The sequence below is a fragment of the Neolamprologus multifasciatus genome, chromosome 12 (assembly GCF_963576455.1).
Source record: "Neolamprologus multifasciatus chromosome 12, fNeoMul1.2, whole genome shotgun sequence".
Classification (NCBI taxonomy): Eukaryota; Metazoa; Chordata; class Actinopteri; order Cichliformes; family Cichlidae; genus Neolamprologus; species Neolamprologus multifasciatus.
In genome coordinates, this window is record NC_140450.1 from 34,832,099 (window position 1) to 34,968,269 (window position 136,171).

The window sequence follows — 136,171 nt, forward strand, 5'->3', positions numbered from 1 at the left end:
GCACCCTTTGAATAAGACCACTTGGCCATCAGCGAGTGAGATCCAGCTTCTGATTGCAGTAATGCCACTCAGTTAGGGCTTAATGGAGACAATTAATAGCTGATATGGGAGGTTAACACTCACAATTGCAGCCACACTGATAGATCCTGTAGGGACTTGCTTAGGGCTTGATCCAGGAGAAGAAAAAGAGACACACTTGTGTGGTTTTTTTTGAAGTGTTTAAGTGCTGTTCTCTTAGAGAGATCCCTCCAAGACCACCTGACCTTATCCCCTCCTGCATAATGACATACTTATTGATACTCACTGGTGTTACTAAGCTAGTTTGCTGAGCATTTTAGACATTTCACTGAGCATAGTTTAGATGGGTTTACCCTGACGTTAAATATTATGATCTCTCTCCTTTTTAATTCTGTCAGACCTGCAGGTTCTTCTGCAAAAGCAGAAAAAGATATAAAAAATAACTTAAGACTTTCTCACTTTCTTCAGCGTAAATATGTCTTAATGTACAAGCTATAAACAAATGCGTCAATAATGTGTTGTACAGTTTAATTCTCTACGCCACACTAAATTTGAAATCAAACAATAAATATATGATTGGAGTGCAGACTTTCAGCTTTAACTCAAGGGGCTTATTAAACTTTTGCATTAACAGCTGTTTTTTAGTGCCTTAGAGGTACAAAATTAACTGGAGAAATTAACATAATTTTAATGATAACGATGATATTTAATACTTGGATGAAAATCCTTTGCAGTCAATGACTACTTGAAGTCTAGAACCTATGGACGCCATCATATGTTCCCTTGAGATACTCTACCAGATACTAAACTCTATTTAGTTTTGCATTCATTAGCTGACGAGCGTGCTTTTGAGTTGACAGGTGACTGAATTGACCTTGGAAAAATAATCCATCTCTTTGCAGTAAGAAACAAACTCTTTTATTAACTTTTTTTGTTTTGCACTCATTTGGTCATTTGCACTGTGAAGCATTGCTCGATCAGTGTCAGAGAGTATAAGCCTTTATTCTTTAGTGTTAACTCTGCTACCTCAGTCGGCAATTACATCATCAATAAACACCAGTGTTGCTGTTATGGTACGTTACCTAACCTAACCTAGCTTGGTAAAACAGTTTCATCGTCATTCACACATGTTGTTCAGCTATGACATGAAACTGTTTGCCAGTTAATTGATTAACTTCTTGAAATTGGGCGACCATGTATAAAAGCTGCTGCAATTCCTAAACAGTTATTGTAAAACTAAAAAAAATGTATAATAATAACTATTTTATAATAAATGTGGCACAATTAATTGCAGTTTAAATCAGTATTAATTACTCATTAATACTGATTCTTAACAGGAGAGAAGGCTGATAGCTGTAGCCTCTGGTCCTCGGACTGTGGCCCAGCATGCTAGTTACTTCCTGTTTTATTTTGAAAGCCCCTTGTGTTGTGTGTGTTATGTTTAGTTTTGCTTCCTCTGTTTTTAGTCTGACCTAGTTCACCTGTGCCTTGTTTTCCCCAGCTATGTACCATCTCCCTAATTACCTCATGTCTGTTAAGTCCTCAGTTTCCTTTGTTTTTGTTACGTCTCCCTGTCTTTTCCTTCACGCTGTGTGCTCTTTTTTCCCTTATCGCTCATTCCTAGTTCATGTCAGTGTCCTGCATTTGGCTCCTCTCTCAGCCTGCCACACAGTGAACCTTGACAAAGGCTGTTGGGACTGAGAGTTTTAGGGCAATCAAGTCATAAAGAATTACAGCTTAAGGAAAATGCATCGATATTTCTATTGTTGACAATATAGACAGAAAGATAATAAAAATGTAAACAAAGAAAGTCCTAGACATTTGTTTCATGAGGCTGGAAATACCAATACTTTGTTACTGTATCGAAGTAAAGTTTGCAGGGAGCTGTTTTTTAATTGAGTTTTGATTTTTCTGAATTCTTTTTACTTTTACTCTACTTCTACTCAAATATTCATACTTAAGCTGTTGTGGTCCTGGGTTGGTGACGCAGTGTGTTGTGTTTTTATTAATCTTGGTTTATGGTTCTGTATTTCTGGCTCTCTGGTTCTTCTTTGTTTCTAGTTCTTGGGTTTTGCTCCTTTGCCCCTCATGTTTAGTGTAGGTTTAGTTCTGTCTTCATGTTTATTTTCTTGTTCCCCAGTCAGTCGTGTCTCATTTCACAGTTACTCCCATCTCTGTGCTCCAAGTTCCCTCTGTTCAGTGTCAAGTCCAAGCCTCTGTGCTGTCGTGTTTCCTGTTTTATTTTGATAGTCTCTGTCCTGTGTGCAGTGTGTCTGATTTTGCTTCTCTTGTCTTGTTCGGTCTGATTCGTCCCAGCTGTGTTGCTGTTCCCATCCTCTCGTTGTCCTGCTTGTGTATTTAAGTCCTGTGTTTCTCTTCATTAGTTTTTGCATCGTACCCTCTCCGTGCTGAAGTTGTCATTGAGGGTAAAATACAGCCTGTAGAAGCCAGATGTGAGGAGAGATTAACAAAGGTTGATGACAGACCTCATGGAGGCTACAGTCAGGGAACAGTGTGTCATTCTGTTACAGTATAGAGGACCCAACTGCAGACATGGTGATGAACTAAAGAAACAAAAAACAAACCTTATTTTAGCTAAAAATAAATCTGTAGGCTCTATGATGCCTTGGATAGGAGGGTAGAAGACATAATGAGGTATTTCCTCACGCTTGGACTATTGTAACTCACTGTTTATGTGTCTAAGCAAAGGTTCTCTGGATCATCTGCAGGTTGTGCAAAACGCTGCAGCGAGGCTTTGACAAAATCCTCTAAGTATTCACATGTGACACCATTGCTATCTCAGCTACTCTGGCTTCCTGTTGAATTTAGAGTCCATTTTAAGATCCTGGTCTTGACATTTAGAGCCTTGCACGGACTGGCACCAGCCTACATCTCCGATCTGCTACAGCCTTATGTCCCTAGCAGGTCCCTGAGGTCATCTGATCAGGGCTTACTTGCTATAAAACAGACTAAGGGTGATAGAGCCTTTGCCACTGTGGCCCCGAGGTTGTGGAACTCTCTTCCCCAAACCTTAAGAACTGTGGACTCAGTAGTTTGTAAAAAAACCAACTCAAAACTCACCTTTTAAAAACTGCTTTTGATTAATTTTTGCCTGTTTTATATTGTCTGTTTTACCTTTTATTATTTGTTATTATGTGCAGCCCTTTGTGACTCTGTCTAGAAAGGTGCTGTATAAATAAAACTTTATTTAATGAGGTCTTTCCAGAGGCTTGTCTAGCAGCAGCAGCAGCAGCAGCAGCAGCGTTGAATAAATAAATACAGATTATGACAAAATACTGTAGTGGCTGTTGTGCAGAGGTAATTGTATACACATGTACAGCGATACAGCAAAATAAGCTGTCAGATATTTCAGCAGTTCAGTACCCTTATGGCTCGTGGGTAGAAACTGTCCCTGAATCTGCTGGCGTGGGTGTGGATGCTCTCATACCTGCTGCCATCAAGCAGAAGCGTTAAGAGTGTATTGCTGGGATCAGAGAGCATCTGGAGGGCCAATCTCATACAGTGCCGTCTGTAGAGGTTCTGAATGGCTGGCAGTGTAGACTTTGTGATACGTTGTGCTGATTTGACCTTCCTCCATAGAGCTGAGGTCGAGAATGTTACAGCTGCCCTACCAGGTCATGACACAGACAGAATAATCTCAATGATGCATCGATAGAAGTTGAGAGATGCCAAACATCCTCAGAGAAAAGAGACACTGTTTCACTGCTTTTGTGATCACGTCCACGTGTTGTGACCAGCTCTTATCCTCACTGATGTTAATTTGTGGAAACCTGAAACATCTCCACCTCTGTCCCCTCGACGTCAGCAGGGGTGTGCCCTCCACCCTGCAGTCTCCTGTACTCCACAATGAGCTCCTTGGTCTTGGTGATTTTGATCAGCAGGTTGTCCCAACACCAGGGCTCTCCCCTCTGCTCTGTAAGCAGACGCCTCTCCATTCAAAATGCAATTAATGATGCTGGGTTCGTCTGCAAACGTAACAATGGTCTTGGAGCTGTGTGTGGCCTCACAGTCGTAGCTGAACAGGGTGTACAATAGGAGGGCTGAGCACACATCCCAGAGGGACACCAGTGTGGAGCGTCAGTGTAGATGACGTGACAATTCAATTCAATTCAATTTTATTTATATAGCGCCAAATCACAACAAATGTCGCCTCAAGGCGCTTCATAGATACAGAGAAAAGCCCAACAATCATATGACCCCCTATGAGCAGCACTTTGGCGACAGTGGGAAGGAAAAACTCCCTTTTAACAGGAAGAAACCTCCGGCAGAACCAGGCTCAGGGAGGGGCGGCCATCTGCTGCGACCGGTTGGGGTGAGACACCTGTGGTCTGTCCGTCAGAAAGTCCAGGATCCAGTTGCATAAGAAGACACTGATCAGCTGATTTCAAAGCTTGGTGATAAGCCTGAATGGAATTATTGTCAGGAAGCGCTGTGTGGCAGGCAGGAGGTTTAAACACAAGGAACTCAGCTTAATTTGCTGGCAGGGAAAAGCATACAAAAGCAAACTAAACTAAACTAAACTAAACTAAACTAAACTAAACTAAACTAAACTGGACCATCACAAACTAAACTAAACTAAACTAAACTGGACCATCACAAACTAAACTCACAGGGAGACACAGGAAGATCCACACAGGGTTAAAATACACTGGGAAGTAACGAGGGGAATGAGACACAGAAGGAGGGCACAGCTGGGAGAAATCAGAACTGACGAGACAAGGAAGCAAAGCAGGACACATTCACATAAGACACAGACCTTCAAAGTAAAACAGGAAGTATAACACAGAGACGCGAACTTGACACGGTGGAGACAGCAACTAAGAAACACAGAGACATAAACCATAAAGCAGAGGACTCAAGAACCAAAACACACAGAGGGAAATACTAAGCATGGACCCAAGAAACTAGACTCGAGGGAGAAACAAAAGACCAACCATGAGAACATAATTCACAATAGAGATTGAAAATGTGACGTCATTCAGGGGTAAAACCGCAAAGGATTCTGGGAACGAGTGGCAAGAGGTACTAGCGCACGCAGGCTTTCACAAGAAATCAGTCACACAGCGATAAAAAGAAACACAAAAAATGTCAAGAAGCTGTTGTATTATTAACTGCAACAGCCGGTCGCATGACAGCCATGGGAAGCCAGCGGGTAAAGAGATCAGTTGTTATCAGATTACGTCGTTGAAGAGAAATTGTTTAAGCCACATTTCCGAAGTAACAAAGAGGCGACGGATGGCCTGGATTGCAGCCATTTGAAGACCAAATATAACGTTTCAGAAAACTCCAGCTCACAGGTTAGTCTGCTCCAAACATTTCCACAAAGGTCAGTCTTCTGTTGTAGTTATTACGTAATTTATCATAATTGTTGATGTAGGTTACAAATAAACTTTATATAGATTTGAATTGAATTCGTTGCGCTTTGCTGCTTTGTTCACTGTGGCTTTGCGAGCTAATGTTTGTTGTGTTTTGTAGGAAAACCAGCCTACAAAATGCAGGAATGTGATCCAGACTGGGCCCCTCTATCAGCCTGGGTCAGACCGAGTGTAAAGCTGCTACCACAACCAGATTTGATTGGTTAAGAGAGAGAGCGAGATCAAAACAGCCACAAAACGTCCGCATATATGTGCCCAAGTGTTGTATTGAAGCAATCAAGTGATGAATAACTGTTTCAGTATGTTGTTTTGATATGTTTTTTTTTTTTTTGCATTGTTGATTTGTTTTTCACTGAAACAGCTAATAAAGCTGATGGATTTTTTTACAATTTTGACTCTTTCCTGTCAGATTCTCTAATAGAATGAAACAATAATGTCAGTTATAAATAAAGACAATAAATTGAATGAATTACGAAACACTCATTTTATTTCCACCTGCTGTGTTCTCCGTCGTTTTGTACAGAACTGATTTTGAAGCAAATAAAATGCAAGTAGGGATTAAAACCGCAGAATTAATGATTACCGGTGCTGGAAATACTAGCGCTTGATGCAGTGTTTTGATTTTGTTGCCACTCGTACCCAGAGATGGGCAGTAACGCGTTACTGTAATCCAATTACTTTTTTCAAGTAACGAGTAAAGTAAGGGATTACTATTGCAAAAACGGTAATTAGATTACCGTTACTTTCCCGTAGGAACGCTGCGTTACTGCGTTACTAAAACCGTGATTTTTTTGCGAGAATGTCTCATGACAGTGACGTAAGCGAGTGCGACGTTCGTGACAACAGCTGTGTGCAGATCAACAATGGATCATATATCGAGTGCAGAGAGAGTATGAGCGTGCAGCGTTTAAAGCGTGGAAGTACTGACCTTACTTTGAGTTTGATTCCATAAAAAGTGACAAAAACATTAGTGTCCGTTGTGCGTGAGAAGAAAACTGCTTTTTACAGCGAAAAACCCCTAAACTTCCAAACAAGCACCGAGTAGCTACGACGTAATGGGAAACTCACAGAGAAACTCGCGGATTCTTCCACTGACCGCTGCACACCTGCACCAGGGTAACCCTCCGCCTACCCCACTCCTGCTTTACAGGTGAAAATAGAGCAACAGGACCGCTAGTCTTTGACTTTATTTATTTTCTGCTGTGTTTTACTTGCATCTATTTGAAAGACTGAGTGTAAACACAAAAAATATTTTATTTTATGTGCTGGAATGTGCAGAAAATAGGTTTAAATGTTAAACAAAATTCTTCCAGTCAGTGAATGTTGCAGATAATTAAATTTTTGCTTGATGCATAAAGTTAAAAGATTAAAACTAATAAAACAAGTTTTAAAAAGAGACTTTTCCATTTGATTACATTTTGTATGATGGATTATGCAGAAAAAGTAGAATTGGGCTGAAAGATCTATCACTTTATCACCTATTCAGGTTGTAAATTGTTTTTAAAAAGTAACTAAGTAATTAATTACTTTTGAAAATAAGTAATCAGTAAAGTAACGGGATTACTTTTTGGGGGAAGTAATCAGTAATTAGTTACTGATTACTTTTTTCAAGTAACTTGACCAACACTGCTCGTACCCACAAAGCAATTCGCAAAAGTCCCGTGGTCTGTCGATCCTTATACAGAGTGACAGAAAACACAAGAAACTCAAAACATGCAAAGACACAGACCAAGAAACACAGACTTACACAGAACAGAGGAGGCACAGGGAAACATGAAGGGCAATGAATCAAAACTAGAAACCATAGAATAAATCACACGAGTACAAAATACAAAAATCACAAAGAACTAAAAACGCTGCGTCAGGAGACCCAGGATCCTGACAACTATGGTGCTGAAAGGGGAGCTTTAGTCAATAAACTTATGGTTCAGGTGGGAAACGACAGCGTGCAGAGCTAGCATTGTTGCATCATCTGTGAATCTGTTTAGTCTGTAGGCAAACTGAAAAGATTAAGTGTAGCAGGAAGTGAAGATGTGATCTGAGTCCTGACTATATGCTCAAAGCACTTCATAACAGTGGAAGTGAATCCTAGTGGGTGATAGTCATTGAGACAGCTTTATTAGGTGTCTTCGGGACAGGGATGGTGGCAGTCCTCTTAAAGCATCAGGGGACTACAGAAAAAAACACAGAGGTTGAAGACATCTCCCTGTGTTTTAACGCATGCTTTGAGAGCACCTGGGATGTTATCTGGTCTCGGTGCGTTTACTTTTTAAAGTAAATACACGGACGCCTCAGACAGAAACTCCTCAGAAGCAGTCACCTCCCTGGTATGGATCTTCGTAACCAGTCTTGTTAATTTTATGGCTGAGGTGCAAATGATAAATGGACTGATTCGAATACAGTGCTTTTATTCTCTCCTGGAGCACTCAAAGCACCATTCACACAAGCACTTTCTCCTATGCTTGTTAAGTGCTTTCTAGCTAACATTCACACACATTCATACTCTGGTGGATGTATTGGAGAATAACCTGGCGTTAGTATCTTGTCCAAGGATATTTGGCATGCAGACTGGGGGATGCAGGGATTGAACCACCAACCTCCCAATCAGTATGACCAGCAGAACAACTGTAGGGACAGAGCATCTCAGCATCTCTAGTGTTGTTTGCTACATCTTCATTTAATTCCTGATGAAGGCTCTTAGGGTCCTGTTGATCTTGTACAGTTCTAGACATTCCAAGATCCATGTGGAAGGCACTGAGTCAAAGGATTTGTTGTAGTCTTTCAAGGCAGTGCACAAATTCGTCAGTCTGGTCTTGCAGTCTCAAGCGATTTTTGGTGTTTCCACCAATTCCTTTCTATACCCCACTCATGTATGGTTATCTTAGCCATTATAATGCCTGACAGGAGCTTCTATAGAGTACTGAAGCAGGTTATTGGCTGAGTCTATTCTGGGGATCCTTGGGTATCTGGACTGCTCAACCTAAAGTTAGCCTTTCCAGGTGTGTCTCGTGCATTTATGCTGCCAGACGTTCATGGAGTGCAGTCAGCTTCTTTGGCCAGTCGGTGTGAATCATGTCAGGGCCTGGTGCTGTCCAACTCTTCATATTGGAGACTCTTTCTTGGATATCTGTCACTGTGATGCCTACTGGATTCGGCTCCTTATATGGTCTGCACGTAGCTCCACTAGCCACTGAGAATTGTTATGTGTTGCGTCCTTCTCCCATGTGCTCTTCTAATATTGCTTCATCTTCAGCCTTGGTGGGGCTGTTCCCCTGCCCTTGAGAGTACACCTTAGATCAGGGGTTCGAACTCCAGGTCTCGAGGGCCGGTGTCCTGCAGGTTTTAGATGTGTCCTTGATCCAACACAGCTGATTTAAATGGCTAAATTACCTCCTCAACATGTCTTGAAGTTCTCCAGAGGCCTGGTAATAAACTAATCATTTGAATCAGGTGTTTTGACCCAGGGTGAGATCTAAAATCTGCAGGACACCGGCCCTCGAGGCCTGGAGTTCAAGACCCCTGCCTTAGATGGTTTATTTTCCTGCTTTTCTAGGTCTCTGGTATACCTCTGTAAGTGGCTGGCCAAGGCTGTGAGTCTTTGCATGCCAGTTTCTAAGGCCTCAGGTATGGGCAGCTCGCTGTTCTTCTTAGGCAATGATGATGGTTAACTGTGATTTACTCTAGCGTAGTGTTTTGTGGTTTCATTGTGAAGATTACACTTTTATGGTTAGATGTCTCCTTCATAAGGGTTTGTTTATTTTGCCTCACAAACTGGGTCAACCACAGACTCTGAAGTCTGTGATGTCCTGATGCTCATGCCAACAGATAAAATCATAATGTCCACTTCTTTGTGGGGTATAGGCCCAAAGCACATAACAATATCCTTTAAGATGTGCCTATTCGTTTAAGCTAAGTATCCTAATTTCCAGAATGAATTTGACAATAATGTAGTTATGATAAATGCCTAAACATAGCACCTTTAACAGTATCCTTTAGCTGCTTTTCTTTCATCAGTGACAGGCAGCGACAGAGTCATGGAAGCTGGATGGAAATACCAGGCGTGCTATTGTGTCAGTGGCTAGTATGGGTGTTGCTGTCACCAGCCGCCAATTTGGAAGGGTACTTGTCTTGCCATTGGTCTGGTGGCTGTTGTTCGATGGGGTTGGGGGAGGGGATGGGCTTCATAGGGTGACAGAAAATAGAAAATGGAAAATTCCTGTGTGAAGTGCAGTCGTTGATCAGGTGTGAACTGCACAGCAGAGATCAGAGAAGGAGGGAGAGAGCAGACAGCTGCTGCAGCTCTACATAAAGCTCTTCCACGGCAGCATACCAACTGGCACTGGGGCCCAGGGTCTCACATTCTCACCACACTAGAATGACCGAGCTGCTGGTAGGAGGAGAACTGAGCACAGATGGGAACTACATGTTTTCCTCCACATATTTCATACAGTTTGTATCCTAGGAACACTCATGCAATCATATATCTTTGGCCTATAAGTTCCAAATAATAACAATTATAATAATGAATAACTGAACTACTCTAATTATTGATATTTTTTTACATTATAGAAATGATTTTAAATTGTGTGTGATTAAAAAGGCCGTATAATTAAAACATATTGTAATACAGGTAGCAGACTTTGTTTTGATGTAGGCAGCATACTTGGACCAGTGATGTTTTCTGATGTGACCCAGAATGTCATGACTCAACTGACATCTGGCCCATATATAATCCACTTCTGCCTGATTTGAGCCAGTATCATGTTTCCTGGGTTTTGGCCTTGTGACGTCATAACCACAAGAACAAGTGGACTCAAAGGCAAGACCCAGGAGGTCAATGCAAGGTTAACTCTTTCACTGACATAAGAAAATAATATTGTCTGGATACGAGTAAGTATAACACAGGTGTTTACAGCACAGGGGTCCATGCAGCATAAGCATCTTTTCCATTAGTACCTACTCAGACTGACTCGTCATGGATCGCCACGACTTGACTAGGATTGACTGATTTTCCATTACAATCCAGTACTACCTAATGGGCGTGGTTGTTGTCATAGCAACGCTTGAATACAACCAAAGCATATGTATCAGAATAAACTAGGAGGGAACACAACAGAGCAAGGGCAGGTAAAGGAAAGCACCTAGCAAAGAGTGAAGATCTCAGCTGGCCTTGTATCCAGACCCAACCCACAGTGCTCATGCTGAACATTGGTAGCATGATGTTCTCCATGGCTTAAATAGACCCTTTGAGATCTGTGACACGTGCTCAGGGTAAACCTACTCACCCCAACCAATCACAGCAGATGGCCCCGCCCCTCCCTGAGCCTGGTTCTGTTGGAGGTTTCTTCCTGTTAAAAGGGAGTTTTTCCTTCCCACTGTCGCCAAAGTGCTGCTCATAGGGGCTCATATGATTGTTGGGTTTTTCTCTGTATCTATGAAGCGCCTTGAGGCGACTTTTGTTGTGATTTGGCGCTATATAAATAAAATTGAATTGAATTGAATTGAATTGAGTTTGTGAAAAGCAAAGGTTCCCACTGGTGGACCTCAAAATGTTGTATTCTATGGCAGATGCCACTCAGGCTGCAAGGTGCCAGGCAATGAGCACAGGGCCCACTAGAGGATGTCAGGCCTCACCCTCATCAAGTCAATTTCTGTTCGTTTGGCCAGAGACATTTACACCAGTGGTCTGCTAGAGGTCATTTTGTAGGGTTCTGGCGGTGCTTATCCAGTTTTTCCTAATGCAAAGGACCCTAAACAGCAGTACCCATCCTCACTGGGTCCTGCTGATACGTTAAGGAACTTCTACAGCCCTGTCCAGCTCTCCAAGAATAACTGTTTATCTCCTGGAATCTGCTCGATGCTCTTGAGACTGTGCTGGAAGACAGAGCTAATTTTCTGCCATTGGCACATATTGATGCACCATCCTAGAGGAGAGGCTGTGTATGCTCTGTGGAGTCCAGATATGATCTCATGGTACCAGTGAACTAGTGAAACCCCCACCCCCCAGAAAAGACGAGGAGGGGAAGAAAATGCCATTAGCCTACACCTATAAAACCTGTTTGTTAAATTGATTTATATACACACAAATATATATATAAAGTTGATTCTCTGTCTTTGATTACAAATGTTTTTGTTGGCTTCTTCTGTGAACTGAAGAACACCTCAGTCTTTGACTCAAAAGGATTACTCTGAAGAATTCCTCGGGGCTAGTGTGTGTGTGTGTGTGTGCATGTGTGTGTGTGTGTGTGTGTGGGTGTGTGCGTGTGTGTGTGTGTGTGTGTGTGTGTGTGTGTGTGTTGGGGGGGGGGGGATATTTTGACTGCGAGGCCCAGTGACATCCGCGGCATATGTCTGTAGCTTTGCCGTCAACTGATGACAGAATAAATCTTGAAAATGGCCATCAATTAGTCCTTGAAATCCCAAACCAGCCAAATAGAATGGCCTGATGTGTCCTCCGGGAGCAAGAGGTCACATGTTTCTCCATCCATAACTAATTTCTAATAAATGTCCAGTTTCCCTGAGCTGGTGTTCAGAGGTCACATTGTTTGCATGCTTTTTTCCCTCTCTGGTCGGATTCAGTAATTTTGTGAGGTTATCAAATGTTAAAATGAAAATGAGCTACATGCTGAAATGACAGCTCTTTATACTGTTGCTTCACTTCACTAATTTAGTGATTGTTTTTGTCTAACATTTACATTTACAACTTTGACTTGAATTGTTCCATAATAAATTAAAAGAAACTCACCTAAACCTTTTAAATATTGGCAATATCATTTGTTTAAAGAGAGCCAGTTATTTCACCACAAACACTGTGATGATTTAATGTAGTTTTTTGGTCTTCAGTTCATGTAGCCGGCTTTTTCTTTTCCAAAACCGTCCATATAAAAGTTGTAAATAAAAATATTAATTGTCTGTAAACACAGTCAGTGAAAGGAACTGCTATATTTCCAGTTTGTTGACCATAATGTGCTATATAATACAATGCCTTTCCCTGCTAAAGCACATCATTACAAACTACAAAAATAAATTATTCATTTGTTTTGAACGTCAGTTTGTTTAATATAGATTTTTTCCCCATAACTTGTGCTACCATTACATTGTGTGTGCAATGCATTCTGGATAAATGAACTGTAAAAAAATAAGGCTTGACTTTGATTATAAAAGGAAGAAAAAGAATGAGTGGAAATTGCTTGTGGATGAAGACTATTCCAAATGAGAAGCCGACATTTATTTCTTCCATTGAGTCATTAAAAGAGTAACACTGCTCATTATCAGTGGTGACTAAAACCATAAGTTGTGCCAAAAGTCTTTTTTCACAGTGAGTGAAAAGCACTTTAACAAATGTGAACGATTTGAAACATTGTAACACTAGAGCCTCTTCCGCTTGGCAATAAAGCATCCGCCGTGAACATGAACCAACGGTCACCACCCTGATTGTGGAGTAAGCTGATAAGATACGATTCAGTCAGCCCAGAAATCCCAAGTGTTCAGTGTTTTGTCAGATGCAGTATGGTGGCCGGCAGATGTATGCAACCCAGTAATTACAAATCCTGTTTGTACACGTGAACATGAAATTGACAAGTGACAGTTTTTTAATTTCATAAAAAGATATCTGCAGAGTTTTTTTAAATATGAGATTTAAATTGATAATTGTAGAAGTCAGGATTCCTCGACCAGCTGAGGGCTTTGTATAGGTACATTTTGATAATAAAAGATCAATAAAATTTTAAAATACAGATAAATAGGATCAAAATTATACTTAAAAGATAGAAGAAAGAGTAATGTTTTTTGTATGAGGCTTTAAAAGAGATTTGAGTAGTATGAAGAGATTCTCTAGAACTGAAAGGCTCTGGCTAATTGTTTTTTACTTATTTAGTCTTGGTTAAGATTTTAGAAGCAGCTGTGAGAGTCCCACCTGTGGATCTGTGCTCTGGTCTATATATCAGTTAGTTCTTAAACTACACAACAGAAAGACAATACCATCAATTAAAAGGCAACAATGAATTTCTCGAGCCCTCTCTTCAGTTACTGCTTCAAAGCAACAGCACGTGTGTCACTGCTATTAGCGACAGCGTCTGTCTTCAGAAAGCGATCCGGCTTGGGTATGACCTTGCATCTAACCCTGTTAGATATGCGCCTTGAGCATGTTGATTGCTCAGTGATGTTTAGCTCCTTAAAAATAACACAGATGCTGAGCCCTGTTTGACACCGCGGACTCTGCGTAGCTGGGCAGCGTCCAGCTATTTTCATTAGCACCACCCCTTGTAACCCCTCACCCTCCCATACTCTCAGTGTCTGTTGCCCTGAGAATCGCAGTTGTGTGAGTCACTTTATTAGTTTTGAAGTTCTCTGACTGCTTCATCTGCAGGCAGAGCCTGTCTGCAACCGGCAAGTGTTAATCACGGATCAGCAACTTGGGTTTCACCTGTCAGACATCGGAGCGCTGCAGGACTGGGAGGGATTTGCACAGTCTGGTCACTTTAACAATGTTGTCTGTCACCCATTACCTCTTACATATCCGCTTTAGTTATTCACACACCTTATCCTGACTTGCAGATGCTGCATTTTAAACGTTGTTTTCACATGTGCAGATTCATAATTCTGCAGTGCTGGCATTGTTCTTTATGAACTTTTATCCCATGATTATCACATTAGGATTTCCATTATGATTGCTTGAATACGTGTGTGTACAAAGACCTTGAAGAGGAATACTCATTATAGATATAGGGGGTGGGGAAACTAGTTCAAATTTATTGCCTGCGTCAGCTGTGTCAAATTTGGCAAGCTCAAATGGTCGGCTTCCAAATGGCAGGGCAATACCTAAGGGTCAGCAGCCTTTGTAATAAGCACGAAGTTGTACATTTTCATCTCTCTGTGCCTGTGAGCCGTCATCAAAATAAAAACTAATGACACACATTCTGAATAGAACATTCCTCGGATGCAGAATCAGTTGACTGGGAGCAGTGAAGATTGATCTGATTGTGAAGGACAAGAAGACCCCCACTGCTCGCCCAAGTGAATCCTCCATTCTTTTCTTTTTAAATTTTTCTCTTCTTTTGATCATTCATAAGGGGACCACCCACTTTCTGAACCTTTGCCTCTATTTTTGCAGGGTCAGAAAGAGTTGCCAGTTGCTCTTTATGGCTGAGATTTTTACGATGTGGTCAGAGCTGTTTGGAGACCACCAGCTCCCCTTTGGTTTGTCACTGGAGCTACAGTAGCCCTGAGAAAGGCCCGAGTTGTGTGGGAGTTTGCAAAAGAAAAAAAGTCTGATGAAACCAAAACTTGCAGGCGACACGATGCTGTTATTTGTATCTATATGTCATTAAATTTCCTAAACAAATATTATTGACTTTTATGCAAATATGGTGCAGTTGAAAAGGCTGCTGCTCACATAATGTACATTTTTTTCACAAATTAACTGTGCATGGCAGCTAATAAATAGCAGAGCACATACTAAGAATCAATCAGTCAAATTAATAATAATAATAATAATAATTAATAAACTGAACTAATTTCTCCTTTATTAGGTTGGTAAGCTTTAATGTGTGGCCATCATGGTAAAATAATTAACTGGAGTTAAAATGTTTATTTTACTGCTCTGAGCGCTAAATCACCAGATTAATCATTTTCTGCAGCATTAATTGTGTTCTCTTGAGTTCTAGTTCTAGAACTGTTGTATTTTTATGTCCTTTGCAGATGTTTAATCACCGTTTGATAACATCTCTGGGGTAGGCAGCACTAATAAGCATCATTTTCTGTGAAAGAAAAGTTGTATGATCCATGTAGAGATCGGTTAGAGTCTCCCTTTAATGTGAATGTGCAGGGTGAACTCAGGGTTAACTTAATGAGCTGATAGTGTGGCGTTTATCCTGATAAATAAGTGGATTCAGATAACAGAAAGTTACCTATGTTGAACAAGCCTCATATTATAAAACCCTCGAGGAACCCTGCCTATGAAATAGATAAAGAGACCACATGCACGCTGACAGGTGAGAGGGAGGGAAAACCAGGGAGGACAAACATGTTCAATTTGCTTTTTTCATAAAAATGGGGGGGTTTGAAGGGGGAAGCACCCCTGAGCAGTGTGTTCAGCAAAACAGTACAAATGGGGGTTAAAGTGAGTACAAATCATACATTATAAAAGTCACAGAAACATCCAAACTAACTTTCAGTTAAACAGCTGCCAAATCGATAGTCCAGTAAAGTGTACAATATAGTGCTGGATTTAAAGATGCATCCATTCATCAGTTTTCTCTTTCTTTTTCATATAAGCCGAAAAGCCCAGAACTCCCTCTCCTCACCCATCTCACCCAGCTTGTCGAGGGGAACAACACTAATGGCAGGGTTTGGCTTCTCAGACCAGTCGAGATATATAATCTCTCCAGGGTTTGCCCCGGGGTCTCCTCCTGATGGGATTTGCAAGGAACACCTCACCCAAGAGGTGCCCAGGAGGCTGTGAAAAATTGTACCCTTGGCGCTCCATCACTCCCTTGATGCACCTCCCACAGAAAACTCCAAGGGACACGTTCAAATGCCTTCACCGAGTCTACAAAATACATTTAGACTGGTTGAATAAGCTCACATGAACCCTCAAATATGTGTCCTGCGACCAGAGTGAAACACAAATTGTTCCTACTGTATCTGAGATTCGAAAAACCAACGGACTCTGGCATGGACTTTCATGGTGAGGCTGAGGAGCGTGATTTCCTATACTTGGAGCACATTCTCAAGTCTCCCTTCTTGAAGGTGAGAACCTGAGTCGCCCCCCTCGTCCACACACTCTGCCTCCTCTATGGAAGACGTGTCAGTGGGATTAAGGAGGTCCTTGAAGTGTTCCTTCCACCGCCCTCAGTCCTCGGTTGAAATCAGCAGCACTTTATCCACACTGTACTCTGTGTCAGTAAAACACTTTCCCATCCTGTGTTCCCTGAGGGTTTTGCCAGAATCATCTTTTTCCACAGCCTCACTGAACTCCCCCCAGATCCAAGTTTTTGCTTCAACCTCTGGTGTCCACCAGCTGGTTCCAGGGTTATCCCCACGACAGGCACCAACAACCTTGCAGCCACCGTGCAGCAGCCTCAGCAACAGAGGTGCTGAAAACGATCCTTCTGCTGAAATGCTTTGGTGAGAGTGAAGATCTCATGAACCACGGCCTTTATTAGGCATTCCCAGCATACCCTCATTATACATTTAGGTGCACCAGGTCCAGCTGACACCAAAGTCACTTGGATGAGTGACCAAACATTTCATTGAAAACAGCCAGATGAACAGAATCAACCGTTTGGGGGTAAAGATAAAGATATTAAATGTTTTATTTACCCCAGATTTGGAGTATTCCTTTGTTGCAGCACTTGTCTGCTGTTACTAATAATAAGATATAACTATCAGATAAAACAAACGGAATTTAAGAAGAATTATAAAAGGCCTTGCAGGTGTATTATACAGAGTTTTTGCATGTGGCATTAAATACTTTCTGTATCTTCTGCCCTGCAGTAATGTGTTTGATATCTGTATTGGAGTCCTGCAACAGCCATCATACATCACGTACAGAATAATTCCTGCTAGCTTGTCGTGTTTCTTAAGCTTGCAGAATGCTACCTATGAGGTGAATGGTTAATGTGACTTATAAAGTAAGTTCAGTTTGTGTCAGCTAATGTCAGGAGCAAAAGAAATACTAACACTGAAACAAAAAGCTTTGCTCTAGAAAAACATCTGAACAGCTTCAGAGCTTTACATCATGTGTGGCTGCAGCACGGTGCTTAAGAGTCTTTGAAATACTATGAATGAAGAGACAGTCTTAAAAGATGGGATTGAAATATATTGTTGACTTAGACTTCCTGGTTTTCTCCTGCTAAGTTATTCCAGGACTGCCAATACTCTAGTCCCCTTCTTGATTTAAGTTTTGTCTATACGTACATGTATATAGTTTTTTTTTTAATGCAATTTTTCAACACACTTGTTAAAAAGAAAATTTTATCCACTCTAGAACTGTTTTGAAAAATTATCTCCATTCACAGCGTAAAAAACAACGTCAGGCACTATCAAGAGCACATCAAAGGAACAGCTGGCACACAGTCAGAAAAGGAGATAAAGACTTGTCCACACACTGAGGTCTGAGGCTCTAAAGCACTATAACTGCCCTGTGTGGTACCAGTAGCTCATTAATTTAACTGGGACCAAAAGTCTTAAAATCAGTTCCATAACACAGCGGTCCCCAACCCCCGGGCCTCGGACCGGTACCGGTCCGTGAGTCGTTTGGTACCGGGCCGCGAGAGTTGAGGCTCAGGTGTGAAATGTATCGTTTTCAGGGTTTTTATCGGTTTTCAGCGTTATTTTGTTATCGTTTTTATCGTTTACTCGGTTTTCCTGGGTCTTTTCACGTGTGTTATGAATAAATCTTCTTTTTTTCGGCACCAGTACTACTTTTATTTTGTTGTATTTATCCGCAACACCTTAAAGGCCGGTCCGTGAAAATATTGTCGGGCATAAACCGGTCCGTGGCGCAAAAAAGGTTGGAGACCGCTGCCATAACATATTCTGAGCTGGTATAAAGCAGCTTATCCAATGGTAATGCAATCTGCAGACCTGCTGACAGAATATCTTTATGAATGTTTAATCTTTGTGAAAAGTGTTTCTGGGATATGCAAAGTATTTGGGATGAGTAAGGATCCATAAACAGAATGCAAGTGCGCAATGGTCAGCACAATGCTAATGCCCAACCTGTTCTCATGGTACATATTGATTGTTCATCAGGGCTAGAACAATTTTTGACATCTAAACCTGTTTAAGAAGTTTTATAAAAGAAATCTAACCACATTTTTATCACTAAACTCAACCAAATTATAATAAAAACCAAAAACGAACATACAATGAAAGTGCACCATTCACTACCCCAACTCTGTATATGGATTTAAGATAAGATGCATTTCAGGAAAAGATTAGTGGTCAGGCATTAATCTTATATCCTCCACCTAACAACCATGATAGCTACAGTATTCTTACGATGCTAAGTCACAATTTCAACACACTGATTTGGAGCACAAAACATGTTTAAGTTATAGCGTAGGCCAGTGACCTTGGCACGCATCGTTTCCAAAGTAATTTGTAGGGATGGTGCTCCGATCCAAGTTCTTTTCAGTTTGTTTTAATAGAAATTATTTTGTAAAAATAATAATTTCAAACTCGTTTCACCACAGACGTCCCTGAGAAACAGAGAACGCTGCACAGACACACTAGTGAATTTTCTTCTGAGAAGTTTGCAGTTCAGCAGTTTCACGGCAAGCAGTGATGCTTCCAGTTTGATCAAAGTATTTAGAATAGAAGAATAGAATAGAATTCAACTTTATTGTCATTGCACATGCACAGGTACAGAGCAACGAAATGCAGTTTGCATCCATCCAGAAGTGCTTTAGCCATGATATATTACAATATATATATTAGCAATAATATAGATATGTAGGTATATTACAGAAATGGGTCTATTATGGTATGTTATAATGTACACGGTATGAAGTATGTTATGAATATTCTATAAGTATAAGTATGTACAGGCTGTGAACAGGATATAAATATGAAATAAAAAACTATACAGAAATATGAACTATGCAGGTTATAAACAGTTGTAGGATTAAAAATTATCGTATGTACAGAATGATTACTTACACAGAACTATACATATTTCTTTCACAGTTAATAATAAACATATATTTGTATTTATTTTTTATTTCTAACCATATAATCTCTAATATAACTTTCCTAGTCTTAGTTTTCTTATTGTCTGAAATCAAAGTTTTATCACATGAACAAATCATTCAGTCACTGAATTTATGCTGTTTGTAAGAATTTTGTTGTCAGTTTATTTTTTCTTTCAGACAGTTGACGATGAATCGGAGAGAGCGTTCTCATCGCATAGATGACGTGGAACTGTCGCTGCAGCATTATATGCTGGCACGGCCCAAGTTATTTGCCCGGGCAAACAAAAACACACTTGCTGCATCATGCTGTTAAATCATCACTCACATTACTAAGTGTGTGTTTTCTTACTAAGACAATACTAATTGTTGTTCCACTAGAGGAGAACTGATGGATGAGTTGATGGGCTTACAGTAAAGGTGACATCAGCAGTCAGTCACAGTGACTCCTGTCAAGCAGTTAAAAGCAGATCAACATGTCAGAGATGCCTAACTGCTGCATTTTACTGCTTTATTGCCCTCGGTGGGGATGATTGTAGTGGCGAGGTCAAGAGAACGTGAGAAGGCCAAGACGTGAAGGCACTTGAAGCTTCATGTTACACTGTTGTTCACAAAATACACCTCATCTGGACCCAGCAGCTAACAAAATACACGCCCATCTACCAGCTCTGCTGTCTTCTCAGATCTTCTTTGATCATTTTTTCTCCTCTACCTTTTCTCTCATTCCTTTTCCCCTCTTTAGTTTTTCTCCACTTACCTTTTCTGTTCTTTTTCTTCTTTCACCTCTCATATTTCCCCTGTAATTCTCCCCATCATCTTTCTTTTCCTTGTCTTTTCTGGCTCCTCTTTTTTACCTTCCTTTATTTTCTCTTTCATTTTGTCTCATTCGTCTTTTTTCTTTTCTGTTTGATTTTCTGTTTTCTTCTTGTTGTTTATTGTTTTTGAGCATTTTGCGTGCAGGTAACATTTTACTGCTCTAAATCAAATTTCTAAATCCTGACAATGCAACACAGAATTAAGGTTTGTTCAGGGTTTCCCATTTCGTTGGAGGAGAGGGTACCTGGACAGAAATTTCCAGGTCAGCTGAGGTCAGACTGATGATACTAATTCACCCCAAAAGTATTCCATCTGTCTGAGCCCAACTCCTGAAAAACAACCGCACTCATCCGTCAGATTGCCAGATGGAGAAGCGTGATTAATCGCTCTAGAGTCCAGTGGAGATGTGCTTTACACCACTGTATCCCTGGATTTGCATTGTGCTCAGTGATATAAGGTCTGGATGCAGCTCTCCATGCGCTGCTCTTGAGCTAATCTGAAGGCCACATGAGGTGGGGAGGTCTGCAGCAATTGACTTTGCAGAAAGATGAAGACCTTCTGCCTCAGCCTCCACCGACCACACTAAGTGATTTTATTCAGCTCTACTACTTCTTGTCTGAGTTTCTGTCATTACCAGTCGCTTTCACATAGTTATAGTCATTAAAAGTTGACTGTGGAATATTTAGTAGCGAGGACTTTTCATGACTGGACTTGTTCCCCCTGAGAGAGACTCGTTCTTTCACAAATGTTTGTAGAAGCATGCATGACTAAGTCACTGATTTTAGACACCTGTGGCCATGGAAATGATTGGAACTGCTGAATTCAGTGATTTACATGGGAAAGAGACTACCTTTGGCAATATCGTGTATCGTGTTGATTGCATGCAGTTAAAACAGTCCATAGAGAATGTAATACACACAGTGGCCAGTATGCAGTCTCAAAACCACTGACTATTGCTTTAATGTCTACTGGGCATCTGCTAAGTGGAAGATCAGTGCTTCAACCACTGAACCTCAAACCACTTTTGTTAATGGGCCACATGGGCTGAACTTAGGCAGCAAGGACGGAGGTGACTCTTCTTAGCTGATATGAGCATGAGAGGTGTGACTCTGGGTGAACAGAGAGCTGTTAGTCTGAGAAGTCCAAATAGATTCTGTAAGGAAAGTCCAATCAGTGAGTGAAAGTGAGGTAGCTTACTTGGACTCCTGAGGAAGAGGTGACTGGTCTGCTTTTCCACAGGTGGAGGCTGCAGGCAGTTGAGTAAGTGAGGTGAGTGCTCCAGGAAGAGCCTTCAGGTGAGGCAGAAACTGCTATTTTTTCAGAAAACTCATGTGCTGTCCGTCTCACACATAGCAGAGCTGGTGACTGATGTTTATCTGCTGGGTTTCAACAATCTTGCACTGGTATTGTGTCCAGTTGCACTCCTGTTTTCACATTATAAAACTTTATGTAGGAAAACAAAAGGTTGTTTATCTTGAACAGAGAGCTTTTACAAACTGTGGTTTTCAACATTAAATCGGAACAAAAAAAACAATAAGGACAACATCCAAAATGGCCTTGCCCGGATTTCTTACACTGTTTCGGCTGATTAAGAAAAGGCTGTTCTGAACAGCTCAGGAGCTTCTCTCAGGATGCTGATTGCTCATGTGAAGAAAAAACACACCTTTTGTCTAAATGATTTGTTTTACATGAGCCCAAAGTGTGACCAGGTAACACAAGCAGAAGTGTTGTGGGGGTTGCTGTAGTTTCATTAACACCTCAAAACATTTCCCATAAATTGCTATCAGGCTTCTCATTTTCAAACACAGGTCTGCAATTAATGTTGAAAAGTAGATTAAACCTGACAGACAGGCGACCTGTCCCAGGTGTTTCCCTCTGGAAGGACAAGTTAGACACAACTAAAGCACAGATGTCATTCCTTAAACACACTGACTGCAGTTTTTATTTATATATCACTAATCCAGGACAGCAGTGAATTGAAAAATAGATCTTGTGGGTATTTTTAAAGAATTAACATCTGCAATAAACAGACTGACTGAACCTTTGTTCAGGGCAAACGTGTTTTTCGTTGTACTGAAACTGTGTGTGATGCTAATGTGCTGTGAAAACTGTATTTTGCATTTACAGTTTCAAGAAAAGCTTTCGAGAAATCTGTCTTAGCACTTCTGACAAACTGTAAATTATTGGTCCCGCTGCTGTCCCCACCCACAAGATTTCAAGGAGGGACTTGAGCCTTTCACCATTTAACCAGTGAGTAGCCGGGTCCCAGTGACACAGAGGGCTTTTCAAAAGCTGGAATCAAACCAAGCAGCGCAGAGCGCAGCGAGCTGGGGATCCCCTCACGTCCATCCTCGTCATGTAAAGAGCAGCATTACAGCCTTTCTGCTTTATAATGGATGCGTCCGCTTTTGATGTTTCGAAGAATTGTTCACTACCCAATCAGCTGGATCAGATTTCTGATAAATGTGACAGGAAATAACTGCTGCAGACTTTGTCGGTGTGGATGGACAGGTCAGGAGTGCATATGCGACACTGTGGGAACGCTCGGATTTATTTACCGCATCCTTCGGGGATTTACTAAAGAAGTCTGCTCCTTGACCGGTTCAAATAAGAGAGAGAATGTATGGAATAAACCAACACTGTATTTACATGTAAGCGGCCCACACACTCTGATTGTATGATAGCCACAAACAAATCACTTCTTTGTTGCTCATTCATTTTTTGTTACTCCTGCAGATCGTTTCATTTTTTCGTGCTGTGGTGTCAGGCTCAGGTAAGCCACTAAAACTTAAACCTGTTATCATTAGGAATAGTTGAAAGAAGGAACAAATACAAGGCTACAATCCAAACGACATTTGAATATGAGTGCCGATGTTAGTGTGCAAAATATTCATTTGTGAAAAAATCTGACGTATTTTGGTGCTTCTAAAATTGGCTATCGTTTCTTTATCCCAGATTAGAAAGACAACATTATGTATTTTATTTTTCCCTTTGCATAAAAAAGGGGGAGAATCACCCGTCTCCTAATTTTAACCAGTATGTGAGGACGCAGGGCGCAGTGACGGACCAGCTCAGCCGAAGACAGGTCAGAGTTTACCAGCTCTACAGTCGCACTAGCGGGAAACACGTCCAGATCCACGGCAAAAGGGTCACCGCCACCGCCGAGGATGGAAATCTGTACGGTAAGAGCCAACAAGTTACTTCAAGAATAACCAAGGATTACGATCACTAAGGCCTACCGTTAGATATTTAACGAGGAAGCATTAAGTTGTCAATTTTTTTTGCAGCAGCCCATCCCTCGGAAAAATAATACAAAAACATTTACGTGAAAAAGATTTTCTTGTTCTTCTTCTTCTTAATGTAAAGGTACCTTTTTGTTCAAACACGCAAACTATGAAGTACAGTTAACATTTGGGCAATTAGCATCATTTAAAACGTGTCGTGATAAATATGTAATGATCACAAACTGGTTTAATACATTTAGTTATAATTTAACACATTTATATTGACAGACTCTCACCACCGGATTGTATTTTTATTTTGAGTAGAGCTGCAACAATATGAACTTTTCTCTACATTAATATTATGGCTGAATATTCATGTAAAATATTACTGATATTATTATTAATGTTTCCTTAAATAATAATAATAATAATAATAATAATAATAAATATAGAACATTTTGTTACTATGTAACTATACCTGTACAGAAACCTCGAAAAGAGCAATTGCACACTTATTTACCACATCTCAAATGTGTATTACATTCACACTATATTTGATATTTAAAAATCATGGATATCATCAGTAGGCTTTGAGTATTAATTTAATTTCTAAAATCCAATTGAAGAAGTTCAAAATTCTGAAATTTGTTCATCCCACAATTTCTATATTGTAATAGTTGCTTTATCAAAAGGCACAAAATGATGCTAAAAAGGGCCATTTCCCACAAAGTAGCTGAACATGTTAATAAAGTGTCATACATGTTTTTCTGTTTAAAGCTTTAACATTTTGATCTTCCAAATAGGAGAAAATTCTATATTCAGTAGAAATTCAGTTGAAATCCACTGAGACGCCAACTGACCGTACTCCTGTCCCAATAAGTCACAAATGACTTGGTGGAGGTTAAGAGGTTAAGGGTTTTGCATAGTTTGGCAGAATGCAGTACACTAGTCTGCAATCAGTGACAATGCCTTGTTAAAGAGACTCTTCCGAGGAATTAGTGACAATCTGGAGTTTTGTGGTTCCCCACAGCGCAGCTATTTAGCCCCTGCTGGGCGCTGATGTCCTCAGGCAAAGCCAGCAGTTTCACATCCAGCCTGCCCGTCCCTCCCACTTTGAGGTGTTTTCAGTCCTGTATGTTAATTCAGCCTCCCTGCTGTATCCATGAAACCATCGTCTGATGAATTTAGTGGCTGATTAGGACAAGCCCTTTGTTTCTGTAGTCCCAATACACAAGACTGTTGTAATGGCCATGATTAACTGCAGAATAATAAGTGAGAATGTATATTCAGCTTGCAAGATCTAGGTCTTTAATGACCAGACATAACATTTGTTTAATCAGTTGGTGTTTTGACTTTCATCAGGTTGTTATCACCGAGGAGTTTCAGCTCAGAGCAAAGAAGTGCAGACTCTTATACTAACAGCTTGCACATTAACTCGTTATCCCTGTAGGTTTTATATCTGCAGACACTAAAAGTCATACAGCAGAAATTGGGCTTTATATTTCAGTGTCACTGTCTGCTTTCAATAATACCTGATTCCCATAAAGACATTGTGTACATGCCTTATTACACACACAAGACAAAAGTGAGTCTGTGTCCTAGGCTCCTTTTGTCTTCAGCCCCCTGACAGTCTTGTGTCTTTCCCGCAGCTCGCCTGTTTGTTGAGACAGACACCTTTGGCAGTCGAGTTAGGATAAGAGGTGCAGAAAGTGGGCGCTACCTCTGTATGAACCGGAAGGGGAAGCTTGTTGGAAAGGTATGTGTTAACACAGTAGCAGAAACTACACCTATGCTGACGTTAGTGAGCAAAGTAGGGGACAAATGCTGTGAAGCAAAAAGAAATAAAGAAACAAAAAAGCAGTCAAACTGTGTTATAGTAGACATCCACCAGGTCAACCCATCTAGGGTTAGTGTTGGGTTTTGTTTTAGCTACACTCTAAACAGGAAGCTTTTCAGAAACTACAATTTTTTATATTTTAAATGAAGCACACTTTGCCAATGCAGTATTTTTTTTTCCAAAACTTTCATTTGGGGTAGATATGAACGCAAACCCCACTCCTAACCCTAACTGTAACCCTAGGTTCCCAATGATCTGGTGGATGCTGGTGGATACTGAGAGGTTAAGGCAAAATGAACACCTTGAACATCTTGAAAATGAACACATCAGGTAGAACACATCAGTGCTATTATTGTAAAGTTGTAAAGTTAGCGTAACCATCTTCCTATAAGATGGACAAAAAATCGTACATATCTGGAAAACCACTTATGAGAAAACTTTTCCTCAGAGGAAATACAGACTTTACTTTAACACACTGCATATCCAATAAAACATACACTGTAGCTCAGATGCTAAAGCTCCAGTCCATTGTTTCTGAATTCTCAAACCTTGTCAGTCACTTCAGGACATGATGTAGTACTGGAAAAAAGGGATCCTCTCAGGACTGAGTGATATCACTCAGTCCTATTGGCCATGGTTGACAACGACTGGGGGAAGTACCCTCCCATCATGCACACCCTGTGTGTTTGGTCATAAGTCAACTCTCCACTTCCTTCACGGAAATGGAAAAGATGGAATCACATATCTGGCTGACATGACGAGTCATAAATCTATTTCTCATCACGATTCAGAGGTGTTGAAATTGTGGCTGCTGTGATATCTGTACAGAGATAATAAGTTCAGCGACACAGTCTGTAGGTAAAGATAAAAAGAACAGTTCTTTTCAAGAATTCCGCGTACAAAGTTGCAACAAACTTGAATGTAACCATCACACATTTTCTGTTACATTTTTCTAGTATTATAGATTGTACCTGTTGTCAACAGATCAGAAGATGACAACAAATGATTAAATCACATTAGTTTCCTTTGATCATTGGGGAAAGGAGTGATTACATTTTTAATTTGATGCCTATCAACTGTTTTAACATGATCTTAAATCAGAAGCTTAGCGCAGCATAAAGACAGCTAGCAACAACTTTAACCCTAACTCTAATCTTAGGCAATGATACAATGTTTTGGTTTTCCATTTTTCTTCCAAATCTTGGCAATAAGGGAACAAATAGAACAATTATTCCAACTGAAATACATGAATACAAGTCATAAAGGCTACCAGTTCCAGCCCTAACCCTCACCTTAGGCTGAATACGTTTTGTTTTTGCAATTAATGAAGAAAGAAAATAATAATTCTACCTGACACACATCAGAAGCTATTTGCATAAGTGAGTCAGCAGAAGCTCACTGTTGAGTAAACTGAAATAAGAAGGGTTATTGTTCTGGGTTATTGTTTGTTCTCTCAGCATCTCATTTATATCAGAATTTGGTTTTGTCTTCCAAATGTTAGTCTTATTTTAAGCTGTTTTTTTGACACTGTATAAAGCCATTTATTCCACGAGTTCCAGCAATAATTTTATATATAGATGAATCAGAACAGTTTTTGTCCAGGTGTAACACAAGAAACCTTTCTGTCTTCTCACACAGCCAAATGGCCGGAGCAAAGATTGTATCTTCACTGAGATTGTACTGGAGAACAATTACACAGCCTTCCAGAATGCCAAGTATGAGGGCTGGTATGTGGCTTTCACCCGGAAAGGGAGGCCCATCAAAGCCTCCAGAACGAGGGAGAATCAGAGAGAGGTCCATTTCATCAAGAGGCTGCACACAGGATTACCTCCCTTCCCCAACACGGACCAAAGTAAACCATTCGAGTTCATCAGATTTCCGTCCACACGTAGAGCGAAGCGGAACAGGAAAATCACCTAGCTCTTCCCAGGCACAGCAAAAGGGATGGACTGATGACAGTTGTGACATGGGAAGAAACAGATGCAACTTTATTTTTGTATATTTTTTGACAAGTGAAAAATGCCTTAGATGCCATAATATTGCTGTAAAATGATCATGTGTAAATACTGAAAGAGAGTAAAGCAAATGGATTGTATTAAATTGTCTACTGCATCTGTGCGAGTGTTGAGGGATGAAGTGACACGACGCATAGGGTGGCTGGCAAGAAATCCGAGGAAGCCTATGAAACAGCCCACGACACCATTAGATACACTTTCACATTTCAAATCAATCATAAAAAACATTCAGTTGTGCTTTAAAGGATGTTTTTCTTTATGTTCCAGTGGGTCGACACAATACTACCATTCATACCACAAGGAAACATTTTTAAAGCAGCAGGGAACTAGGGATGCAATGATACCAATTTTTTCAAACCGATACGATACCGATACTTGGATCTGAGTACTTGCCGATACAGAGTACAAAAACCGATACTTCTACCACACACACACAAATGCAATGAATTGGAAGACAGGTTTTATTTTATTCTCTGCCGATAAAAAATAAAATCTTATTAAAAATGACCACAAAAAAATTTCAAGTGAAAAATAAGCACTTCTGTTAAATTATTGCAGAGTCTCCACATTGTAATTTTACAAAATATCACTGAACTATTGGCACTGTCTCGAGCTTTCAGAATAATAAATAAACACTTCTGTTCATTTATTATATTTCATATCACGGCTCGAGTATGCTGAGAAGACGGTTCAATCCTATGTTTTCCACGACCGGCATTGGCTGGTCATCCAGAGCGATAAAATGAGTCGAGCCTCTGTTATTTTAACTGCCCGTGGATTTTCTCTTGACATTTTTCTTCGCTTTTCCAAAACCTGAGTTAAAGTTGGCTGTTCCACACTGCTGACATTTTGTTTAGCCTAGCTACAGCAGCCTCCAGTTTCTCTTTTTTATCTGGAGCTGCCAGTCTCACTCGCCTAACCCTGTGCCTGTTTAGCGCGGGATGTCCCCCTAGTGGCCAATCTAAAAAACTACAACAGAAATGACAAGCCACCCTCTGATTAAGTTGGTATTGGTTCATGGTATCGGTTAACTTTTACGAGTATGAGTACACACACATTTTACAGTATTGGCCCGATACCCGATACCAGTATCGGTATCGGTGCATCCCTACAGGGAACAAACGAAGAGCTCCAATAAGGTCATATTGGAGACAGCTGGACAGTTAGATTTAAAACAAATTTGAATTTTTGGCCCAAACTTCCTGGCTGGATTCAGCCCTACATTTGTTATGAAGGGGTAATCTATCCAGAGAGATCAAAAGGGGGGGTAGCCACTTCAATTAAAAAAGAAAGAATGGAGAAACATATTTTACTTTGATGTAAAATCTAACTTTTCCTAATAAAATGACATTAAATGTTTAGCTGTATAACACAATCACTGTCTAGATATTTGCTCTGACGGTGTAATCAGATCAATGACATACCACATGTTCTCCTAGCCTAGTGGCAAAGATATTTCATGTATCAACATGCATGAACTAAAGGGAATGTTTTGGCTTTTAGGACACTACTCAACCTCATGGGAATGCCAAGGGTGAAATCTGTACATTATCAGTGTCAGCAAGATTTGTTCTGTGTACGCCGCGAACATCCATCCATTCTCTTCAACTTATCCTTATCAGGGTCCCAGGGGGCTGGAGCCTATCCCAGCTACTATAGGGCAAGAGACGGGGTACACCCTGGACAGGTCGCCAGCCTGACGCACAGGCAAACAGACACACCATGAACATCTCATCATAAAAATAAATTATTTGAGATAAGTCAGTCTGCATTTAACAGTTTACCAATCTGTGCTTGCAAGTGGTCCACTTATACTTCCACAGAAAGGATGGAGTGTTGTTAGTGTCTGCAAATACATTTACATACAAACACCGGTGCTCATATCACATTAAACTGTGTTGCTGTCGGTCAGGACTGACCTATGCTGTTTGGAGTTGAGCCAGTGAATGTAGCTCTTTTAATGAACTTTTAAAACAAGGAAGGTTTGAGTCTTACTCAGTATTAACACTGATGGAGGGAAATGTGGTTGCATTTATGTGAATATGAGATCTATTTTTAAAACAATGGTAGATAAACACTTGAAAAAAAAACACGAGTATTTAATAATCCCATTTAAATCAGATGTGTTGCTTCAGAATGTTTTTCACAGTAAATTTATAGAAATAATTTTATAACATTAAAATGATTTCATTAAATATTCATAAATCAGATGTGAATATGTATGTATAGTGTCTTCACCTCATTAAAAAAAGAATATATTGATATAATATATGAAATGTACTACATATATAATAACCACAAAGCAATAACAATTATTTGTAATAATTAGTGCTCCCAAAAGTACAGCAGCAGTCATTTCAGTCGGGATCATAGCCCTCTCATTGATTATGAATTTCACATTTGTCTTTTTTAAAAATCAGGAATAACAATTTTATCTTTTAAATTATTCTCTGCTCTTTTTCTTCTTTTTCTTGTAAGGTCGAAGGTCAGAGTTGACTAAAGGACAACGTCCCCTGAATGGCTGTGTCCCAATCCAGCGACCGCATGCTTCGGAGTCTGGGCAGTTCGCGTACTAGGTACGGCGCGTGCTAGGAAGTACAAGAAGTGCGGAAGTGCGAGGCTTGTGAAATGGGACGATGTAGCCTTCGTCGCGCTGCTCAGGTTGCCTAGCAACCATGATACTAACCGCGTGAAACATTTCATACAGCTTTGTGTGACAGAAATGAAGGAGAAAAATGTTTTTTTGTAAATTCGTTTTTTATAAATGAGATCACTTTGATCAGTTGAGTATCTGAGGCTGAGACCACAGGACTGTAAAACATGATTGTTGGGCTTCATTTCTGTACTGAACATTTCAAGATTAGCTAGTAAATAACAATTAGCTAATGTTGTTCATGAGACTAAAATCATCTCACTTTGGTACTGTAAATATAATATGGCCAATATTCTAGTTATTGTCAGATTATTATGATATATTACAGCAGTGAACTTGAACTGTGTCAAATACTGAGCTTCAGATTCAAGTTGCGTTTATTTACATTTCCAATCACCTTAAATCTTCACTCAAAGACAAGTATCTGTGACAGTGTATATATAGATGTATCATATATAAGAGGCAAATATTGTTCGTTTAATATGTTGGCATTACTAAATTTGGCTCATTGCTTACATATATTTATAAAAAGAAAATGTACGAGCTGTGAAAACTGTGTCTGATAGAATGAAGAGTAGACTGATATATGAAATATTCCTTTATTGGGTGAGAAAATCAGACCATGTCATAACTGCTTTAAGTCACACAGAATAGATATCAGAGCCTTAAACAGGCTGACTTCTGCTAAATGGGTCAAACTGGGCAGAAAGTCTACAAACACATAACATCCTTATAGAATATGATGTAACACTATAGATCAACTTACCTCAGAATATATAAAGCATATAAACAATTACAGCAATATGATGCAACAAACATAGCAGTGCTACTGATCCAAAATACTCAAAGCTTCATAGAACTGAAACAAACATTTATTTTTAGCTCCATTCTGCTGCTGATACATACTTTAGGTTTCTGAACATTAAACTTGTTGCTGCCTTTCATAGTGTGTAACTTGAAGGCCCTGAGTACTGTCTCCCACACTGCAAACACTGGGATGATCAAATTATATTAACATTACCTAATAAGACTGATTCAGGACAGACAATTAGTTATGTTAAACTTTCCTAACAGTCCTTCACAAACAGGGAACAGTCTGTCTATTCTCTCCATCTGTCAGCTGCTGCTGGCTCTTCCTCCTCCTCTTCCTCACACACTGCTGAGTTTGTCCTGGTGGATCATCAGGGGTGCAAAGCCTCACAGATGATGTGCAGCAGTGGGTCCCTCAGTCTGTCCTCACTCTGGACACTTGCAGTCGTCACACATGGAAATCAAATGTGTGATAAGCTGCAGGATTCAAACACAAGTGTAACTTATAAACACATGTTCATACTTTTATTCCACAATCAGAGAGAAAGAAACAGAGAGAGAGTGCAGGACAGACAGACAGGTGACAGTCTCAGGTGTACACACTGCTACAAACAGGAGGATTTAGTGTTTGTGTTATTACGAGTGCTAAACAAGAAGAGTTCCCAGATGGTACAGTGGACACATGTGTGACTCCTGTGATTAAAGCATCTTTCTTTCAGCTTAACGAGTGAACCGTCAGCTCGTTCAAACACACGTTAAAGTCCGTTTGGCTCGACACCACCGGACAGAGGCAGCAATATAACATAGCTAACATTAACAGTGCAGTGAATCCTGCTCGTGCCGTGATATTCAGGACTGCAAACCGAGCAGCATCACTGACTTTCAGCTTGTTGTGTTTGTGGATATATGACTGACTTTAATTAAACATAAAATCATCACATTCTCTGTAAGATTAAGGTCGACTATTGTATTATTATATTTTAAAGGCTTTAAAACCAAGTAAACGCTGAAAGTACAAACATCACTAATGTCACATAACTTTGCCGACATGTGGCCAACAGTAATGTTTTAATGTTCTTCATTATTAAACATTTGCACATAAATAAGTGACATAATATTCAGTACTTACTTTTCACAGTTTACTCTTCAGCCGCTCCGCTTCTGTCGTCTGCCGCAAAATTATCCACACCGACTGCCGCGCTATGAATTGTGGGATATGTTGGGCCATGAAGTCTACACCGCCACAGCCTTAAAATTCAGGGAAATGAAGGACACATTTGAGGGCCGCATTTCGAGCAGCCTTTGAATTGGTACAGCCTCCGTTGCGCCGCTGTGATGTAATCGGCCTTAAAATGCGGCCTTTAAGGCTGCAGACCCTGGATTGGGACACAGCCTGAGCAACACTCAACTCCTGATGACCTTGTGCCATTTGCCTACCTCACCTGTCCTGGCCGTGTTTCAGGGATTATATATGGTCTTTGTCTCCCTCTAGTGGTAGTTGCGGTCAATTGAACTCGGATCAGGTGGACAGTCAGCTGACTTTTGCACAAGCAGGAAGGGGAAGTCGCAGACTAGTCATGTCAAACAGTTAATATATTTTTGTGCGTTTCTTTTATTTAATAGACGAAGGCTTCAAACTTTTAAAAAATGTTCGTCGGGGACGATGAGGACGGAGACTTCTTGTCTCCCACAGGAGGGTGAGTTGGTTTTGTACTCCGAGCTAATGCTCTTTAGGCTATAAGCTAACTAGCTTACCAGGATTTAGCCCATGTTCTAGCCGTTGACCCAGCCTGCATTTTAATCTTTGTATTAATCGTGATTAAATGAAGTCCACCACCATTAAAAAAGTCTAAAGAGCAGGCGGATCATTTTAAGCCCCTTTCTAACATGTAGTACATATTTCAGTTATGGTTTTAATTGCCTTTGTGACGTGTTTTACCAGAATATCAAGAGAATCATGGTGAAGTGATGTGAAGTTTTGTCAAAGCAACACATCTGTGCCGAATTTCAAAGTGACCTCATATACACAATGAAGAAAATAAAACGGCATTTAAGTGAAGTTGAGGACTATTAATACAGTGTAAAGTTAACATGTGTGAGCGGGTTTGAATCGTTTTGTCATGCAAAGTGTGACCTCTTATAGGTTTGAGGCACTATGATTGCTTATATCAAACACTCCGGTGTTGGTTCTGCCTGCTCACATGATTCTGTGACTCATTCTCCAAGTAGCATTCATGAATGTAGCTTCTCAGCCTTCATCAAATGGAATTTTTCGTGTTTATCTGTCGCCCGCAATAAACGCATAAAAGAAGTAGATGATTTTATCAGGCAAAAACCTGCAAAACTTCGGGGCTTTTTGTTTTTTAAACACACACATCTTGAACATGGGCTAGCGCGATGACGTTTACCCCTTTTCACAGTAAACGTCATCGCGTTCAGAAGGACGCTATTGCAAATTAAAGAGTTTCATTATTTCCATTTGCTGAAAAAAAAAAACCGTTATTAACTTATTTTATGGACAGGTCACTATGCGTGGAAATTAGTTGGTGCATGATGTTTTTTCACGTGTGAACTGGCCACAGACTTTCTTGTTTAAAAATGTGTGTGAGTGAGGAGAGATGCTTTGCACACAGGGGGAATGGGCACAACAAGATCTGACATCAGGATATTTTCTTTTCAGAAAAAAATGACAGCCAAGTAAATTGTGAGATACTGGACTGTTGTTTGAGCTTCAAAGTGTTTTTGAAAAACATGTAACCCATCTTGCCCTCAATGTAAGCAGTACAGGATTCCTCAAGCCACATTCTGACTATTAACATCTAACTGGTGAATGAAAATGAATGTATTTACTATGGAAGCCTACATGTAAAAAATGGTGGCTGTAGCTCAGGTGGCAGAGCAGGTCAGCCACTAATCAGATGGTTCGATCCCAGGCTGCCTCCTGGCTGGATGCCAAATATCCTTGGGCAAGATACTAACCCCATGTTTGCCTACTGGTGGTGGTCAGAGGGCCCGGTGGCGCCTGTGTCCGGCAGCCTCTGTCAGTGCGCCCCAGGGCAGCTGTGGCTACAATGTAGCTGCCATCACCAGTGTGTGAATGGGTTAATGACTGAATGTAGTGTAAAGCGCTTTGGGGTCCTTAAGGACTAGAAAAGCGCTATACAAATGCAGGCCATTTACCATGTGCATATAAAGAGGTTACTTCTAGAAACTAAAGCCACAAAAGCAGCATGATATGGGACGTCTAAAACTGTGACACACAGTTTAAAAAAATAAAATAAAATGAATACAATGAGAACACTTCAGGCTGATTCACAGTGATATAGACAGTTTGATGGCCATACTACATTTAACTGTGGTATACAGTTATGTGAAAAAGAGTTCACATGACTCGATAGAGTTTACTGCTTCCATAGGAATTAGGAAGGTAAACGGTCATTGATAAGAATGGGGAAGTGTGTCCGTAGAAGCAAGTTTTGGACGTTTACCGATCAGATGTATTCAGGTATGTGTTTTAAAACACTACCAATGAAAAATAAAAACCAATGTTTTAAGAGTACTATAGAGTTTGTACTGGGGGATACATGATGTAATCCCAGTTGTTAATGCAAACTGTGTGTCACGTTGTCATGGGAATGTGTGTGTATTCATTTAACGATTCACAAAATGTGTAAACATATTTATACTTGATTTTGACTTAGCTCCTTTTTTTACACTACTGGAAATGCAGTTAGAGCATAGGACGCATGCCACAAATACCCATTCAATCAGTAAGAGCAGTTTCACATTGATATGCCAAAAAACAGAATCAATTTCACTTCACCTTTACTGCGCTATGGGACGTTATCATTTTATGTTGACTGTATCCACTGAGCTTCAGCACTATAAAGAGCACTCGCAGCAATAAAACAGTTAACCACTACATACTAAATCACTAGATTAACAATTTTATGAAGTATTAATCTAATTTTCTTCTTTCTTGCAACAGTGATGTATTTTATTGTTAAATTTTTATGTTCTCTCTAAATTTCTAAAAACCATGAACTCATTATCTGATAATCACGTCTCTAACTGGACCAGGTGACACTCATAGAGCATCTGGGAGATGTATTGTGGAGTAAAAGGCCATCTGTCGAGGGCTAAAGGTTGGCTGAGACAGCCATGCAACAGGACAATGATGCCAAGCACACTATCAAACCTATGAATTAGGGCTGTGCGATATGACCAAAATCTCATATCCCGATATAAAACATCTATCGTCCCGATAACGATACAAATCACAAAAAAATTAACATTTTCTGTAAATTCTGTGAATCTCGACTTGCGTGAAGTGTTTCCAGCTGTGCGTCATGTAGCTGGAGTCGAGTGTTTTGACCGATGCATGAAACGATACATTTTTAGACATAGGTTGTAACGGCGCCGTTTTCTTTGTATTTATTACACGGCGTGCTGCGGGGAAAAGCCTGTTCTAACGTTTGAGTCTAAGGTTTATTTTTTAGCACCTGACGACTCTTTTTTTTGCTTCTCATCCCTCAATACTCTGCATACTTTTTCACGTGATTCCGTTTATTTTGAAAAGTCTCAACAGGATCTTGAGCTTTATTGTGAAAGGTTTATGTGGAAAATAAACAAGCGGACATGCGATGGTTTTACCGTCGTTGTTGCTAACGACAACCCATAAAAACAGGCGCTTGTCCGTCCGTAGTGTGGTTATATTAAATATAAGAGAAAGAGAGAACTTTAAGAAATTAATAATAACTACAGTGACCATCAGAACCATGAAAAAAAATATTGCCATAAAGTTTATTTTGCGACACCACGAAACAAACGATAGCGTAAAATGAAACGACGTTTTTAAATCGTCATCCGATATATATCGTTATATCAAACAGCTCTACAAATGTAGTAATTTATTTATTCATTGATTTATTTTTTATTCTTTTACATTTTTCAGCCAAAGCCTGGCCTTAGTATGCGGTAGCTTAAAGGAGCTGTGTGTAAGTTCAAACCTTTGCATAGCAATTAAAACAATTAATTTGACACTATTTTCAAAATGCAGCGTTTTGCAGCTTTCTTAGTGTCATTCTTTAAAGAAAAAAAGGGATCTGTGTGTTGAAAGACCCAAACTTGGTGCACTTTTGTCATGGGACAGACTCCCTGAGTATTAGGAAAGCTTCCAGCTGACTTTTTAATCTTTGCCACTTTCCTCATGCCTCCTCCCTCTGCACGAGTTGTGTGTGACTGTAGTGCAGTGTGTGTGTGAGCGTTTGGGATCAGTGGCAAGCGTCGAGCCTGTTGTTGAGGAGGGACAAGTGTTATGGAATCTAATTCCTCTCACATGCTGCTTGTTAGAGTAGACTGGAGTTGAAGGCTTCTGCTACAGCCCATCTCTTCCCTCCAAAGACCGTGTAGCACTAAAGCCAGAGCGCTGCGCTTTTCTTCTTTTTCTGCTACGCTGTTGAATTTGTCACACAGGTGTGATAGCACTGGGGGTCGAGTGGTCAGCATAGCTAGCGAGACGAGCATTGGAAGAAGCGTTAAAAGGATTCTGACCCACACATGCAAACTGGCTGCCCCTCCTCAGCCCAGTTCCTTACCGTCGGAGATGAATGCGTTAAGGCTTTCAACATGTCTGTTCTGGGAGATGGCAGTGATTACCAGTGGAAGGAGTTCCAGGGGTCAGTATCAGGCTGCCACCATTAGTTGGTGACTAAAAATGACTTGGCAAGTAATTGGATAACGAACTAATCATTTCAGCCATTTGCTTATAAAATATGTGATTAGAGAAAGAATCTTGATGTCATGTGAAATATGTGACGGTTTACTTACTGTCCCACATAATTTACCTCCCCATATGGAAAAGAAATAGAAAAAACTTGCATCAGCTGTGGCCTACTTCATATAGTGAATCATATAAGGCTGATATGCTTTACTCATGAAAGTGGCTACTTTCATATATTGTTTTAGTAAGAATCCATAAGATACAAGTTTCATTTATATAATTTTTCATGGGATCTTATATCTGTTTTCACTCTTGTGTGCTTTTCATACAAGTTTCACACAAGACAGATACAAACTTCATAAGATTTATAAATATCTTTTCCATGTGGGTATTATGACTGTGGACAAAATAGTATATTTGAATAAATTTTAAAAACAAAAACATCAGCTGGTAGTGGTTAAAATGGTTACAATAATGACATCTCGATGATGTGTGGTTTTGTGAGACTTTCTTGTTTACACATGTGTGATGATGCTAGAATAAAGACATACATAGAGATGAATAACTGGTTGATATATATGCAGTTTATACCCGGGAACTTGACTATAAAATAAAATGTTGGCGCTGTTACCGCCGTCTGGCGGGTACTGCCTGTGGTCAACAGTATTCTGATGATCACAGGGCTCACTGTTGCCTTCACCTTCCACATCATCTCTAGCTCTTGGTATTCCTCAAGCTTTTGTGTTCTTTGCTATCTCTTGCGATGGCTATATCTGTCACTACAAGCTTCTTCCTCTTCTTGCCCTCCACTACTACATGTGGTTGCTTAGCTGCCACCAATTTGTCCATCAGTATCTGGAAGTCTTGGCCTCGTCACCATTTCAGCCTGCACCTGGGCTCGTGCTTAGTGTTGTAGACCCAGCCTCTGTCAGTCTTGTGCATATTCCTGTGCTGCCATGATTAGTGCCTCTGTGCTGTGTTTTAGTCCAGCTTTGTCCAGCCATTTGTAGGATCAGTTGTGTCATCTTTCCGATATGCTGGCGGATCTTTGTTTCATCCTGAACAGTGGTTCTGGTACTCACTAGTCCTAAGCTTCTTTCCTTCCACTTAGTGTAAAGTGTCAGAGTGCTGGATTTTTGTGGTGAAACCTTCCATGCATGCTAGGGAACTTTCCTGCCCTGATGTCAGTGGCACCAGTCTCCTCCTTTGACTGTCTTATTATCTTGTTATCTTGTTTTTCTTGTTCAGCTGACTCCTTACTCTCTGCAGTTACCTTAATCTCTACACAAATGCTATGGCAAGGGGGAGTGAGGAAGTTGGGTCATAAAATATAAAGACGGCAGGAATAAATGACAGATATGAGACACGTATACAAAACAAGAGAAAGACACACATTAGAGCAGCGGTCTCCAACCTTTTGCACCACGGACCAGTTTAATATCAGACAATATTTTCACGGACCAGCCTTTAAGGTGTCGCGGATAAATACAACAAAATAGAATGATACAGACAAAGACAAAAACTGTGGTATTTTGCAAATATAATAATAATAAACCGAATTCAGCTGTGTAATTGTGTAACTTTATTAGCAGCCACTTCCTGAAATGCGCCAACAACATTGAGAGTAACATCCTCTCTGTCTTGCATGCTCAGTGATCCAGGTAAGGAAATCTCCAAAGGTTGATTCTGTTCGTCTGGACGTAGCGTTTGAGGACACCTGCAGTCAGCTGAGACTGAAGAAGTCACCTGGATGAGTGACGAAACATTTCTCCCACAAAACGCTACGTCCAGAGGAACAAATTCAACCTTTGGAGATCCTCCTCTCTGCTTCTTGATGCTCTCTGGTCGCTATGGCAATGCGTAAATAGTTCTTTCAAAATAAGACATACAACTACAATACAGAAAAAGACCCGGGGAAACCGACTTAACGATAAAAACCCTGATAACCGTACATTTCACACCCGAGCCTCAACTCTCGCGGCCCGCCACCAAACGACTCACGGACCGGTACCGGTCCACAGCCCGGGTGTTGGGGACCGCTGCATTGGAGGAGTAGTTGGGAGCGCTGTGCTGCTGCATATGTCTGTATGCCATCTTGCAATCATCCCCACACTTCAAGATTGGGTACCAAGCCCGAATTACAACTGGTATGTTGAATGTGAGAGCAGCTGGCCTGAAAGAGAGGATTATGCCTAAGCTGGAAATCTGGATTATCCATGGCCAGTTCCAAAGAATGCATGAAGTACCATCTGAAAGTCTATTAGAAGATGCTAATGCAACATTAAGGACAATGTCTACTGCGACCATCACTGAAACCAAGCAGCTGATCTATTCGATAGCAAGAGTGATCCTTGAGATGACTTGGCTACAAGCTGAATAATACCCATAAAGAGTATTGCCCTCCATGGAGAAGAAGACTAGAGGCCAAGATCAAGGCAGCACGGAGGGAAGTTAGCCATCTGTCAGAACTGCAGGAAGGTGTGATGAAGAAACTGGTGCCTAAGAAGTACAACAAGCTGTCCATACTCGAGGCCTGGTGAACCAGCACCAGTAGGCCAGCACCAGTCTTTCAAAGGATATCAGGGTGACAGGTCTGTTGTCATTTAACCCAGTGACCAAGATGATTGTGGAGTGCTTGAAATGGGAGGGGACTTCACACAGTTTCAGGGATCTGTTGAAGATCAGTGTGAAGATGGGAACCAGCTGGTCAGAGCATACTTTGAGGCAGGAGGGTGACACGCTGTCTGGACCTGGTTCCTTCCTGGTCTTTGTCTCTTGAAGAGTTGCCATCACACATAAGAGTAGGTGGGATTTCAGTAAAGAGGGGTGGGTGGTGGTGGCAGCACCATGACACTGTGGCTACGTCCACACCTTGTTTTCTCTCCGTTTTGGCCTCCTGTTCACACTGAGACGGCGTTTTCGCTCAAGGAAAATGCAGCGTTTTGAAAATACATACATTTAAAAACAGCGCTTTCACGTCGCGGTGTGGACAGCAAAAACAGACTTTTTGAAAACAATTACATTTTAGTCATGTGACGCAGTCATGTGACCAACTAAACTAAGATAGCAGAGGGCATTATACAGCAGTTGTTTTGTTTGCTCTCACTTTTGACAGTCCTATTAAAGATTAATATCAGTTTGTACATGCTGCAGATAGCTTTTCTTCAAATCCTTTAATTCTCACTCGCGTTCGCTTTCAGACGAAAACGCCGCTTTCAAATCTATCCGGGCTAGTGTGGATGTAGCTGTGCCTGACAACTACATTTGTAGTCTACCTCTATAAGAAATAGAAACCCAGGCTGTTTTTGGTTAGCTCAGTAGTCAATGTTACTAGCTTTAATTGGTATGTCTCTGGCTGTTGTCATAATAATAATAATAATAATAATAATAATAATAAAAAACAAGCAAGCATTGTTACTACTTTTGTAGCTATTTTTAATTACTTAATACAGTAAAATGCAAGGACATAAGGAAACAGATTTTAGTCAAGCATGCCTATCAGACGTATAAACGGATACAGTATTACCACCGTAGCAATAACCTTCTACCAATGTGTGGTAAACAGTTGGGCTGTAGAGTAGGGGTGAAGAGTTCGGCTCACTGCTCAGCCCCTGTGGCACAGAGGCCCTTCCCCAGAACAATGTCACATCCACTGGTGCATGCTGCCGTGTTGGTGTCACTTCAGCTGGTCAAGATTGTGTTTGAGGGGAGATCCCCAGGAAACCATCTGTCATCTATTTGGGGTCATGGTTTGATGTTTCGGACATGCAAACAATATGATAATTTTTATATAATCATTTTAATTTCCATGACATTATTTTGCAAACTTTCATTCCCAACACATTACCCAGTATCAGTATAGATGTCCAGCATGTTTTTTTTTTTTTTAAAGCACCATATATCAATGCAAATACAACCACATGTACATAATCGTTTGTGTTTTTTAGGGCCAAGCTGGCTTCCCTGTTTGGATTAGACCAGGAAACCAGTCAGGGGAACGAGTCATTCCAGTACACAGCCCCCAAACAGCCCAGAAAGAGCTCCAACCAAGGTAACAGCCTCAGAACTGCAGCGTTGCTGAATTTACATCCAGTTGTCGTGCAGAGCCACAAGTGATCATTTCTTTAATATTATTGCAGCTCCATCCAATCAGAAGCCAGCTCCACAACCCGGAGCTCCAGCAGTATTATTTGCAACAGCAGTCCAAGCCTTCAGATAGTGAGTTTGAAAAGCATTTTTAAGCACTCCTCTAAATATGTCGGCTGCTATATTCTAAATGTCAGGTTTCATGTTTGTTTTTTTACATCTGTTTGGAGCATTATCCCCCTTTTCTTTACACAAATTAAACTCTTTACTCCCCCAAAGTTGTCTCTCTGTTCACTGAACAGCTGTGTTGTCTCATGTAGTATTAATGGACAGTACATGAAGCAGGGAAAGCTGGGAGCCGCTGTGCTGGGCAACCATACAACAAAAGAGGTTGGAGCTTTGTTATTTAGTCTCTTACTTTATGCTCCTGCTTTGACTTTTGTTTGGTTTTTAATAATGAGCTCAGCTCTTCTTTTCTTCAGTACAAGCTGCTTCTGTATTTAAGCCAACAGAAACAAGTAACCTCTGCCAAGATTCATGTGGGCTTTGCTTTCACGGTGAGTATAGTCATGAAGTAGATGCACCATCTGAAATTCTGTTAGTTATATATTTCTGATAATCACTGCGATACCTGTTTAAACCCTGTTCTTTAGATATTTTTTCTTTTGAAAAGCTTGTAACAGCTGTAAAGAATTGACCCTGTGCAGGAGAAAATGCTAACTTCCTGGTTTGAGACCGGATGTGGGGGTTGTACATTTCCGGTAGCTTTACTTTGCGGTCAATCGCTACTGCGAAGATATACTCCAAAATCATGTCCAAAACTCGAAAACGGAAAGATTGCGTTAAGTTACAAAGAGAAGGTGGGAACACTCACCACTGTTGTGTCATAAAAAATCTAATGATCAATTTTGACGTTTAAAGAGTTTAAATGATCAGTTGTTTACATCACTTAACACAAGCAGAACTGCAGCAGAAGACACATCGTCCACATTCAGAAGCACATCTCTGTATAGTGACTGGTCTTATGATTTAAACAGGCAAATGTTCAGCATTCAAACTACAGGTGAACAATAGTCAAACCAGATGTTTCCGTTATGTCGATATCAGCTCGTCGAGTACACACCTACACAGCATGTTAACAAACCGTGAAAAAAGCCACACAAAAAACTGCTGGTAAGGGTTTCTATACATTAGTATTTAAGAAGGGTATGTTGTGACTTACCTTCAAAATTACAGCGGTCCCTCGCTATAACGCGGTTCACCTTTCACCTCGCTGTTTCGCAGATTTTTTTAGTGCAAGTTTGCATGCTTATTTTTACGTCACATTGTGTCCTGCGTCCTGATCGCTGCAGACGATCTCCTCCGTCTCTCCTGTACAGTACAGAATCGCTGCATCGATGCTAGCAGTGTGACTCTGAAGAGCAGTGCTGTATGTCCACGATGTCCACGAAACGTTTTGCACTGTCAAAAAATAAAATTGGCTACTTCACCCATCGCTGGTCATTTTTAGAACATAACACCCGCGATAAACGAGGGACAGCTGAGAAATATAACATTTGAATCCATTTTCTCTTTTGCTCTGAGGCGCAGGGGAAAAATATCGACAAGTCGATGAACATCATTTACAGATATATTGGGTAAATGCCCGAGACATCTATAGAAATGTAAATCGCTGCTTGATTCATTCATTTGCTTAACTTGTTTTGGACCGTTAACAAGGCGCGAATAGGACACCGGAAACAAAGCTCCCCACAGGAGTTTCCGCACCGGAAGTAGCATATGCTAACATGCACATAGTCAATAGCTGTTACCAAGAATGTTATTTTTCCCCCCACTGACTGTTTTCATGGCTACATGCTCGTCTTCCTCTGCAGGTACAGCAAAACAATTATTGCACTTTTTATGATGACCAGAGGCAGAACTGGTCCCTTATGTTTGAGTCAGAGAAATCAGCTTCAGACTTCTGCAAAGAGGTGAGCCTCAAATAATAAATACTGTGATTACAGTTGGGCCAACACAAAACAAACAGACTTTGTTTATTGACAGCACAAAGTCCAAAAGTGTCAGGTGATCTTCAAAAAACGATGTGTGTAGTCTACATTATGTACATGATGAAGAAGTCTTCACAAGTTTCTCATGTGTGGGACTAATAAAGGTTATCTTATCTTTTATCATCAGGTATGTTTAGCAAAAGTGAACAGCGCTGCGACTGTAGATGTGGTGGTACTGCAGGATCTCAGTCTGGGTGAGGGCCAGTCAGTGGAGAATGGAGACTCTGTGGAGGTGGTGTACACCGGCTGGCTTTTGGAGAACCACACTTGTGGACAGGTCGAACACTCACATCATTCATTTTAACAAGTATCAGTGTTTTTTGTTTTTTCTCTTGTGGATTTTCTGGTTATGATGACGAACAAGTCTTTGAATCTTATTTGTATTGCTGCAGATGTTTGACTCCAACCAAAACAAAGACAAGCTGCTGCGACTGAAGATTGGAGCTGGGAAAGTGATCCGAGTGAGTGAAAGTATACTGCAGTGACTGTGAATAGTAGCTCAAAGGGCTGTCCACACAGGAAGTTCAATTCAATTCAATTCAATTTTATTTATATAGCGCCAAATCACAACAAAAGTCGCCTCAAGGCGCTTCATAGATACAGAGAAAAGCCCAACAATCATATGACCCCCTATGAGCAGCACTTTGGTGACAGTGGGAAGGAAAAACTCCCTTTTAACAGGAAGAAACCTCCGGCAGAACCAGGCTCAGGGAGGGGCGGGGCCATCTGCTGTGATTGGTTGGGGTGAGAGAAGGAAGACAGGATAAAAGACATGCTGTGGAAGAGAGACAGAGGTTAATAACAGATATGATTCAACACAGAGAGGTCTGTTAATACATAGTGAGTGAGAAAGGTGACTGGAAAGGAAAAACTCAATGCATCATGGGAATCCCCCGGCAGCCTACATCTATTGCAGCATAACTAAGGGAGGATTCAGGGTCACCTGGTCCAGCCCTAACTATATGCTTTAGCAAAAAGGAAGGTTTTAAGCCTAATCTTAAAAGTAGAGATAGTGTCTGTCTCCTGAATCCAAACTGGAAGCTGGTTCCACAGAAGAGGGGCCTGAAAACTGAAGGCTCTGCCTCCCATTCTACTTTTAAATACTCTAGGAACAACAAGTAGGCCTGCAGAGCGAGAGCGAAGTGCTCTAATAGGGTGATATGGTACTACAAGGTCATTAAGATAAGATGGGGCCTGATTATTTAAGACCTTGAAGTGACATGCAGTGATGTGGCAACCCAACACCATAAAAAGCGACTGGGTGAAATAAGTGCAGGCGATATGAAGTTGGTGGTTCGAGTGAAACTAAATGAGGTGGAGGCTGATTGGCATGACAGGGTGCTATATACATTGGAGGATTATCTAGCAGCCTGAGCATTGAATGTGTGTTAGCAACCAACCTTCAGCGGCATGATAATGCATGCTGAGCTAATTGCTTTCTGTGTGGATTCATTGAATCCAGTAAAACGTGAATGAATAATGTAGCTGTCATGGCTAAACACTGTAAATCCAGCTACATTTTTATGGAGCTCTGTGCAACTTGATAAACTCACTGATGCACACAGGATTTAAGTGAACTGAAGTTTGTGTGTCGTTCATGTGACCAGACTGTCCTTCGCTACGACGTTGTAATATTATATGTACGGTATGTACAGCATATATTTTAGGTGTGATGATCAGAGTTCCTGTTACCATGACTAAGTAGCCTGTTGTAAAAGAACTAAGCTCGAAACATTATGCTCTCCATATTGCAGAGAGCTGCCTAATCTTCCCATCTTGACTGTTCTCGGAAAAGATTTAGTTCTACATTCATTTAAAATTCAGTTTTATTTGTATAGCGCCAAATGACAAAAACTGTCACCTCAAGTCTCTTTAAATTATAAGGTAACGACCCTGCAATAATACAGACAAAACCTCAACAATCAAACCTCTGAGCAAGCACTCTTGACAGTGGTGATGAGAAACTGCCTTAAAAGAGGAAGAAACCTCTGGTCCAATGAGGCTGGGGGAGGGCGGCCACCTGCCATGACCAGTTGGGTTGATGGGAGGAAGACGGCATACAATACACTGTGGAAGGGAGTCAGATATTAATAGTTAATAATGATTATGATGGTGAGTGAAATAGAGCATCATGGTAAGCCCCCAGCAGCTAAGCCTATTGCAGCATAAGTAGAGGAGGATTCAGAATCACCTGATCCAGCCTTAACTATATCCTTTTCTTAGGCTTTATGAAAAAGGACAATTTTAAGCCTAATCTTGAAAGTACAGATAGTGTCTGTCTCCCTAGGCCAAACTGGGAGCTGGTTCAACAGAAGAGGGGCCTGAAAACTGAAGGCTCTCCCTCCCATTCTACTTTTAAATACTCTAGGAACAACAAGTAGGCCTGCAGAGCGAGAGCGAAGTGCTCTAATAGGGTGATATGGTACTACAAGGTCATTAAGATAAGATGGGGCCTGATTATTTAAGACCTTGTATGTGAGGAGCAGGAGAAATCTGCTCTCTCTTTCTAGTCCCTGTCAGGGCTCTTGCTGCTGAAGACTTTTCAGGGAGTTTTTAGGACATCCTGATAATAATGAATTACAATACAGCCAGTGAAGAGAAGCCAGTGTGGGAGAGAAAACTCATCCCTATCAGTACTGATGTTGCAGAAATCTTTGTGCTTTTCTTTTTTTTTTCCCTTTTCTTTGTACAAGACAAGACTAATCACTGTCTGACATGCCTCATGCTAGCTTGTGATGTATTTTGGCAAGCTAACAAAACACTGTCAAAAGCAACATTAGAGGCTTCTATTCTTATGTTATAGATTGTAACCTGCACAGTGCTTAGAGCCGTTTGTTTCTAACTTAGAGAGACTACAGCCCACATGCTTCACTGTCCACAGACTGTTAGTCAACCGAGAAAGTTGGAGAATGCCTCAGTTTTAAAGATATGTTACAGTTCATTCACTCATTAAAAATAAAAAGCACAATACATGAAACGACTTAGCTGCTGCCTGCTTAAATGACAAAAAAAGCCAATATCACATTCTCACATTAGGTTTGATATTAATTTGTTTTACGATGCTGGGGTCGTAAATGAGACCAGTGGATTAGCCTTTTAGGCTCACCTTAACTTATGATGCTGTCGATTAAATAAATATTATTTGCAGTTTATTAAATCATCACTTATTTATATTTGCTCTTGTGTTGTGTCTCTCCTGCATTTCTAATCATCCAAAAATGCTACAGTTGCTTTTGAAAGGTTCTAGCATAGCTTTAAATTAGTGTGTGAGCACTGAGATTGTGCTGTTTATCATTCTTCTGTTGCTGTTATGTTATTACCTCATCATCTCTTTCCTCTTCCTCGCTGTATGCACAGGGCTGGGAGGAAGGGATGCTGGGGATGAAGAAGGCAGGCCGTCGTCTCATTGTCATCCCGCCTGATTTAGCTTACGGATCTAAGGGTGTCCCTAACCGTGTCCCGGCTAACAGCACTCTTATCTTTGAAGCAGAGCTTCGACGGGTAACATCCGCTGCACAAAACATCTCCATCATCTGCTTGTATCTGTTTAGAAAGTTCAACCACTTTCTGAAATATTAGAAGCTTATTGAGCTTGTTTTGTGGTTTAGGTCAAGTTCTCAAAGGACAGTGGCTCTGATCGGGCGAGTGCTGGCTCCAGAGACTCTGCTGCTCCTTCTCCAGCCCTCAGTATTGAAAATCTGGTCCCAGAGCCCTCAGCACAGGCCCCCTCTTCAGGTTCAGGAAGACCAGGGTAAGATTTAAACCTGATAAAATCGTTAGCACTATTATTCTAAACTTTTTTTTCTCACAGTAGCTGATTTGTCTTCCCAGGGAGCCACCACTTCGTACAAAGTCAAACTCTCTGAGTGAGCAGCTGGCTGTAAGCAAGCACCTCATTTTGTGCTTTTTGTATTCATTTGTTTTGGTGCTGTAACGATTGGAGCTGCTGTTCTCCAATTTCAGAATCCAGATGCTACTAAAGCCAAACTGATTTCTCGAATGGCAAAAATGGGCCAGCCCATGCTGCCGTTTCTGACAGGAGCGGCCAGCCAGCCTGAATCCAGCGACTCTGAGCTTGAGGTCAGTATCTTGTCGTGTGTACTGGTTTAGCATTTTCCTGTTGTCAAGAACCTAAATGTTACTGCCCTTGTATCCAAAGCCTGATAAACTTTATTCCCGTACCTGTAGCTGTAGAGGTGTGTGGGATTATTACACTGTCTTATGCTCTTAAATTAAATTTAGCAAATTGATTTATGTTAAACAGGAAACTAGCATTGCATTTTGATTTCAAAACTGTGGACATTACCAGACTCTTTTCTGGCATCATCATTGGTGAGTTGACACTGCTGTGCATTTATCTCCAGGACACCAGTGGCAGCAGAGCAAAGGATCATCCCGTCGTTTCATCTCCAGTGCCGATCACCGCTGCTCCTGCAGCTGCTGCACACGGTAAACTTCTTGTCCTTACTCATCCGTCAGTTCTCTCTTCCTGCATCTGTAAAATTGCAGTGTTTTTCTTGCAGTACATCCTCATCCTCATGCTCCTCCTACCTCCGCCTTACTTCCTGTTATGAGCACTGTGACCGCACAGCCTGGACTGCCAACCAGCAGCCACGCGTTCCAGGTGTAGCATCGCCACTGTTGTGCTAGCTTAATATTTTTTAATACATGTTGGAAGTGTGTGTTTATGTCAGTGCATGACATTATTTCAACCCTACACACAGACTCCTCTAGCTCCATCTCCACTGCAGCCTGTGGGCCAGGTCTACCCTGCACCAGCTGTCCCATACATGGGTAGGATTCAACCACCAGGAAGCCACTGGTTCATTTGATGATCTCATGATAATAATGCTGGATGCAATGGTTCCTAATGACACACCCTTGTGTGCTCCCGTTGTTTCTCAAGGCTCTGGGGATGTGACTTCCTTCTTGATGACTGAGGCCAGACAGCATAACACCGAGATTCGCTTAGCTGTTGGAAAAGTAGGCGATAAAGTGGATCAGCTGGCTTCAAAGGTACACTCTGAAATGGTACAAAATCATTAAGCAGCTTTAATGCAAAGCAGAAACATTTGATTCAGTTTTTTTCTTCTTTCCTCAAAATCTTAACAGATCGATGATCTTCAAAGGCAGGGGGGCCTTTCCACGGGTTTGTCTTCTGTGTCGATGGAAACCTCCATGATCTTGCACAATATCCAAAGAATTGTTCAGGTACATACATCAGCAGCGCAGTGCTTTATAGAGGCGTTGTTAAACCCCCCATCTGCAGCTGTTCTGAGCACTTATTCTGCTTTCAGGAAAATGAGTGTTTAAAAAAGGAAGTGTTTGAGAAAAGTTCTCGCATTGAGGAGCAAAACCGTAAGATCGGAGATCTCATCAACCAGAACCAGAGGTGAGTATTGTGTATTTTGTTGTACAGTTATTTTATTTTCAACTTTAATTAATTTATTTTATTTTATTCTTTCCCAGTTAAATTTACCCTTCATTCTAATTTGTGTTGTACAGTTATTTCATTTTTAACTTTAATTTTTATACTTTATTTTATTCCTTCCTAGTTAAATTTACCCTTTTTAATTTTCATATTTATTTCCTATCTTATTCATAGCCTTTTCTTTTTTTCTTTAGGTCACGAGCAGTTGTCTAAGCATTTCACTGCATATCGTACTGTGTATGACTGTATGTGACAAATAAAATTTGAATTTTTGAATTTGAGTTGAAAGAATTAAGAATTACGCACAGATACGGGGCAGCCTAAAGGTTAAGTCTCTTTAGATGTTCAGATTCTTATTCCTCGCACAGTGCCATCAGGGATCTTGGCAGTAAAATTCAGAGATTTATAGACTCTGAATTTTGAAGCCTGTTAAGTGTGTGGCTGCTTGATTTACCATTGTTTGTTAATACAGGCACAATGTGGAAGCAGCCGAAATCCTAACGCTAAGATAAATTCCTTGATGCTGCAGTTGTTATGAAACTTTATAGAAACAGCAGAAACATTAACAGTTTAAAACATTTTTTTTGTACCAGGCTGTAATTCAGGCTTTTTAGTGACATAAGCCTTAGAGGTGGGAACCACCATACATCCCTCGATACGATATTATCACAATACTTAACGCACGATACGATATTATTGCAATTTTTTTAAAAATATTTTGCGATATTCAGATTCTGTACATAAAGGTAAACTTTATCAATGTTCATTTTCTCTAATATCAAAGTCTCACACTCAGTCTTTCTCTCATTTCAGTTTGATTGTTGACAAACTGAACGGTTTGTATTACAGTCTAGTCCAACTTAACTGAATCAACCATCTGGTACAATTATAGCTATTCTGAACTATGCAGTTTATGAAAACTATGCAGCCCCTTCAGCAACTGAAGAATTTGAAAGTAAATTAAAACAAAATATAATTTTACTTTAAATAAAAACGTTTTAAACTTAATTAAAATAAAACATGTCTTAAATTAAAATAAGTAAACTGTCATGTTTATTGCTGCCAAAAAAAAGTTAAACACATTTGGACAGTGAAGGAATGTCAGGATTCTTGCTCAGAAAAAGGATCAACATGCTCTGAAGTCAGAGCACAAAAACCTTTTTGTAACAAAATATCGATTTCTGCTGTCCCTGTATCCATACATTATTAGCAAACAAAATATCACCATGCTACACAGTATCGATTTTTTCCCCCACCCCTAATAAGCCTGGATATTCTGTCAATACCAGCGAGTTTTAGTGTAATGCAGTTTTTAACAGTTCAGAATGGGTTGCTTCTAGTTCTAATGGGGCGATCGTGGCTCAAGAGTTGGGAGTTCGCCTTGTAATCGGAAGGTTGCCGGTTCGAGCCCCGGCTTGGACAGTCTCAGTCGTTGTGTCCTTGGGCAAGATACTAATCCCATGTTTGCCTACTGGTGGTGGTCAGAGGGCCCGGTGGCGCCAGTGTCCGGCAGCCTCGCCTCTGTCAGTGCGCCCCAGGGTGGCTGTGGCTACAATGTAGCTGCCATCACCAGTGTGTGAATGGGTGGATGACTGGATATGTAAAGTGCTTTGGGGTCCTTAGGGACTAGTAAAGCGCTATATAAATACAGGCCATTTACCATTTACCATAATGTTTAATTGTCTCTCTGTCAAAGCTGTAATTTGATCTTAACAGTAACCAGCAGTCCCACATAGCCTAATGAAAGCACGAGGAAGTCTTTGAGCCTGAGTGTGCTTGATGCAGACGTGTGAACGGGCTGGTGGTGTGATTTTTCAGGTACATGGAGCAGAGTCACCTGATGCTGGAACAGAGGAATGACTCCCTCAAGTCGTCCAGTGAACAGAACCAGGCGAGACTGCTGCAGGCTGAGCAGGACAAAGTGAGTCGTTTGGTATTTTTGGTCTTTTAATGAATCAAATAAGGCTGTTGGCTAAGTGTTGGATGTTTGCGGTGACAGACTTCCCTTTTAGTGAGAGGACTAAGAACTTAACAGGACATGTGTTGGACTTAGTGGTCACATGCAGCGTATTACAGAGTCTGCTGATTTTGTGGCAGGCGGCTGCGGGTCTTCACAACTGAGATTTAAGTTTTTTTTAATGTCGCTCGTTATTAAGAAATGACAAAGTGAAACGTTCTTGAACATTCTGGCATTTCAGATTTCTACCTTTGGAATATTTACTAAGATTAAGTTTCATTGGCTTCTTTTTCCTTCAAAGACACAAAAAATGTTTGAAGTAAACCGAAGTAGAAAACGTCTTTATTTCAGTGTAACTGTGTTGCCATTTATTTTCTTTATTCAGTGGTAATACAGATAGATGTAGAGACTATTGGAGCGTGTACTATGAACAAATAAACAGGAAAGTTATATAATTAATTAAAGTCTTTAATTATTGATCAGTGTTTGTCCCACTGCTCTTTATTCTGTATCTTCATAAAACATTAGAAACTTAATTTGTAACTTTTTAAAAATGTTTGATGTGCTGTGTAACTTTGTTCGTATTCAATGTGCGGTTTTCGTCATTTGTTGTCTGCCCTGCCTGACTGACTGAGTAATGTACTCACACCACAGGTTGTGTTACTTTTGTGTTAGTTAGCCATGACTCTGGACACGCTTCATTCCTATCATAAAGGTTTTCAGAAGAATCAGATTGTGACAAAGAGGACTTTCCCTCTCTGTGTGCTCGGCATTTTACTCCAGTGGAAAATAGCAATTCCCATCCCATATGGCAAAATTGAAAAACATTAAGTATGAGGTTAGAAAAGCGCACAATAAACTGTTCCTATCTAAGCTGTGATGTATTTAAACACGAGTCAAATCATTCGTTCTACAGTTAAAACAAAAAACATATTACTGTGTAGTACCTCTGGCAGCTGTAGTAGTTAATGAAAAGTTAATATAGTTCATACAAGATCAACCGATTGCACAGAAAGTTCAGGAGGCGCTGATTGATTTCCATGGAGCGTAGTTGTGATGTTTTTGTTGTTTTTGTTCTTAAAACCTGAGAATAAATGTTGGTTAAACTGTTTTGGAGTACAAAGAGTGTGGTGTAAGCTTTAATAACGTGGCGTATTTGCTGATTCCAGCCTTCTTATTGTGCTCCTATAGTTTGTACACTTGTGTCGCCAGAAGCTTGTTTGTAGTTTGGACTTGGTTAAAGGTTTGCTATCTGCTGATTCCACTCTTTTCCAAATGCTCTTTTCATTGTGCTGCTCTGAGGAAAAACTCCTATTCACTGCTCTCTCTTCTCAGCATCCTCTGCCTCTGGACCTGGGCTCTGGCCAGGTGAGCCTGTTTCCTCTGTGTAGTGCCATCAGACTGGGGTCAGCTAGAATCTGTAGAATAAGAAAAAGCATCTAGAATTATAATCGATGTTTAAATTACAGGAAGTTGTTTTGTTGTTATGCTGTAAGAGAGCGCAGCTGAAAACAATCCCGAGACTAAATCGTCATTTCCAGGTCATTGCAGACCAGAAAGCACAAAATTTAGCACAAAGAACTGTGAGAAGCTCCTATTTGATCCCAGTCTGACTGCAGCCACTGGATCACCCTTTTCCATCATCCTTCACTGGCACCTCAACTAACCTTATTCCTTTTTTTGTCCTTCTGCTTCCTTTTCATCAATCAGCACTCACCATTTTCCTTCCACAGGGACACACTGCTAGCACCAGCAGACACTCATCCAGGCTTGTTTCTATGTCGTTCCACCATCTCTGTGGCTTTTATTTTGATATAGTGCCACCAGTACATCTTCCCCTCTCACCTCTCGCCAACTCCCCCAGGTTCGTCTAACAGAGGACCTGGCTTCAGCGGCAGCGCGGGTGTCTCAGCTGCAGCTCGAAGCTTCAGCTCAGCAGCAGAAGGCCGCGGAGCTGCAGGGTAAACTGAGCACAGCGCTGCAGGACGGAGAGAGCCGCTGCCAACGCATCACTGCCCTGGAAGCACAGCTGGAAGGTGATTGTGTGCTCAGTTTAAATACACTGTGCCCGATAATTATAATTGTATGTAATTATAATATAAAAAATTGTGCCTTTTTATGAATATCAGAATTTTCTTTTTTTGGTGCTGCAATCAGAGAGGTGCATTCAATACAAAACAAAATCCAGCTGCCAAAGAATGAAAGTTTTATTCATGTCTCTCTAAAACATCTTCAACAGAAAACCACAGCGATGATTTACGCAGGTTTAACTGCTTCTTTGTCCTGTTGTTTAAACTCAGAGCAGCTGATGCTGAAGCAAGACATGTTGGACATATTAGACATAACATGGAAGGATACGACTAATCAAATGTACAAATCCTTTTATCAGATGAATACATTTCATACAATTTGAAAGTGAAGAAGCAAAAACACCCAAAGGTTTGAGCGCCTCGAGAGAGCGAACAAACTCATAAATTTGACTAAATCTTCATCATCATTAGGTCTACTATTAAACATTCCCCAAACGTTTTCCTAACAATCTGTCTGAATCTGAAATTGTCTGACTTAAAGCAGGAGATTTTTTTCTTTAACATAACTGTTCCTGCACATTATTATGACAGTTAACAGGAATAGTTGAGGTCACACAGAAGCTGAAATCAGGAAATCAAAAACTGTATCCTGTAATCCTGTATCCTCATAACGTTTAGCACCAGAAGTTTACAAATGGCAGCACAGTGGTTAGCACTTTTGTTGCCCCACAATAAGAAGAGACTGGGTTAGAGTCCTTTCTATGTGGTGTTTGGATGTTCCCTGTTTGTGTGGCTTCTCTCCGGGTACTCGGGCTTCCTCCTGCAGTCCAAAGACGCGCAGCTAATGGGGTTAGGCTAATCGTTAAATCTGGCTGTCTCTGTGGCCTGCAACAGACAGATGTCATGGGGTGGAAGGAGGCTGACCTTTCCAGGGTGTATCTGACTTCTCCCCCCCTTCCCCATCCATCCATCCATGGATGCATCCATCCATCCATCCATCCATGGATGCATCCATCCATCCATCCATCCATGGATGCATCCATCCATCCATCCATCCATGGATGCATCCATCCATCCATGGATCCATCCATCCATGGATGCATCCATCCATCCATGGATGCATCCATCCATCCATCCATCCATCCATGGATGCATCCATCCATCCATCCATCCATGGATGCATCCATCCATCCATCCATCCATCCATCCATGGATGCATCCATCCATGGATGCATCCATCCATGGATCCATCCATCCATCCATCCATCCATCCATCCATCCATGGATCCATCCATCCATCCATCCATCCATCCATCCATGGATCCATCCATCCATCCATCCATCCATCCATCCATCCATCCATCCATCCATCCATCCATCCATCCATCCATCCATCCATCCATCCCATCCCATCCATCCATGGATGCATCCATCCATCCATCCATCCCATCCCCTCCATCCATGGATGCATCCATCCATCCATCCATCCCATCCCCTCCATCCATGGATGCATCCATCCATCCATCCCATCCCATCCCATCCATCCATGGATGCATCCATCCATCCATCCCATCCCATCCCATCCATCCATGGATGCATCCATCCATCCATCCCATCCCATCCCATCCATCCATGGATGCATCTATCCATCCATCCATCCCATCCCATCCATGGATGCATCCATCCATCCATCCCATCCCATCCATCCATGGATGCATCCATCCATGGATGCATCCATCCATCCATCCCATCCCATCCATGGATAGTTTTGAATATTTTAATTCTCTTTGAATTCTCCATTCTCAACGAATGCCTTAATGGTGTGCTCTCTCTACTCTCAACCATGCAGGGAGCTCACGCTTTCCCTTTTTGCTGAAATGGAGAGCAGCCTCACAGTGTCCTTGTGGTGATTTGGAAAGTTCTGTTCATGGCTTAAATCTTTTCTTTCCCTGTAAACTTGCGGCCAGAGTTAACCGACCACACAGATATTTTCCTTTCCAACATTTGAGCTACGAATGTTACTTTAACAGAAACGTTTGATTTAAAAAAATATGCATGTGTGACTTTAGCAACAAGAAAATCAAGGCAACCCTGTGTAAGAACATCTAGTGGCTGCTACATGAAGAGCAAAGGAGAAGATGTCAGACTATTTTTTTGAAAAATGGACCGGACGAACCATCTGTGTGTTCATGTGTTTCAGAGCTGAAGGAGGAGGCAGAGAGGGTTCAGACTCAGCACCGCTCAGAGAAACAAAGACGCAAAGAGACGGAGCTGAAAGTGAACACCATGGAAGAGGAGCTGCAGGACCTGAAGACTGACAAGGAGAGCCTAGAACGAGTAAGCGGATTTCATCCTTTTGTGAATGAATTACAGCAATACACAGTCACCATGGAAACAAAAGGTTTTCTTTAAATCAAAAAGGGATGTCTGACAAAAAGGTTTGCCTCACATTTAGGCACTTTCAGAAAGAAAGAAGAAATGGCAGGTGGAGCGTCAGCGTCGGGACGAGGAGGTGGAGGAGCTCCGCAAGAGCAGCCAGCAGGAGCTAGACAACCTCCGAGCTCAACTTCGCAAGGCCAGGACCAGCAGTGACAACGCGGCATCAGAACAGGTCACATCTCTGCATCCAGCCCGAGGGCGATCACGTCGTCTAATCGAAAGATCAACAGAGTGTTTTGTGAACATTAACGTTGCTTTACCTGCTTGTTGCAGCTGTCTCAGCTGCAGGCGGAGCTCGAGCAGGAATGGAAGGGCAAGTGTTCCCAGATGTTGGCTTCAGCTAAAGAGCAGCACAGCAGAGAGGTGGCTGAACTGACAGAGCAGAGAGAGGCTCTGCAGGACAAGTTAACCCAGCTGCAGGAAAAGGTGCTCTCAGATCGTCTTATGTTCATTTTACGCCCTTTGGCACTTCATGTAAAGCACTTTGAGTTGCTTTGTCACTGAAATGTGTTTTAAAAACAAAAAAACTTGCCTTACTTTTTCATTATCAGCAGTAGTTTCTTCAATTGTTCACTTTAAAGTTGAGAGAAGTTTATATTGGGACACGAACACGTTACATGTTGTTGTTGAATCATGTTTGCTGTCAATAGTTTTCAGCTCTGAAGCAACTGAGAGACTCAGAAGAACAAAGTCTGCTGCAGCAACACAAACATTATGAGGAGTTGCACGCTCTTCAGGAAAAAGTAAGATGGATGACTGCATTTAACTCATCTTGTCTAACAAGATTAAATATTTATTATTAGCTGGGAATGCATTTTTTCAGCGACGTCACTACCCAGGAATATTTAGCCCTTTAGCACGGAGACTGTGCCTAAGCTGGAGCCAAATCTTGACATTTTCGCCTGAGCAAAAAGCAGAGCTACACAGAATCCTGATGTTAAAGGTGATGTTAAAAAGTGTGGCGGGGACTCCTCTGTTAGTTTCTCTGGGGAGTAACTGATAAATGTCTGTTATGACTGATTAAAATAAGATGAGAAGACTTTATTTATCCTGAGGGGAAATCTTTTGTCATGCACATGCTCAGTGCAGCAAGAGAGACAGAGGAGCAGAGGAATAAGATACAATATGTACAATAGAATACAAGTATACAGTAATATACAGTAGGATAGTGCAAAATATAAGATGAAGTAACTGTAACAAGTAACAATATAACTGTATCCTGAAGCTTATCAGTGCAGGTGATTTTAAAGTGACAGTATTGTGCAAATGGATAAAAGAGTAGCAGCGTATGATGGGAGATGAAACAAACATTCAATGAAAACCTGTTGGTGATATTGCACCGTCTGAATGACAGAATAGCTTTGTTATTAATCCTCAAGAAAATCACCTACAGAGTGAGGAGGAGTTGTAAGGATCATCATGGAGGCGTGCATGGCGTGGGAGGGGTTACAACCACACCGTTGTGATTTACATGACATATATTTATGTCATGCTATTCCCTTCAAGTACACAGCGTTGGAGCAGCAGGGAGCGACTGTAAGACAGAAGCTGCAAAGACGAGTGGCAGAACTGGAGAGCAAACTGGAAGAGCAGGAGGATTCTGGAGACACTGCAGCAGAGGTGAGACGTACATGAGATCTTTCAAACAGAACAATTAATAGAAGCTGCAGCGCAGCCTTTGTCTTCATCTGTCACTTTAAGAAGCTGTTTAGCTGATAGAAATCACAGAATGAAAATCAAATGATCAGCAGCAGCTCATTAATGTCTCCAGATGCCAGTGCAGGGTGTTGTGGCAAATCCACTTACCCCAAAAAATGGATCAGACATCAGTTGTAGAAACGATAGTCTTTATATAAGGCTTCAAAAAGGGGAATGTACAACAAATAAACTTCTCGACATCAGAGCAACATATAATGGCTTCCCGAAACTTTCTTTGCTAGCTAAAACCCGGAGTAACTTTTGTCTACCACAAAGGATTCTGGGAAACGCAGTTTTCTAATGAAAATACCTGTTAAATGCTCCCCTTTAGCAGAAAATTAAATCTATAATTAACAGCTCTCACTAAACATGTGACTAACACTTAAATCACTTACAAAATAACCAAAATGCTGTTATCAAACAATAAACTGCAATAAAGTTACAACACAGGGTGCTTTAGTCTTAGTTTTCCATAAGACGAGGACTGCCTGATGTTTCCAATCCAGTACTGGATTCTGATGTTGAGTCCGTCATGTTAAATAAAGGTTGAACCCTTTTTAAAACCATTTCTTATTTATTATATTGACGTGTTGAGAGATACTTTCAAGTGTATCTAGTAACTTTACCCACGCAACATGTACATTATAGAAAATGCTGTATGTTTGGCAGGAATTTGACTTTTTTTTTAAGGGAAACTTTTTAATGTACAATTTAACAAACACAAAAAAAGCTGAGATTTAAATATAAGCAGAATCCAGTGATTTGTCATAACACACAGAAAGTTATGGTAAAAAATAATTTCCATATAAAGTACATGGTTTACTCCGTAACATGATTGCATATGAAACAAGCTTCCTAGAGTCTGAGAGAACAGAGACTTCTAGAAGTAAAATTGGGGAAGGGTCCCAGACAGTTTAAAAATAATATTTCTTCATGCACAACTGTAAAGTATTGGCTGATTTTATAATATATGTTACAGAATATCAGTAAAAGAATCAGAGAATCTTGAGCAGTGTCTGTACGCACGGCACGAAAACCTGTATCGAACATTGATGATGTTCAGATCCTGAGACAGGACTGCATTGAAAACAGACACGACTCTTTCACTTCTGTCACACTTGCAAAGGAATGATATATCTGTATATATGTGTGAGTAATGTTTGATTTCATCCAGATGTTTTGCTTATTTCAGCAAGACAGTCGCAGACCTCATTCTGACCTGTGTGGTAGCATCGTGGCTCTGTGTCGAGTCCTAACATGATATATATGCTCATATAGAAACATTTTGGCCATTATGAAAAGCTTTAAGCTGCTGAGCAGGTAAAATCTGGAAAATCTGTCCTGGCGAAATAAAATTATTAAAATCTTCCTGGCATGAAGTCGACATTTATATTTAACAAAATCTCTTATATATGTTCAGAGGCCTAATTATAACCTAATTTGATTTAAATGACTGATGTATTGTTTGAAGAGACACTTTGTATCATTAATGTTTAATATCTCGAGAGCAGTTTTTCACAGGTTTGTATCATAAATAATGCTTCAGTAAATTAATTTTCTCATTTTGTTTTCTATGTAGAACGCTACGAATATCTCCATCTTTTTTATGAGAAGCCAACAGTTAGGACAGGTTTCTCTGAGAAATCAGTCTAAGGAGCTGAGACAGAAAAACCTTCTTGAAGTTTCTTCTTTTTAAGTCGTGACCTAGATGACTGAGAACCTTCAGACGTATCTGAGACATCAGGTTCAACAGGAAGTCAAAGTGCTGATTTGCTTAAAGCTTCGGTCAGAGCAGTGATGGCTCTGCAGCTCCTGTAAAATCAAACATCATTAGATGAAATGTAACGAGTGAATATAATGAATTATATAGAAAAATGGAGTGAGGAGCATGAAATACAGGATTATGTTCACGCTCCTTTAAACTGAGACAGCACGACCGATCACCACCATAACCTTTGTAGTACGTTTTGATCGATCAACAGTAGGTCTGATTTTGGGACGTAGAGTTTCTTCTTCTATGATTTAGTCCTAAAAATACCAAACACGTGTTCTCACTCATAATCAGCGGGTTTGCTAGAGTGGGTACACATCATGGATCACAGCTGGTAAATGGACGGGTTCTTATAGCGCTTTTCTACTCTGAGCACTCAAAGCGCTTATCAATAAGCTGAAGTAAAAGTTTGCGCATTAGTGTGATGCTGTGTGAAGTCTAAGGCCAGTGCATGCTGGGAATAACTCACCATTTGTGTTCTTGTAGGTGAAGCGTGTGATGAACGGCGTGTTCCACTCACTGCGAGGGGAGTTTGATCTCACTGAATCCTACACCGGCCAGGCTGTGCTGGGGGTCATTGTCTCTACCATTAAGGTAAAATCCTTTTGAAGCGATCAGGAGCCTCACAGCAGTCGAGCGTCAGTCGTAGCGCCTTTATTCTAAAACGCTTCCGCTGCTTTGGCACCTTATGTTCAACCAGGAAGCCAGCTTTGCAGCTCCTTGCCGCACCACACACGCCAAGAGTTCATTAGTTCCAGTTCCTTTCACCTGTCCCCTCAGACCTCCTGGCACCGCCCCCCGTGAGCTTACTGTGCCACCCCCCCACTGCAGCAGAGCCAGAGACCACACCTTTCTTTTTTTATATGCAGCCTTTGTGCAGAAATTCAGAGTTCTTAAATGTTTGGATTAATCGACACATCTTTTGGTGTCTTACATCAGCACAGGTGGAGAGGCATTGTTCATTTATCCATATTGTACAATCACAGCCCTCATCTCATGATAATGGAAGTGTTTGACTGGCGTTTGGGTTTGAATCACAGAGTTCTAGAACCAGCCATTAACCCTTTAAAGCCGGTCAGAGCAGCACGCTCCGTTTTGTGTAACTACTTTTAAATCCCGGTAGCTCTGCAACCACGTGAGCTAGCACAATAATTTTTTTTGCATATGAAACCGGAGGAGTTGTACTTACATCTTATACCATCAGCTTGTCCTCGGTCACAGTTTCCTTCCACATATAGCTTTGCAAAAACTGCATAAAAAGCACTTGCAGCAACAAAAACATAATATTCCACAAACACGCTTTGCCGATCCGATCAGCTGTTCATAACACTTCCTACGTCCATCAGTGCGAACTATCGCATGTCCGCCATGACCTGCCTGAAACAGGAAGTGACGTCATTTTGCAGAAATGTAGTTTTTTTACCATCAGGGCCTCATGAGCCTATACTGGTGTTTTTAAAAGTTATGTTTGACTTTATGACTTTCTGTGTGGTTTCTGGGATGCTTAGGACTCATATTGCACTGCTGGAAATAGTTTATTTTGATGCATATGCTGCTTTTTTGCAAATTTGCAAAATTTGCACTATAATATTTATTTTAGTTTTTCCTGCAGTGTATAAAAATTGGTGTATTTCAAAAATAAAACTATGAAGACACTCAAAATAAATTTCCTGTGGTGGGAAACTATTTTGTGCAACTTTTTTGTATTTACAGTTTTGAGGGATAAGCCTCTTAAATTTCTCTAACTAGAAATATATGTTAAAAAAACAAAAACGATTTTCAATTTTTTTGTAGTTTATTGCACTTTTTTGCAATTTATGTAATTACTATGCACTTAATGCAGACATATTATTAAAATTTGGGCTGTAATGGTTGTATTGATGTATAGCAACTTGAAATGCTCCCAAAAATGGCTCCACAGCATGTAAACATATAATATAAGCTCTGGCGGACTTGGTTCTATGGTAGGTCTTAAAGGGTTAATGTGGTTTTCTTTTCTTCTAGAATGTAACTCTGCAGCTCCTTAGTGCCAAAGGCGGGGCTGCAACAAGACCAATTACAAAAGAGGAGGAAACAGCGGAGGAAGAGGAGAAAGAAGAGGTTGAAAATGTGAAACAGCAGGAAGAAGAACCTCACCAGAATGTGCACATAAATGGAGAGACAGAGGTCAGAAAGGAAGAGGAGGAGGAGGAACATGTGGCTGATTCAGATTCTCATCAAGTCAGGGAGACTCGTGAGGATCAGGAAGAAGCAGCTGAGGAGACGGTGTGCGAGTCAAACACAACGACTCAGGCAGAACATTCAGAAAGCACAGATATCCATCCAGTTTCAACGACTGAACTCGAATCGGAAGAGCTGACAATAACGGCAGCAGCAGAGTGCGAGGTACAGGAGCAGAAGGGGCAGCAACCTGCTCCTGAAAGCTCTGCAGAAGATAAAGACACCAGCAAGTCTATGGATCCAGATGAGCGTTCACCTGACGATGGGCAAGCTGCTGTGTTGGAAACAACCGCTGCAGTGACCAGCGAGGCATGCGTGGACAGCGTGGAAGATGATGGAGAGGATGTAGGAGAAAAAAATGCTGCTTCTCATAAAGCCTTTGGACCCCCATCCAACCCGCCTCCCCCACCGAGTGCACTTCAGGACACCTCGGGAGACAACACGAGGTGAGTACAGGTCATAACGGCTGGTGGTAAAGTTACGAGTTTGATTTTGTGGCTCTGCTTGTCACAAAACAAAAAGCCTCATCGGCCTCCCTACAGACTGGGAAGCTGCGTCCATTTTTCATACACACTTTATGGTTAATGTTATTCCAGCCAATCACAACAATATGTTTCAGTAAAACTATACACACAGGACAGAGTGAACATTGGTCTGTTACATGGTTGCTTTAATTGTACAAAGTCATTTCTATTATTTCATGACATATTTAATCGTTTTTTTTTAACAGCAGGGCTCATGTACTTCGTCATGTGAGGACTTATAATTCCTGCTTATAAATGCGTCCTTGAATGCATCACGTTTCAAGTATTCTCTTTTAGACTGTGGTGGCAAACAGCTGTCAGTAATACTGCAAAGTTTACCAGCGGAGCCAATGAATAATGTCACGTTAAGCGCATAGAGAGTGTTAAGAAGTCTAACAAAAGACTTGTAACTTGTAGGGGTGGGGGAAAAAATGGATACTGTGTAGCATGGTGATATTTTGTTTTCTAATAATGTATGGATACAGGGACAGCAGAAATCGATACTTTGTTACAAAAAGGTTTTTGTGCTCTGACTTCAGAGCATGTTGATCCTTTTTCTGAGCAAGAATCCTGACATTCCTTCACTGTCCAAATGTGTTTAATAAACATGACAGTTTACTTATTTTAATTTAAGACATGTTTTATTTTAATTAAGTTTAAAACTTTTTTATTTAATGTAAAATTATATTTTGTTTTAATTTACTTTCAAATTCTTCAGTTGCTGAAGGGGCTGCATAGTTTTCATAAACTGCATAGTTCAGAATAGCTATAATTGTACCAGATGGTTGATTCAGTTAAGTTGGACTAGACTGTAATACAAACCGTTCAGTTTGTCAACAATCAAACTGAAATGAGAGAAAGACTGAGTGTGAGACTTTGATATTAGAGAAAATGATGATTGATAAAGTTTACCTTTATGTACAGAATCTGAATATCGCAAAATATTTTAAAAAATTGCAATAATATCGTATCGTGCGTTAAGTATTGTGATAATATCGTATCGTGGGATGTATGGTGATTCCCACCTCTAGTAACTTGTAACATATTTATGTCTCCATTACTGACATCCCCTCCTGCTAACTAACCGCTTGTATAAACTCTATCCCGCTGCCTTTATTGCCTCGCCCCACCTCCTTCTGCTATTCTCTCTGTCTGACTGGGAGAATTGACGAGGAAAATGGAGAGGAGCCATTTTTCCAGAACACAACTCCTGCCAATCCCCCCGCAGCACCCAGCGAAGAGGAAGAGGAAGAGGAGATGGTAAGGAAGGATCTGTAGAGTTCAGGCAAAGCTCTCAGATTTGATTGAGCGCTTTTACCTCATCCCACTAAACCCAGCCCCTCCCCTGTGTTGTGTCAGAGATGTTATAGCACTTGGACACTATTTGTGATTTTCTTCTTCTTTTTGCCTCTGCTTTGTGTCCAGAGCCTAAAGGGGCGTCCACCACCAGCTCCTCTGTTTGGTGATGATGAGGATGATGATGATCTGGACTGGATGAACTGACATGGAACCAGAACACTATTAGTCTGCGTCTTTTAATTTTCAAAGCTACAAACACTGCACGGTGTACGAGCTGTGTCTCCACGGTCGAGCCGTGAAGGTGAAAGAGATGAACGGACTGAACAGAGGACGGTCAGTGTAGCTCTGCAGCGCCGTGTGATCCTGTCAGTGATCAGCTGCTGCAGACAAAGCAAAGCTTCAGCCTTGAAAGCCTGTAATTAGAGGAACCTAATGAAATACCTCTCTGTACTTGTTTAATAACAGTTGATGATGCAATCAGTTCAGTCGCAGATTTTAACATTGTGTAGCAGATTCACTTGCAGGAATAAATGATTTCAGACTGTACTCGCTACGTTTTTAATCACAGTTTTAAAAACTGAACTTTTACATACTTTTGTTAAGCTGATATTAATTTCAAAGAATAAATGATCAGAGACACGTGGCCTTTATTGACTCTCCTGGTTCATTGTTGTGTGTTTTACAGTTTTACTGTTAAGTAACTGTGTAAGTTCAGTCCTGGCTATTTCAGGAACATTCACTGAAGTGAATGTCGTCCTATTGATTGGTTATAAGTTAAAGCACAAAGCATGATTACCTCTTTAGCGGCATGTCTGCCAATGACCAGGAGAGGGAGCTCTAGACCAGAGGAAAGCTACACTGCTGCTGAGTAAGCCCATGAAGCTGACGAGCAACCTGTAGGAAAATGTACGCTGGGCGTCAGATTAAGCAGTAGCGGTTTTAGATACGGGCGACACGGGCGGTTGCCCGGGGCGGCATCGTGGTGGGGGGCGGCATTGGGCATCGGTAGAAAAAAAAAAATAGCTTGTACTCATGCTGCCCCGACATCATGCGAGCCCATATTGGGAATGGCGTAGGCACCGATCGATTTTCTATAGCCCATGGGAGTAAGGGCGCCCTCCGTTTGCGAGGTGCGCCTGCTGCTTGCGGCACAGGGAGGAGAGGGCGGGGCGACGGGGGATTGGCTGGAGCAGCAAAAATTACCAACTCTCAAAATAAAACAAAAATAAAAACAAACACGAAAACACCAGACATCATGATACAGACTTATAATTTACACCGATGTTTTTTCAAAATTCTATACACGAAAAGTGAGCGCGAGAGCCCTCGGTGCGCATGCTCGCTGCTGAAGTCAAAGTAAACTTTATTGTCATCTCCGCTACATACAGTCCAGTATATAGAGAGACGAGACGACGAGGCTCCAGTTACAGCAGTGCAAGAAAACAAAAATAAATATTTAAGAGTAAAAAAAATATATATATATACACTTTAGGAGTCGGGGTAAAGGGATCAATAACAATTTAAAATGTATATTTTATATTTTGTTTATTTAAAGTCTTACACACAACCCGTTTTTAAAGTTTAAAAAAAGAGAAAAGAAGAGGAGTGTAGTGACTTCCACAGTCGCTAGAGGCCGTGGATTGAGCCTGCCTATTTGCCTGACGCGCTGTCAACTTTACGCAATAATGCGAGAGGTGGAATTGCTTGCTTGTTTATTAAAGTGCTTGGAAAGTTTACAGAGCAATGTGATCGGCTCGCGATTCAAACTCTTAAAACATCACAGGCTCTAATGCAACAAGGGGAAACTCGTTGTGCTGCGGTCAACAAAAACTACGGCTACCCAGCCCTGCTCTCTGTCAAAATCAAACCAGTGAAAGACAGACTGACAACGCCCTCTTATTGTCGCCGCTAGCACCCACGTGACTCCCATTGAACATCACCATAGCAACCAAACAAATAAAAACCCAGTGATCCTTAAAATTCAATACATTTAATTATGGAGGGGGGGTCCCAGAGGGGGTGTTCGCCCAGGGCGCCTAACAGGCTAGGACCGCCACTGAGATTAAGGTTTCAGTAATTAGTGAATTCAAATGTGAGAAAAGCCAAAAATTCCTAGTTTTCCTTTTTCTTAGTTTTAGTTGGCGTGAAGTGAACTTTTAATACATTTAGTCTGTTAGGGGGTTAATGTTAGCCTGTGCAGTGTTTTCAGTGGTCCAGCAACTTGCATCTTGCATCTTGCATCAACTTGCAGCAACTTGCATCCAGCAACTACTAAGGGTTAAATCTAGTACCTTTAAATTCCATAAAAATATGGAAAGAAAAAAAAATATATACATACACACACACACATAAACATATATGTATATAAATGACTTCTGAGTAGTCCTTTGGGCTATATCCAGTGGGATATAGCTGTCAATTTTCATTGGCTCATTGTTTTAAGTACAGTTAGTGACTTGGTATTTTTTCAAGGCTAACATTCTGATTTGTCCCAGCATAAAAACATGCGGGACTAATAAACTGAAACTAGCTTTTATGTTGCAAGTCCTCAGAAAAAGCATTTCTCAGCCTTGCTTTCCCATGAGATGTTAAACATCAGGCAATTTACTCCAGGTCAGTTTTTATTCACCAACTCGTAGTTACTTTGTATCAATTAAAGCTGAAAATACCTTTATTTACATACAGAAAAACAAAACAGTGTTTTTGCACACCATAATTTGGTAATTAATGAAGTAATAATTTTACCTTCATACTCGAAAAGGTGCCAGTATGTGATTTTTTTTTTTTTTTAGCTTTAGAATATGACACTTGACAAGGCTGCAGCTTTTAACAGATCTTAGATTATTTTTTGGCCCTGGAAAATTACTCTGTGTCTCAAAGATGATGGCGATAATAAAGTGAATAAAAGCACCAACATGTATCCACCCTGATGCCCTCAGAGGGCCTGGAACTAAATTTTCATAGTATGATGGTACAAAAATCACCTGATCGTCTCAGACATGCGAGGATCGTTTTCCACTTTTTGATTTTTCTTACGTAGCCACTCACCAGGTAACTCTTTAAAACAGGCCAAGCTCCTACTGATCCTCGGCATTTGTCTGCGAAAAGGAAGGAAAAAAGCATCACTGCAACATCTAGCTAAAGGAAACTTCTTTTTATTTTTTTTTACTATTCTTTATAAGAGTTGTCATAAAAAACAAATAACTGCATATGGGAGAGAAGTTAGCCTTCATGGTTTTCTGCCAGATGGGGTCTTTTGAGAAAGTGGCATTTAAACCCAAAATGAGATCTGAAACCTAAACAAGCATCTTTTGGTTCTTAATCGTTACCAAACTGTGACTCAGAACTGAAATTAATGCACGTGTTGAGAGCAGTATATGTGTTACCAGATGATGTGTTTCCATCCATCACTGTGGTTAATGTGTCAGCGTGGGCTGATGATGAGCGGCTCATTGGGATTTTTTGGAGAATGTTTCTTAGAAGCTGCTACTAGCACTGCCATCAGCCAAGTGGCTTTACTGCAGGAAGCAAGGAGAAAGTATCCTGCTTTATTTTATTCTCATACATTGAAAGTGGATTTTATTTGAAGTACAGGAATGATGGAATGATGAATGCAGCAATGATCAAAGACATCTTTGATGATAACCTCCTCAGGACCTCGGATTGGGGCGAAGCACGTGGCTGTGACGCTCCCATCCATCTGACGGAGCTTCAAGTTCTGTAAAGAGGAAAGGGAGTAAAAATACACCAAGCTGTGCTTGTAGTGTCAAAAAGACGTAAGACTGTAACTGCTGCCAAACATGCTTCAACATATTATTGTGTAAAGGCTGTGAATACTTATGTACATGTATTTTTTTTTTAATTTTTTGATACATTTTGATGAATTTGAAGCAAATTTCTTTCACTTTGTCATTATGGGGTGTTCTGGGTGTTCATGGAGAAAAATGAATTCAACCCATTTTGGAATAAGGTTGTCCACAGTTCAGGTGGAGCGCTAACTTGGTGGAGGAGGTGTCTGTCTCACGAATCCAAACTGGGAGCTGGTTGCACAGAAGATGAGCCTGAACGGCTCTATTGGACGGATACGATCCTATGTGGTCTTTAAGAGAAGGTGGGGCCTGATTATTCAAGAGGAGCAGGATTTCATATTCGATTCTGGATTTAACAGGTAGCCAATGAAGAGAAGACAATATGGAAGAAATCTTCCATCTCTTTCTAGTCCCTGTCAGGACTCTTGCTGCAGCAGTTTTTAGATTTTTAGAGAGTTGTTAGGACATCTCAATAGTAGTGAATTACAGTCGTCCAGCCTAGAAGTAAGAAATGCATGAACTAGTTTTTCAGCATCACTCTGACTACGTTCACACTGCAGGCAAAAGTGCATCAAATCCGATTTTTTTGACCCTCTGCGACCATCTATCCGATCATGGTGTGACAGTGTGAACGGCACAAATCCGATATTTTCAAATCCGATCTGGGTCACTTTCGTATGTGGTCCTGAATCCAATACATATCTGATGTTTCAGAAAGCTGCTGTTTGATGGTCATGTCGCATTAAATCCGTCTTTTACGTCACTGACACAAGACAGACGCCAATTATGAGCGCCGGAGAAGACATCGTGAACACTTCCTGTCCATCCGGTGAAACTGTTGGGAAGACAACGTTGGAGAAACGTGAACATTTTATTTGTACTGTATAATCTGCAGATTCTGACAGAAATCTGCAACTATCCTTTGAAGCAGCGCTCCTCTAAAACAGCAATAAGGATCATTATTAGGTTATTTACATTATTATGTCAATAACAAAATAACTTAAAGCAAAATTGGGAAACGTAAAGTCCGAAGTCTTTATATTAAGGACCATCAGTCAAACAATACTGTTGCTCTGGGTCTAAACAGAGCGCGTTGTGTGTGACTTTTGCGCATGCGCCGCTTTAAGCGTTCACACTAGAGCGCGTTTGCTGTCACATTTTATTTGTAGTGTGAACGAGCAGACAAAAAAATCAGATTTGAGCAAAAAATCGGAATTGAGCATTAAGACCTGCAGAGTGAACGTAGCCTAAGAGACAGAATGTTTCTAATTGTAGAGATGTTGCACAAATATTAAACATATTTATGTAATTTGCAATTTGAATGATATATTCTGGTCAAAAACGACTTCATGATTTCTCACAGTGTTACTGTTGGACTTGTAGTGATGAATCATTGCATATCTTAAAGTTCAGGGTTACATTCACTCATTTTAGTCTTTTTGGGTGATCTTTTTTAACTTATGCTGCACTGACGCTGTCTTTAGAGCAGCGCCTCCTTCCAGGCAACATGTACATGGAAAACTGTAAGCCAAACTTGTAGGGGGTAAGAAATGACCCATCTCCGGACTGCAACTGGTGAGGTTGTGAAAAAAGCATAAAGCCAACCAAAACATTGCACCATTTGTCAATATGTGAAAGAACCCAAATCTGCACAAGTTGGGAAGCAACAGTAAACTTAGCTAACAAAACAGCAACTACACCACTAATATCCTGTTATGTTATCAAAAGCATAAAACCATTTATCAAAAAAAGTTAAGAGTGCCTCATTTGAAGTCTATATTGACCCAGAAATCAGAGGCTGACACAGACACAAAGAGGTCTCTGACCCTCCCTAGGACTGTCTTTTACGTGGGATTCAGTTGGACAACTCGCAGGAACTGCACAGTGAGAGTGGGAATAAGATCAAAGTGCTAATACAAACACAACTGCTGGTTTCGTCTTCAGTGTCGTGTGTAGAGATTACCTGATTACCCCGGCCTCCATGCAGGAAGGCTGCAAATGAATTCTGTCTCAACTCCTCATAAACTTCTCATGTATGCCAAGGATACTTGTAAAAGGACATACTTGTTATAGTCAAGTCATTTCCTGTCAGTTATCCAGCCACATCGGGTACAACAGGAAAACCAACCTAATATAAACTAATATAGTACGGGTCACTATGGTGCAGCACTGACCCAAAAGTCCTGGAAGCATTTGTTCAAGTTGAAATCTGAGAGTTTTGTACAGTTAAACTACGACTTGAATGTTTTTTTTAAAGATTACATCCTCTAAGACCTTTTAATCATAAAATAAAACACTGCAACAAAAACAGCATAAAGCATTATTCTGCAGAGTAGGTCTTTGTACGAAATGGTCCATGTGGACTGCAACAAGATTTCTGTTTATGCCAGGTGTCAACATGAATATGAATGTCAGAATATGAGGTTTCACTGAACTTGCTTCATCATGGTAAACGGACTGATTCTTATACAGCGCTTCTCTACTCTCACTGAGCAGTCAAAGCGCTTGATACAACTCGTGCATTCAGCCATTCATACAAGCACTGATCTAAGGTTTTTCATGCTTCTATCTAACATTCACTCGCATTCACACTCCGATGGATGCATCGGCGGGCAACATGGGGTTAGTATCTTGCCCAAGGATATGTGGCATGCAGACTGGAGCAGGAGGCAAGGAGGTCTTAGGAGGTCTTAGTTTGACTCAAAGTCAAACTTGCTCAAGTCAGAAAAACAGTTAGTGGACACGTGTACTGTTTTTAAACATTAGCTTTCATTTCATTATAAAGAAATCCATTTCATATCATGACTTAGGCCTTCTCTGTGGCTCAGGCTGACAACAACAAAAAAGAACCAGAGTGGTTGTTTGTGGCACATGAGCCCCTGCTGGCAGTACACAGCATACGGGGAAGGGAGTGATGGTCAGTGTTGGTCAAGTTACTTGAAAAAAGTAATCAGTAACAAATTACTGATTGCTTCTCCCAAAAAGTAATCCCGTTACTTTACTGATTACTTATTTTCAAAAGTAATTAATTACTTAGTTACTTAGTTACTTTTTAAAAACACGATTTACAACCTGAATAGGTGATAAAGTGATAGATCTTTCAGCCCAATTCTACTTTTTCTGCATAATCCATCATACAAAATGTAATCAAATGGAAAAGTCTCTTTTTAAAACTTGTTTTATTAGTTTTAATCTTTTAACTTTATCCATCAGGCAAAAATTTAATTATCTGCAACATTCTCTGACTGGAAGAAATTAGTTTAATATTTAAACTTATTTTCTGCACATTCCAGCACATAAAATAAAATATTTTTTGTGTTTACACTCAGTCTTTCAAATAGATGCAAGTAAAACACAGCAGAAAATAAATAAAGTCAAAGACTAGCGGTCCTGTTGCTCTATTTTCACCTGTAAAGCAGGAGTGGGGTAGGCGGAGGGTTACCCTGGTGCAGGTGTGCAGCGGTCAGTGGAAGAATCCGCGAGTTTCTCTGTGAGTTTCCCATTACGTCGTAGCTACTCGGTGCTTGTTTGGAAGTTTAGGGGTTTTTTTCACTGTAAAAAGAAGTTTTCTTCCCACGCACAACGGACACTAATGTTTTTGTCACTTTTTATGGAATCAAACTCAAAGTAAGGTCAGTACTTCCACGCTTTAAACGCTGCACGCTCAAACTCTCTCTGCACTCGATATATGATCCATTGTTGATCTGCGCACAGCTGTTGTCACGAACGTCGCACTCGCTTACGTCACTGTCATGAGACATTCTCGCAAAAAAATCACGGCTTTAGTAACGCAGTAACGCAGCGTTCCTATGGGAAAGTAACAGTAATCTAATTACCGTTTTTGCAATAGTAATCCCTTACTTTACTCGTTACTTGAAACAAGTAATCACATTACAGTAACGCGTTACTGCCCATCTCTGGTGATGGTGGTGTTTGGGAGACACTGGAAGTGGGAGAAATGTGAAAGAACGTCAAAGACGAAAAAAAAGGAAAAAACACAGGAAGCGGCTGCAGTGAAAACTTTGATTGTTTTTAAAACTCAGTTTCTCCTCGGTGTGTGTCACAGCTTTGCTCTTCTCCACGGCTGGTTTAAGGACCAACAACAGCAGAAGCAAGAATAGCTTTAATACGAACATTGTTTTGCTTACAAATGAATTTCCTTGGCTTGATTTGATTGTATAAATATTATCTTAAAGCTACAGAAACCCAGATTTCAAACGCATGCTGTCTATTCAGGTTGGTCCCACATTTTCACACCCTAAACCTTGAAGACTTTCAAAGAGCCCTTTGAATAAATGACCTCAGCTCAGTTGAATATCAGCACAAACAGCTATGCCTAATTTTAGTTCTCAGTAACACTGAGTATTTGTCACTGGGTATTAGTGCGTGCTGCTAGCTAAACAAGTAATGTCGCTAGTTCACCAAAGGAAACAAAATACAGCCAGGCCTGTTTTTTCACACGTACAATACCTTATGTGCTGTCGTTTCATTAAAAATGACTTGATTTTTTTAGTGTACATGGTTTTCCAGCTTCCTCGGGCACAATGAGCTTTATGTGTTAGTGCCCCGATTCCCGTAGGGGAGCTCTGGAACATTTTGTGTTTACAGCTTTACTGCGATAACATTTCCCCCTCTGAATCACAGGCAGTGCTGTGTGGTGGTGCCACCTTTCCCCTGCCCACTAACAGGACACTGTCTGTCAGTCGGCTACTTTGCCAGCTCCCACACTAAAGTTCCTTTGAAATACCAGTTTGTTTATTCTAGCGTACTAAATATGCAGTGTGCAGGTCAAATAACCTCAGGTTTGCTGTAGGGAGAGGCAGATTTTTTGATGTCCTGGCCTCAGTCATTTTTAGCTAAATCCTGCAAGTGTCTTCAGTTCTGTTTTCACGCTGCCACTTGGTTGGCTTGGCTTTTTCTATCCTCCTGTGACATTATGAATCGTGACTCCTCCAGAGTCCTTTTTGTCTGTATCTCCTGAAACCTGTTGCAGGGACGGCACAGTGCTTTCTGGGATTCCAGACCCAAGCGGTTGGGGCTCCCCAAGCGCTGACAAACACAAGTGGAAGTGTGTTACAGAGTTTGTTCACACCAAACGTAACGGAAAGTTTTTCTAATAATCGCCTCCATTTACTCCAACCTACCTGTGATCTCTTCTTCACCTCTCTGTGCACTGTCCGTTAGGGATGGGTATCGTTTAGGTTTTATCCGATACCGGTGCCAAACCGGTACTTTTGAAACGGTGCCGGTGCTTAAACGGTGCTCAAACCGGTGCTTAAAGAATGGAGAACACAAAATTGGTCCAAAAACCTCTCATGTTCAGCTGTTTTTTTGTAAAAAGATAACAATGTTAGCCTTTTCTGCAGCTATGGGGCATATATGGTATCACTCTTGGCTGGAAGCAGCTTAAACAATGGAAAAAACACAAACTTTGTCCAAAAACCTCTCATGTTTAACTGTTTTCCACTTTTTCTTTGGTCATTTTAGCCTTTTTGGCCAGGGTGAAGGGAGTATCTGCATCAAACAAGAAGACAGCCGCATGTAGCTATGATGGTGTTTGCTAGTTCACCTTACATGCATTAATGTAATAACGTGGTTAGCCTACTCAACGTAAATTACACACGAACAACATTAAGCTACTCACTCAGAGAAGAACGGCTGCTGCTGCCATCATCATCCTCATCATTTCTGCTACACTGGCAGGGCTAGGGGCCAGGACTCTCCTCTTCGTGTTTTTGGGGGATGTTGCTAACTCCGGTCCGATAACAGGCACCACACCTGCAGTAGATGTGCTCGGTGTGAGGTCTCGCAGCAAGCTATCAAATACGGCTTTTAAAAAAACGCTATGTGTCGCCAGGTGTTTCATCAGATTTGAGGTGTTACCTCCTTTGACAGTATCACAGTATCAGCTTAAAGCACTTGTTGCAGCTGCTGAGTTTGCATCTTTTGCTGTGAAGTACAGCCAGACTTTTGACCGCTTCGCCTTGGGCATTTTTAATCTGTAGCTCTGCTCTAAAAGAACGTACGTACCTGGACCCGCCTACTATCCTCGGAAACGTAAAATGATTGGCTAGAATCTAAAGTGTATCACAGCTCAGGGAAAAATAAAGCACCAAAATGTGCGCTGCTTTTCGGTCTGGTTACTACCGTTTATGACCGGTACCCATCCCCACTGTCCGTTGCTTTGGATAGTTGACTCTGAGTATTTAAACGTGTCCACATTTCACTCTACTGTTTGCAGCTTCACTCTTATACTTGTCTCTGTCTCATTCACACACATGCTTTCTGTCTTCCTTCACCTGATCATCACCTGTCATTGGATTCACAGACATTATGCACCTCCTTCTGACTTCTCTGTAATTATCTGTTGACACGCACAAAGCAAACGTTGTATCTGTAAGAGCTCTTACTGATTTGCAAGAAGTCCTTCTGCTGCTCATTGATCAGGGCCTCTCTTCTCAGTCTCAACAAGAAATGTTTGTTAGTACATCTGTAAACACCCTAACCTGCTGCACATCCTTTCCAGCTTTATTTCTCTGCCTAGCCAGTTGATAAAAGTTCTTTTTTCCTTCTTTAGTTAGTGCTCATGCAGTCATGATCCAAAGTTTACATACATTTTCATCTTGGGCATGAATGTCATGTAATTTTGGGCTTTTGATTATTTCTTTGAATTGTTCTTTTTCCAGGGTTGAATTATGGCACAGCGTACACCTTTGATATACCACGTCAAAGGCGTATCATTTGAAATTTGAAATGTATTTTGGAATTTCTTGCACATAGTCAAAAGTATACATACAAGCTCAAATAACATACTCCCAAAAATCAGTTTCAACATTTTCCCATGGTCTGGAAGAAGACCCAGACTGTCAGATAAGAGGAAACTGGTTAAGGTGAACAACCCAGGAACCACCAAGACTCACAGTGCCATGGACTGAGAGGGTGCCGACCAAAAAAGTAGTCCCTACTCCAAAATCAGCACCTTCGAACTCGTCTAAAAGTTTCATCTGCCCACATGGACAAGCCAAAGGATCAGACAAGACAAAGATTGAGCTGTTTGGCCATAATAACAAGAGGTATGTTTGCAGGAATAAAGGTGAGAACATCAACAGTCAAGGATGGTGGTGACAGCATAGTGCTGTGGGGCTGTTTTGCTGCCAGTGGTGCTGGTACATTGCACAGTGGATGGAATAATGACGATGTAGGAAACTTTTTTGGTTATGTGTACATAACGTGCAGTGGGAGCGATAATAATACTCGTGGATTTTTAACAGTGTTTGTCCTTTGTGGGTATTGTGCTGCTGTAGCAGTCACTGCTGAAGGAGCTGCTCAGGGCCTTGACAGTCTCATGCAGGGTGTGAGAGGTGTTTTTACTGTTCCTAGGACTGCGCTCTTCTGGACAGAAATCTCCGATGTTGTTCCTGGGATCTGCTGGAGCCACTCACCTAGCTTTGGGGGGTCACTGCACCAAGTGCTCCTATTATCACCAGGACCACTGTTCACCCTCCACATCTTCTCGAGCTCCTCTCTGAGTCCTTGGTACTTCTCCAGCTCTTCATGTTCCTTCTTTCTGATGTCGCTGTTATTCAGTATCGCTCTGTCTACACACAGTGGTCGTCTTCCTCTACTCGTCTGGAGGTCCCACAGGATCTGAGCTCGGTCGTTCTCGACCACGTCTACCATTTTGACCTCAGGACTTCCAGGCCATACTCAGCACAGATGTTTCTGTACACTATGCCGGCCACTTGATTATGGCGTTCCATGTATGCCCTGCATGGTAGCGTCTTGCATCCTGCCCCCAAACCCCAGCCTCTATGGCACTTGTACTTAGAGCTTTTTCCTTTGCTGCCATGATTAGTGGCTCGAATCTTCTACATCTTCCTGATGTACTCGTGGATGTTCGTTGTCTCATCCTGGACTGTGGTACTGACTCCATGCATGGTCAGGAGCTTCCTGGTTTTGATGTTAGTGGCCAGCTTATTATCCCAGCAGGGTATCTGACAGGCACGGCAGGCAGATACTTAGTGATTGGACTGTTAATCTGGGATACAGGGCATTTCCTGGGCACTTTGCCGGTGGACCAACACACTTTTGGGCCGATGGCGGCCTGAATGGCTGCTGTACACCGGCCGTACAAGGACTGACAGCAGCCCATTTGTTCATTGTCATTACTGACTCTGTATTGTCCAATTAAATATCTTAATGCAACTGGCCACTCCCCTACCTTTGCTGTTTGCTCACGCAATTTGAGACAACAATTAAAACTGAGACAAAACAATAAAAAAAACTAAAACTATGTTTTTTGCGACAGGCTGCTAATAACAAACTGTCTAAAAATAAAAGGGGTTTCTTTTTCTTCAGGAGCCAGCTGAGGTGGTTCGGGCATCTGACAAGGTTCCGGGCATGTCCCACCGGGAGGAGGCCCCGGGGCAGACCCAGGACACGCTGGAGAGATTATATCTCTCGGCTGGCCTGGGAACGCCTTGGTGTTCCCCCGGATAAGCTGGAGGAGGTGGCTGGGGAGATGGAGGTCTGGGCTTCTCTGCTTAGGCTGCTGCCCCTGCGACCCGGCCCCCGATAAAGTGGATGAAGATGGATGGATGGATGGTTTCTTTTTCTTGCCAAGCTGTTTGTTATGCATAGATTAAACACTGGTTGATGCCACAGTATTAGGTGGTTGCACAGTTCTGTATATATGACAAAAGTTAAGGAACCATTGTTCTGTTATTTTATTTTTATTGATTAATTTGTTTTTATATTGTGAAGTTCAGGTTATTTCCTGCATAATGAACCTGATCAGTAGGTTTAAATGAGTCGACAGCATGAATGTAGTAAAAAAAAAGCAGTTCCCTCTTGGCTTATTTGCTCCTGGTGATCCTCTTTATTATTTATGCATCGATACGATGAGAAGCCCAGTTTATTTAACCTAATAAAAGGGTAAGTTACTCAATCTAAAGACATCGGAGACTACACGTACAGCCCACAGAGAAGCTGTTGAGTCACAGCACCCAGGAAAACTAATGGATTAAATCCACTCGCTGCGTTCTCTCTGCACCATGAGGAAGGGGTGGGACCATCAGGAGCTGCAGCACACCTGCTCATGTCAGACGCACAATGGCCAGGTTATTGCTGGTGCTCTGTGCTCCCCGCTGTCATCACTGCTATTAGATGCTGAGGAGGAATGTGCAGACCACAGCTTCCCTCTGTCCTGGTTCCTGGGCAGCTGCCAGCTGAACCATGACTGTCTTTTGTATACAGCTGCAGGACAGCCACACCTGCAGAGGAGTAGCCCACATTTTCATTAACCTTTATTCAGTTACTTTAATGGTCATTTCCTGTTTTATCAAACGCTGTTAGATGAAGAGTTTAACTTCTATTAAATCAGGATCCAGCAGCTTCTAAATCCTGTAGCCTGTAATGAATGAATGTAAAAAGAAATTAGATATAAATTGCCCAAAATAATAATGTGTCCATTGGGGTTTTTTGGCACTATATTATATGACATATATAGTACTTTGGTACTATAAAAGTTCATGAAAGTTAGTTAGGGGCAGAATAAACTGCTACAAATGTGAGATCGGGATGAAGATCCCATTTCCACAAGTTAGCCCCTCAACAAAACAGCCCGTGGGTTTTTCTTCAGGCTTTAGGACTGAAGTTCTTCAGCTGCTCCCTCATGCTTCACCACATCAGATGATTTTCTTTCCCTCTTACACTGACTGCTCTTTCTGATGCAACCCCCCAGGGGATTTGTGTCTCGTCTCAGTTTTGAAACAGGAACCTTTTACATGTTGGGCAAATGTTGTCGTGTAGACCACAACACCATGGAACCACTTCACTTAGGCTTTTGGATTAATGACAAAAATATGTTTCACATGTTTTAAACTGGAAGATTATATTGATAAGACAGTCACCATGCTAGCTTTAGGTTATAAAGACATTTCACATTGGTCACCTCCACTAAACTTCTGTGTTTCACTTAATGACCATCAATGTCTCAAACAATGTCTCCTTCAGCCACTTAATTCAATTCAATTCAATTTTATTTATATAGCGCCAAATCACAACAAAAGTCACCTCAAGGCGCTTCATAGATACAGAGAAAAACCCAACAATCATATGACCCCCTATGAGCAGCACTTTGGCGACAGTGGGAAGGAAAAACTCCCTTTTAACAGGAAGAAACCTCCAGCAGAACCAGGCTCAGGGAGGGGCGGGGCCATCTGCTGTGATTGGTTGGGGTGAGAGAAGGAAGACAGGATAAAAGACATGCTGTGGAAGAGAGACAGAGGTTAATAACAGATATGATTCAATACAGAGAGGTCTGTTAATACATAGTGAGTGAGAAAGGTGACTGGAAAGGAAAAACTCAATGCATCATGGGAATCCCCCGGCAGCCTACGTCTATTGCAGCATAACTAAGGGAGGATTCAGGGTCACCTGGTCCAGCCCTAACTATATGCTTTAGCAAAAAGGAAAGTTTTAAGCCTAATCTTAAAAGTAGAGATAGTGTCTGTCTCCTGAATCCAAACTGGAAGCTGGTTCCACAGAAGAGGGGCCTGAAAACTGAAGGCTCTGCCTCCCATTCTACTTTTAAATACTCTAGGAACAACAAGTAGGCCTGCAGAGCGAGAGCGAAGTGCTCTAATAGGGTGATATGGTACTACAAGGTCATTAAGATAAGATGGGGCCTGATTATTTAAGACCTTGTATGTGAGGAGCAGGATTTTGAATTCTGGATTTAACAGGAAGCCAAAACAGGAGAAATCTGCTCTCTCTTTCTAGTCCCTGTCAGGACTCTTGCTGCAACATTTTGGATTAACTGAAGGCTTTTCAGGGAGTTTTTTGGACATCCTGATAATAATGAATTGCAGTCGTCCAGCCTGGAAGTAATAAATGCATGAACTAGTTTTTCAGCGTCACTCTGAGACAGGATATTTCTAATTTTAGAGATGTTGCGCAAATGGAAGAACGCAGTCTTACATATTTGTTTAATATGTGCGTTGAAGGACATATCCTATATGACCCCCTATGAGCAGCACTTTGGCAACAGTGGGAAGGAAAAACTCCCTTTTAACAGGAAGAAACCTCCAGCAGAACCAGGCTCAGGGAGGGGCGGGGCCATCTGCTGTGATTGGTTGGGGTGAGAAAAAACCAGCTACCACATGTTGAGGGAAAATGTAAAATTCATGTGTGCTCTTTTCATGTTGTAGCACAAAATGTGAACAGTAATGTCGAACCAAGACATCTGAAAAAAGAAGAAGTGGGAACAACAGTGAAAACCCATCTGCAGAAATCATTGCAAATATTCTATTTAATGGTGACATTATGTGAAAACTAAAGTGTAAGACAGAGGTCACCACCTGTAGTCCTGCATCCTGAGGCTTTTATGTGTGTGTGTGTGTGTGTGTGGGGGGGGGGGGGGGGGGGGGTTGGTTTTTTTTAAAATATTCTTTGGTTAATATTCTGTAATGCTCAATTAAGATTAAATTCTCAGAAAACTGAGACCATATACACATCCTCACCAGGTGAGAGAGTTTTCACATATATAAATTCTATCTAATCCACTCACTGTGGGTCCTGTCCGGGTCCCTGTTGTGTCTTTCTTGTTTCGCTGTGGTCAGAAGTAACAGCACCTCCACACGTATCCTGCACATACTTCCTGTTTGCTTTGAAACTGTGATCCCCACTCTTTCTGCGCCATTTGGTTTGCCAGATTTCCAGGAAGCCTCACATTGAAAGAATCTAAAAATATCAGGATAGAAAATGACAGCTGTCCGAAGGAAACACTGGACATGGATTCATTCGTGTTGCCTTGCTTGATTCATGCTTGTTGGAGGAGTTGATAGGAAGTTAGGCTGGTGGTTGGTGTCAGATATTGAACTGAGAAAACAAACAAATCCCCGATGCCTCCTGACCTCCATGTGGTCTGGAAAAGTTTGCCTGGCTGACAAACAATGGTTGGCACACAGTCAGCGCAGCAGGCTGCCAAACTGGCAACCTCTCCACCCTCAGCTCCTCCTGCTCCTGCATCAGTGTCCGATGCACATCGTGGCCAGTGCACACATCCTGGCTTTGTGGGCCAGGAATGCCAAGAATCCAGACTACTGCTCACCTCCCTGCTGCTGCCCAGCAAGGTGCTTCCCCCCCCCTCCTCTTTCCCATTGCTGCTCAGCGTCCCAGTTGTTTTACAAGCCAGCTGGCCGGGCTGTCTGGGTGGCTGCTTGCATAAGTCGGGACACTGTGTTTGATTTGATGTTGCACACAGTAACACGACTGCTTCGGTCTGAAGCTGCAATGCCTGCTGTTAGGAAGAGAGCTGAAGGCCACAGGCTGGCTCACTGCAGCACGCTCAGATTGGATGAAGCTCCTGGGGGTGAGGATACCTGGACCCGGGATATAGAGTATGTTTGGGGAGTGTGATTGTGTGTACATGTCCATTTACGTTTATTCCTGCGTTGGGTGAGTGCTGAGTGTTTGTATATGTGTGCATGAGGGTGGGAATGCATGTCTGTGTCTGTGTGTGCCTGTTTGTCTGTGTCTATATGTCAGGTCGGGTCTTAGACTTCACCTCTCTGGGAACTCCAAGGCCCTCCAAAGTGTGGAGGCCTATCTCCCCTCACCACACTCCCTGCCGGTGACTGATGCCCTCAGGGGTCGGTGCGTTGGTGGTTCTTGGTGTCCGGGGCTGGGCGCTCAGGTATGTACCAGCTCACTCCCGGTGACTACTTGGCGGGGCCTGGCGCCTGCTGCTCGGTCAGGCCTCTTCCGGGGCGCGGGGGGCCCTCGGGCCTCCGGCCTCTGTGCCTGTGGCTCGGTTCACTCTGGCACAGCTGGCTGCCGGCAGAGCCGGCGGGCACGCCGGTGCAGCCCCCTCTAGCTTCTGCCCGGTGGCTACTGGGTGACCCCTCATCTGGGGATCCTCAGCCCTTCCCATGAAGGTGGCACGGATGCCCCTCCGGTGGTCCTCCTTGGGCTCTTGCACTCTGGGGCCTCTGGATGTCTGGGGCCTGGATCTCCTCCATGCCTGCTTCATGCCCTGGGGGACGGGGCTATGGCTCTCTACATCCTCTAGCAGACCATTACATGGGGAAACCATTTGAATACAAGCGCGCCGATCCACACAGGTGTGCACATGGGTGTTCACTATTCGTAGACTTAAATCACACCTTTCTTGGCTGCTACTTCAAAGCACATTGTGCGCTGTCTGTCCTGCGTGCTGCACAACAACATTCAATATTTAGTATTTACTGCTGTTTTCACTTAGCTAGATTAATGCGATGGTGTTGTGTATAGTATGTTGCATTGTTTTGTTTTTTTTTTTTGCTTGTTTTCTATTCTTTTTCTCTCAACAGGTGATCCCGGAGATATTTTTTCTTCCCCCCTTTCTCACTGTCCCTCTCCCCTTCTGTTTTTCTTTTCCTTCCTCTTTCTTTCTCCCTTTCCTATCCCTCACTCATGTCTGTCCCGTCTGTAACAACTGAAAATAAAATAAATAATAAAAACAAAGGTCGATCAAATGGACCAATACGGCAATGCCATGATGATCCATTTGGCAAAATAAATCCATTGGGTATCCTTGTTGGTCTTCAGACAACAATTCTGACGGCTAAAGAACCAAATGGGACAGGCGGAAAAAAAAAAAAAAAAAAAAAAAAAAAAAAAAAAAAAAAAAGATTGGATGAAGCTCTCGGGTGGGCTGTGGGAGGCTTCAAATCACGCCTGAATGTGAAATCTTTGACACCCTGAAATGTCTTGGTCATTTCGGTAAACAGAATTACAAGATAAGTGAAGCAGTAAAATATATTTGCATGTAAATATAATATAGGAGCTGCAGTAGACTGTGCTAGTTTAAGAATGTAAGCATCCTCCAAAGATGACATAAACTTCATATGTGGAGTATTAGCAGATGGAAAAGAGATAACTGCCAGCAAGCAGCTGCACTGAGTGACAGTTCATGGCTGTTTCATGTGGATGTGATCAGGCTGGGTCACAGTTCAGGTGTCTGGCACCAGGGTCAAAGCTGGTCCTGAGACACCTGGACCTCCTTCCTGAGAGCAGGAGTGAAAATAGTCCACGGCAGGAATGAAAGGAGTCTTTGTGGATGTTTCAGCAGCCTTTCTTCTCCATGTTAAACGTTGCAAGTAAACCGGGTCTAATGATGCTCAACGCGCTTTACATGCTGGGAGTGATAGATGTGATAGATGTGATATGTCTCATTCACCCATTCATCCATGATGTCTCAGGACTGAATTAGAGTTCTGTGGGGAACACAACCTACATAAGTGGCTGACGTTGCTCACATTTATGCTATCGTGTGGTGAATTACATGTGAATTACAATGTGGTGCCTAGAAATAGAAAAAAATAAAATGCTGAGACATTTTTCTTCATCATTATTCTTTATGTTCAGGGGATGAGTGTTTTTCTCTCACTCTCAAAACAAGTGTAGCTGCAAATGCACGACAGGAATCAATAGAACAGGCTGATCACAAAGTCGAGGAGTTTTTGTTATAGCTCACCTTTTTACCTGCTTCTTCTTTTGTCCTCCACGTCTCCAGTTTCCTCACGTTTTGGAAGGACACACTGCACACCGTGCCAAGATATGTATATGCTGTTTGAGAATTGTGTTATGCTTGTCATGTTATTTGTAGACGTGCTTTTGTCACAGGAGCTAGTAACAAAGTATAGATCCGTCCGTCCGTTTGCTTCTGCTTATCCTTTTCAGGGTCGCGGGGGGCGCTGGAGCCTATCCCAGCTGTCATAGGGCGAGAGGCGGGGTCCACCCTGGACAGGTCGCCAGTCTGTTGCAGGGCTAACACACAGGGACAGACAACCATTCACTCGCACATTCACACCTATGGGCAATTTGGATTATCCAATTAACCTATCCCCACTAACTGCATGTCTTTGGACGGTGGGAGGAAGCCGGAGTCTTCCTCCCACCGTCCAAAGTATATACAATCTAAAATAGTCTGTTACGTGTAGACAGTGTCTTTGTAAGGCTTGAAACATTCACAGCTCAGTGTTAAGTGGCTTCACAAGCTAAACTGTGAGGTGCAAAATGTAAAGAGTTAAGGGGACGATCACGGACTTTTGCACAGCGCTGCTTTTAAGGAACAGGCCGGAAACCTTCAGCAGCCTTATCGAAAGCCAAGTTAAGTTTCCCATGTTTCTTGACAGCCTAGGCCAACTTAATGCAACGACTTTCCTGCTCTCCAGCAAAATACTCGTTACGTGCCACCACGGTGACAATGGGAATGCAGAGTTTTTCCTGCCAATCATGGGAACACGAGGATAAGCCTGTTTCCTGGAATGCTGCCCATTAGGAAAGAGACGGAGGGAACACAGGATGTTCTGAGCACATTGTCCTTGTGTAGACGAGAGCTGTTTACAGGGAGTTTCTCCATTCTCACAGTTCATCATTCGGAGCCTCACCGAGCGGGATTCCCTCCTTAAGTTTTCCATTACACCTGTCCAACCACTGGCTTCTTTTTTTCCTGTGCTAAGTATATCCTCTGCTGTTTCCTTCCCAGCGTGTTCGTGCATAGAAAACTAACGATTTTTACACGCACGAGCAGTTTAACCAGGATTTAGTAGCTCTTGTAAACCAGGGTTTTCCTGGTGACACCTTTAATGACACCTTGACTCATCCATAATTACGCTGTGACGTTAACACATCTGTAAGTGTTTCTCACCTCCTCCTCCTCCTCTCTCTGGACGCTCTGCTGAGAGGCGCGGTGATGATGTCACAGGGCAGGGGCATGTGTGTCTATAAGTGCAGAGAGAAACCTCTGACTGAAGTAGAGCTGAGCCACGCTCACACCAAGACGCTGCTGGAGAGGCACAGGCAAATTTACCTCTGGGCGCCAAACTCACCTCTGGATACTTTTCATCCTGGAGCTGCAAAAATAACTTCTTTCCTCTTGGGAATCTGGATGTGAAAGCCTACTTTGGTCCTTTGGGATTTTTTGTTTGCTTGCTTTATTTGCTGAGATCAGGATGCTTTGTCCTGTTGCTTTGCAGCGGATCTTCTTCACCCTGTTTATGCTGGGCAGAGCTGCAGAAATGGTGAGTTTCTGTGGCTTTAAATGCTTTTTATTTCTGTGATCTTCCATATAGTTATTTTAGATAACATTTTGATTACCATTTTAAAAAATAAATAAATAAAAATCAGTCTGAGCTGACCTCTGACCCTGGTATTTAGGTAGACAGTGCATGCCCAGCTGAATGTTCCTGTCCCCCCTCGCCTCCACTGTGCCTGCCCGGCGTCAGTCATGTAACTGACGACTGTGGCTGCTGCAAAGTTTGTGCTCGGCAGTTTAATGAGGACTGCAGCACCACAGAACCTTGTGATCACATCAAGGGGCTGCACTGCCATCTGGGGGCTGGAGGAAACCCAGAGACAGGACTGTGTCAAGGTGAGCAAGGAGTTGATTGAAAGCTCACAGCTTCAAATCATTAAAGGAATAATTATTCTGATGTTGGAACAAAAACACAGCTCCTGTACCAAGAATCAGACAGCAAGGGTAGATGCACACTGTTGAAACTACAGGGCAACTGTCCACAAACACCCTGCAGATGCATTTTAAAGGAACTCTGGACACTTTTACGTAATGACTAATGGCTCTGGAGGAACTGCTTAAGGTCGAGCTGAAAAATAAATAAATGAAAAAGCAGGAATGCAAACATTTATTTGTAATAAAAGGTGCTATGAATCTGTCCTGTGGGATTACAGATCACAAGGGAGCATTAAACTGTTCAAAAAGCATGAAATCTCCCTTATAGGAAATCCATTTGATTTCTTAGTGTATTTCTCTAGAGCAGGGGTGGGCAATTCCAGGCCCTGGGGGCCGGTGTCCTGCAGGTTTTAGATCTCACCTTGGGTCAACACACCTGAATCACATGATTAGTTTGTCACCAGGCCTCTGGAGAACTGCGGGAGCTAATTTAGCCATTTGAATCAGCTGTGTTGGTTCAAGGACGCGTCTAAAACCTGCAGGACACCGGCCCTCGAGGCCTGGAGTTGCCCACCCCTGCTCTAGAGTATGATGTCTTAGCTCAGGGGTGTCAAACTCCAGGCCTCAAGGGCCGGTGTCCTGCAGGTTTTAGATCTCACCCTGGGTCAACACACCTGAATCAAATGATCAGTTCATTACCAGGCTTCTGGAGAACTTCAACATATGTTGAGGAAGTAATTTAGCCTTTAAATCAGCTGTGTTGGTTCAAGGACACATCTAAAACCTGCAGAACACCGGCCCTCGAGGCCTGGAGTTCAAGACCCCTGGCTTAGCTGAAAGACCAATATTAGGCTCACTTACAGGTTAGTCAGGTTAACTTTACTAGATAATGTTTACATGCTTATTTATTATTCTTTTTTGCAATACATTGCTTCAGCATCTCTTTTGACCTCCAGTCAGAAATGTTTTGTTTTAGCTCGTCCTCCATAAGAAACCTTTTCTTTGACTGCTCAGCTGGCCTGGTGTGAACCTTCAGGGGAAGAAAAAGTCAGTTTGATTTGCACTGAAGCATAAAAAGTGACACAGCAGCACATTAACACACAGACGATGCTTGATTATTGGTTGATGTTAGCATCAAAGCTGCAGACGTGATAACGCTAACAGTTTTCCTGTTGTGAAGCTGCTGCCACCATAATACACACAAAGCAACACTCTGAGTCTTCAGCTAGAAAAGTGGCTTTAGCATGGAAAATGGAAAATGGTGAACTATGAGGCAGCAGACAGCATCCGTGTTTAGAGGATGGCCTCAACACATGTTACATAGATAAACAACAGAGGGAAAGCATGGAAAAGCCAAAACGGTAGTTTCCTGTGAGCGAGACGTAAAAAGCTATACAACATACAAAGTGAGAGGTAAAAACACAAAAAAAGCAAACAGACTAAGTTTTTCCATGAAGTTTAAAAGTGTCTGCTAACAGCTCAGTTTCCTGTTTTCTATGTCAGCTGAAGCTCATGGCGTACCCTGTGCATTCAATGGGCGAGTGTACCAGCATGGCGAGGACTTCCAGCCCGTTTGCCAGCACCAGTGCACCTGCATGAATGGTGTGGTGGGCTGCATGCCCCTCTGCCCCTACCAGGTGCCCCTGCCTCGGTGGCGATGCTCAAAGCCCCGGCTGGCGCAGCCCGAGGGCGGCTGTTGTGAAGAATGGGTGTGTGATGACGACAACAGCATCAGCGAGGAGCTGAGCGAGCCAACAGAGAGCCAGCTCCACCCAAACCACATCAGTCCTTTGCTGCCACAGAATCCCCTCCCAGCTGCCAGCGGAGCAGATACATTCAGAGGTAACGGTGAAAATACTGTAAATCATTAGAGCAGCACTGATGACTTTATTGATGTGAAATATTCACAAAACCCTCAAGAACTCCAAGAAGTAACTCACAAGGTAACTAACTGTCTGCTGGGATCCCTGCTCTCACGCAGAGATCGCATCGTTCCCCCTCTCTGAGGTCTTACATGAGCCCCAGTGTTTCCCACAGACCACTGAGTGGACCCAGTGCTCTGCCACATGTGGGATGGGCATTTCAAGTCGTGTGACCAATCACAACCCAGACTGTCAGCTAGTCAGAGAAACCAGACTGTGCCAGATCCAGCACTGCGACCTGCAGCCTCCCATAACTAAGAAGGTAGTGTATACTCAGATGGAGGATGTAGAATACTGACAGGAACATCTGAGATTTGTTATTTAACTGTGTCTCTGTCATCCTGAAGTGGAAGAAATGTCAGCGAACCTCCCGCCCACACGAGCCAGTCAGCATCACCTTTGGCGGATGCTCTACGGCTCAGCGATATCGCCCTCGTACCTGTGGGACCTGCACCGACGGCCGCTGCTGCGCCCCGTCGCTCTCTCGCACCGTGCAGCTCCGCTTCCACTGCCCCGGCGGAGACGTCCTCTACAATGTAATGTGGATCCAGCGCTGCAGCTGCGGCACGAGCTGCGGTAAACACACCCATCACTCCAGCACTTCCGTCAACCTCTACAATGACATCCACACTTTCAGAGACTGACTCTGCACCTCGCCCTCGCTAAACTCGCTGCCTCAACGTCTGTCCGCTGGGTGGGAAAGGAGTCCGCTCGCTCGCACTTTAAGCTTGCTGTCATGATGATGTCACTTTGTCCACGCTACAGGCTACAGGCGGCGCCTCTCCAGCGTCCTGTGCAGTCTCGAGGACGACACAAAACAGTGTGACTGCTACGCCACAGTGTAGGCCAAGAAATTTCTATTTATTTTCAGCGTTGTTTTCTTTTCCACAGAGGGCGACACGACAGTTTGTCAAACATAAAGAAGGCTTTTTAACAGGCATATTAACAGGAAGTAATGGTTATCAAAGACATGCATCTTTGTTCTTCACCACATTTTAAAATGCTGAGGAGCAGTGACATCGATTGTTGGTTCACATGGATTGTGCTTGATACAGTCCACCTGTTTCCTGTACAAGTACTGACTTACAGCGACAGGCTTTCAGAAAGGAGTTTACATTTATTATGCTACTTTGGTATATTGATTAAAATCCTACAGGCTCTACAGACTTCACTCTTGGTTGTGGAGTAAGAATATTCGAGGATCACCTCATTTTTCGAGGTGTGATACCGTTGTGTTTTCTAACGTGTGTCTATCACTGTGTACATAAAATAAATACATGTTTGTTTCAGAGGGATTCTTAAAGCTTCATATTTGACACGTGTCACTTGGTTGTAAACTCCTGTATGTCCAATAAAAACTTAACCTGTGATGTGTCTTTATGGTAAACAAAGGTTTGAGGTGATGTTATGATGGGTGAAGGTTCCACAGCATAAAAGAAAGTTTCTAATTATTCCATTAGTGCTGTGAAAAAGTGTCCAAGTAAGCAAACATTTCCAAGCTGAGGTTAAAGGTTGTTCTGCAAATTTCAACCATTCTTTGTCTCTCGCGGCTTCGCAGGATTCCCAGTTGCTGTTTTAGCTCCTCCTGCTTTAAAATGATCCATGTTTTAAACAAATTTTCTTCTGATTGGCCGGCCCTCTTCAACAGAAGGTGGTGTTCAAAAGTGAGGACGAAGGCAGTGGGAGACTGATGATGGACTGGTACAGGAGTAATGTGGATGCTGTGCTGGTGTGAACAAAGATGCGAGCAGCTGAAAGCTGGCCCTTTAATCTCTGTGTTTGATAAGCCTGGGTGATTCACACCAATAGGATTGTCTTTTGTGCACTATTGTTCCCACCATTTGGTTGGTACATAATGATGTAAAATAATAACTTCCCCCAAAATGCAGTAAACCTAAAGTAACGAGTTTTGAAAATGTAAGAAGTAAAAAGTAAAGAAAGTTATTTAAAATGGAGTCAAAAGATAAATATTCAACAGATACATGAAAATTCAACTTAAGTACAGCAACAAAGTATCTGTGCATTACTTCCCACCTCACCTCAGGTCCTAACACAAGCTTCTGGTTGACTCTTGGGCACAAACATTGCAGCGGACTACCACATTCCTCACCTGGCCTGTTCTTTTTCTGAGAGGAGCGAGGAACATGGTGGCTTATTGGCTGCTACCATCAGAACTGCTGGTGAGATCTTGGTCACTCATTCTACAAACATTGTGTCTCTGTAAAACTCCTTTGTTTTTCCTTCTAGGCTGGACTACTGTAACGTTATTTTCACCTTCTTCTAAAAGCTTCTTCTGTTGATCCAAAGTGCAGCAATGAGTACCGAAACAACAAGAAAGAGACGACATATGTCGCCCATATCGACTTCTCTTCACTGGCTCCATGTTAAATCCATAACAGTCTTTCTCCTCATTACGAGGTCTTCAAAAACCAGGCCCCATCTTTTCTTAAAGACCTCATACTATGAGCACAACAGAGCACTTCAATAAATATTTAAGTAAGATACAAACACCTGAAGATTCTACTTAAAGTAGAAAGTATCATATAGTTATAGTATATATACCTTGTTACGTCCCACCTCTGCTCATGTCCTTGTGCAGTGTTGGCTCTTTAGCACAAACATTACGGTGGACTACTACATTCCTCACCCCGGCCTGTGCCTTATTCTGAGGGGAGAGTGGCACACAGCGATCTATCGGCTATCATTAGAGCTACTGGTGAGTTACATGTTGGCCATCTCTGGTCCTGACCATGATCAACTGAACTAGAAAAGGGTTTTGTTTTTTTGTCTTAATTTAATTGGGCTGCATGTGCTGCACATCATGGGTGTGGGTCTAGTGCAAATTTGTCCTAATGGGAATACACTGGTCCTACTGCTGTACATATTAAAGGCACCATGCTGGTTTGAATCATATCTAATAGATGTAAATCTATAAATATAGATATTCATAAAAATGGGGAGTCAAGTTCACACAGTCAGGTTAATTATGGAGTTCAACAGGGTTCTGTGTTAGCACCAGTTCTGTTACATACAGACATGCTTGCCTTAGGCAGTACAATTATTATTACAATTATTAATTATTGTTTAAGTAGGCATATCTGTGTTGTGTAGATATAACCATGTAAAATTACCAATGACAAATAAGAATAAAATTGTGCTGCAGAAAGAAGCATACGTTACATAAATGCCTTCTCACCATATATATATATATATATATATATATATATATATATACATATACATATATATATATATATTTATGTATATGTATATATATATATATATATATATATATATATATATACATATATATATATATATATATATGTATATGTATATATATATATATATATATATATATATATATATATATGTATTCGGAGCACTAGGTGCGGTCATTCCCAAGCTAGGCGAGTGGCTCCAGCAGATCCCGGGAACAACATCGGAGATCTCTATCCAGAAGCGCAGTCCTAGGAACAGCTAAGTGTCATGGTCCTGGGTCGTGCGACCCAGTGTTTTGAGTTTTAGTCTATTTTGATTATTGTTTGTTTAGGTTCATTAAGTTATTCTAGCTCATTTGTAATTATATTACCCTTGTGTTAAGTCTCCCTCGCCCTTCATGTGTTTATGTCTGTGTGTCTTATGTTGCCAAGTTCATGTTGTCGTTTCTGTCATCTTCCCCTGTACTCAGTCTCCCTGGTTCGTGCGTTTACCTGTCATGAGTCATGTCTGCGTGGTTATGTTTAGTTCATGTCATGTCTAATCTCCATGTTTCCCGTTTTACTTTGAAAGTCTGTATTCAATGTCAGTGTATTTAGTTTCACTTCTCCTGTCCTGTCTTTAGGTTCATGTGTGTCAGCTGTGCTCCCGTGTGTGGATACTTCCCCTGATCATCCCTGGTGGTGACAGTGATGTACTATGGAACGCCAGGACTGCCATAATGAATTAATTAAATACACCATTAAATAATTAATTAAATGTGGCAATAATTAATTAAAATCGGAAATAATTAATTACATAAATATTTATGACACATGTAATTAATTAATTATTGACACATTTAATTAATTATTGACATATTTAATTAATTATTGACACATTTAATTAATTATTGGCACATTTAATTAATTATTTCTTTATTTCACATTTTAATTATTTATTGACATATTTAATTAATTATTGACATATTTAATTAATTAATGGCACATTTAATTAATTAATGGCACATTTAATTAATTATTTCTTTATTTCACATTTTAATTAATTATTGCACAGTTGACTCCTTCAGGTCTCACCATGAAATAATTTTATCTGTCAGCCTCACCCATCAAACTCAGGGGGCGGGGTTAACGCTGCCATGCAGCTTCTCTAACATTTGATTGGTTGCCGTGCAAAGTAAGGCAAGACAGGTCAATCCTAGATAATCGATTGCTTGTGTCGACTTGGTATCCCAGAATGCATTTCAAATCACAGGCAGCAATAGTGTAGTTTTAATAATAGTGTTTTAGCTGCGAATGTCTGGTTAGGTTGTCAACATAGAACATGTTTGCAAAAGTGCTCAGATGTTTTCAGACATTTCACTAGCTCTGCTAACAGTCAGCTGACACCGAGCTCACAGCCCCGATGTTCCAGCTTAACTGTTTATTTTGTGTGTATTTGTTTGTTTTGGAGGGGTGGGGGCTACGTTAACCGGTTTGTTTAGATATTCCACTCTCTGTGTTCCACATGTTGCATTTGCAGATTCTCATTTTCACCGAACGATCGTCTCTTTCCACCTGGTCTTGTGTCTCTGTGCTTTTGTAACATAAAGAACGAGCTGACGTGTTTCTCACGACACCAGCGATCAGCTCAACAGGCCCTCAGTTTACCTGCATCCTCCTCCTCCTCACCTGTCAGCGGTTGTTTAACACCTGCTGCTAATTCAAGAAACACGTCCACGTTACCTGGTGATAGTCACAGTTTAACTGGGCAGCCGGTGCACAATATAACACAATGTCGGCACATTTCTCTGCACAAGATAAGTAAATATAGTTTTTCCTCGAGCGCAGAGCTGCTGGAGCTTGTTTCCCAACAGAGCACTTTATAGGCGAACCCACTTCATCAGCGGCTGATGTCCAATCACCGGCACACAGCTTTGAAACCTCACCTGAGTTTTAGCTCTCAGTGGTTAAACGCTGGACTTAATTCACTCAGCTTTTGTCTGTCGGGTCACCTTTACTTCGCTGTTTTATTTACAACTGAGCAAATCGGTTTGGCTGAGGTTAAAGTTACGTTTCAGAACTGCACAGTTTTACAGACGTTTAATGGTTCACTGGCACATGTGTTAGACTGAACCCGTCGCTTTTCTTTATCTGGTGTGTTTTGGATTTAACAGTGAATCTTGAGAGTAAACTGACTTAAAAATGTTTTAAAGAAAGAGAAGAGAAGGCGCATTTCCACCGAGAGGAGCAGAGTTTGCAACAGCGTGTTCATCATGAAGACTGCAACCTGGACAGAAATATTATATCATCTGTTTTTAATAGTTACTTATAGCAACTGTATTCTACGTACCAGCTGTCTGTTAGAATATTTAGAGTTTACTTAAATAAAAATAAATGAGGTTAACATATAATTTGATTTTTTTCTCTTTTTTTTCTTTTTCGGTCATGTTATGTTTAACTGTCAAAGGCTTGTTACAAACTATGAAACACATCGTGCAGACCCGTGAATTATTCGTAGATGACCGTTAGATTAGTCAGCTGGGAAACTCTGGGTTAACTCATAGAGCTGAAGATATCGTGGACATACTGACCTCGCTCCGTGGTGTACAGGTCCGTTTACCCTCATGATTAATATTCACAATAAAAATATTAGCCGAACATCATGAAGTCTGTGTGTGTCATAGTGTCGAACAACCTTTGTACAGTTAAAGCCAGCAGTTACTACATGAGGAAACACCAACGTTATCTCTTTTATGTGTTTATACACAGGTCACACTGATTACTGAACAAAAGCCCAAAGATCAGCTGTTAATCGAATTTATTTGCTCTCTCTCCTCATTAAACATGTTTTTAATGTTAGTTATAATTCAGAATTGGCGACTGAAACACGTAGGATACATACGAACATCAGGAAATAAAACCCCGATAAATATAACCTCAGTAAAAGAAGTCAGCGGGGGTTATTACAGGTGTACCGGGGCCTGCGCTTTGTCGGTGGTAATAACAGCTCGATTACTTGCGAGGCGAGCGGGTCTATCCCCCGCTTTGCCGTGAGACGGGCAGACATCTCCGAAATCATCGAAGCACTTTTGCAAAGAGGCTGTATCTTGAGAAACCGACCAGACACATGAAGATTAAACCACTACATTCTCGGCTAAAAAAATATTAAAACGGTATTTGGTGACACACAAACAGGGTTTTTCAAAGTTCAGTTCTGTTAGTTTCCACATGCTGGTTGTTGTGTGCTAAAAACAATGGCCACCAGGCCAAAGCAATGGTTTTGACTCGATCAGCGTTAGCCCCGCCCCCTGAGTTTGATGGGTGAGGTTGACAGATAAAATTATTTCATGGTGAGACCTGAAGGAGTCAACTGTGCAATAATTAATTAAAATGTGAAATAAAGAAATAATTAATTAAATGTGTCAATAATTAATTAAAATGTGAAATAAAGAAATAATTAATTAAATGTGTCAATAATTAATTAAAATGTGAAATAAAGAAATAATTAATTAAATGTGTCAATAATTAATTAAATGTGCCAATAATTAATTAATTACATGTGTCATAAATATTTATGTAATTAATTATTTCCGATTTTAATTAATTATTTAATGGTGTATTTAATTAATTCATTATGGCAGTCCTGGCGTTCCATAATGTACAGTCTTGTTGGTATATGTATGATTTCTATACATTTTACATCAGATAAAATATCCAGCTGGATAAATATATTTCTCCTGCTTGTTATTTATTCCTGTCGTCTACTATTTATATTTTATTCTGGCACAGTTAGCATGACGCACAATTCTTCACAAATTTGTTGTACACGTACAATGGCAATAGAGGGCTCTATTGTAATCTTACTTGGTACTTGGAAACAAACAGAAGACGTGGAATAAACAATAAATATAGAGGAGGGTGACTAAGAGAAGTTGAGACAGTTGGGAACACAGCAGGGACAAATCAAGAGAAACAAGGAGGAAAGTGGATTATCTTAGAAGACCATACTGATTATTAGCAACTATGAAAAGTCTCACATGTATTCGGCCTGTCTGGAATGTCAAAATAGCATAAAACACACGAATCCTCAGAAACGAAGTAAAAATCTTTCAAAATAATATCTACGATATAAATGTGTAGGGTACATTATCTGAATCATGTTTGTGTGTTTGGAAGAACAAAACGAAGAAAACTGAATTTTACCACTAAATAATCCTGATCCCGACCCACAGAACACTGTGACTCCAGCACATGTGTACTCATGAAACATCAAGGTTTATTTAGAGTGGATCATTTCTGAACAAATACAACAAAACTCACATGACCCTGACTTACCCTCAAGATAAACAGAAAACAGAGCCTCAGATGGAAGGATGCCTCACAGAGCGTGCTGCATAAATGTGATGGCTTGGCCGCCTGCCATCCAGTTACGCTCCACAGTGGTTTATATTGGCTGGAAACTCAGACTGGAAGCTACAGGTGTTGCCCAGCCTTGCAGCAGGCTGTGACTTTCAGCATGGCCTTGACAGAGGAACAGGAACTATGTCGGAAATAAACAGGGGCCTCGGGGAGGATGGAAGTTGGCTCAGGTTGCCACTCTTGTCCATAGCAAAAAACAAAACGTGCTCCCACCGCTACCATGCACTCTAAAGAAGGATGTACTGAATAATGAGGAATGACATTGTTTGTCTCCATATAAATGATGACTATTATTCTTGCTGTGCTGAAAAAGAACGTGTGTCACAGCAACATCTTTTATGGAGCTAAAGTCAACCTTTCCACAAAGCCTTCTGATTACACCGAGAGGTCACAGTCGAGGAAGCGCTGTGACGTCAACCACTGATTTATAGGATATCCTTCTAAAACTGCTACTGCAGTGTTTCCAGTAGTACTGCGACTGCTGATCCTTTTGATAATAAGGCAACTTTATGTATTACAAGGAACCTAAAGAACTAGTAGTGCTGGTCTAGTTTTCTAATATAGCAGGTAAAACAAATGTCGAACACATCAACGATTTTCTAAGTAAATATATTTCTAAAGGTGCTATTGACAGGAAATTTTCACCAGATGGCAGTAACAACAGATCTAATCCACACATGCAAAGAAATCAAATCATAAATTTAAAAAAACAACGCTAGCTTCTTCTTGTGTTTCCTTTTTATCATTTATTGGGAGTTGGCAAACAGAGAAATGTGCATTACCACCAACAACTGGTGTGGGCTGAAATAGAAAAAAATATCCTCGGAAAAAAACAAATTAATCTGTCCTAAAAAACAAAATATTGTCACGGACCCGGCTCTGGGGACTCGGGGTCCGTGGGCAGTGGGGACTATGACTGTTGTTGTTGTTATTATTATTATTATTATTGTCATTATTCATTCATTCATTATATCATTTGGTGTGTTGTAAATGGTAAATGGACTGGTTCTTATATAGCGCTTTTCTACTCATCTGAGCACTCAAAGCGCTTTACACAACTTGTACATTCACCCATTCACACCCATTCGCACAAGCACATCTTTCTAAGTGCTTTATAGATAACATTCACACACATTCATACTCCGATGGATGCATCGGAGAGCAATTTGGGGTTAGTATCTTGCCCAAGGATATTTGGCATGCAGACTAGGGGAAGCCAGGAATCGAACCACCAGCCTTCCGATCAGTAGATGACCTGCTCTACCACCTGAGCTACAGTCACCCCGTAGTCTGCACTGCCTCTTATCTCTGTCCACATCTGTATGTAGGCAGGTATGTGTGTGTTGCCTTTTTTCTGTGGCCATGTTACAGGCACCTGCAGGCCTGAGGGGCGTGGCCTAGCTTGAGGACTGGCCACACCTTAAGTCCTTGCTACACACCTGCTCCTCATCTGGGCTCGTCGGGGGAGCTATTTAGAAGAGCGATGGAGCTTCCACCGGCGCGGGATTATTGCGTTTGACTTCACGTCAGTCTTCAAGTACAGTTTCCCTCAGGAGGAGTGTGGGACGAGAAGGAGCAGTGAGCACGGAGTGCAGGGACACCGGAGCAGAGAGCACTACACTGGGACTTTTCTGGGAAGAAGACACAACACGGGAGTCTGGGAAACTGGGGAATTTATTGTTGTTTACTTCACCACTCTGTAAATAAACACTGTTGCTAGAGTTGGATGTCTCGAGACCGGTCTTGGTCTCGAGACCACTTTTACGTGGTCTTGGTCTCGTCTTGGTCTCGACGGACTTTTGTCTTGGTCTCGGTCTTGGTCTCGCTGTCTCGGTCTTGCGCTCTCAAATCGACATAGTGTTCGGGAGATTTGGAGTCAACCATCAGCGGAGCGGGGGGTGTCTTACTGGGCTTAAGCCCGGGTCATTTTTTCTGAAGCATGGGGTTTTTTGGAGTGTAATTTGTTTGTTAGATGCCTGACTGACAACTGTATAAAACAAAAACAACACACGAAGCACAGAGCGCACCGTCCTAAATTCCCCCTGATTTTGGTATGATCCGAGCTTTGGCACTAGGCGACTGAGCACAGCACCCATGTGAGCGAGGGGGGAGAAGCTGCTGCCTGCGAGTTTGCTGCAGAGGAGAGCTTAAGTTTGACCAGGTACCAACGGAAATCATTCGTACTGAACTAATAATGTAAATATGACGGTGTATCACAAAAGATTGATATCAAACTGATCACTTGGTCGCGTTACTTACTCTTCGAGTGAATCAACAAATGGATAAATAAAAAGCCGAACGACAATGCTGATTTTTTTAGAGAGTCTTAGCTTACATCTCATATTTTCAGTTGTTATCCTCCACGGCTAAACAAACTCTCTAAATCGGTTTCAGTTGTGTACTGATGAACACAACAATGGACATAAGGAGCTTCTTTCAAAGAAAAAACTCAGGTAGATGTTATTTTATATATTATGCTTTGTATGTTGTTGTTGTATGTTCAGTATATCTATGCAAAACAAGAGGAATTTCAATACACAGCAGTATATTCACAGTTGAAACCAGATATTTACACTTTAGGGAGAAAACATAAAACCTTTTTTTTTTACTGTTAAACATCAATTTAGAGTAAACTTTTGTTTTAGATAAATAAATGTTGCAATGTCTTTTGAATTAGTTAAATGTCAGAATAAAAAGAGGGAGCTGTCTATTTTAATCACTTTCATCAAATGTAGGAGTACATATACACTAAGTTTATTGTTAATTAAGATTAATTAAGAAAACTCCAGATGATTCCATTCTGAGCTTAAGAAGCTTCTGATTGGTTAGTAGAGTCCATGTGGGTAAATTGGTGGCACAGCTGTGGATGCATATAAGGCAAAACACAGAGCCTGTTTCTTTGAAATGGGAAAGTTTCTTTGAAAAATCAAGAGATGTCAACCAAAACACCTGGAAAAGAATTCTGGAAAAGAATTCTGGAAAATTCAATTTTGAATACAGTTTGGTGCCATTTACAATTAAGAAATACAGACAGTTTCTCTCTTTACTCTTAAAGTTAACAAATATGTTTTTTATATTTATCAATCTAAAAAAAGAAACATTTAGTCTGATTTGATGTTACAATTAAAAAGTGTTTGTGTTTTTATCTGAAGAGTATGTAAATATCTGGTTTCCGCTGTATATTTGTGTTTGGCTTGATTGTCAGCACAAAGAGGGAGAGAGAGGAACAGAGAGGGAGAGAAACGACGAAAATGACGACAGAACAGAGATGGAACAAGAGCAGGTGAGACACACATGTTAGTCAAATGGTTGTTTGCCAAAAACTCATCAGAACATGTATCTCGTACCTATTGTATCTTTTTTAGATAGCGTTTGTTACTTTTAAAATTCTATATTTATTAAGTTATGCAGGCTTGTTTGCTCAACAAGGCTGAATAATTATATAAACTTTTCAGAATCTAAATAGTGTACTTTGGTAGAATTAAAAAATAAGTGTAGTGCAGGTCTAAGATGATTTTTAGTGCTGCTATCATCTAGTTCTGATTCTGGTTCTGTCTTGGTTACTGTTGTAGTCCTGTTTTAATTCTGGATCAGTTCTGGGTCTGGTTGAATTGGGGTTTAGTCCCTGTGTCTTGATACAGGCCCGACTTTGTTCTGCCTTGCTGCTTAATTAAAAAACTATATATATATATATATATATATATATATATATATATATATATATATATATATATATATATATATATATATATATATATATATATATGAAGTCATTCTTTTTTGAACAAAGCTCAAAACAGAGCCTAATAATCTTTCAGTCATTTCTACCCCCACTTAATTTCCTTTGGCTGCTCAGCTCTCACACAGTGGCTCAGCTACGCTCCAATCCCTCCATATTGTGGCCAATCACATGCGAGGATATAGGATAATATCATTATGTGAAAAACAGAGAGGGTGAGAGACGCAACAGTCAAGTGGAGCATGCGTCTGTCCTTTCAGTGAGTGAGTGAGACAGTAGACAGTGGTGAGGAGGGCTGTGCGAAAGCAAAAACACATAAATATGCCCGAGACCCGTAAACGAAGCAGCATCTGGCTGCAGTTTAAAGACTTTTTTTGTCTCGGTCTTGGTCTTGGTCTCGTCTCGTCTCGGTCTTGTCTTGGTCTCGATACCCTCTGGTCTTGGTCTTGTCTTGGTCTCGATACCCTCTGGTCTTGGTCTTGTCTTGGTCTCGATACCCTCTGGTCTTGGTCTTGTCTTGGTCTCGGATTAGGCGGTCTTGACTACAAGTCTAACTGTTGCACGGAAGAGTCCGGCGTTTGGGTCCTGTTTCCCCACCTCCCCACGGTCTGCTAGCCAGACCGTGACAAATATGGCTCGATAACTTTCACTTTTCGCGTTCTTGTGAAATAAATCACCCAAGTCCAGTTTCACTTTCATATCTCTGAGCTTTTGAATCAGCGATTCTTTTTCACCATCATATTTCTGACACTAAAACATTTTCTATGGGTTCATCTTCTCTATTGCAGTCAGATTTTCATGTTTATTTCCTGTTAAAAATAACATGTTATTTAAACCAGTGTGAGCTATAACCGTCTCCTCTCTCCTGTTTCTTTCTGCGCTTCTCATTTCTCCTGTTTTGTTTTGGATCTTGTAAAACCATCGCCCTTTCCTCTCTTCCTCCCGTTGCTTTTGCCACCTTTCTTCAATTTTCCGTATCCTACTCTACTGTAAACTGATAATCCATCACTGAGCCTTTTCCTTACTTTGACACGAAACCCAGCAACAGTAAATACTATCCTGCTGTGGTTGGCTGTGTTAGTAGATGCATCTATATAGAGTTTGACATAACCGTAATACTGATCAATATATGCCTGCGCTGCCTGTGAGTTTGAAATTGAACTTTTTGTCCAATAGTGTTGAATCTACTATAGCATCAGGGGACAGTGGTGTAGTAGATTTACCACCACATATCCATGGTGGTATTATTTGGCTGATGCTGATCTTGTCCAGATTAAATTCAGCCGCTATGTATTTTTATATGTATTTTTTTTGTCTGCTTATTTAGTTGGTTTTTGTTTTTTTGCCCTTTATCACCGTCCCTCTTCTCCGCTGTTTTTCCCCCCCTCTTCCTTTCTCCCTTTTCTTTTCCTCATTCAAGTCTGTCCCGTATCTAGCAAGTGAAAATAATAAATAAATAAAATAAACAATAAAAGATGAATCAAATAGATCATTACGGCAAAGCTGGGATGGTCAATTTGGTAAAGTAAATCCGTTGGGCATCTTTCTTCGCCTTTAGACAATAATTCTGATGGCAAAAGTACCAAACGGGACAGGCAAATAAATAAATAAATAAAATAAATAAATAAATTCAGCCGCTTTCCGATTGACTGTCCACCCACTCTTCATTTCTCTTTTTCCCAGCAGGGTTGGAAAATAGTTCTTGTTGGATGATCTTGACCATGTCTTTGTAGACTTGCACAGTAGTTCAGTGTCAGCTGCTCTCTTCTGATGTCTAGGGCATTTCTCCCATTCCTACCTGTACTGCTGCTGTTGGGGTTGTTTTAAATGCACCTGTGCAGAGTCTTAGCACCTGATACTGGATGCTATCGAACTTATGAAGACTTGCTCTGGCAGCAGAATTATATACTACACACCCAAAATCCAATACTGATCTAATTTACCCAATATATATGGCTTTCAAAGATTTCCTATCAGCTTCCCAGTCAATTCCCACTGAGCACCTCATTATATTCAACACTTTCTAGCTTTTGTCTATTATTTTTTAAATATGGACAGTCCATGTCACCCTTTCATCAAACACAACCCCAGAAACGTAAATTGTTTTACCCTTTCCAACTCTTGTTTATATAATTTGACCTTGATTTCATCTCCAATTCTTTTCCTTGTAAAAAACATTATTTTAGTCTAATGAACAGAGAATTTAACCTCGTAGCATAAATGTAAACATTTGTACGACGTCGTACACCTTAATGTTATTCATCTTCCTGCCACAAAAACACTTAATCCATTAGAACATTTGATCATTTATACCATCCATCTTCTTCCGCTTATCTGGGGCCAGGACACAGGAGCAGCAGCCTAAAATCCAGGAAAAACTCAATGCATCATGGGAACTGAAACAACACATCAGGCCTGTTAGACTTAGATGGAAAAGAAATTAAATGGTAATATGGCCTCTATACTTTTCAACTTTTTATTGCATTGTCATTAAGTCAAGTCTAAGTTTAAATACTGAGTTTGAAACAAACAAACAAACAAACAACCACGCATATGATTAGACAGTGCTAAAGGAATTGTTGCATTGCATTAGGTAAATGTTTTCCACAGAGAAATGCAGGACCATGGATCACAGAGGAAGTATATGTGTGTGCACTGTTCCTCAGGTCAACAGGAAAGCTGACCTGAACATTTGAACAAGTCGAGTGGCTTTTATTGTCATTTCAACCATGTACAGTGGTACAGTACAGAGTGAAACGAGACCCTGGTGCTACATACGACCGCTGCGTGCTGCTGCGTGAATTACTGAGAGGCTTTAACTCTTCAAAGGTTACAAACACAATAAAAATAAATCATGGCTCAGATTTTGAGCAGTATGTTACGAAAAACATAACAAAATAGACACAAACAACAAAAAACTTCACTATTACAATTTGGCAAACATTCTTCACATTGCTCCTCTGACTCCCATTGGTTACAAACATTTGCATCATCCATAAACTATAGCAGTTTTTTTTATTACGATTATTTATAATGGCATTTAAAAATAATGGACAGATACTAAAACAACTTAAAGAAGCAACTCATTGCTTGTCTCTATCTGAAAGTGTTGAGGCTGATGGGTTTGAATAGTGAGTGTTCACTGCCCTCTAGTGGATACAATGAGGAAGTGTGTTGCCCCGTCAAAACAACTTGGACAGAGTTTTGGGAGTTTTGGGAGTTTTGGGACTGTCAGTGCTGGTATCACAGCACAAGGATGGTGTATGTCTGAAAGCAGCTTTAGATTAAATGTAATAATCTAAATTCAGAAAAGCAAAAAAGGAACCAACTGGTATCATTATCAGTGACTACACTCAACCATCTGTGAAACAGGTTCAGTGTAGCATATTAAATATGTATTATATTCGCATATTACTGTAAAAAACAACCAACCAACCAAAGCTTTAAATGTAAATCTGAAAAATAAACCGATTCCACTATTTCTCCAAGCTCACCTCCAAATTCAGAACATTATAGGACACGATCCTCTACTGGAACTCAGCTGGAAGTACACATGAATGAAAAGCTCTGATCTACTGAGATTGCTCTGCTGAAGTGCTGCTGATCACCGACAAATAAAACAGGGTGGGTAGCGTGTACTAATTATCTACCATCCACTTCCTTTCATCACTGTATGCAAGTATGCTTAACTGGCTAGCTTTAACTATTGACCCATTCCATACCATGTTCCAAAAGTAAACAAACAACAGGATGAGAGAGATTTCGGTCCTTAGTGACATGATATCATCATGCAGTTGCTTTCTGACATGCAGCGTTATCTTGCTGGAAGCACACTGTGGTCATAAAGGATCGGATATGCTCAGCAACAATATTCAGGTTCGGCTGTGGCATTTAAACCATGCACAGGTTGTACTAAGGTGCCCAGAGTGTGCCATGTGTCTGGCCATTCTCCTGCGACCTCTAGCATGAACAAGGCATTTTCACCGAGGGAGCTGCCACACACTTGGCTTTGCAGGGGAATCTCAGTAGATGAGCATTTTCTGAAACATTCAACCAAACCTGTCTGGCACCCACAGCCATGCCATTTAAATAAGTTCTTTCTATTCTTGGTTTAGGGTCAAACTTCAGCAGATAGTCTAATTCCTAAATGCACTGAGTAGTTAACATGTGATTGATCAGATATTTGTATTAACAAGCCTTTGAACTGGTGATAAACTGACACATAAAGTCTGGATTCTGGCTTGTAAAATATAGTCAATCAAATACTTAAGTGTATTATTACTTAAGTAGTATGGTACTCTTAAATCATAACAATACACAGTATATAGATAATAATTATATAGATATGGATTCAGAGTTGCAAACGCATTTACACAATCGTCTAGATATGAAGTTTTAACTAACTTTTCATAATTTCTTGTGCAGAATCTGCAGTTTAAACGACAGTTTTCTGTGACGTGGAGATATATATCTAAACTGAGCTATTCACTGCCTTTAAAGAAATGCCCACACAATGATATTGAATATACCAAAGCACTGTAAAATATCCTTCCATAATTATAGTTTACACTCACAGTGAAGCTCTGTAAGGAGCTCAAGGAATGAAAATATGCATATTAATAAGGCCCCATAAACTCATAAATCATTTTGACTGTGGACACGCCCCCTGCTCTTCTACTGGCTGCTACGTGCCTCTCGTCGGCTGCGTCCCCTCTTGGTAATTTAAATAGCCCCCTTACGGAATTTGATGAATAGGGTCGCTGTCAAAAGCGTCAGACGGAGAGGAGAGCTGACAGACAGACAGCTGTGACAGAGAGCGGAGGAGCACGAGCTGCGTCATGCGTCGTCCTCGCGCGTACATCTAGTTGTTTATCCGCGGAGTTGGACGTCGGGGAGAGTTTGCTCAACTATTACCGTCCCGGGCTTCATGTTCCGTGGCTAATCCTGTTTTGTTCTTTTCTGGAGCGATATGGATCCTGGAGCATGTCGAGCTTAAGTGTGGGGCCACAGCTTTGAGCGTGCGCAGGCTGAATATTTCCCGAGGTTCAAAAAGTTCTCTCGTCAGGAGGAAAAGCTTCGTCTAAGGTAACGCATCTTTTTTTCTCCTGTTGTTTTACGTCCGCGCGCGCATTTCTGAGCACGGCTCCGCTTTCAAAGCGAGCAGCTCGTGTCATTAAGTAGCATTTAGGCTACGATATAATAATTTATACCTAAAGGACGCGAACAGAAATAGTTTTTGAGAGGTTCCCAGTTACCGGAACTCTACCAAAAATAACATTTGGTGACTTTCCCCACCCCTCCAGCGCGCGCGCACACACACACCTTTAACGCGAGTAAATCCTTTCCCCGTCCCGGTATTTTCGTCATAAAAAGCTTTCTTTTGAAACTACACAGCTCTCGAATACAAATCTACACGGTATATTTGACCTTTTCTGCTTTACTCGCTGTGCACAAAGAATTCTAGGTAAAATATCACAGTAATTCTCTCATGTTGAGGTCAGCCTGTTAGAGCATGTTGCAGTCATGCTGAAGCCTGGTAAACGTTTAGCATGTGTAACCATAAATGTGAAAAAGTGCTAACTCCGTTCTCTTACGATCTATTCCAGATATTTAATAGTATTAATGTTGTTTTTGAAATCTTGAACCTTGATTGGTTACCCCCGTCTCACCCATCCTGTGTATTCAGGAGCCTCAGAGGGCCACAGCATCATGGTGAACAGCCAAGTGCCAGGTGTACCGTCAGACCCCAGGTCTTGTGCAGGATGTGGGGGGAAGATTGCCGACCGCTTTCTGCTCTTCTCCATGGAGCGCTACTGGCATACGCGCTGCCTCAAGTGCTCTTGTTGCCAAGCCCAGCTGGGGGACATTGGTACCACCTGCTACAGCAAAGGGGGCATGATTCTTTGTCGGAGCGACTACATCAGGTGAGAGCCAGAGGAAGGAGGGAAAGGAAGCTGCTGATTTTTAGATTTCCGAGGCCGTGCAGATCTTACGAAAACCAAATCTTTGTTTTTGTGTTTGCAGACTGTTTGGGCACAGCGGGGCGTGCAGTGCCTGCAGCCAGTCAATTCCAGCCAACGAAATGGTGATGAGGGCACAGGGAAATGTTTACCACCTCAAGGTAAATCCCCAGCTCTCACGTTACTGTGCTTCATCTCCCGCAGCTTGTTCGACAGAAGCATGTGTGTGTGTGTGTGTGTCAGGAGAAAAGGGAATTATACCCACATATAATCACGCTTTGAGACTCCTTTTAAGATGTTTTAGGTGCTTTTACAACAGAATTTCAGCGTTGTAGTGTTTCATTTGTAATGTCTTCCATCCAGCATCAACTGAAAATCGTTCAATTTTGACATGAGATATTTTTCTTCCCCGACCTGCTGCAGTGTTTCAGCTGTGCCACTTGCAGGAACAGACTAATGCCTGGCGATCGCTTCCATTACATCAACGGTACAATTTTCTGTGAGCACGACAGACCGGGCGCTGCCTTGCTCAACAGCCACCTGCCAGCACTCCAGAGCAGCTCTGTGCTGACGAACCAGAAGGTGAATAAGACGTAAATTCACTGTCAGCTAACATCACTGTGCTGGAATGAAACTTCTGTTAACTCCCTCTTTGACAGGGTAATTGCAGGCTGATGGTATTATTAAAATGAAGAAAAATATGTGGTAACCTGACTACAACGTAAATGCAGAAAGTCTTACATTCATACAGTACAGCCAATAAAGTTAATAACATAATGCAGTCAGATCGAACCACCAACCTTCAAACTGGTAGATGAACTGCTCCTGAACTACAGCCACTGTGTTATGAAGAAAAACTTTCATTTTGTCCCCTTTTAAATAACTGAACAAAAATGTTTCAAAAGTAAATGGCCTGTATTTGTGTATATATATATATATATATATATATATATATATGTATATGTATGTATAGCTACATTGTAGCCACAGCCACCCTGGGGCGCACTGACAGAGGCGAGGCTGCCGGACACTGGTGCCACTGGGCCCTCTGACCACCACCAGTAGGCAACGGGTGAAGCGTCTTGCCCAAGGACACAACGACCGAGGCTGTCCGAGCCGGGGCTCGAACCGGCAACCTTCCGATTACAAGGCGAACTCCCAACTCTTGAGCCACGAAGTCAGAAATCACATATTTGATCTGTATTATTTGGGTTACTTGGACATCATCACTAGTCTGCAAAGAACATTAGAAACCCTTGTTCAGTCAAATATGACTGAATTGTTACTTGTAACGACATTTTTTCTTAATGTAGTGCGGCATCGCTACATTGAATCAAAAAATGTGCACTTCTGATTTACAAACTGATTTTTGTAAAGAACTGAAATGCAACATGTAAACAGTCCTATAAACTTGCTTTTCTAAGCTGCTGCTGTTTAGAACTGTAATAATAGCAGGTATTGTGCATTATTATGCATTAATTTGAAGATGAAGAGAGCACTTATAAGTGATGCAGGACTCTGTGGTCACTCTGCTTTTGTTTGTTCATTTGCAGGTATGCTGAGTGGCAAACGTGCCACGCGCTGCCCTTGCCTTCCTCTCCAAAGCTTCACTCCTTTCTTCTCTTGTGCTACTGTTGCCGTTGTTGTGGATTCCCATCACCACCCACCTGCTTCTCATCCCCTCCCAGACACCGTTTCTCAGTTTCTCACTCAAGATATCCCACAACTCGTCATATCAGAGAGACCCTCTACTACATGCAAAGTCCCGTCTATGTTGTGGTCAATGTTAAAGTGGTCTGTGCATCATGCAAAGACTCAGGAGTTGCACTAGCAAAAGGCTCTTAAAGGACAAAAGGCTGGATGCCAAGTGGAGGAGAGCTATAGCTGCTTGAGTGAACATTTGATGGACTGCTGTAAAATGACTGAAGTTTTGCTTGATGCCTTGCGGCATTTTTCCCCCTGAGCATCACTGTTTTTATTTTTAATTTTATTTTTTTTATTACTAAACTTCTGATCTCGCTCTTACGTACATGTTCACCTGGAGATCTGACACTGAGGAGATCAAATTGATGGATGACAAAAATGTGAAAATATTCAGTCATTGGAAATCCTTTAACCCGCAGCAGAAAGCTTTTAAAGCCCGTCGCTGCTCCGTCACGTATCGATTTCTCCTGCGCCCTGCACATCGACAAAAACAATCCCGTGAAACTTTATTTTTCTGCTGTATAGTTTTGTTTCTTTACCAGATGCGTGTTTGGTGTTTGTTGGGATGGTGGTGGTTTGTGGCATTGAAAGAAAAATTCTATTAAAACGATTCTTGTAACCTGTCACAAAGCGATCTGAGGTTAAGCCCGTTAGTGGCATTAGAGTGGCAACATGTTGCGTGGCACCTAGCGTGGTGGATGTTACTGGCTCTCTCACTCTCTTTCGCCCTGTATGGTGAAAACATGCCTGATTACCCCGAGGAATGGAATTGGGGGGCTTGAGCTCTGACCATTTACAGAAGCAATTAAACATGATCCCTGTATCTGTGCTGCTGGAGCTCCTGGGAGGCTGAACTCGGGGCATATCCCAAGGTTGACTGACTCGGTGGCTGCTCGCTTCTTATAAAGCTTAATCTGAAAGCAGGCTAATTAAAGGGGATGTAGCTCCCTCTACATCCAGGGCGTTTGAAAAAATCTTATGTATTTACTGTTTACCATGTTCCAATTAAAGCTCCCACACAGCCTGGTTTGTTTCCTGTCGCTGTTCTTTGTTCTCTGCCACTTTGCAATGCGTCTGAAATGCATTTCCTTGAGCTGCATCTAACTCTCTATGCCTTTTTAATGCTATATAAAAAGTTTAAAGTCTTAGCGCGTCGTCGGTAGTTTGGAGCTAATCTCGGTGTGATAGTGGCAACCGAGTGCGCCGTGTGCAGGAAGCACAAGATAGCATCTGCTCTACTTTCACACCTTGCCTGGGAGCATGGCAGCCATCAAACTCGCACCTTAATGCGCTTAGTTATTTCAAAGCGTCCCACTTGTCATGCTAGGTGCTGATACCGCATCAATTATTTATTCCACGTCTGATCAAGAAGCGTCACGCAAATTCATTAACGTATGCAAATGATCACAATTACAATTATCTTTGTATCGTGATGGTGAAGAAATAAAACCTTGGCACATTCCCGAGTCCCACCACACCACAAGTTACACTTTGCATTCAAACTAATCAAGCCTCATCTGCCTTTTCCTAATTAGCCGGAACGTTTTCAGATGCCAATTAGCGGGTCTCATGAAAAGGCACTTTGCCATGAGGCGTTGTCTTTTATCAGAGCTTCTGCAGGTGTGTGGCTCACCGTGTAGCTCGTGTCATAGGAAAGTGTTTATTCCTGCTAATTAATCATATTAACACATGCAGATGAGTGTAATTGCCTGAGCTCCTCCACCTCACACTGTGTGAAGACACAAGAAGATGCCGAGATATTTTTACATGCTTATGATGAGAAGGACAGGAGATGCCTCCTCCTTGCCCAGATACTCCTGACACAAATCAAAAATGGCCACCCCCCTTGATGCTGATTTGTCAGTCTGTCAGCCAGAAGCTCTTTCTCGCGAGCGTGCCTGTGTGTGTGGAGTATTTGGAACCAGACAATATGCTGGAGTTGTTTTTCAACTCTGTAATGTGTCACCAGATGTGACCTAGAGTGTGAGCACCAGAGCCAAGCCCCAAACAAGCAACCAAAACAAGCTTTGAGTATACATTTCAATAAAAAATCCAAGTGCTCGTTACTTTTGTGCTTTTATGTTACATTTGCAGTGTCAACTATCACCCCGAACTACAGAACTGGCAGCGATGCATTCCTGCAAGTGTCAGCGTTGCTAATTCTTTTCCAGAGTCTATCATGTACAGGTGATGCATTATAAACTGGAATCTGTGACATTTTTCATGAGATTTAGTAAGTTTAAAGACAAATAAATGCTTTGGTCACATGACACAATTTCATTATTCTCCAGCCACCCCTAACAACGGTGCTTTGAACCTGCAATATCCCTTAACCTAAGACTAAAACTAAGAACACTAACTGCATCTTCCTTGTTAGATATTACTCGAGTAGAAAATATTTTCAGCCTGGTTCTAATCGAGATTTCTTCCTGTTAAAAGGGAGTTTTTCTTCCCACTGTTGCCAAGTCCTTGCTCATTCAGGCGACTGTTGTTGTGAATTAACGTATGAAAATGAAAAACTGATTTAAATCAAATTAAAGTGAAATTTTTACATTTTAAACTGATACTTTAAGTGACAGTGCTGCTTTTCTTATCACAGTGCAGTATCAGCAGTTTGTGTCATTTTGTGACTAATGTGTACATTTTTATACTAAATCATTTTTTTCATATTTTACTTGTATGAAAATGTGATTTTTCTGTGTTTTTATACCACTCTAACATAAGATTATGGATGCACAGCGAATGCCTCTACAGCAGAGGCTACAGCAGCACCCCGTAGGGTTAACAGTTATCACAAGGTGCTTTATAGTGAAAGGTAAATCCTTAGAAATGTTAGCAAGACAACTCTCCAGCAATCACCTATGAACAAACACTAGCCTGGTTCACTTCCTGTTAACAGGAAGTGAACCAGGCTAAAGGATGAGCAGCTATCTAATGCAACTAGTTGGAGAGTAAGTAAAAATAAAGAAAGGAAAACAAGAGTATAGAAAGGAATTATCATTATTGTTCAGTGTGAACAGTAGAGAGGAAATACTTGTGCTGTAAAAGGTGTACGTCCAAGCTAACGGAGCAACTACCAATGGTATTAAAGGATACTGCAGACAGACATATGAAGGAGTGCTAAATACATCAGAGGGTTAATATGCAACTTTCTTCTGAAATATTTACTATTTATTTTGATTCAATTTTATTTATATTGTAAAAACAAGTGAAGAAGCGCTCAATGCATCATGGGAAATTCCCCAGCAAGCCCCAGTCTACAGCAGCATAACTAAGGTTCAAGGTTAGCCCATCCCAAAGGAACATTTTAATGTTTATCTGAAAAGCAGAGAAAGTGTCTGTCACACCTTAAAGGCCGGTCTGTGAAAATGCAAACTGTGAGCTGGTCGTGCAGAACAGGAGCCTGATAACAAACAGCAACGCAGTTCCTTTACACGTGATTATTACTGGCTAACAGAAATCTCGGGTTTAGTTTACTTATTCTGGTTTAATAAGATTGTCATTTTTGTTTTCAGATGTCCTTTAGTACAGCGGTCCCCAACCTTTTTTTGCGCCACAGATCCGTTTATGTCTGACAATATTTTCACGGACCGGCCTTTAACCCTTTAAGACCGCCAGAGCTTATATTATATGTTTACATGCTGTGGAGCCATTTTTGGGAGCATTTCAAGTTGCTATACATCAATACAACCATTATAGCCTACATTTTAATAATATGCATGCATTAAGTGCATAGTAATTACATAAATTGCAAAAAAGTGCAATAAACTACAAAAAAATTGAAAGTCGTTTTTGTTTTTTAACATATATTTCTAGTTAGAGAAATTTAAGAGGCTTATCCCTCAAAACTGTAAATACAAAAAAGTTGCACATGTTTTATGTTTTTGTTGCTGCAAGTGCTTTTTATGCAGTTTTTGCAAAGCTTTATGTGGAAGGAAACTGTGACCGAGGACAAGCTGATGGCAGAAGATGTAAGTACAACTCCTCCGGTTTCATATGCAAAAGAAATTATTGCGCTAGCTTACGTGGTTGCAGAGCTACCGGGATTTAAAAATAGTTACGCAAAACGGAGCGTGCCTGCTCTGACCAGTTTTAAAGGGTTAAAGTGTCGCGGTCGCGGATAAATACAACAAAATAAAACCAGTACTGGTACCAAAAAAGAAGATTTATTCATAACACACGGAAAAGACCCAGGGAAACCGAGTTAACGATTAAAACCATTAAAAAAATAACGATAAAAACCTTGAAAAACTTAAATTTCACACCTGAGCCTCAACTGGTACCAAACGACTCGGGACCAGGATGGGTCCGTGGCATGGGGGGTTGGAGACGGCTAGTGTTAAGCTACTTGATTACACTTGGTTTGGATAAAAAATAAACCCTTTTACAACATTAACCACTTATTAAAGGGTGGATTTAAGACATTTGCAATGAAACTGACCTCCACTGTCTTGATTAACAGCCTATTTCAGAATATAAATGCCATCAGCCTCCTATGCTTGTTAAAAATGATGGCAACAGGGAGCCTAGTATTTTAAAATACAGCAAGGGATTCAGACCAAGTACATGACGAGTTGGAAATCAGATCCTCAATATGAATGATTCAAGCGAGCTTCAGTGTGTGCGGAGTGTGCTTGGTGAATGCTGATAGACAGGTCTTGTCCACCCTGAGGCACTGAGCTCAACATAGGTATGTTTGCTGTAAAAATGCCATCTGGTTTCACTGTTTTCAGAACCCAAGCATGTAAAACGTTGAACGTTGGTGTGCTTAAAGATCTCTACGCCATTTAGCTTTGCTCGCAATCCTACTGAAAGCTCGCCGGCCTGCCAAAGCTATTTATGGTAGCTTCCAAATCCCGAAGAGCTACACGACTGTTTAGAGCCGGCTACAACAATTTCCAACACACACCTAATTTATCACAACCATAGTGTGCTGAATGTGATCTCTGAATCCTTTTTTGAACTCGCTAAGGGCTGCAGTACACGAGGCAGAGCTGAAACATGTAGGAAGCAGGCATGTTGCAGTCATAACTCACTGCCTACAGCAGGGGAGTAGAGGGGCGTAATGACAGAGAGGGACTTTACAACTCCGAGCCTCATTCAGGAATGTCAGGAAGGGGAGAGGGAGAAAAGTTCTCCTGGCCAATCGGAACGCTTTGAATAATTAAAGTGATTGGCTTAATTAGCTCAATTACGTTAATTTGACCACGGAACACGGCCATATGGTGAAAGGAAACAAAAGAGGGGGGAACTAATTAAAAGTAAAATAATGAGGATTTTAATTAACTGGCTCCCTAGACAGCAGAGCGCAGGGATCAGGAGCCTGCTACCATAATTAAAGTGCTGTAACGCTGGCAACATCTCTCCTCTCTTTCTTATATCTGTGAGGGCTCTATCCATCTAATTAAATCTGTAAATAAATTAGCAACATTGAGGGTTCCTGCTTGACTTAACACCGCCTGTAATCCACCCCCACCACCTTCCCAATAACACGCTCACCTTAATTTCAGCACACTGCACCAACCATATGCAGGCAAAGGTTATGCTAAGTTCTGTCCTAAACAGACAGATGTGTGTGGCGTGCATTTCACCATATCGTGATTGTGCCGATGCTGCTTGATGAAGAGTTTGCTCCTTTCAAAATTCTGTTTTGAAGCTCTGGATAACACAGATCGCAGAGGTCCAGTGCCGAGGTGACGTCTGCATCGTCTGCATCGCCTGCATCGCCTGCATCGTCTGCATCATCTGCATCGTCTGCAAGTGTTGCAGCCAGTCGTCAATGCACGTCAAGTGTCATGTGGCCATCAATGTGTCGTCTGGGCTCTGCCTCTAAAACACTAGCTAGCTCGGTGTCTTTCTACTATCCTTCAGTTCTACCTCCCCTGTACTCTCTGCTCAACCTGCCCCTGGCCATTTTACGTCCTCCGCTGCAACAGTCAACCGGCAGCAGCCGCCGCCCATGGAAGCAGAAGCTGTTTCATTAAAATGCATTCAGATTGACAAGAGCCTTATTTGCATATTAAATTAACAAGCACTTAAGAGTTCTGAGCGAACTGTTACACTAGCAGCTCGGAGTAAATGAAGAGCAAGCAAGCGTTTGACTGTCATTACCCATGGCTGTCACCGTTGGACACGGTTGAGGAATGGTGTTTTCAGAGATAGACTCACAAAGACAGATAAATGTGATGGAGTCAACAAATGTAACCCGCCTTTAAACCTCTGGTGTCCCTGAAAGTGGAAAAAAACATTATGTTTCCAGGCAATAAATGCCTGCAACAGGGAGAAACTGCAGATACTTCAATCTGCCTGTAAGCTTGTACCTGTGCTTTCTCAGTTCTCTCATCCTTATTTTTCTACTTCATTTTCCAGCCCTAAACAATGCTTCTGGGCAACCTTCACCTGTGTTAGTCCAAGTGACTGGACTGGTGTTTCTGCCTTTTTGGAGGATTTTTAATGAAATTATAAACAAATAATATCGGCTTTCTAGAAACTTGTGTTCAAATTTTAGTGAGTGAAAATGTAGCATTTTATTTGTCTGTTACTTAGCACTAACTAACAGTGTGTCATACAGCATATCAATGCAGCTAACTAACCAAGCAGACGTTAAAGAAGTCTGGCACCAGTAATTTAAAGTGTACTGGTGTCCCTGAGTGGCAGTGTGGTGATTCAGAGTGGGGCCTCTTTTAAAGACAACAGAGTGAGAAAAAACTCAAAGTATGTCAAACATCTGAGCTAACGCTAATGTCAGGGCAGCACACTGATCAGTGCATTTATCCTGGATAGCCATCGCTCACTATGATGGTCAGTCACTGTTTTTTGTGACTGACCATCATAGACCACCTGGTCCATAGGGCTGGACCAGGTGACCCTGAATCCTCCCTTAGTTATGCTGCAATAGACGTAGGCTGCCGGGGATTCCCATGATGCATTGAGTTTTTCCTTTCCAGTCACCTTTCTCACTCACTATGTGTTAACAGACCTCTCTGTATTGAATCATATCTGTTATTAACCTCTGTCTCTCTTCCACAGCATGTCTTTATCCTGTCTTCCTTCTCTCACCCCAACCAATCACAGCAGATGGCCCCGCCCCTCCCTGAGCCTGGTTCTGCTGGAGGTTTCTTCCTGTTAAAAGGGAGTTTTTCCTTCCCACTGTCGCCAAAGTGCTGCTCATAGGGGGTCATATGATTGTTGGGTTTTTCTCTGTATCTATGAAGCGCCTTGAGGTGACTTTTGTTGTGATTTGGCGCTATATAAATAAAATTGAATTGAATTGAATTGAATTGAATTGAATTGAATTGAATTGAATTGCTGTTCCTCCTAATGACGAATGAATTTCTGTGTCTGCGTTAAGTACTGAAGTACTAATCAAAGCCTTGAAAGAACTGAAGGAACGGTGGCTCTGTGGTTGTGAATCCAGAACTCTGATCATTATGATTGAGAGGTTTAGCTTACCAGACTAGTTTGACAGGATTAGCTCAACACCAACATATTAAAAAGATGCCAACTTCACTGAGTGATTATGATGTGACTTTTCCCAGCGGTGCCTGTGCTAGGGGAGCTCACAGGGGTGTTGTATCAATACCCACCTTAGCAGGCTGTGGGAGAAACCTGAGGGAGGCCTTCTCACCACAGAGACTCACAGACAGCTGCAGGGCAGGAGGAGAAAGGTGTTTGCAAAGTGGTTGAAGCACCAGCTTACTTCACCTCTCCCCCAGTGTTCTGCTGATAGATAAAAAACAACATCAGTACACAGGCTGCACATATAATAACGGTAAATTTACTTTATCTGCTGTTTGACTTTACAGCAATAATACTGAGCAGTTTTCCTGATATTCTAAGGATTGCTGTTAACAAATAAATAATGAACTAAAGCAGACTGAACTCGCTTAAACAGACAAGTTGCCAAAACATCTTAGTGCAAAATCAGGTTTAAACGTGCCTCTGCTTTGTTTTTGTGCTTGAGTCATTGCTATAATCGCTCTGAATATCACTTTATAATGTGTTCGTTTTATTACTGTTCTCTGTGATTTATAACCTGTTCATTACAGTTTTATCACTTTGTCATTTTGGTTCATTGCTCCTACTTGTGTGACACATTGTAACATTTCTCTAAAAGTGCTTAATAAACAAAGTCATTTCTTCACTATGTGATATGACGCAGAACCATTGGACTTTTCTGGTCTGCAGAGTACATGTACAGTGTTATATATCACTGTTTGAATGTTCTTATTCTGTATGATGAATTTTAAGGCATCCTCACTCATATGTAAGACTACAGAAATAAATGCAGTCTATTTCCCATCATACAGTATTTGTTTCCAGTGGAACGAACCACCATTATTATCTGTGAACAATTGAAATACAAAAAAAGAAGAAATTATTTTAACTCATTACTCTTCAGGAGAAATAAAAAGCAAATTCTCTGCATATAAAATCAGTTTTTAAACGCTTTCATCTTTTTTTTCATTGTTATCTTTAAAGGAAAATCTCACTCCAGCACAGAAACTGTCATGGCCATGTTGGCCCAGTATTCTTGGTTTTGTATTTTGTTCTTTATTTATGCCGTGGTTCCGAGGTTCTGTTAAGATGTTCCTTATTCGATTACCCTCTGTGTATCTGTGAGCCCTCGTTTCCCCTCCTTGTGTTTTATTCCATGTTTTCCCAGCCCGTTATCTCTGTGCTCTCTCTCCTCCTGTCTGAACCTCTGCGTACTTCCTGTTTTACTTTGACAGTCTCCCGTCAGTGTTGCGTTTACTCCTGCCCTGTCTTGTTATGATTATAGTGTCACCTGTGTTCCCCGTGTGCTCCCACGTCCCTCGTTAACCCTCTGTGTATTTATGTCTGCGTCTCCCTCATCCATGGCCGTGTGTTTCTCCGTGTATGTTATAGTTTCCAGTTTAGTTTGTGTGGTTTTTCTGTCCAGCAATAAAGCTGTGGATTTTGAGTTAATTCCTGCCTCCGTGAGTTTGCGATTGGGTCCTCATCCAGCCTGCACACAGCCGCAACCAGTACAGAAACAACCATTGGTGTTACCTAGAGTGATGTAGAAGCCAGAGCCTGATCTTCAGCAGAACAAGTGATTAGCAGTCTGGACCGCAGACTCTAACCTTCATATCTTCTTTAACTTTGCTGTCTTGTGTTTATATTTAAACAGACATTAGTGGCTGGCTTTAGCTCAGGAGGCAGAGCTGCCCATCTCAACCAGACGGCTGGTGGTTTGATCCTTGGCTGCAGCCGTCTCAAGATTCTGAACCCCAAGTTGCATCTCAATCATTGGAGATGTGAAATAAAAAGCACCTAGTAGTAGAAAAATGCTTGTATGAATTTGGGAATGAGGCCCTTTGAACACGAAATAAGAAGCTGTAAATTTACCATGCATTTAAAAGAAAGCTGCTGTGTGTCTTCTCAAAGGGTGTTTGGCGCCTGAGCCAAATGTTAAACTGCATCTCAGTCCAAGTCATAGAGTAACACATAAATAATGCCTTGTGTAATCTAATAAACTACTTATCCCAGAAGTATTAAGTAACACAAAGCATTATTTTTTTAAAAGTAGCAAGTAATGTGTGTATTAATGCTGGCACAAGTAAATCAGACACACCAGCGGCTTTACAGGAAGGTATGAGAAAAAGAAATCCTCCACTATTTAACGAGACAAACTGGATTAAAACACAACATTTTGGGCTGCCTGTCTTTTATTCTTGGGGATAAATCAAGTCTTTCTGATTCTGATATAAGCCGACGCCCTCATGGACCCTTCTGGACATCTTTCTGCAATTTTGGACCGATTGGCTGAAGAATTGTAAAATATTGTGACTTCTCTAGTTATCATCAAAATATTTACTGTTAGTTGATAATGAAGAGTTGTGGAGAAGGAAAAACCAGAGAAGCTACTTGTTAAAGTCAGATGTGATTGCATGCAAAGCAGAGCTTGTATCTGATCTCAGAGCAGTGAAATCAGAGCCAGCAGCAGATTGTCTTTCACGCTAGTCTCACATCAAGTTCACGTCAATGCGTCTGTGAAAACACGCAGAAAAAGCTGGTGGGCTGAACGTGAAAAGCTCGAGCCATTGTTAATGAGACACACAGTGAAGCCAAGTTAATCCTGCTTCCACTGATAACTGCCAATTGCTGCTACAAGATGTCGGCAATTTTAAAGGCTACAGTCAGACAGACATGAAACTTTATGAGCGAACAAAGATGAAAGAAGAAGGATTGTGCTCACTTTGATACAATTTAATTGATTTTGATTGGCCAGTTTTCATATTTCACTAGACAAGTACTGCTTACCTCACCCGCTCAATAAGGAACAAAAGCGGTGATGAGAAGTCAGGCTGGTAGCCCCTCAGCCTCCATGTCTACCTATACCTGCATTAGAGTAGAATCAAGAGAGCCACCACATTTGCCTGTGAAGTGCTGTTTGGACTGATATGTTATAATGCTCATAAAAAGAAAGGAACACAGATCTCAGTGGGAGATAAATCATGTTGGATACGAACTGTGTAATGTGTTAGCAGTGTTGGGAAGGTTACTTTTAAAATGTATTCCATTACAGATTACAGATTACATGCCCCAAAATGTATTCTGTAACGTATTCCGTTACGTTACTCAATGAGAGTAACGTATTCTGAATACTTTGGATTACTTAATATATTATCATGCTGTTTACAACTACATGAATGTACTATTGCTGTGATTTATTACTGTTACTGAAGGTCCGCGGCTCCGAACCGTAGTAAAGGGACCTCTGGCTAATATGGTGGGTTCGTGTCGGGCTCGTAGCCGAAAACTAGCTTTACTTTGTTGTCTGGGTCAACTTTGCTAGCAGAGACAGAGAGAGGCGTTGAAAGGCTGCTCCAACAGAACTTATTGTTTCAGAGGAAAACACGAACACGGTGTACAGTCGAGTCTTAATAGCTTACTTACAACTGGGCTCGTCAGGCTCTCTTCTTGGCTGCAGTGGTTATTATTATATTTACATGCTTCCAGCTCCCGTTTCTGCTCGATGACAGCTCGTACTTTTCCTTTTTCTCCCTCCCTCGCTCACAGACACATAACGTGTATGGCAGTCCATTCTCCCTGCAGCACGGACTACACTGCCCATGATGCTACATTCTTTAGAGCTATACCTGTAGCATTCTGCCTGTTAGCTTAGCACAACAACAACAAAAAGGCCTCTCTCACCCAGGAAACACGCAGAGAGAGAGAGAGCGTCACCCTGTAACCATGGCAACCGTAACGCCGCCGCCTGGAACAACAGAACGTAGCTGTCAAACAAACCCAAACAGTCCTGACCCGCCACAATATGAAACAGGGAAGTACCGCCGTGTAATCCATTTATTTCAACAAAGTAACTGTATTCTAAATACCACCTTTTTAAACGGTAACTGTAACGGAATACAGTTACTCATATTTTGTATTTTAAATACGTAACGGCGGTACATGTATTCCGTTACTCCCCAACACTGTGTGTTAGGAATGAAAGGATACTGCAGTGTTTAATAAAAATGATCCACCTACAGAGAGCTGAATTCAAAGACAGCCCAAAAATAAAATGAAAAAATGATACAGCAGGCTCCTCATGTGGGATGGGAACTGATAAGAATTTAGCAATTATCAATATCGCTTATAGACTCTCTTATCAATTGTCATTGGGTTCTCTTTTGCACCGTTTTGAGAATAACCGCCTTTGCTAAGTAGCAATAAAGAAATTACATTCATGCAAAGGGCAGCACGGTGGCACGGTGGTTAGCACTGCTGCCGCACAGCAAGAAGGTCCTGAGTTCAATTCCACCATCAGGCCGGGGTGGAAGTTTGCATGTTCGTGTTTGCGTGGGTTCTCTCCGGGTACTCCGCCTTTCTCCCACCGTCCAAAGACATGCAGCTTGTGGTGATAGGTTAATTGAATAATCCAAATTGCCACTAGGTGTGAATGGTTGTCTGTCTCTGTGTGTTGGCCCTGCGACAGACTGGCGACCTGTCCAGCGCCCCCCACGACCCTGAAAAGGATAAGCGGAAGCGAATGGATGGATGGACATTCATGCAAATTGCATGCTAGGGGTCAAACATTTATGTATGTTTGTTGAGGTTTTTAACTATTACACATTACAGTTTAAAAAGTAATGCAGTACATAACTTAATTATTCCCAGGAAAAAGTAATTTGCTATACTACTTGTTACATTACTTTCATGTTGCTCCGTAAAATAGCTAAAATACTCATAATCACCATCTAACAATATAAACCTGAGGCTACAGCCCAACACACCAACACAAATCCCCAACGAGGACACTCATCTCTAAGAGCTTTCTCTTCGTAGAGTAGCTGACGGCCCAAAGCAAAGATGATGCTGTATTGGATTTGTCTTGTCTCCCTCCCCTCACCTCCAACGGTCGCAGCAGATGGCCCCGCCCCTCCCTGAGCCTGGTTCTGCTGGAGGTTTCTTCCTGTTAAAAGGGAGTTTTTCCTTCCCACTGTCGCCAAAGTGCTGCTCATAGGGGGTCATATGATTGAGTTTCTCTGTAAGGTCTTTGGAAGGACTACCTGTGCAACGTCTGTAGGGTCCAGGTATCATCACTGACCATCCAAATGCAACACTAGTGAAAAAATGAGGAGCCCAGGGTTTGTAGTGTATTTCAACTGTTAGTTATGTAATGGCATGTCTCACGCCATATTTTCACTGGTGTAATGCAACAAAGCATGTAATTTATTACTTTCTTCATAGAGAATTATTTACCATAATGCAGTACTTGTTAATTTTTTTAAATGCAAAATACCTTACTTTTCTAAAGCAACAACTGCAAAAATTTTTGCAAAAGGCACAAAATAACTTTAGGAAACTGGTGAATTTGTGTTATTCAAAAGCTCTTACATATAAATATAAACACTGTACTATCTCAGGTACTCTGTGTAATATGACTTCTTTTTATTTCCAGGTACAGTCACAGTTGTGCCTGCCACTGGGCATCACCCTCATCATTAAAGAAGGAACCGCCAAGCTGCTGTCAGATGAATGTCTGGGGATCGAGCTCGCCTGTTTGTCTTGAGACAAACCGGAGAGCTGGGAAAGGGCTGGCCCTCGTCGACTCCCCCACTCCACCAGGAGGAACACACGTTCATTAGCGCCCTTTAATGAGAAGCAGATGCAACAACGCTCCTTCTCACTGTGTCGCTCTTTCATGCAGAGCATCAGGTGAACAAACACACATCTTTTTTTTAAAAAGACACTCCAACAAATGCTATGGAGGGTCATGGAACAGAGTCATCGTGTGTTTATATTCATCCACACACACATAGTGCCATAAAACAAATAGATCCTTATACATAAAAACACACCTCCATCCTCCCAAACACACACACACACACACATTGGTCCTATCATGGAAGAGATGGGTGGGGGCTTTTAACGCTCAGACCTGTGGGCCTCATTTGTCCAATTTAGGTGAATGACTGAGATCATATATCATTGCCTTTATGTCGGACTATTTTTATCATGAAGGAAGTTAATATGGTGGAGCTGTAGGAGACAGAAAAATGCCGTCTGTGGATCTGAGTTGAGCTTTCACTGGTGTGAGTGGCTGAACTTCTCATGATTGACAACAAAAGTGAAAGTGAGCTTCGGTGTTTTACTGGAGGAAATGTACAGTGTGTCTGACAGTATTCACGACACTTCCCTGGTTACAACCTTAAAGTGGATTGCATTCAGTTTTCACCTTAAAATTGTACACATAGTACCCATGGAAAGATTACATCATTTCATTACATTCACTTCAGCAACTTTAAAATGAACCTGTTCTGCTTTTCAGTAGTCATGTTTTTGTATTCCAGTATTTATTTTTAAATCTACTCATATAATAATTCAAGCCAATACAAAGGCAATATATTAAACCCTTATGAGCTGAAATGATATGGTAACCGGGTAAAATTAGACTGACGTGGTTGCACACGTTAACATATTACTGTTATATTATGACATACATGTTACTAATAAATACTCAGGACCACAAACATTTTTTATAATTCTAATATTATATAGGATTTTAAGATACATTTGTAAAGTTGTATATGTATGGTAACAACGTTGCAAATCAGAGCTAGTACTGGTGTTTTCTCAGAAGAAGATGATAGCAGTGGAAAGGTCAAGGATACATGTGGTTAGACAAATAAAGGTAGGAGGCTTGAAATGAATGTGTCTTCTTTTAGCAATATGGGTAACAGGGTTGCTTTGGTTACAGTGAAACATTCAGTTAGTGCCTGACCCAATCACGCCACTTCTTCTTTGTCATCTCATTGTTTTTTCTCTTCCTTTTCCAGGCTGAATAAGTTTGGTGACATGGTTGCACATGTTTTTGGGGACACAACTGAACTTACAATGCAATTACTGTTCTTTAAAATATTTTTATGTTAAATTTTTTTAATAATTATAATTATTAAGGTTAGCTGTAGCTCAGGAGGTGGAGGAGGTGGTCATCGACTAATCGGAAGGTTGGTGGCTCCAGTCTGCGGTCTGCATGCCTAATTATCCTCCTTGCTTGTGTAAATGGGTCAGTGAGGTACTCTACTTGAATACCTGTTAAATTCAGAATCCAGTTTAAGGTTTTGACCTTGACTTTCAGGGCTCTGCATGGACAAGCACCAACATATATAAGTGAACTTTTACATCCATACATTCCCAGCAGGTCCCTGAGGTCATGTGACCAGGGCTTGCTTGCTGTCCAACACACGAGGCTGAAAACAAAAGGCGACAAAGCTTTTGTAACTGTGGCCCCCAGATTGTGGAACTGTCTCCCTTTGAGCCTGAGATCTGTGGACTCAGTGGTCGCATTTAAAAAACAGCTAAAAACTCATCTTTTTAAACTTGCTTTTGGTTGATTTTTATTTTTAGGTTTTAGCTTCTGTGAAACACTTTGTGATTTTTATCTTGAAAGGTGCTATATAAATAAAGTTTTACTTGCTTACTTACTCTACTTTGAGTGCTCAAGTAGAAAAGCTCTATTAAAGAACCAGTCCATTTACCATTTATCGAGACCATCATGGAAGAAAACGAATGGATGGATGGACATGCAATTTGGCTATCGAGACGTTGCGAAAAAAGAAAAAATATATTTTTGGAACTTCTGAAGAGCTAAATAATATTTTGGGAGCAGTTCTTATTTCTGGTATTGTTACTCTCATTCCATTAATTTGTTGCAATGACGAAAAATAATCACATTTCCTCTTGTTTTTACAGGTAACAACATTTGTAAACCCAAGTAATATTATGTCTTTAAATATTACCTAGCTAACAGAATTATTAATGAATTGCAAAGACCCCTGAACCAAGACAGCTAAGAAGGTCAACTAATATGTTGACCGAAGCACAATCAATAACACCACTGAAGGAAATCTATTTAAATGCTTCCTCCTCAAACTAAAACATGAGAGCAAGTTTTAAAAAGCGTCTTCTTTTCTTTACACAGTCATTCAAATATCAGGCCATGAATTTTCAGACAACAAGGACATGAAAGAAGGTGTAAGCCCACCACCTTTCAAGTTCACTGTGAATTTCATAACTTAACACCCTATCATCACTTGGGGACCAGTTAGTAAGCTGACACTCACTGCTGTTTGACAATTGCCAAGTATCACATTTAAAAATGTGTTTCCTTTTATAACAAATAAGGATGATATTGTAGGGGCAGAAAATTAAGCTCTGATTGGGGGAATAAGCAGACAGTAGTAAGATTAGGTTTTGTGACTTAGGTCATTGCACTGAATAATCCAATTCAATTCAGTTCAATTCAATTTTATTTATATAGCGCCAAATCACAACAAAAGTCGCCTCAAGGCGCTTCATAGATACAGAGAAAAACCCAACAATCATATGACCCCCTATGAGCAGCACTTTGGTGACAGTGGGAAGGAAAAACTCCCTTTTAACAGGAAGAAACCTCCAGCAGAACCAGGCTCAGGGAGGGGCGGGGCCATCTGCTGTGATTGGTTGGGGTGAGAGAAGGAAGACAGGATAAAGACATGCTGTGGAAGAGAGACAGAGGTTAATAACAGATATGATTCAATGCAGAGAGGTCTGTTAATACATAGTGAGTGAGAAAGGTGACTGGAAAGGAAAAACTCAATGCATCATGGGAATCCCCGGCAGCCTACATCTATTGCAGCATAACTAAGGGAGGATTCAGGGTCACCTGGTCCAGCCCTAACTATATGCTTTAGCAAAAAGGAAAGTTTGAAGCCTAATCTTGAAAGTAGAGATAGTGTCTGTCTCCTGAATCCAAACTGGAAGCTGGTTCCACAGAAGAGGGGCCTGAAAACTGAAGGCTCTGCCTCCCATTCTACCAACGGTCCATCCATCTTTTTCCGCTTATCCAGGACTGGGTCACGGTTGCAGCAGCCTAAGCAGAGAAGCCCAGACCTCCCTCTCCCCGGCCACCTCCAGCTTGTCCAGGGGAACTCCAAGGTGTTCCCAGGCCAGCCGAGAGATATAATCCCTCCAATGTGGGACAGTGTGTCCCAGTGGGACATGCCTGGAACACTTCGCCCAGGAGGTAGCCGGGAGGCATCTTTGTCAGCTTCAGCTGGCTCCTTTCGACGTGGAGGAGCACCGGCTCTACTCTGAGGCCCTCCTGGATGCTCAAACTCCTCACCCTACGGCTAAGGGAGGGCCCAGTCACCATTTCCGCTGCTGAATAAATGTAATTATAATCACTTAATTAGTAAATAAATTATATATGGTGAATATAAATAGTCATTTGGTTATGTATTTGATCTTTTTTATCATGGAGGAATGCTGATATTTGGCATGTTTCAATATAATCTGGTGAACGTTGGGACGAAAGGCTTTGACAGTGCAACACCACCAACAGTAGGAAGGTTAACACAAAGCTGCTTCTGTGTTTACATGATCTCCATTTATTTACCATTGTTCTCACTGGGGCTCTTGTCTGAATTTGCACTTTCTTCCCCAATTTGCTGATCAATCAAACCAACATGAATCTGCAATGATTTTAACCAGCTGGCCTGACACAAGCATGTTTAAGTGCAACATTATTAAAAGGGTTTTACTGCGTGCACAGAGTAATATTAATATTGGCATTGCTTGTTACACTTTATCTTTCTTTCTAGTAATTTGTAGCCAGTTACATTTCAAATATAACCTTCCGTGTATCCATAAAGGTTATGTTAACAGAAGGAGAATGGAAGTCTACGTCAATAAAAGGTGCTTCCTAATGTCTCTGTTGTTTTGTTTGATGTTAGATATTAGATTGATATTAGAGGCCTAGGTCCTGCATGAAAGGTGCATTTTGTACTTACCTGTGTTGTCAAATATAAAAATTCATTTGAGAATCTGAAACATTTTAGTATGAGAAATATGAAAAAGCTTTCTCTTATATTATTTCTGATTACGTTGTAATATTTTATGTAAATTTACAATTTTAATCTTTTAGCCCTAATATTCTCTCATAAGTAAAAATATCTTAGTTTGTCTTCATGTTACACGAGCAGTACTTCGTTTACGTTATTTCACTCTGTCTACACTCAGCACAGACCTTTTAAAAGAAGTGCGCCACTTATCCATACTGCAGGTTTCAGTACCACAGGCATTTTGCCCTTTATAAAATAAATATCCCTTAAAATGCCCTCCTTTGGTGAGTGAAGCTGCACTCTTTTGATTACACATGTGATGCGAGGATAACTTAACACTACAGCCTCCAACTGCTCGGAGATCTCAGTGATTCTGCAGAGCCAGCACAAAGGCTGATCAGAGAGAGGAAAGCTAAAATGTCACTGTCTGGTTTGTATGCGTATATGTGTGTGTTCAAGTTTGGCATTTCAGAGGGAGATATCACTGCGAAGCACGGTGAGAGGTGCACAGAGTCAGTTAGGGCGGGGTTGATGTTCAGTCCCAGCCTGACAGTGGTGGATTGTGGTTTTCCTGTTTGAAACAGACGATGCTGGGCGAGAAGTTCAAGTCCCCATGGCTCTGCTGGGTGCCTGGCTCTCGTTCTCCAGCCTGATAAGCCCTGCTGCCTCTGCCCTCCTCGGCAGTACTTTCCCTGGATGGAAATGCCAGTGTAGGGATAAGGGCAGAGCTCACCCTTATGTGGCCTAACCTCGATGACCCACTGGGCACCGATGCTTCTTATCAGCACGTGTACACCTGCACAGCCACTACAATAGGATGCGTGTCTGTGCGGTGACAGTTAAGGGTGGCACGAAGAAAAAGTATCCCTATATTGGTCTGTTGAAACTCGGAGAATTGAAGGCTTCCCAAGAAAAATAAAAATAAAAGATATGCCTGACAGGTGGTTATCTCAGTGTCTCCAGTAGGGCTGCAACGATACTCGTATCAATATTGAACCGTTCGATACAGTGCTTTCGGTTCATATGTATCGAACAATACAAAATTTTTAATTTATTTTATCAACTTTCCTTCTGACGGTGCTGTCTGTGTTGAGCGCTCAGAGGATCTGCGCTCGACAGTGCAGCCTAAGCGGAGTAGTCGAGCGCAGATTCACTGAGCGCAGCGCAAGCTAGCAAGACAGAAGCTAAGCTCGTTGCAACATGGCAAATTGAACCTCCCCCACCCTCATTCAGATCTGGCGTTTGGAACTATTTTGGTTTTCATGTGACGTATGACCCTGAAGGTAAACGCGTCATGGACTAAAGTAAAACAGTATGTCGGATGTGCCACGCAATGCTCAATTACATTGGTGGGAACTAGTGCGTTAGCGCAGTTAGCTCGTTAGCGTGTTGGCTGTCCAGCCCCACGCACGGGGCGATCCCCGGTAGCTCGTTAACGGAGATTTGCCGTGTTGTGGTGTTAACGTCATTTCAGATTAACGCTGACAGCACTAGTGGGAACACAACGAATATGACTGCACATTTACTCCGACATCATCCTCGTGCAAAGACAAGTGGAAGCAGACAAAAACAACAAGCACGCATGCTACAAACTTTACCCGAGTCATTTAGACAGCCGTTAGCACATGATTCTCCTTATGGGGACCTGATATGTTTAATATGCTGCTGAGAATATAGCCCAGAAGAAGCTTTTATTTTGGAAAGAGACATTTCTCTGTAATAAACTCTCTTTTCCAAAGATGAGTGATTTCTCAATCAGTTATATTTATTACTTTGTTGTTTCAGCAACATTAAATTTAAAAACTGTACTTTTGAGTTAAAATATATATTTATAATTTTAATAAATGACAAATTAAAAAGGCATGAACATTTTTTTTGTATCAAAAAAATATCGAACCGTGACACCAAAGTATCGAACTGAACCGAACCGTGAATTCTGTGTATCGTTGCACCCCTAGTCTCCAGCTGTATCTGCTGCTCAAAAAGAGATCCGGCCAACAGCCCCTTCCACCAATCTCTGGCCTCATCTTTAACTCTGTTTGCTTGCTCTGCTGGTCATGACCTCAGAAACTGAAGGGAGCTGACACAGTCCCACTTTCTGTGCTGCTAGGTGAATGCTATGATGGATTTTTGTAATAAAACAACCATATTTGTCGCTGTCTGTTAGGCCTGTAAGACTTGCTCTCTAATGGGCTGTGCAACCGCTCAGCTGCCTCAAGGAGGATAAGTTGATCTATTTTGGATATAAGTGGGCTGCTTAATGCCTCTTTGCCTGTATGTGTGTGTGTGTGTGTGTGTGTGTGTGTGTGTGCGCACAAGCATGGCTTCAAGTGTATGTGTGCTAACACACTTCTGTGTGTGTTTTCTATAATTGTGTAAGCCAATCAGGAACTGATAAGCCTCATGGAGCCAGACGGCAGACACTTAAAGATGTCTGCGTTGATAATAAAAGGAGACTTTAGTATAGGCAGCCTCTCCTCCACACACACAGACACACTGTATCGTTTTTCAGCCTGGGTTCCTGTATACTTCAACTGAGTTGTATATAGATTAATCTCATCAATGGGACAGTAAAGCTTCGGCCGAATCCCGGTCTGTGTGATGCTATCAGGACAACATTTGTTGTCATCCTAGTGCTGCATTCTTGCGCTTCAGGGACGGGGAAATGCAGCTCTCCCATCAGGTTTAATGTAAATGTCCATGTTGGGACGTCTGAGATCAAAGCACAGGACACACAGCGTTGAAGCGAGCTTATCTAACCGCTGTGGCAGGACATTCAGTGAGCTTAAAACAGCAATGATCTCAGTGATCACTGAAATGAATCCTCTATGGCTGCAGAAAGGAGGTTAAAAACTAATTGATTGCATGTTGTCACAGTGCATGAATTGTGCGTCTGTCTGCATGCACATAAGTGCACTAGGACATTGCAAGTGCCTGTGAGTGTTCATGTTGTGTGTCCCCTCGCCCCCACCCCTCCTGTCTGTGTTTTTGAACTAGGAGATGAAGCCATCTGCACAGCTCTCTGGAGACACGAGGCTCCCTCGTCTCTCCTCCTTTTTCTGCTCCTGCTATAATGGGGAAATTGCTCTGTCTTTACGCTCTAGTTGGGATTGGCAGCCTTGATAAGCGTTGCAGGGACAATTAGAGTTAGGAGTTTTCGTTGAGAGGCTTTTAAATGACGCTAAGTTGTCACTGGCAGCGTACGCTCCCCCCTGGGGACGTACCATTGTGCCGCCACACGACACCCTTCTCGGTAAGAGGACACCCCTGCTTCGACGTGAAGTCCACTGTTTGGGTGTAGCAGCAACCATCCTAAAGAGCTACACTTTTCATCGTTTTAATTGCATTGATCTGAGAAGTAGACATACTCTGACAATAGATGTGTGCAGCAGCTGGTCTTACTGCCTTGGTCTGTTCTCCTGTGATGATGTTTGCACACAGAGAAGGCAACAAAAAGCCTTTTACCCATCAAGTCTTGGCTTTGTTTTGATGTGTATGACGAGCCCGTCATCATCTCAGCATGCTCCAGCCGCCACAGCCATACCTTACCAGGGTAATCCAGGAAATAGCTCACTGTCCTGTAGTTCCTCAATTCATTACTGTTAAAAAGGTCTGACATGACTTGGAGGTATGGAGAGAGAGGCTGAAGCTCATATTTAGGCAGAAATATGAAGGTGTGGAGGGAACTGGAGGCATTGTTTATGAGCTAAGTGAAGTGGACCATCACAGAGGGAGTCAAACAAAGGCCAAGTAAGTGATGGAGGGGCCGATTAGAAGAGAGTGAGAGGGGGAGTGAAATGGGGGTAGGGGAGCAAGAGCAACATTCCAGCATAGGACCTGATCCCCATTTTCAGTAACAGGACACTCTTGTCTCTGCATGTTTCACATATCCAGTCAAAAGCATCTCCTCTGTGTTTTCCTTCTCCGCGTTTAAAACTGCAAAAACACATCTGCTTGCAGTGTGTATCGTTTCAATCTGTGCTTCAGTTCCACACGCTCTCTCTGAGCACGCTCAGTCTCTCCTCAGAATTTGGCCTTTAATTTCCTCATGCATCCTGATTTAAGCACCCTTAAAAAGCCAGACTTTGTAGCCATCAGATTTCTCTTGAGCCATAATATTAACAGCACTAGATGACTCAGTGGCCGCTCCAATCACAGCACACAGCTAACTGGGCAGAAAGAAGCCCATCTGGGTTGGTTTACTCTTGGGTGAGGTAGCGGGATAGCAGCTCCCTCCCAGCTAAGTTCCACACTCGGCCCCAGCTAACAACAAAGACCACCAAAGCAGACTCGTAATGTGAAACCTGAACTACAGCTCACCAGCACCACATAAAAAACTGCAGTTACAACTTATTCCTAAGCCTTTCCTGCACCATAAATCAGCCTGTGGCTCAGAGCTGCAGTGAGACGGGGATAAAACTGGGCGAGTGTGACTGGGAAAGTGGACACAAGAATACTGTAGCAAGTGGAGGTGTCGTCTGCAAGGCTTCACCTTTCAACAGTGCCGCATGATGGGATGTGGCAGGGTTGTGAATCAGTAACTACAATTAACTTGTAGCTGAGAACTGTGGGTCAGTTCCACAGTCGTCAAAATAAGGTTGTTATTCCCATCTACAGTAAAATGATATGTCTGGTGGGCTAAAACAACACTAGGGAACATAGTAAAATCTAAACTTCCTATTTTGGTTTTATTAACATAGTGCTTAAAAAGCATTTTTTACTAGAATAAAAAAAGTCCCACATAGATCTCAGCTGTGACACTGAGATGGAAAAAACAAACATCATCCTAAAACTAGTTAGCTGATCGATTGTTTCACTGTTGGCAATCAGATGTTTTGAGAATATGTCCTAATATCACACGTTGTCTTCCTTTTCCCTGCTGACTGCGATCACAGCTCTGCACTGGAGCGTATCACCATAACATATAATCCGGTTATATAACTTGTAGTTAAAACTCATATTGTTTGAGTAAAAAAGTAGTTATGGTGTTTTTTTCTAAATAAGTTCTTGTTCACTTCATTTCAGCTTCATAATAGATAGCGGCAGTTCATAACAAAACGTATGTCATGGCAACAGATCTATTCAGCGCCATGTTGTTGTTCACACAAAACCAAAACAAAGACGATTGAAATCACACAAACAAACGGGGGGAAAGTGGCTACTCATCACTCAGAAGGTCGTATGAACTGAGCTGCATCTGCAAAAATACTTTTAAATGGTCCAGGCTGGACGACTGCAATTCATTATTATCAGGAAGTCCTAAAAACTCCCTGAAAAGCCTTCAGCTAATCCAAAATGCTGCAGCAAGAGTCCTGACAGGGACTAGAAAGAGAGCAGATTTCTCCTGTTTTGGCTTCCTGTTAAATCCAGAATTCAAAATCCTGCTCCTCACATACAAGGTCTTAAATAATCAGGCCCCATCTTATCTTAATGACCTTGTAGTACCATATCACCCTATTAGAGCACTTCGCTCTCGCTCTGCAGGCCTACTTGTTGTTCCTAGAGTATTTAAAAGTAGAATGGGAGGCAGAGCCTTCAGTTTTCAGGCCCCTCTTCTGTGGAACCAGCTTCCAGTTTGGATTCAGGAGACAGACACTATCTCTACTTTTAAGATTAGGCTTCAAACTTTCCTTTTTGCTAAAGCATATAGTTAGGGCTGGACCAGGTGACCCTGAATCCTCCCTTAGTTATGCTGCAATAGACGTAGGCTGCCGGGGGATTCCCATGATGCATTGGGTTTTTCCTTTCCAGTCACCTTTCTCACTCACTATGTATTAACAGACCTCTCTGCATTGAATCATATCTGTTATTAACCTCTGTCTCTCTTCCACAGCATGTCTTTATCCTGTCTTCTTCTCTCACCCCAACCAATCACAGCAGATGGCCCCGCCCCTCCCTGAGCCTGGTTCTGCTGGAGGTTTCTTCCTGTTAAAAGGGAGTTTTTCCTTCCCACTGTCGCCAAAGTGCTGCTCATAGGGGGTCATATGATTGTTGGGTTTTTCTCTGTATCTATGAAGCGCCTTGAGGCGACTTTTGTTGTAATTTGGCGCTATATAAAGCATAAAGCTTTATCTAGTATTTAATAATCCACTCTAATATTATGCATTTTCTAGGTTATAGCTGCAAAAACAGTACTGTGAATCTTTAGGAAATTCTGAGTGAATGAAAAGTATTTCAGACGTGAAGTCGTTTCATGGCACAATAGTTTATTACAACCCTTCATGTTGTGGTCCAGCAGCAAGTGCAGAGCTTATAGTGTCTTTGCTCCACAGTGATGCGAGTCAGAGGTAGCCATGACTTCTATGTCTGTGGTGTAATGATGATACTCAGTCACACTGTCACATTTCATACAGTGTTGTACTCCAAACTGTACATACTACTGGAGTCTGGAAGGAGCAGGGGGTTAAGCACTTACATTTTACTCCAGAGGTCCCACAACTCAAACTAGTCATGTTCAACACATTTCAAATATATCAGTGAAGCAAGTGATGATATCAGAAACACTGAGAAGCTAGAAGTGAGGAGAATTACCCACCATGTTTTACCACAGAGCTCTTACTGACCCAAAGTTTCACAGAGTCGTTAGGTCGCCCTGTTTGATGAGCCAACTGCAGTCACTTCCCATTATGACAGGTAATAGTTTGCTCTGCTTTGAGGTAATGTATTGTATTAGTATGAGTGTTGGGCAGCAAGCTGTGCAAACAGAGTAGGCAGGATGCGCTGGAATTGATCTGAGGCTAAAGGTGGGAAAGTCGTGCCAACAGGCCTGGACCCCACAGAGTGGAACCAGTCAAATTTACCATTATTTGACTTTAAACTAAGCAAAGGTTAATGAGTTTGTGACTTTGGGAATGTAACTTTTCGTTGTTATTCGAGTTGGTTGAGGGAATTGGTGGAAATTCTGCCTGTACTGTAGCTGCTTTAAGCAGTGGTGTTATCTGCTAGTGCTGCCGTCTTCCCTTGAATTCTTGCTGCAAACAACAAATAAACACAGTGAGATCAGTCAGCACACCAAAGAAATAATCAGTGAAGAATTCTGATAAATAATATGTCCAGCAGAATTTGCCCCCATGAGGGCACTAAACGGTTGTAAGAGGACGAAAATAGAGTGAATCCTGCGCTGTGGCGTTCACTCAGCAGATCTCATCCCAATTAAACACCTATGGGACATTTTGAACATGTGTTAGACAGCTCTCACTATCACCACCATCATCACACACACTGGGAGAAAATATGCTTTGGAAGAACGGTGTTCCATCTATCCAGCAGCGTTCCAGGCACAAGGAAAATTAATGCCAAGAAGAACTGAAACGAATCTTCCAGCACCTGTTAGCGTAAACCACTCGTGAAAATCAGGACATATACTTGGGTTGGTCTTTCTTTTGAGGCTTTTCCCCCCAATTCTTTCACTTTGTCATCCATTTGTGTGTTCTTCTCTAACTCCGTTTGTTCTGCTCTTGTCTCTGTATGAGCTCAGTGAGAGCACAACATGTTTCTTCCTGACTCCTACCGCTGACTGTGAGCATAGAAACCCCACACTGACTGCTGCGAGTGTGCTTTTACAAGGGAAAGCCAATCAGAGGAAAGCTGTCTCCGAGGAAGGGGGAAGAAAGCTAAAACGGCTTGTTTCATGTAATATGACAGGTCTTCTTTAGTAAAGCCTTGACGCACATCTTGGACACACAACCAAATCCATACGCCATTTTTGTAGTTTTATTTTATTTGAAATTTTGACATTTTTTTTAAGTTGTAGGATAAAAATGAAATAATACTGATATTCATGAGACTCTCCCTTGGAACTGGTAGCAGGGTACAATCTGGACAGGTCAGCAGTCTGTTGCAGGGCTAGACAGGCAACCATTCAGCCATTTAGAGTGACCAATTAACCCCTAACCCCACTCACTGCATGCCTTTGGACTGTGGGAGGCCGGAGTACTCAGAGAAGCCACGCAAACATGGGGAGAAAGAAAGGCCCGACTCAGGAATCACACTCAGGACCTTCTCGTTGTGAGGCAACAGTGCTAATGTTAATCACCACGTCAACGTGCTGCCCTCAGTTATGAAATCAAAACATTATTACAACCTGTCAGTACAGCCAGCCAAACATAAGTAATAACAGCTCACCATCAGCTTACAAAAAGCCAGTCAATGCACAAGAATGAACTCTGCTCACTCCACAAAGATCATGACGCGCAACACATCATGTGACAGCCCAGCACACAAGCGATGCGTCGAGCATAACAGCACACTAAGATTATGCAAATACTCGGTCATCAGAAACATTAGTCTTCAGCCTGTCATGCTGGAGTCAAACCTGTACAGAATTCCTGAACATTTGTTAGATTTCAGTATTTTGAAATCATAAACACACTACGTTGGATGAAAATGGAACACGTCTCGAGTAGTTGTGCGTAGAGCAGGGCGATATGACCAAACATATTTATCACGATATACATGTGAAAATTTGCGATAATGATATAACTGACTATATAACTGAAAATACTTTACAACTCCACAACTTTATTAGTGCAAAAAAAAAAAACATCAATGTATTTTCACTTAAACAAGCAGCTTTTTATGTGCATTAAAGTTATATAAAAATTTAACAGTGCAAATTCTTGCTGACAGTTTAACCAAAAGGCATTTCCAGTGGAAACTGGCCGACATATCCTCAGCATAACCATGTATAATATCCACAACACTTAAAAAGAGGTTATACACACACAATACGGTAATATTATGTTGAAGCACAGCACGTATCACTCCGCGAGGCTCCGCCTACGATAGCCGTAATGCTCCAACAATCCATCGAGCGGTGCGGCTTCGTAGCTTAGCAAAGTCGTACTAAAACATCTGACATTCGAGCGCCGTGTACATAAAATTGTTTCGAGGTCAGTAAACACAACCAGAATTCATACATAAGGCACACGGGATTATAAGGGGCTCTGTCGACTTTCAGAAAAATCAAAGGATTTTAAGTGTGCCGTATTTTCCAAACAACACGGTAATAACGACGGCCCGCTAGCATGCGCTACCAAAAATAGTGCTTTGTTGTGTATCTGACGGATGAAAGCTAAACCAGTTCCACCACTGAAGTTGCAGCATTTTTACAAACCAGTTCTGGTTCATCCGTTTCATTCAACGATCCACTTTCGCCGCCATGCTTTTTCCGACGTGTGCGTATGAAAACAAAGGCACTGCGCATGCGCGTTTTACCCATATTCTATCGCAATATTTCATTTTTCTATCGTTGCCCAAAGTTATACCGGTGTTACCGTGAACGGTATTATATGGCCCGGCCATAGTTGTGCGTGTGCAAGTGAATCAGGTTGGCACTGTAGGCAGGTTTCTTTATGTGTCGACTGTTCAGAGGTACAAGCAAGAAGAAACAATGAAAAGTCAGTGCATGAGTTTGTAACATATGACTAGTAGCATGTGCTGTATGTGTGAATCTGACCTGCTGTTGAGGAAAAACCAACAGAGACACTAATCTGGATAAAACTACCGAATTAAAATAACGAATCCACCGAGATCGTGCAAGTGCACACTTGAGGGCAAGGTTGAAGTGTCAAGTCACTTAGTTATCTATATCATTTTTTTACCCTGCACATGTTAATACACATTAATCTTTAATTATCATGTGCAATATTGATTTTATAATTGCCAGCCGCAGCACAATGCCATGAAAAAGGATGAATTAAGAAAACAGACAGAAAGGGAACTAAGGGAAGTTTCTGTTCATCTGACAGAAATGTGCATGTTTGTACAGGTGCTGAAATAAATAGATGTATAGAAACAGAAATAAAGCATGTAAGCAAGTACAAAGTGTCCTACCGAGTGCAATTTTTAAGTAAATACTTAGGTGCCCTTTTTTTGGCTTGAGCACTTGCCCTTACAAAATGTCATTGTACGCAACTCTGTAAGTGTGACAGGTGTTAAAGTGAGGAAAAAGCAACAGCAATTTCATTCCCATTCATTCTGGTAATAGCCTTGGTGGTGCCGAATGTTTCCACTAATGCACCACTTGCAGGTAACACGCAAAAATAGATTTTTAATCTCATTATCTCAGCAGCTGTGCAGGTGGAGAGGGAGTGTGTGAGGAAGGGAGCTGCAGAGAGAACGCGTTCATACATTAGTGTTTGGGAAGCAGGAGGGGGCACAGATCACTCCCGTCCTCTACTCCTGGGCGCTCCGATTGAAAGGACGCTTTGGTTATATAAAAAAGAGGTACTCGTCAAGTTGAAAATTAAATATTTGGAAGTGATATACATTTCAGTGGGTGAACACTAGCATAAGAACGCCGCCGATGAAGAGATAGTTATGTGCATGGAGAGCCCGCTCTCTGCACCAGAGTCTCACCTCGTCTCTCCTTCGCAGCACAACAACCTCTGCAGTTGGATCACACACCACTGATTGTTTTTTACATTTCAATAGGATGTTAAAGTGCGATCTGCACGCTCCCTGTTTTCTTTTCTTTTCCTGCTTTACTTTGTCTGTTTGGTGCTAAGCGCTCATTACTGCAGTTTTTCTCGGAGATCAGTCGGCAAGTATCCTACTGCAGTGTCTTTCTGCTCCGTGTTTTGAAGTCATAGCTTTTGTGTGGCTATTGTGACTTGTGCTAATTTCTATGTCAGATGTGGCAAAAAGTTGAAAAGTCCAGCTTTGATTAAAGGAGCAGCCAGTTAGAATTCCCAGTAGTCAGGATGGGAAATATTCCCTCATTACAGACACTGTAAACTAATTCTAATTACACAGATACTGAAATAAAAATAAATAAATGAGGGAGAAAGGTTTGCAGATTATGCTGTTTTAGCTTTTAACCAACATTTTGGTTCTTATAATAATGACTGAGACAGGTTATTTCACCCATGAAGGCTGTGAGATGGAGGCGAGAGTCTTTGAAAAGTAAATGGATCGTGTTTAGTTATAATGGGAATGATTGTCATTGTAAAACAAGAGCTTTCCATATGAAACTGTACAGCAAATGGTCAGAATAATGGGCCCAGGATGAGAATATCTAAATTTAGTTTTCATTTCACATTTTGATGCAATTAACCCATTTTTTCCTTAACCCAACAAGTCCTTTTTGTGCCAGTTCACCACCGTGTGAACTCTCAGAGCCACCAGTGGCTTTGACATCAAACATCAAATTTAAAGTGAGAGCAATTGGACCTGTGACTTAGCGCCTTAGCATTGAAGTAATATGAAAGCGTAGACAAATGCATGTTATCTGAGGCTGCTGTGACTTAAGTAGTCAGTGTTGGGAAGGTTACTTTTAAAATGTAATCCACTACAGATTACAGATTACATGCCTCAAAATGTATTTTTATTCCAGCCTATTTAAAATCTAAAACTTTAAATTGTTCGTAGCCTACTGTTGTTACCACTGTCCTGTTTGAAATGGATACTAACTAGCTAACTGACTGAATGCCCATTAACCTTATAACTCCTGTTGTGTGTGTGTGTGTGTGTGTGTGTGTGTGTGTGTGTGTGTGCAGAGAGACAGCCAGGTTCATAATGGATATAAGGAATTTCTTTCAAAAAAAGGAGCCACATTCAGGTAAAAGTGTAAAATCAAATGATCCGTGAATAAAGGATAATGTTGGATCAGTGTTTCAATGTTTATATCCTTTATTAGATGTTCGTGTGGTTTGGTTATTTGCCTTTTGGTTGAAAGTAGACTGAGAGAGGACTTTTTGTTAGTGATCTTAATAGAATTTATTTCATATTAATGTAATTTTTCATCTAATTGAATCTATTTGTGTATGATTGTCAGTCCAAAGAGGGGAGAGAAAGTACAAGGTCAGGAGGAACCAGGTAAGCAAACAGACAGGGAACAGTGACAGACAGAAACTGTTAAACTGACAAAGAGAAAAAACCTGATTTTACTCACACAGTCAGGAAGTTGTGTCCTCCCTATATTAAAGCTGTTATACAGAATCTGCAAAACAAACTGGGTTGAAACATTTTGACCCTCTTTAACAACATTCCAACATAACATTATCATTGATCGGGGAGATTAAAATTAATGGTATATTTTTATGTGGTTCAGCCACAACTCTGCCAAAACCTCAGCCAGTAATAGGCAGGCCAACTTTTGGACCGTCCAGTTGTCTGTACGCCGCAGTATGTACATCACATTTGCACACTATCAGAGCCAAACAGCCCTGGTGGAGTGAGGAGCTGTAAAGAGAAGCAGATGCTCTGTTTCTACAAATGTTTTAAGCTTGTTTCAAAGATTCTGTACTGCAGCTTTAAATGTTTTCCAAAAGCACACATACACTTATCAGTGTTTCTCAAACTTTTTACAGTGTGGACCACCTGATAAAATGTCAAGCTCTCCTAAGGACCACCATGAAAGCATGAAAGTCATAAATCTAACAACACAAATTTTTTCATACATTGTATACATTCTACCACAGGCAAAGTTGCCTCCATTTTTATAGTTTTTATTAATATTTTGTAATAATTGATTCTGTTTTGAGAGTATTTTTCATGTATCTGTATTATGTTAAACACACACATTAAAAGTGAATCTCTGTCCAAAAAATGCGCTCAGTTTACTTTTTACTCACTATGAGCATCATTCATTATTCTCCCCAGTAATTAAGGTTAGGATGTGTATTTTTTAAATGCCAATCCATTCTTCTTTTGCAGCATTTAAATAACCTTTATCAGATTTGATGGTTTTGTTCCAGACTTTTCAAAAAAGTGTTTTGCTTTTCTTTTACAAATGTGGGATTAAATTGTGTTAAAATGTACAAAACAGTGATGTCATGTTCTGAGACGAGGACCCAGGCACAGAGAGACTTGATGAATTTAAGAATCTTATGATTTAATAAAGAAATTTGCAGACTTGCACAGAGATGGTAAAGTTATGATGACTGATAACAGAGACGAAGACAACAGACGATGAGGACAGGGAGGAACAGGTTTAAATGCACCAAGGAGACAGTCAGAGAGAACTCGGGACAACGTTTAAGGATGCAGGGACTGACAGAGACAGGTTTATCTTGCCTGGCTGGGCAGCTCTCTGGGTGCTCAGCACCCCCAAAGCTCTGATCCTAGAATCGCCCCTGCTTGTAGTAACAAAGTCCTCAACCGAGTAAAAAGATGCTATATAAGTATTTGTCCATTTTCCATTTTATCAGACTTGTCCGATAATATATTAACACTTGAAGTAAATGTACCATATTTGACCCAAAATGCGTCCACTCCTGAATTTAATGTGGCTCCGACAGCACAGTGCTAATCTTCTTGGATTGTCAGCACGATCACTTATTTTGCTGTTAACTGAATTCCAGTTATGTCCAAAACAAAGGGTTGGTTGACCTTTTTCATAACTTTGATGGTGAACAACTGCAGCTTTGTCAGCCCGTTCTCACTCCCGAGGCGTAACATGCCGACGTTTTGTCACGTCCCGCGGCGTTCCTGAGGAACGCGAAAGGAGACCTTCGGCGTTCTTATGGTACGTGGCGGGTTATGGCCGAAATCCAGTGCAATGACGCTCCCGCGGTAATAGACGTTCCAGTCCTGTATTCCAGCCTTAAACCTAACCTTATCCCTAGCCCTAACCATAACCTTTTTCCTGACCTTAACCAGGACTTTAATGATGTAATAGCGTGTTTCTAAGTGATTTGAAGAAAAAGAGCAAACGTGTAGATTGAGTCCATACGGTTCTCATATTTCCTCATTTTTCCGAGGTCGTCATTTAGGAACGTGGTGGGTAGCCGAAAACGTAATATGTTGACGATTTGTCACCTAGCGTAAAATGTTACGGTTTGGGAGTGAGAACGTGTTGGCTTTGTCGGTGCTCCAAGTTGGTCACAGTTTGTAGGTTTCTGCTTTTTAAATTTAAAATTTTTGACATGTTTATGATTCGTAAAATCACAGAAACATGTAAAAAGTAGTAAATGTATGAAACACAACATCTGTGCTAATGAAAATAATGCTTGCATGCTAGCATAATACCATTTCACTCTGAAAAAAACCGTAAGAGCTTCATCAGCTTGACACTGGAGCAATAAGGTGCTGCTGGTGCACGCTTTTAAAAGGGCAGCTGTTTGTAAGCTCTGCTGACAATTTTGTACAGCGGGTCATTACTGATGATGAGGCTTAATAGAAACCCTATGTTTCAAAAAGAAAAAACAAGGGGGGGTGCTGTTATGTCACATTTCATAGAGCCTTTAGGGAAGCTTAAATTCTTCGGTGTCGAAGGAAATGATAGTCAATATTAAAAAATAGAAGGAAAAAGCTCGTTATTCGACTTCTAGATTTACCCATTACTCAGAGCAAACAAGGCAACGTGTACACTCCAAAAAAAAAAAGCATTTTAAACTATGTATGCACGCTAAAAGCTAAGGAAGTCAAGGGTGAAAACTTTGGAGTTCCTAAAATATCCTTATAAATTCTGGACGTTTGTTTATAAAGGGTGTATTTCTCATAAAAGACAAATAACAGAGACATTTGAAAGCACATCTTTCATTTGACATGCAGAAACACAGGTCCTTCTGTCTGCATTGATCAACCACACAGAAGAAAAGAAGACAAAAAGGGGTGCTTATGCATCAGTGGAACAGAATAATACTACTTAACAATAGCCACCTCTGCAGATACAGCTGCTGTCTAAAAAGCTTGCACAGCATAGCAGAGGGTAAATAGGAACCGGAGAGTCTGGTGTGAATCGATAAAAGCCATCAAACACCTGAGGGGTCCCCCAATTTTTGCTCAAACCACTCCACCCCCTGGGCAGGAGGAAACAATGGCGGGGCATCAATACCTGCAATTGGGAAAAGGCAGGGCAGGAGACAGCGGGCGAACCACACAAGTGGGTCACCTCTCCACCAGACAGCAAATGGGCGTGCAATCGTTTGCATCAATTCAGTCCAGTGGGAGATTAAGGACAGGATGGGAAGGGGGTGCCATTAGGAGTGCATTGGTATAGAAGGTGGGTGATGGTGAGAAAGAAGGGGTGTGGAGGTTTTTAAAGCAGGTAGATATGGAGGCTCGGGGGGATATAGGTGTTTTCAATTACCCACAAATTCACAGCAATTTCCTCTTCTTTCTGACCACACCTCCCACTGCGAGGCTGATGGGAGTCCTGAACAAAGAGGCGTGAAGATCGCGATTGTTTGACTGCAGGTTGGTGGGGAGGAGCGGGAGGAGGTCGGTTTTCGTCCGTCTGCCTCGTTCAACCTTTCTCTGTCACCTTGGAGCCTTTTTCCCCTCTGGTTAGAAACTTAAAAGTGCACTTCTACTTCCGTGTAGATGTTGATAAGCCACTTCCTGAGAGTGAGAAATACTCTTGTGCCGTTAAAAGATAACAGGCAAACACACACACACACACACACAAAAACTGCATTGTTCCATTCAGCAACACAACTTTGCTGTATCTGCTCAAATGTACGCCTCATCTTACAGATTAGTTATCTTTAGTAATCAGTTACCTTCACTTAAGATCTCCTCAGCAGCTATACACAATGTACATAATGTTTTGGAATAATAGCAGATAATTTGTCTTTGTTTTATTTATGTTATAATAATAATAATAATAATAATTTATTATTACTGAAATTATTATTGTTGTTGTTGTTTGTTTTACTGACAAAAACGACTCAGGAGGGACAAATATGAGAGAAATTCAGTCATTATAAGAATTACAAGAAATATAAACAAGGTAAGCAAACAAGATGTTGTTCAGCGAGGTCTGGATGAGCAGCAAGGCCTGTCTGTAGTTTATTAGTACAGAGCCCATAAAAGCCCAGCCCAAATATCACAGACATCCAAAGACGTTTGTACAGAAACTAAAGCAGAACCTGTTCAAAGCTAAAGAAGGCAACTGTAAATGAATATTTGGGAGAATCTTTGTTTAGAAAAAAGGATTTATAGAAAGAGTGAAGGATACAAAATCGTAACAT

The 136,171-nt window shown here is 41.4% G+C and overlaps 4 protein-coding genes and 1 long non-coding RNA gene across 8 annotated transcripts; all 5 read left to right on the forward strand.

Moving 5' to 3' along the window:
- The first annotated feature begins 22,210 nt into the window (after positions 1-22,210).
- On the forward strand, positions 22,211-27,316 carry fgf17 (fibroblast growth factor 17). 2 transcript variants are annotated; one of them, XM_085179597.1, is made up of 5 exons: positions 22,211-22,575; positions 22,661-22,697; positions 22,929-23,106; positions 24,798-24,904; positions 26,624-27,316. In XM_085179597.1, exons 1-5 carry the CDS (start codon positions 22,544-22,546, stop codon positions 26,903-26,905), a joined length of 636 nt encoding a protein of 211 aa, XP_085035723.1. In that variant the 5' UTR covers positions 22,211-22,543; the 3' UTR covers positions 26,906-27,316. The 2 variants fall into 2 exon arrangements, with proteins under 2 accessions (XP_085035723.1, XP_085035722.1); XM_085179596.1 differs by having other exon boundaries at positions 22,211-22,697.
- Positions 27,317-31,942: 4,626 nt separating this feature from the next.
- fkbp15b (FKBP prolyl isomerase family member 15b) lies at positions 31,943-62,340 on the forward strand. Of its 2 annotated transcripts, XM_085180534.1 has the most exons (30): positions 31,943-32,160; positions 40,133-40,236; positions 40,325-40,403; positions 40,592-40,661; positions 40,754-40,828; positions 42,146-42,244; positions 42,450-42,599; positions 42,715-42,783; positions 45,680-45,823; positions 45,931-46,073; positions 46,154-46,202; positions 46,286-46,402; positions 46,687-46,771; positions 46,846-46,946; positions 47,047-47,116; positions 47,229-47,338; positions 47,435-47,533; positions 47,620-47,714; positions 49,572-49,674; positions 51,046-51,078; positions 51,575-51,746; positions 53,941-54,077; positions 54,196-54,351; positions 54,453-54,605; positions 54,830-54,922; positions 55,686-55,799; positions 58,135-58,242; positions 59,653-60,314; positions 61,556-61,652; positions 61,818-62,340. In XM_085180534.1, the coding sequence occupies exons 1-30, from the start codon at positions 32,111-32,113 to the stop codon at positions 61,893-61,895; spliced, it is 3,615 nt and encodes a 1,204-aa protein (XP_085036660.1). In that variant the 5' UTR covers positions 31,943-32,110; the 3' UTR covers positions 61,896-62,340. The 2 variants fall into 2 exon arrangements, with proteins under 2 accessions (XP_085036660.1, XP_085036661.1); XM_085180535.1 differs by lacking the exon at positions 51,046-51,078 and having other exon boundaries at positions 31,944-32,160.
- Positions 62,341-81,117: 18,777 nt separating this feature from the next.
- ccn1l2 (cellular communication network factor 1, like 2) lies at positions 81,118-85,246 on the forward strand. 2 transcript variants are annotated; one of them, XM_085181183.1, is made up of 5 exons: positions 81,118-81,567; positions 81,704-81,917; positions 83,460-83,798; positions 83,938-84,143; positions 84,226-85,246. In XM_085181183.1, the coding sequence occupies exons 1-5, from the start codon at positions 81,499-81,501 to the stop codon at positions 84,520-84,522; spliced, it is 1,125 nt and encodes a 374-aa protein (XP_085037309.1). In that variant the 5' UTR covers positions 81,118-81,498; the 3' UTR covers positions 84,523-85,246. The 2 variants fall into 2 exon arrangements, with proteins under 2 accessions (XP_085037309.1, XP_085037310.1); XM_085181184.1 differs by having other exon boundaries at positions 81,134-81,567; positions 83,938-84,140.
- A 7,621-nt stretch (positions 85,247-92,867) lies between these two features.
- Positions 92,868-94,431, forward strand: LOC146507434 (uncharacterized). The gene is made up of 2 exons (XR_014877193.1): positions 92,868-93,988; positions 94,039-94,431. It is a non-coding gene; the product is annotated as an uncharacterized LOC146507434 (long non-coding RNA).
- Positions 94,432-99,926: 5,495 nt separating this feature from the next.
- Positions 99,927-104,258, forward strand: lmo4lb (LIM domain only 4-like b). The gene is made up of 5 exons (XM_085181103.1): positions 99,927-100,321; positions 100,923-101,160; positions 101,261-101,357; positions 101,620-101,778; positions 102,750-104,258. Exons 2-5 carry the CDS (start codon positions 100,946-100,948, stop codon positions 102,756-102,758), a joined length of 480 nt encoding a protein of 159 aa, XP_085037229.1. The 5' UTR covers positions 99,927-100,321; positions 100,923-100,945; the 3' UTR covers positions 102,759-104,258.
- The last annotated feature ends 31,913 nt before the right edge of the window (positions 104,259-136,171 follow it).

Coding starts and splice junctions, on each gene's coding strand:
- ccn1l2 (XM_085181183.1), top strand. CDS start 81,499: ATGCTTTGTCCTGTTGCTTTGCAGCGGATCTTCTTCACCCTGTTTATG. Junction 81,568..81,703: donor TGGGCAGAGCTGCAGAAATG/GTGAGTTTCTGT, acceptor CCTGGTATTTAG/GTAGACAGTGCATGCCCAGC. Junction 84,144..84,225: donor CTCCCATAACTAAGAAGGTA/GTGTATACTCAG, acceptor GTCATCCTGAAG/TGGAAGAAATGTCAGCGAAC.
- fkbp15b (XM_085180534.1), top strand. CDS start 32,111: ATGTTCGTCGGGGACGATGAGGACGGAGACTTCTTGTCTCCCACAGGA. Junction 55,800..58,134: donor CTGGAGACACTGCAGCAGAG/GTGAGACGTACA, acceptor GTGTTCTTGTAG/GTGAAGCGTGTGATGAACGG. Junction 61,653..61,817: donor AGGAAGAGGAAGAGGAGATG/GTAAGGAAGGAT, acceptor CTTTGTGTCCAG/AGCCTAAAGGGGCGTCCACC.
- lmo4lb (XM_085181103.1), top strand. CDS start 100,946: ATGGTGAACAGCCAAGTGCCAGGTGTACCGTCAGACCCCAGGTCTTGT. Junction 101,161..101,260: donor TGTCGGAGCGACTACATCAG/GTGAGAGCCAGA, acceptor TTGTGTTTGCAG/ACTGTTTGGGCACAGCGGGG. Junction 101,358..101,619: donor GAAATGTTTACCACCTCAAG/GTAAATCCCCAG, acceptor GACCTGCTGCAG/TGTTTCAGCTGTGCCACTTG.
- fgf17 (XM_085179596.1), top strand. CDS start 22,602: ATGATAGCCACAAACAAATCACTTCTTTGTTGCTCATTCATTTTTTGT. Junction 23,107..24,797: donor CGAGGATGGAAATCTGTACG/GTAAGAGCCAAC, acceptor TCTTTCCCGCAG/CTCGCCTGTTTGTTGAGACA. Junction 24,905..26,623: donor AGGGGAAGCTTGTTGGAAAG/GTATGTGTTAAC, acceptor CTTCTCACACAG/CCAAATGGCCGGAGCAAAGA.